Source organism: Paramacrobiotus metropolitanus, unplaced genomic scaffold, assembly GCF_019649055.1.
Source record: "Paramacrobiotus metropolitanus isolate TYO unplaced genomic scaffold, Prichtersi_v1.0 Parri_scaffold0000039, whole genome shotgun sequence".
NCBI lineage: Eukaryota > Metazoa > Tardigrada > Eutardigrada > Parachela > Macrobiotidae > Paramacrobiotus > Paramacrobiotus metropolitanus.
This window is the reverse complement of record NW_026570259.1, coordinates 1-121,760: the sequence shown is the minus strand read 5'-3', so window position 1 is coordinate 121,760 and position 121,760 is coordinate 1. Positions and strand designations below refer to the sequence as shown.

Genomic DNA, 121,760 nt, shown 5'->3' with positions numbered 1-121,760 from the left:
TGTAATACGAGCCTAGTTATTAAATAAACGTCAGCCCATGGGAGTTTGTCTTCTATCCCGATCCAAAGGTATATTTCACACGATCGTGTAGATTTCGAGCGCCCAGCGGAGCGCTTGGCGAATACCCAAAACTGATGGATTCAAAATGACTATAACTTTATTCAGCTTCTCATGCGCGACAACTATTTTAGTATCAAAATTCTTCCTAAATAACAGACATTCAATGGTACTATTATGATCATGCCTACCAGGGTAGGGATCGCGTATGCCTACTGTTGCTGCACAATATGTGTCTGTGGTATTTTTAAAAGCGTTTTGAACCCGGTGCAATTTGAGCACCGCTAGCGGCTTAGTTGAGGCCGCTGATCTAAGCCACTGCCAGACCTTCCGCTGACCATTTGCTACAGCCAGAGCGGGCCGCCGGTGGCATCTCAGACGGAGGCCGTCAGCAGCCTTCTGGTGGCCAAAAAACATAGCCTTTAACTGGCAGTTTTATGGCTGCCAGAGGCCAGTTTCAGGGCATAATGAAAACTGTTTCTCATATACAGTTTCGGTTTTATTGTGCCAGTTTATCACTACATCCCTATTAACTCTGAGTACCATCCTTAGTTAAATTGTATTGCTTTATTAGATTCATTTGATTTCCATATATACATCCATTTTAATTCCATAGGAATTTTTATTTCCATAGATAAATGTTGAATAATAATCTCAAAATTAATAAGCATTTAATTTGTTTGACGCTGCGTATTCACAGAATCTCAGGCTTTCAATTAGTTGCCAAAATTACCTGGCATGAACCGGCTAATTTAAATTAGCCGGTTCATGCCAGGTAAAAATATGGCAGTTATTTAAAACAAATTGCAGGGATATCAACTAATTCGATAGAAATCTTTCCGTCCTTCTATAAACTGTAAAATTAATAATATATTAGGTACGACAAAGTGATATATAGGCACAGCAATTTCTCAAACGGAAAACTGACTAGATATGCAATTTGTCATGCAGTAATTAAGCTGTTGCATTGCTGCTGCAGATATTGGTTGCCACAATATCTTAATAAATTAATTATCCTCTTGAATATTTATGGTGTTGTTACGGATTCCACACTGAAACAAGGACATTGTTTCGTCGTTCCCTGTTGAGCGTTCCCTGTAAAAGAAGTACCGCGAGTACTTTGCATTTATTGTTACCGTTGGTGAAGCAACTGCAGGGGCTGTGTGCTTGTACTTACACTGTAAAAGTTACGAACAGCTACTGTACTTTTACGTTTTTGCAAAATAAGAGTATGTACGTTTGATTCTCGGTAATGCTTGGGGTACTGTTTGCGGTACATTGTGTTTTCAAAACAACCGGTAAATACTCGTAACTGTCAGCTTAATAATTATTTTGTCTGTCAGTACTTTCAAGCCTATACGAAACAAAACACCACACATTCTTGTTATTCTATCAGTAATGCACAAATTACGGAATGTGTTTATTTTTTGTCAGTATTGAAAACGGAAACACCAAGTCAGTTTGTGATAATTAGCTCGCTCGAGCAGGCCAAAACAAAAAATATTCAACCGTATATAAGCACAGGTTGGTGCACAGCCGACATAATCATTGCTCTAGTCAAGTGTGTGGAATTTAAAAAGAAAGCCTTAAGTATTTTCATTTCATACTATATATCTGATAAAGCAGCAGAATTCCCTATTGCAACCATGAAAGTGTTGTCCAGTTTGGCTTCTGTTTTTTTACTGATAACAGTTTTCCTGGCGGTAAGTGTGGCAATGGCTTACAGTGACTACGATTTGGTCAATTCATGTGATTGATCTTAACTAAAAGAATACTGATTTCGGATTTTTGCTGTACGCGATAACCATAGAATAATGCGATAACCCGGTCAGGTACGAGATACTCGCACAGATACCGTGCAGATGAATTTTTCTTTTGTAGTACGGTGCATCTGCCAAAGATAAGCAGAATGGCGATGGGAGTTATGGTGGAACTGTAGGAAAAGTAAAGATATTTCCTCCTCCTTGTTCTCCGGAGCATCCATGCCCTGCATAGAGACTAGAGTCACCGCTGATGAAACCAGATGACTGAGATGAAGTACGCAGTTTTGTGCATAGTTTTGTTACAAATACTCGTCTGGACTGTTTTATTGTAGCACATTGAACTGCACCATACAACTGTATTACTTATTGATAATAAAAGGAATTATCGGAGATAATGAATGTTAATTCTGGCGAGCGGCATGATTTTGTCTCGCCTTTGACATTAATGTGTTGTCGCGGTTGAGATTTATTGCTGGCCATCTGGGTGGTCAGATAATATTCCTTGAGATTGCTCTGGTTTCATGCTGCCTTTAGCAGCTTTATGTTTCAGTGTTCATTTGCAAAGATTTTTGATGCAGTTCATGTCGAACGCGATTTTCCCCCCCACCCTGTCCCTTTTTTTTGGGAAGGGCTTTGGAAGGGGTATTTGTTTGTTATTGGATCATTGTGTTTTCTTTCATTGTGTCATATTCCCCATGGGGGGCGTTTGTGCTTGATGTTGGATCATTGTGTTTTTCGTTGTTGATTCATTGTGTTCATTGTGTATATCATTGTTTTCCCATTAAAATACCCGGCAAACCCCGTGGTCGATCGGTTACAGTACACGCGAGCAACAGAATTAATAATGGTTAATTTACTTCAATACTGCATAAATTTTGGCTGCCTCGGTCATTATGTATCGAGGCTTAGAGAGTTGTAAATCAGCCATCAGTAATACAGAAACATAAAAAATGTTCGACTTCTCATTGTGAATGGCGATGAATTTAATTTAATTAATGGCACCATACCCAGTAAGCAGCAGCTACACACCTAAAACACCTGCTGTTCATATTTACGATTCATATTATTGTTCATGGTAAGGTATTCATCATTGAAATTCTTGCAGAATGGGTACTGATTCTGGTAAACGGCATAGACGGTTTTTCCGATTACTAGCTTATTCATGCTATATAACTTTTAATGAGTCATTATGGTTCAATACAAACTGTAACTGGCCATATGAGCATATTCTTATAAGCTACAAATCGTATATTATAATCGCTCTTTATAAAAAAATCGCTCGATAGCGCGCCGTTAGTTTAATTTGTGGTATGGTTATCTCAGAACAGATTTAATATTACATGTTGCATTCTACCTGACTGCGAAATCGTTTATGTATTAGGGAAATATATAACAAAATTTCTTTTGTTGTCAAAATGGATAACACGTTTACACTTGCTTCCGCTGGGGATTTTGTGGCGGTTGACCTTTACCAATCCGCTAATTGTTTGTACAGTGGAGCCGGCAGTTATGTTCTATCTCCATTAAGTATTCTGTACGCCGGAGCCCTGTTGTATTTTGGTGCTAATGGTCCAACAAAGGATAACCTCAACACTGCGCTGCACTTCCGTACAGCATTCGGCAACAAGAGCGACATTTTAAAGGGAGTTTTTGAAAACACCATTAAAAATCTTCCGGAAATTGGCCAGTTAAATGACGATCCCAGCTCTAATATGACAACGAATAGGCCGCATATCGGCGTTAAAGCGCCAACGGAAGTTGCTTTAATTAATGGCGCATTCTTCCAACAGTCGTTTCGGGCAAAGCCGGCTTTTGCTCAGGATGTCAGCAGTATTTTGCATGGGAAAATCTATGATGCTGATTTTAGCGCCAAAAATGTTAAACAGGTAATTAAAAACTTACAATATATTGAGAATATATACGTTCCTCCGTTCCGTTAAAGTCTGCATATCTTGTCGTACAAATGCATATTCAATTTTGTGATGTACAAATATTTAAATTAAAATTTGGCTTACAAATCTTATAAAAATAGCAATCCCATTTTAAAATTAGGCGCAACAGTTTATCAACAATTGGGTGACCACTAATACGTTCGGCCGCATAAAAAACATGTTTCCTGACAAGTCGATCGAAAAGTCCTCCGATTTCGTACTAGCGAACACGCTGTACTTCCGTGCCGCTTGGCAGTCACATTTTCCCATTCCGTCAATGGAGAAAAAACCCTTTTACCAACTGGGCGGAAACATCACCAACACCATCTATTTAGAAGCACGCCGGGCTATTCCGTATGCCGAAGACAAAGTCCTGGACGTGCAGTACATCGAACTGCCTTATGCCGATGATTTCTACATGTTAGTAATTTTACCACGGCAGAAGGACGGCATTCGCAACTGTGAACACCAGATCAATACGCAAACCTTGCGGGATCTGCGGGCGAAAATTCCCATGCTAAAAGCCGCTAATCAACGACTGGTTAACATTATGCTGCCGAAGTTTACGATTGAAGGATCCTTCGACCTGAAGAAACTGCTAGCTAAAGCCGGTGTGACCTTTGCAGTCGGACCGGACGCCGATTTCTCTAACATGGTTGCATCTGGAAAGCCTAAATTGTCGGCTACGTACCATAAAGTTTTTTTCAGTAAGTACGAAATAGGTGCTTAAATAATTATGTGTTAATTAGTATGTAGTTCTCTAACGTCTAAAAGTAATCATAGTAATCGTAAAAAAACGTTCCATCCCTAGAAGCAGTGCATTTGCTCAACTGTTCTTCACATCACATTGCATATATTATATATACGTGACGTATAAGCACCTAGCGTGTCATGGCTGTATATGCTGGGCGCAGAATTTTTTGTTATTCACATATCAAATAATAATATTATCGTGGAATGTGGAGTCTCCGAAATTTCTTTCAGTTTCATGATTCATGTAATACTTAAATGTAGAGGGTAGGTACAAAGTGGTCCAAATCTAATTTTAAAACTATTAAAACTAATAAAACCAAACGTTTTAATTACAAAATACATCGGATCGACAGTGATTTCTCAAAAAGCGGTTTTAAGGTTTTTAAGGATTTTACTAATATATAGTTTTGATAGTGATTTTTCAGAAAGCGGTTTTAAGGTTTTAGCAGTTTTATTACGAAAATACAGTTTTATCAGTGATTTTTAAGAAAGAGGTTTTAAGGTTTTAGTGGTTTTATTACTATAATACAGTTTTAGCAGTGATTTTTCAAAAAGCGGTTTTAAGGTTTTAGCAGTTTTTACTAATATTTAGTTTTGATAGTGATTTTTAAGAAGGAGGTTTTAATGTTTTAACGGTTTTTAATGAGTTCTGGTTTTGATTTATGTTTTTTTGAAGCCGGTTTTAAGGCGTTGACAGTTTTCCTTCTGCATATAAAGTTTTAACGGTGATTCTTTTTTGTAGGGGTTGCAAGGTTTACAGGTCTTAACCAATATAGTACGGTTTTAACAGTAATTGTTCAGGAAGCAGTATTAAGCCTTTAGCAGTATTATCATTAAGTGCATATTCGGAAGTAATTAAAATGATCTATTGACAGTGAGACGTCGGTTCACCGTAATTTTGTTACTAAGTTCTGACAATGAGAGCGGGTTTAAGGTTTTTAGACTTTTATTATTACTAAATGTTTGTAGGTATCACGGTTTCTTTGATTTCACACGTTTGGACGGTTTTAACTACAAAATTCCTTTTAAATACTTGCTATTGCATGTGTTTCTAAAACCCATATAAACTTTTTACTATTGTTGTTGCCACAGTCTGCGGCAGCAACAACAGTTACCATAATAACGATTGGGTTCTATTTGGCACCGGTTGATGGAAGATACTAGCACCGGGCATGGGTCACCAGCGCAACCGGGCCGCCGTCTTTTAAAGGATTAAGCTTACATCCTAATTCTGTTTTTGTATCTTGCTGATGTTGAAGGCGGGGAACATACAGGAACTTAGTTACGAATAATTTGCAAAAGCGCAATAATAATCTTAACAGAGTCTCGATCAATAGCTATATTAAAACTTAGAGAAAGATGCTACCGACATAAGTTAGAAAAATATTTGCAAAGGTCAGGAAACCATGTCCCAGCAATAATTTCCCTATTATAGGTTCGTGTTAAACAAGTTAAAGGTTGCAGTCCCATATACAGTTACATACTGCTGTTAAAGTGCAGTACTCGTAAGTCGTACAGACACAGAAGGGCACAGTACTGTACTTACCGGGTGGCTGATCGAAATGGTAGTCTCCAATTTTAAGTTTTATTTCTCGCCAACCATTTACCGCATCGTACAGTATTTAAGACTCGTTCGATAGATAATTTTAACGACTACTATAAAAAACAAAACTTGTTTTGGAAAAGAAGACACTTTCGTTAACAAGGGAACCAAATGAAGCTGTGAAAAGATTTACCATGTCCCACGCACAACTGAGAACTTTGCGACATTTCCTTTCCGTACGAATTTTTTGAATTTTTCCAACTGTTTTATCTAGAGAATGGTTTCGTTTTTCATTCGAAATTCCTTTTGTTGCGAGCGGGTGCGCGGGTGGCGGTTATCAGAACGATCTCCTGCAAAGCTGACCCCAATTTGTATATTTAAAGAACTATTTGAAAAACAATAAACCACTAGTAAGATGCCAGCCTGACAAATTCTCCCTGCTCAGACAGGCGGCTCAGACAGCTTAAAGACAATGGCCTGGCCCGGTCAAAAATGGGATAAATACATTAAAAATTTCGTTTTCGCGCACTCCGAATAACTTTTTTGTAATACTTTGTGCCATTCTAAAGCTAAATGATTTGTATACATTGTTCTAAAACCATTGCGCGCGCAACATCCGGTTGCCGAGATATGGCAAACCAAAATGGGGGAATAGTTTAAATGCATTGTTGTGTACCAAAAGTCTGGTAATTATTTGATCTTTTTGAAACTTTGCTATACAAGACACATGGCCACAAAGTCGAAATAGGCGAATTGAACCAGTATCAGATCCATAGCATTTTTTCCTAATCTATTATGAATTTCAAAAATGTTAAAATTCAATTTAAAATTACGGAAAGTGCTAGAAACTTGAAATTGGCTGACTTCCGACTAAATGGCCAGGTGTCTTATGAAGCAAAGTTTATACAGCAAACCCGTTGTACTTGTATTGCATTAGTCGTGGATCCGTCCACTCACCAAACACCAACGTAACTGTAAACTGTGTCTCATGTCTGCGCTGCAAACTTGAGAAGTTGAACACTTTCTGAAATTTGGGAGACATTTCCTGATATGTACACTGTACAGATAAAATCCGAGGAAATGCTTTTTCAAGAATAAATGAATAATAAATGTTTAAAATTTTAATTGGGTAGAAATCGTAGAGCCACCGTATACGTGCTTTGATTTTGAACTGTTTCCTGGAGCTGTACAGAGATACCGGGTGGCCGAACAAAATGGCCGTCTGATCATCAACGTGCGCTTTACTTTTGATCGACAGTGCGTTAGTTCCATTCGAAAATGCAATCTTTACAACGTACAAATATTATGCTAAACAGACCTTATGCCAAGGTATGATTTATAGTAAAATATTTTGCTAAACTAGGTGGAGTTTGAAGATGTCCCCGAAACAAAAATTCGAATTTCCATATTTTCAGAATAGAAAAACCTGTTATTCACCTGAGCACACTGCTGTGTTTCACATTGCAATTTTTTGGAGAGAGGTTGTTTCTTATGTTTTTACAAATAGTGTTAAGAACTTCGTGCTGTGTGCGACCGCGTTCGGCCAGAAAACAAGAAAGCTTAGGCAACGCACACGAAGTTCTTGTGAAATGGGCGCAAGTAAAGATCTTAAAAATCAGTTCCTTTTTAATGCTTGGAGTCTTTTTCTTGGTCAAATTCGTTAAAAAAAATCGGATAGTAAATCTTTACATTTTTCGAAAAGTTCAAAAATAGATAACCTATATAATTCATTCGGCACAAATTATGTGCATTCGTTAATGCTTTACAAAAGATTGAGCGCACAGGATGTGCTTGCAACCTCCGTCAAATCGTTATCAGAACCAGATTTCAGTAAAAACTGCTAAAACTTTAAAACCACTTTCTGAGAAACCACTGGTAAAACGATATATTTGTAATTAAACCGATGAAACTTTAAAACCGCTTTCTGAAAAATCACTGTTAAAACAGTGTATTAGTAATAAAACCGTTAAAACCTTAAAACCGCTTTCTAAAAAAAGCGCTATCTAAACTATATATTAATATTTTTATAAAATCCGCTAAAACCGCTTTCTGAAAAATCTCTATCAAAACTGTGTATTAGTAATAAAACCGTTAAAACCTTAAAACCGCTTTCTGAAAAATCGCTGTTCATACTATATATGTATTGTTATTTTTATTACTAAAGCTGTTAAAACCTTAAAACCAGTTTTCGCAATATCACTCATCTCATATAGTAATTTATTTTTTTTTATTTTAAGAGTTTTAGAAGTTTTAGTAGTTTTAAGGTTTTAAGAGTTTTAAGAGTTTTAAGAGTTTTAAAGGTTTTAAAGGTTTTAAAGGTTTTAAGGGTTTTAAGGGTTTTAAGGACTTGGACCACTTTGTACCTACAGTTAAATGTAGGCGTTGACGAATGGGGCACGGAAGGAGCCGCGGTATCGGAAGCGCCCCAAGCCATCCAACTGGCCAGTCAAGCCGCCTGGGTTCCCGATTACGCTCCTGTGGATTTCACGGCGGATCATCCTTTCTTGTTTGCTGTATTACATCGACCAACCGAATCCATTCTCTTTGTGGGTCGATTTGAGACTGTTTAGAAATTACAACGCTCTGTATTACTCCACTGGCTGCATTGTGAAAATTAATGGCACTGGTTAATTGCTAATCTTGTTAAAACCAAGTGCACTGATATACCGAGAAAATTTAACAGCAATTAAAACCATTCCAAGGAACACACGGCCTTACAGCAATGTAATGCAATATTGAAGTCTATATCGTTAACTATCTAATATCCAGCTCAATCCTGCCGACTCAGTGCGAAAAAACTTGTTGTTCACATTCTACGTGGGATCAGTTCTCTATACAAAATTTACAAGCACGTAAGTACGCACAATCATGAGAGATAGCACCGCTTTCATTGTGGAACTATTTGTTATTATGGATTGTGTAAATAAACACAAGGGCCTGTACTTACATTCTGCAAAAGTACAGTACAGGGTTATATGTTTAAATTAATAGACCAATGTAGTAACTGTAGGCGCAACATGGCGCGCAACACCATTGTTTAAGGTTATATGGCTTTAAATATATAGTGCAGTTTTAAATATTTTTAAGCCATCGCAGAACTGATAGTGACTTGGCCACGTCTGTAAGGTTTTTTATGATATGAAAATTAAGTATCTCCTTTACATGTTTAATCGAAAGATTGAATTATGGCACGCGGACTGTATTCGATCGCTAAAACAGCACCAAATTTGTCAGTGATTTCGGCTTTAGACATTCCAAACCTTCAGACTAGTCTTAGCCAACGCATCGCGATTAATGTTAGCGGTATGATATTTGAAACCCGACTGCAGACGCTGGAACGATTCCCCGAAACCTTGCTGGGCAACCGCATCCGCCGGCAACAATTCTACGACAAGTCCACTAACGAATACTTTTTCGAGCGCGACCGCTCTTCATTTGAAGCCATCCTGAGCTTCTACCGCAGCGGTGGCCAACTGACCCGGCCAGCGAATGTATCCTTCGTGACCTTTCTGGAAGAAATCCAGTTCTTTGATCTCGGCACCGCTGCACTACATCAGCTATTCAAACAAGAACATTTGTTTGGACATCGCCACCGGAAACAGCCCTCAGGAAACATACAGCGCCGGCTCTGGTTGGTGGTCGAACATCCCAGCAGCTCAAGATTGGCGTTCTTCTACAACATATGGAATGTTTTTGTTGTGCTGGTATCCGTGACGGCGCTGTGTGTGCAAACGTTGCCATCAACACATACCAATGTCACCGTTAATGTTTCCGGTGAGTATGTTCATCTGCGTGCCGACGAGGCAGGATGGTCGCATGTACCGGAAGCTCGAATCTTTTTCGCTGTAGAGACGCTGTGCATTATTTGGTTCTGCTTGGACCTACTATTTCGGTTCTTACTATCCCCGGAAAAGTTGACCTTTTTCCTCCAGTTACGAAACGGATTCGATTTATTCATTGTGTCACCATACTTCCTCAACTTGTTGCTATATACGATTGCTTCACGCGGCCTAATTAGCGCTGCCGTTGCGCATATTCTGTTCCGAGCGGTGCGGGTCATTCGTGTACTGCGGTTATTAAAAATTGCCGGTCAGATCCGAGGAATGCAAGTGCTAGTTTACACGATTAGAGCGTCGACTGGAGAACTACTGCTGTTAGCTTTACTAGTTACCGTTTTCGTGGTGATCTTTGCCACGGCCATTTACTATGCGGAATCCGACTTACCAGGATCGCCGTTTCGGCATATCCCGGGGTCGTTCTACTGGGCGATAATTACCATGACCACGGTGGGTTATGGAGACGAGGTGGCATTTAGCTCTTTTGGTCAGGTGGTATCCTGTTTATGTGGACTAACCGGCATGTTAGTGTTTGCACTATGTGTTCCAGCGGTGGCCCGCACATTTGAGGAAGTTCGTGAAAGTAAGTACTAAGCGCTGATTTATAATTGTCGTATCGCGTAAAAAATAATGTAAAACTCAATTTTACCACTGTCGGATTTGCGTTTTAAAGGCCCATTTGTTTTACTAGGAATGCAGAAGGAAAAGGAAATTGAGAGGATTTTAAACCGCGAAAACGAGGTAGTGGATGCAAATGCACAGGACAAGAAAGCGGGTTCCCGAACCCGGCTATCGGGTCGAACGAAAAGGGAATTAACCGAACCGTTGCTCAGCGGAGAGCATCATATTCCAGCGCCCAGACATCACCATTTAACAGACAGAAAAGCTTCTAAATCGTCGAAATCCTACAGAAAATTTTGAGTCAGATGACTCAGCCTTTTAGTATTCAAGTACGGTGTTTAATAAGTTATATGAAGTAGTTGTGTTTGCTCTAAAATGGCACAAGCTTCTGATTAATGTACAGTGCCCTCCACATCAGTTTAAAACAAAATATTCAGGCAGAATTTACGGTATTACATGCTAAAAAAATCTTATACTAGAGTTTAAAAAGTAAATAACAAATCACAGCATAATAGATGTATTGAATTAGTCTTGTAGCAAAACATTGCCACAAGAAGATAAACGTTCTGCAATAAAAGACAGCTGAATAAGAACATTAAAAAAAACAAACAGTAAATGTGCTCATGAAAGCGAAATTCTATCAATTGCACCAATGCTTCAAGGCCGCACATGTCATACCGGTTTGCAAAGTCTACCAAGCGGATCACACCGAAATGGTCAACTGGAAGAAAAAAATACACCAATGCTCAAATTTGCATCACCACGTTTTAATTCGCAACCGCACTTTATGCGGGCAACACGACAGCCTGGATGAAATTTCATAATCAAAAGTACTTACCGGTCGGACCATCGAAACCGACATATTCTGGGAGTCAGCTTTGATTGAAATGTGTGCTGATCCAAGTGAGCCGCAGCCGGCCGCCGCCGTCGGCGGAAGGCCTGTTAACCCGCTCATCGGGTCCGCCGCAATCAGCAGTGTTGTAAAAAGAACTGTGGTCGACTAAAAGTTTGAATATACCAATGTATACTACAAATAATTTTACAAATAATTTTACACATAATTTTTTTAAATTTATAATTTAGTGTACAAATAATTTTAATCTAGCAGAAACGTAATCGATTTAGGAAAACAATCGCCTTACCTGAAACACAAAACTGCCCTCGACCAGCTGTATCGGGTTGTAATTATTTTCTTCTGTCAGATCCTCTATAATGGTAGAAATTCTTTTCCCCTAAAATATATTCGGGTTGTTTGTGTAAATCCTATCAGGAAAATGGATTGAATCTGCCGCGTCACTTACATGATATCCATCGCGATAAGCATACAGTCTTCCGGTAAATTTATACAGGATCACTTGGAATCGAGAACTCTACAATGTGATTACCGGTCGAAATATTATAAAAATATAACGGAAATTGGAAAAACCTATCATACAGTTAGCTACAGTGATGTTGCAAAGAGGAACAGTTGCGATGTTAATTAAGTCGGGAGCTAACCGTAAATCCCGCCACGAGGAGCGGCAGATAAGGCAGCATTGTCAAGATGAAAAACAGCAAGAGCCCATAACCTCGGCACTGTTGGAGGTATTTATCTTGCAGCGGCTTATCCGCGGGATCCACTATCAGCAGTAATAAGTAGCCAGATGCTATCGTCAGATCCAGATAATAACTTAGACTGATCAGAAAATGGAAATTCAGTTTGAACTGATCGACAACCAAGAAGGCTTTGGATCGCTCTTCAACCAGCTTGCGCAGTTCGCCCTCCAACACCTCCACTTCCGGTCGTTCTTCAAATTTCTTCACACTTTTAGCATCCGTTGGTCCCGGAAACAGTTCTTTAAAAATTTGCCGGCAGAACTGGTTCTCTGTCGCCAAACACTCATTAACACTGACCCCGAACATGGCCACGAAAATGCTTAACAGAATGGACAAGAAAAACGGAAAGTAGAAGAACTGCGTCTGTATGCACGCGTAAACAAAAAACGGGATCGTGATGTTGACTTGCGGTACAAATAGCATCAAACCGGCAACATTCTCTTCATTTTTAACATGAATTTGATCCGATTCCCATGACCTTAGCAGCTTATACATGAAGAACATAACGGCCAAGGCTACCAGAATCCCAATATATATAACCGACAGCCAGGAAATTTTGGCGCGTAATTTTTTTATTCCGGTAACCGTCAGCGACGACTGCAGCAAGTCGTCCAAGTATACCATTAGTTTGCTATACTTCCCGGAAGCGATGCTGAAGGCCTGCAACAACGGCAGGAGAAAGGAGCGCAGTGCGATGACAACGTTTAACAGCGCGAAGAATCCCTTGGCAATGGGCCGCATATCGTACATGATCATGGACTCCATCAAATCCTCGCCTTTAAGAAGGAACACGCCCATAGTGATCCAGTAAGCCACGTTCAACGCGGTACCGAGCAGAAGGAGGAAAAGCACGATCCGCTGAACAACCGACCAGCAGGATGTGCAGCATGACCTTTTAGGCTGAGGATCACCAGTGTGGACCAGCAGACCACAAGGACGAAGAACCAAACCGATGAGCCAAAACAGATTCATAATCAGTCGCAATTAGTCTTCCTGCTGATTAACTACAGAGAAGGTGGAGTGGCAGCCAGTGGCTTTATTTTTGGCCGACTCAATAATTTTTTTCTTGTACTGGTGATAAAATGCAACCTTCACGCCGAACAGCGGGTAAGACGATCTTCTAAAAGTTAATTTTGCACATTCGGCGATAAATAGTTACGCCTGAGAAGATTCCAATGCGTCCAGTGGTTGTTTATAAAATTAACTGTAGATGTTATATTGTTACACGCTGTGTTGAATTTATTTTGTTAGCTTCGAAACATTTGTTGATCAAAAATAGCACATGTGCTTTGTTGTATATGGGATAAGGTATAAACAGTGTAGTTATTTAATTAAATAATTATCTTGCGAATATGATCATGAAAATTTATAGCTGTTGCTGTTTACTACTCTTGTGAAAATTATACTAATCGTGCAAAAACATGACGTAAATTAAGATGTAGTACTCACAATTAGAAAAATTACTTTTTGGTAAGTTTCGGTAAGCTTCAGCCTTTCGGTAAGTCATGTCCATACAACTGCGAGTCAAAATTTATATTGCGGTAAGCTAAGTCTTATATGCAATTGGGATTGTGATAGTGACTCTCGCAGTTCATGACTGTGAAAACTTAAAAATATACAGGAATAAGAAGCAAATAAAACTCAGGCCGACAGAGAATGAAAAACCGTTATATAACGTTTACGTTATTATATTTTTAATATTTATGTATATATTTCAACATTTGTACTCAATCCAGTCCATGTGCGGGATTTCAATCGTTTGACAGACTTCTTGTCGGCGCTATACGAGATCACTGAACACAGGTTTAAAATAGCTCTTAGTTAATGTAGACGTTCATTTTATAATTAAAGAGCATAAAAATAAAAAGTATTACCCGAGATATCAAGTGCAAAACAATTTCAGAGAGAGAGGTTCACAACACTGAAAGTAATCCGAAATCTGTTATCTTCCAGTGCAGTTTATTATTAGGAGGCTAAACAAACTGCAGTAGTTTCTGGACAATTTTGACAACCAGTGCAGTCAGTAGATATGGTCACCTGAAACAGAAATACAGAATTTCAGTGTTTTGGATTTACAAATTACAGTATATTATAAGAAGTAGTGACGGAGCACATACAGCAACACGTAATCGGGGAATTAAGAACTGAATTATATTGGAACATAATAATTACACGAATAATAAAAAAACGAGTCTTACGTTAATCGGCGTGCTAATTGCCTTAGCGTCTCCTGACACTTTGTCTGCATATTTAATACTACACTTGTGCTGCTGGTTGCATAGCTTATACGCATCACATCCCACGTTTCCCGTGGTCTCCACGGCGAAAGTGGTCGCTGTGTTGATCGTTAGACATGGCGCACTGGCTGACGTTTGTATCGGTGGCCAGCATTCAATAGTAAACTGATTAGCAGAATCGGTGAAATCTTTGGCGGCAGTGGGGTCCTTATAGCATCCCTGTAATGTAGGAACCGTAATAAACGGTCAACAGTGCTATTACGTTAAACCAGTAACCGATATTGGCAGGTATGAATGAAAACTAATGCTGAAAACGTGCAGAATGAAGTACGGATACAATATATAAAGTTGTGCAGGCACTGGCAATCAACTTACATCAAATGTCAGAACTTCGTAACCTTTCTTAGCCAGCGCACACAGTGGAATCGTGACCGCATCCGGTGGGTATATGGCATACGCTACGAATAATTAAGTCATCTTTCGAGTCATAAAATGCGTAACGTGAAAATATTCATTCTTACTGTTGGCAGCCAAAAGCTGGCATTCTCCAAACGAACAGTATAACGGTTTGGACGCTTTACTGCAATCCGTTGACCATGTGTACGCTATACTTCCAGCAAAGCCTTCTGCCGGACACGGGGAAGCGCATGCCGGACAAGCGCAGGCACCGCCGCTTGCCGATCCCGGGCCACTTGCCATATTCGCGTATGACCCTTGGTATGCCGGCGGACTAGCGTATGCCGGAGGCGCCGGTGCGCTGTATGATGGAGGTTGATATCCGTAGGCTGGCGGCGAAGGGGCCCCTGGAGTGTATCCATAGGGCTTGTATACTGGAGCAGCGTATGATGGTGGTGTTGGAGCCGCATAGACTGGCGGAGCGGAATACGTTGGCGGTGAAGGTGCCGTTGGTTGGTACGAATATCCTGCACTGGAATACGCTGGAGGCGCTGGAGCGGTGTAGGTTGGGGCGGTATAGGCTGGAGCAGTGTAGGCTGGAGTCGGTGTTTCCGCGGAATAGGAGGGCGGCTGAGCGTAGTATTTACTGGGTGTGTATGCTGATGCCGGCTGGCTGTCGTACTCAAAACTTCCTGGCAAAGCCGGAGTATATGTGGGAGCTGCTACAAGCGCATGTTTTAGAATCGAACAGTGACATAAGTACTTTACGATTTGCCTCGAAGCCGTTCCTTTAGAATTTGGTTGTTAACTATTGTTAAACTTTTTCAAAGTATAAATTTTCAAATTTTCAAACATTACTTCCGCGTTGAACTGAATTACGAGGAGCAATTGCATCGACAAACTTAGAAATTGCTCTACATCGATATTTGTACCTCAAGTATCGTTTCAATAGGTCCGATCCCAAGGCATGATTTCGTATGCTCGCCTAGCGAGCACAAACGGATACAGATTTCGAGCACCCAGCGGATCGCTTGGCGAATACGCAAAACTGTTTGATTCAAAATGGCTATAACATTATTCTGCCATCATGCGCGACAACTTCTTAGGTATCAAAAATCTTCCCAAATGTTTCTTCATCTTTTGACGCTTTGCTTGACAGATCTCATGAATCTGATCCTGTTATAACAAAAGATTTCATCCAGAACCAGATCCAGTTAAAACAGGATCTAGTTCTGGATGAAGTCTGCGAACCAATGCGTCAAAAGATGAGGAAAATTTTGGGAAGATTTTTGACCTAAGAAGTTGTCGCGCATAATGGCAGAATAAAGTTATAGCCATTTTGAATCAAACAGTTTTGCGTATTCGCCAAGCGATCCGCTGGGTGCTCGAAACCTGTATCCGTTTGTGCTCGCTAGGCGAGCGTACGAAATCATGCCTTGGGATCGGGGATTTATATATTATAGTTATACATACATCATTTACTGTCAAAATATAAGCGGAAAAATATGCAGTGCAAAAATAGTGTAGAATGTCTAGCATTTGATGTTAATACTACAAGTGAACGGTGCCTATACAGATACTGTAAAAAGTTTTACCTTTCGGTGCGTATGCTGGTGATTTGGGAGCATAAGGGGTATAGCTGCCGTAGCTGGACGGTGGAACGTATCCGTATAAATAATTTGGAGGGCTGGCTGCATAGTTATACGGTAAGCTCGGAAGGGAACTATATCGATAGGACACTGGTGATGTTGCAGATTGGTACGGGCTGTATGGTGCGTAGGGTACAGTATACGGCGATGGTCGATAAGACGCACCTCCACCGGCATATATACCCGGACTGTACGAGGGGGACGGAACGGTATACGTAGGCCGCGGGGTCGTTGCCGTTGAGTATTTGGGTTTTGCTGGTGGCGCGGGAACAGCCGCAGAATAACTGGTCAGTGTGCCTGGACTGGTGTAGATTGGGCCGTTCCCATTAGCGTAGACATACATGTTGAGACCGCTTCTTTCGGCGCGATATAAAGTGTCATCCGGTTGGAGTGAACTTTGATAATTTGGCGAAAATTCATAATTAAACGAGGTATCGGTGCCGGTAGCCGATGATAAGTCCTGCAAGGGAGCTGCTTGATGCTGATTGACACGTATAATTTATATGCTAATGTTGGATCGTAGTAGAATATGTCACAAAGTTATGATATGACCATACTTTGTACTAATGATGCCATAACTATATCCAGTACTAGCAGCGAAACTGAACAATATACATTGTCTGTTGTTTTCTTACCGGTCCCCATAACATCCATATAAAAATAAAATTATAAACGATGCAAACATATTTAGCTGTTCTCCAGCATTTCCGGGACATCATGAATAAAGAAATATCAGGCCTTCCACGTGAATTAGAAGATTCGATTTATTTGCCACAGTAAATTGCTAAATATTATGATAAGCTTCACATTTTATTATCGATTGCAATTAAATTAACTTGTGTTATAAAATGAAAAAACTTATTCAGCAGAAGACGGAATCGTTTGCATAGAATCAGTGTACACAACGTACATACGAAAATAGCTCCGATGTTTCACGTATAAGAAACCTTGTATTAAATTGCAGATGGTGCAACCGAAAATTAACAAAGAACGATACAATCAGTCGTAGAATTTTACCAATTTCGGAAGTCTGTACAAAACTGCAAATTAATTTTGCTGAGGATTACAGTATTAGAAGACCGGAACCCAGCTAGTGTAAATTAACGAGATAACGGTTACACTAGCATGTGCACGCAACAAGTTAACAGCTGATTAAACACGCGATTTCTTATGAATACATATCCCAAAAGATGGACTTTTACGGTCTTGAAATTAACGTTACAGATATGAGGCACGCTTGCTCGTGAAAGTTTGCTTCCTGTTGCGCAAAACGGTAAAGAAATAGGAACTAACTGCGTCGAGGAATAGGCAGCTCAGAATATCATGCAGTATCTGGCAGTTAGGTAATGCGGCCAGTGATTTTTTTAAAGTTGTGTAATATTGCTGTATTTATTTGTAGGTTTCTGAATTTATGTCAGGTCAGTCAGAACGTAAGAGCACACTAATGAGTTGAATCTGTGCACATTACGGTATTAAGTGCCTACATAATCATTAGGGTCGATATAGATCTTTTAAATAATGGTTGGTAAAACTTTCGTAATACTTTGTAATGCCATAATATCGTTATTCAATTATGCTACGGTTTCAAGGTCTAACAAAATCTATGAAAGTGTAGTGTACACATTCAGTCACACATTGTCCCAAATTACGATATTATATCATTTTCAGGAATTTTGTCGATATGAATTACTTTGCAAACGTCAATTTGAATACTTCGTTATTCGAAATTGTTGTTGAGCAATATTGATCAGTTACTGAAATATTGTTTACCTTTTATCTACTTTTACAGCTAGCCGTTTCTTGTTCTGGAGTTTTCATCGTTCAGTATACCCGTACCTGCTTTGTTTTCCAAAGTACAGCTGGACAATTTTGTTATCACTCGCGCCGAAATTCACAATGCGGGAGAACTGACTGCATCGTTTCGTTCAATTTCCGATGGTGATTAATATTGCCACTAGCCATACTGCACCATGCTGCAGCTGCAGGTATGATTTTACTCCTTTTTATTTTACAGAGTACTGAATAAAATGCCGACATAATCAAGCAGCAATAAAAATTGTATATTTTGTGTATTTCAGGTTTCTCTGAGGACATCGCCGATATTTTGCATATATGCAATCCTATTCTCCGTTTGTAACGCCGATGCAGGGTCATCGTCTCTCTATCGATACAAACGCCAACAATACTCATATGCGTAATAAACCGTCTTTTCTAGATTCGTTAACTGTTTCAATATGAAACTTATATGAAACGAACACTGAAGCTGAAACGGTAATAACCGTAATACTGAATGTGTTTTTAATCGCAGATCATACTCTCCAGGCCAATACGCTGCAGCTCTAGCTCCAGCTAACTACAACTACAGCTCATCCGGCAGCACAGCGGGATCGCCGGGATGTCCAACATGCGCCACTTGCACACCACCATGCACGGCAAACCCATGTTTTTTCAGCTCTTTACCATACCACTGCACCCTGGACCAATGTACTCAAGCACAAAAAGGTCAGTTTTTGCAGATTAAAGAATAAGACTTCAGTTTATTTCGCTTGTGTTGATACCTGCGATTTCGCTGCTGTTTAATTTTGCTGCAATATTTTCAGACAGCAACGATTTTTCTATCTTCGCTCCCAACGTGAAAATCCCGAAGTGTTTCTTCAATCTGAAAGGGTTCAAGATTTTCTCCTTCAATGTAAGTATTGTATTAGTAAAATTTTCCACGCCAAAGGCAAAGCTAACGATAATAAGTGCTTGTAATACAAAGTACTTACTGTAATCTCGTTGCAATATCTGTGTTCACGCAGTGTAGGTTCGTGATGTGTATTTTGGACATATCCTTATTCCTGAGAACCATATGTTGAAGCTGATACACCAAACTATTTTAATTAAATTAATCGAAGCCTTTTATAGCTCTGTGCAAAAAGTACCGCCCAGACTAAGCCGGACGATACAACAAAAAAAGTGGAGTGCTATGGCGGAAATGCTGCCTATGGCGCCTGCTTCAGCATTACAGCTCCGGGGACACCGCCGAATCCAGCCAATGGCTACGTTCTAGTACCAGATATCACTAGTTCTAGCACTACGTGTCAGAACATACCTACTTCAACCACAACAGTAATGCTGACCTGTGCCATCAAAGCCACCGATGCCAGTTCGAATGTGGTTGGAATCAGTAATCAATTTACGGTATGGAGAGCGCCAAATTGTAGAAGTCATTTTATTACAATTAATTTTATCATATTTTATTAAAGCATTTTCTTCAAAAGTAAAATATGCAGTCTAAAAATTTTATATACCAAAATATCTTGACCCTATAAGACGCGCGCATCTTTCATTCAGTGTAACCAGGCTACCTCTGTATATTGTGACGAAACAGGAAATGCACCGTGTATTTTGTACAGAACCGTTACTAACAATGCTGGAAATACGCACAACTGTATGTTAATCAGTTAATGCACTCGTAGTCGGCGCTTTGAATCTGAATGTACGCTCGTAATATGCTGTAATCAGCAGTAATCTGGGTGGAATTTGCAGGTGACCATCTCGACGGACTGTACGCCATGAATTCCTCTGAATGCACCTACTGTGATTTATTTTAAGCTATTGTCCCGGCCCTGGGCAGTGCAATACCAGCGACCGCATTTTAATTAAACTGTAAATATTAGAAATAACGCTGCAGTTGCATGGATCAACTACAAGTACGAGTAATACAAAGTAGCACAAATCCGAATTCACTAGACTTTTAGTCACGAGATAGAAATCCATCGAATGCATGTAATATGTTTAAGTTATGCAGTTCAGGGAACATCCACACCTTTTGAAGTCAAGTTTTGTTGTTATAGGAGTAATATCACAAGTGCATAAAAGAATGGCAGCACAGTATCTACTTACTGAGACGGTAGAAAAGTGAAAGACATAAAATGAAAAACATTGCTTGTTAGCACATGAGACTTGAGACATAGCGTGGGAACACACTACGAAGCATTTCATTGTACTGTATCAGATGTCGCATTAACAAGAAATGAGTGGCTCAGAAGACTACAAAATCTTCGAAATGTTGTAATTGTTTATACATCATAAATAAATTACAATTTTTTGAAACAGAAAGTAATGTCCCGCTTGTTGAACTTACTCCCAGTAAATCTGGGTTACTACTGTTTTTGCACTACTTTACGCATGCCGTGCGTGGACGGATGTAAGCAGCAGACTGCAATTAACAGGAGATAAATTACGAACTAGTATGTTACAGTTAATAAAGTTAGATTAACCAGGGCGCAAGCACGGACTTGAACCATACTATCCAAAATAATTATTGTTCTGGTAAGGCGTCCCACTACTTCCATATAATCGTCCATTATAATTAGTGTTTTGGGTATTGTAGCCGCTACTTCCCGATAATCCTGCGTTATAATTAATGCTTTGGGAACTGTAGCCGGCGCCACTGTTTCCATACAAACCTCCGTTGTAGTTGGTATTCTGCGAGTTATATCCACTGGCGCCGTAGGTCGAATTCAAAAAATTATACTTTTTTGCCAGACACGAGTCCTTGGATTCCGGGCAGTAATGACAACCAGTACAATCCGTGGATAACGTCAGCTGCAAAAATTAACGTCTTGAAGGTACTGATAAGTCGCTCTCAGATTGTTTACAAAATGCAGACTGATAACACATACTGACTCGATAATATTAAAAAATATGTATCAGTAGTCGGTACTGTCTGTATGTGGATAGTACAGAGCTACTTAACCCACACATACAATACATATATAACGTGGTAAAATAAAATTCTGTTAGCACACGCTGTTTTATAAGCTGTATTCAAGCGAGTGACGTACAATATACTGCAGGTGCTTATACAGAAAATAGAACTGTACAGGAACTTCCAAGTACGACAAAGCGAGGAGGACGCCATGAGTGTACCTGGATGTCTTTACTTTCGGCCAGAACTTCCAATTCAGCTGGACTTCCTCCTGCCGCGGCTTTCCTGCACACATAACCGACATTGCATCTGTAGTTGGTGTTACAGGCTTTGTACGCATCGCAGCCCGTTTTTCCCGTTGTCTCCACTATGTAGTTTAAAGAATCCACTTTCAGGCACTCGTCTGGCGTAGGACTAGCTGAATTCTGGAGTGGTGGCGAACATTGTATCTCGTAACCGCAAGTGTAGCCGGTCAAAGGATTTAGTGGCCAGTCTTTAACGTCATTGGTGGGTTTGAAGCACACCTACCCTAGCAAAAACATCAATAACAGTAATCGATCAACAACGAAAGTCCAAGATTCAGAATTATTGCAGAATTACAATTTGTAGTGGTACAAATACAGTGGTACATGGATAATGTAATACGACTGATAGCACCAGTTGCGCACCAGTTGCTAAAGCTGGGATGTTGATTAGCTTGATTGATATTGTACAACTAGATGTTTTTAATTAGGTGATCGTTAATACCTCGTAATTTTCCTACTGTGATGTCTGTGCGTACTTCCAAAACAATAATCGCATAACAATAATCGTAATCGTAATCCATGGGCAGCTTTTTTTAACTATTTAGCGTAACGCGAGTTTTTTTCACTTTTTAACACAACTCCGAAATGGAACTCGCTAGCCATACCACCAAAACTCTAACGAAACTCTCGATAAAACTATATACATTGCCTATGGTAGCATAACTCGCGGTGTAATCACTTAAACTCGGTTTACCTCTATGAAAAGCGTAATTTGTATTCTCCTTGAAACTCTTAACTCAAACGGTACGTGGATGCATTTACCAGAAGTGCCCAGGTCTGAGCCCAGCGCTTTAAAAGGTCACTGCACTCGCTTATGAGAAACCGTGTTTTAAAACGTTTGTGAAGAATTGAGGTGTATACCGAATGAAACGGAAGCACAGATATTTTAGGGTGGGTAAACAAGTCTCAACCTTTTCATATACATATGATTTAGCTAAAGTACAACTATCCGTACTTGTATAAATTCCAATTGTACTCGTATATATGTTCCCCTTTTATAGACATGCGCTTACATCCAGATATATGTACATGTAAATAACTCGTTGATTACTCATATAAAGTGCTAGACTGTAAATATTGTTCGTAATTTTTCGAAAATAAGGCAACGTACCGCAAAATCTAAAACTTCGTAGCCTGCTTGCCCCAGTGCACAAATCGGCACTGACACCTGTTCGGGAGCGTAGACTGCATAACCTAGAAACATACTGTAGCGTGAGAATGCGTAACCAATACAGCAGAGGTCAGTGCAAAGGGATGCATAATTCGTGACCATCACAGTAAGATTAGGGAAATAATTTGTAGGAGCAAAATAATTTGTAAGAGAAAAGCGGAATAATCTGTAGGAGCACGCGCTTACTGACCAGCGTCTTCCAACGCATCGCACTGCGCGTTAGTGCAGTAGTACGGTTGTGTAGGATCTGTATTGCACGCATTGCCTTCATAAACGATATCGTATGCGTAAGTATCACGAGGGCAACTGCATTCTGTGCTGGAACCGTAACCGGTACTGGTAGTGTACCGGTTGGAAAGGGAAGCCGAATTATAGGATGTGCTGCCGAAGCTTCCGCTGTAGCCGAAGCCAGAGTTTACGGGTGACGGGTACCTGGAGCCGGTATATCCAGTATTGCCAGAAAAGGACGCCGATCCTGCAGTGTTATACGGTGCGGAAGGTCTAGAGTATCCGCCTGACCTTAAGCCTGTAACAACACATACCGTCTACAACAAGGAGTACAGATCATTCCGTATGTAGCATCAGTTCATATTTGTGAAAAAATTTTTAAATAGTATGTACTTTTGCTTTGCTACTGCACATTTCAGATCTGCGTAGCTACTGCAAAATGCAAATACGGAAATCAAGTTATGCTGCAGGACGCAGAACCTTGAAATAACGCGGCAACAGTATCGAGCTTTTCTCATTGAGGGTGTGACGCAATAACGCTTAGAACTTTGTTTGCTGCACCACCTAAGAACCGATTAAAATGTTCTGCTGATGCTTGCGGGCCTGCGGCTGATTAAAATCCACCAAATATTAGACCGATATTTGCTGCAGTTTTTACTTAATATCGTCTCCATGCCTTATTGGAATGCGTGATATCAGATGCATGCCCATATCATGCATAAATGATACGCTTTGCAGTAATGATAAGCCAAGACTTTTGTTTTGCTGTATTTCCTTTAAAAGCAGCTAGATAAACAATTTTTTGCTGCTAATTACGGCTAATTATATATGTACCAAGATATTACTGTGTTTGTTGCAGTTTTTACATAATATCGCCGTCATGCCAGTTTCTGTCTGTATGGTGCGTACCTTGGGATACAGCACTGCCGGCGTAAGAATCGCTGTCATCGTCCGCGTAATTACCGATTCGCTGTGGATTATTGTAACCGAAAGATGACGGCGAATTAAAGCTGCCGGATCCATAAGGCGATCCAGAGTATGGCGACACCGGCGGCCGGTACGGTGTTCCCGCGCTGGAAGCAGCTATGCCCGAAGAGTAAGGAGACGGTGGAACATAAGGAGCTCCCGAAGCAGACGATCCCGTGTTGGAGCTGGTGGCGGTCACTGAACTTCCGTAACCAGTATTCAGAGTGCGATTGCTGTTGGAAGGGTATATGGGGCCGTTACCGTTGGCGTACACATACATGTTTAAACTTCGGCGGGAAATTCGATGGTCTGATAGTGACTGGTCATTATCGGTAAACTGAACCACTGAATAACTGATCTGAAAATACAGTGACGATCGGGATATTATTTACTCACGAAATGAGTTGCTATAATGTCGGCGTACTTAAGGTAAATATTTACCTGAAAAATCGCAGAACAGATGCACCAAAGAGTAACCGGCCTCAAAATTTTCATCCTGAAGACTGTCGATCGCAAAGTGCACATCTAAAACTCAGTCCAGAAGTTAATTCAATGATTAAAAATTGCAATAAGACTTTTAGCGGACAACTTTGGCACAACTATAGAACGGCACCACGGATTACAAGAAGGGTATAGTTGCTGTTAATTGTATTGCATTTTGCATAGCAAGCATCAAAATCTTAGTTTGAACTGCATCACGCACTGTAGCTTAGAGGCAAGCAGTTATATTGCATAGTGGAAAAATAACCAATAAACACTGATTATCAACCGTTCAGTATTACTTATTAACCAGCGTAGCTGCGCCGGTTCGCGCGCAAACACAAACCCTGTCTAAATTGTTAGCCGCAATGTTGGCTGAAAATGTCTCACGCCCGAGAGAATAATGAGCCACAAAAATTAGAAAAAACCACGGGCTCTGGATTTAACCATCGTGATGGAGTGGTGGTCGATCATCTGGATTGAAAATCGGAAACATTTTTTCCGCAAGTGCAAAAGGTTAATTTCGCCCTAATCAGGCTGTGATCGGCAAACTGGTGTTCGTTGCTCTGAATAATTAACTTTTAAGTTCAAGTTTAGTACGCTGTACCCATGCGGCACGCCGCATTAATGTATCGATGTACATCTGTGTTTTTTTGAGGCTTCTCCACATAGCTTCGTTGGCATATTAAACTACAAACTCACAAAAGATTATAACAGGACCTGATAACAAACAGCATTAGGTTATAAGCGTATTCCAGGGACAATTTCTAATCGCTCTGTGATCGTTCGCGTTTTTGGGACTAGTTGTACAAGTGGTACTAGTAAGTGTCTAAAATAATTGCTGCAGTTGTGCCCTTTTCCTTTAAATTTGTCTAGGTATTCGTATTGATGTCACTACAAAACTGATACTGGTGTCTATCGTAGAACCTCGAATGGTGCAGTTATAGGATTATGGTCAGCACTGGCACCGTAATACTTTTGATCTATTCTACGTGTGCGTATAGATATTTCTTATAGAACTATTAGTTGTTAAGATTTTTCTTTGTTTTTGCGTAAGCCCGTTCACATCCAGTGGATTCGCGTAAATTTACATGTGCATGTTTTTTTCTGCATGGTTATATGTGAGAGGGGTTTTCTTTTCTCATTCGCCAATATGCGCACAATTTTCAAGGTATCGATACTGGTTTAATCTAGGGTCAACAGTTTTTCATTTTATGAAAAACATTATTTCTCACGAAATGTAGGCAATTTATTTGCATGCCGTACGTATAGTTAAGGAAAAGTTAATTTACGTACTTGTATTTCAGACACGTTTTTTTAACGATAAATGTCCTTCATAATACTATAAGGTTTAATTTCATGTACGTACCACATGATATGTCCAGCCGCATCATTTTGCATGGCTATTAAAGTTAACCAAGAACTGTGATTGACCTGCCCAATATATATTATCTATTTTACCTGCGATTGTGGTACTATTGATCGTAGTAACGTATTATCTAAACTTCTTGCTTCGTATCAAAGACGTGTATAATACTTTTGTAAATCTACTAAAGTTTTAGGTTCTCTTTGTACTCACAAGCGTTACATCTGGCCACATATCGGCGCAGCAAACTGTATCGAGCTCCAACTATGGCGCTTCAAATAATTACTACCAAAGCCAATCCAGGACTTCGTCCAACTGGGGAGCTTACCCATTGTAAGTTGGTCAAATAATGATAATTTTTAAAAAAATTAGGCACAAGATTTTAGCATACATGCATACAAAAAGCGCGCTGCTGTCCGTACATAGTGTTTTTGAAAAGCGAAAATGAAAACGTAGTGCCGTTAATATTAATCAGTTAATGTGTCCGTGGCTTAATGTAACCTAACGTAAAATGCATAATTATTTTGCTGATAGTGCATACGCACTTGTCACTTGTGTTAATTTCTATCTATTATTAATGGCGATGTATTGGCTCATCCCTCTGCAAACGTGCTTAGATCGTCTGCCGGAGCTAGTTCGTACAAGCAACGTCAGGGATACGCCGCGACCAGCAAAAGTTACACCGGTACCTGCACATACTGCAAGGCTAACCCTTGTTATGCCAGTTCCTTACCTTACCACTGTACACTGGAGCAGTGCTACGATGCCATGAACGGTCGGTGATTTTGCAAATAATTTATTTTTTTTAAACCGATGGACATGTGGCCAACGTTGTTTGCGATATTGTCTTACATTATACGTAGTAGATATCATAACATAAATACAAGCACTCGTACAACATAGGATAACATAAACATAGGCGTTTTGTGTAAAAGAATACGGTAATATGGGTTGGACTTTTTGCAGCGGAGAACGAGTTCACCATATACACGCCGTATACCATTACGATCCCATCATGTTTTCTCACCCACAAAGGATTTAAATTATTTTCCTACAATGTACGTAGTATCACTGCTTCTGTGCATAATTAAAGTAATCATTGCTATGCCCATGTACAGTACCAATTAATTTTAAATCAAAGCCAACGACTTATTCTTTTGCGATCCAAACAGTTGTGCGTTAAGGATCCCGCCATGGTACGACCGGAGGTGGAGACAACCAAAAAGGTCATATGCACGATAGAACAAGACTGCTTTATTGTGAGTCCTGACAGCACCGACGATACTGATGGATTTGTGTACGTATCGCAAACGGACAACGCTTGTGATTCCCTGACATCAAACCTTCCACGCACGCTATACTGCGAAATCAAAGCATACGACGCCAGCAGTGGACTGACGAGTATCCTGGGATTCAGTAATCCATTTACAGTACGTCAGAATAAATAAGTAATTTATAACTTCTGTTAGTTCTAAGCTTTATCAACTTAAACGATCATGATGGGACGCAATAATATATTATACAGTCAGTATAATGTACAACAGATAAAATTGTTCCTATTAATCGCTCTATTAATTATTCATAAAGATTTGATTATTGTCAGGTAGTACCGATACCGAACTAAGTGCTTTCTTTTTTTGCAGGTTACTATAACGGAGGACTCTTGCTCGGGTAGCTAGTAACTACTACGTTATAACGGACCGGCGCTACCGGACCGCAGCAACTTCCTCGGTAGTATTTTACGCGCTGTAATTAATTATTAAGACGTGGCTGAAAAATAAAAAGTGATCTAATTTATTTTACTATATTAACTACTGTATATTGCAGTGTAAGCACTATCAAGCTTCTATGTGAAAACAAAAATCCGAAATTAGCTAACTGAAATAAGATTTGATGATGATGAATCACCAAATAAATAATCCCATTGACGATTATCAGGAGTCAGAAAAACAAAACAGTACGTAATTTCTCGCTATCGAAAACAAATGTAATATATTTTCATTACGAACAAGAAATTGTCTTTTTTGACATACGGTGTCCATAACCATACAAGTGAATCTGGCGTTTATTGCGGGGAAGATGGTAGCAACACAGGATACTGGCGGTAAACAAATGTCATGTGGTTGAACAAGCAGTCCATTTCCGATTATCGACCTACACATGCACATGCATGCATCAGTGCAAAATATAATAATTACTACAGTAACAGATTAGAATTGTTTGCGTACTATTATGACTACAGTAATAATATATATGGGTCAAACATTTCGGTCAAGTTCTTCTATCACAATACCTAACAGGTAAATTTTTGCACTGTGTTGGTAATGCATGGACAAACTTAAGAGAAAAGGCAAACTAACTGAAATTACGTTAATTAATTTCATACAACTCCCTATCAGTTTTAGTTACAGAGAGGGTGCCGCCCGTAACCGGCGCACTAGAATGTTGTACAATTCAAATGCGTATTTAGTTTTATCATTTATAATTACATTATTTAATCAACTCCAATTACAAACGTGCAATACACGACAGAGAATGTACCGTTAATGGACTACAAGAGCAGACGTGAAAAATCGTCCCCAGTCCTGTTCTACACAGAACTCGCTGGCTACACATATACATAAACCGAGATTTCGTTTCAACACAAAAAAGTGCAATACTTAATTTAACGCAAACGCCGTAACAATTATTTATTAGACATTAAGTCGAGAAACAAATACAACGTACGTCGCATAGTTCAATGTATACCAGTTTAGCCGCTATACGGGCGACTGTTACCATAATTTCCACCACCGCCTCCGTAATTTCCGCCACCGGAGCTGTATCCTCCTCCTCCTCCGCCGCCATATCCTCCTCCTCCTCCTCCGTAGCCTCCACCGCCATAGAAACCCCCTCCGTATCCTCCTAATCCTCCCAGCCCACCGAAGCCTCCCAGTCCGCCATACAGGCCACCGAGGCCGCCTAAGCCGCCACCCAGCAGGCTTAGCGAACTAAGCCCACCCAGACCGCCGTATAATCCCAATCCGCCCAATCCACCCAGTCCACCCAATCCGTACAAGCTGCTCAACCCGCCGATTCCCCCGAGACCCCCTAATCCCAATCCCAGACCGCCTAATCCCAATCCACCCAGTCCGCCGTACAGGCTACTCCCTAGACCACCGCCGTATCCTCCATAACCCCCGTAACTGCCGCCCCCGTAACCGCCATACTGTCGCGTCTGCTTCTGGACACCGCCGGTCGTATTGGCGGTGGTCATGGAGAGAAAGGTCAAGAGTAGCAATAAAGGTGTCCCCGTTAGCCATCGTATGGCGGCGGTGAAATGTCTTAATAACATGATAGTAATAACAGTAGTAGTACGTAGTCAGCGATGATTTTGTGATGGAAAGTTGCAACAACAATGAATCCGTAGATTGTCAATAAAAAATTGATGGTACCAAATAGCCGCGATGGTCAAACTAGCAGAAACTGATCAATGCTCGACACTGATCATAATTACTGCGACAACAGTACACACTATACCATCGTAGGGCCGTGCGTATGCAAATAAAAAATACACTTTACATAAAGCGATGCTCCTGGTCAAACGTTAATGATCAATGCAAGAGTGAACAATCATTACATGGGCATGGTCCAATTTATGTATGCCGTGTTTGCCTTTGTGGTCAAGCTGTTTATGCTTATAGACGGCAGATGCGCCTGAATATGGTGTTATTTGGTTGGTCTTGTGCTGAATTTAAAGCCCTCTGCATTGTCATTGTAAAGGTTAACGAGACGATCTCTGTGTGTCGTAAGGCAGCCGTGTATGACTCGATGACGCGGTATACAAGTGTTTTACGTGTAACACGTTGAGATGGCGCTTTTCCGCTTAGGGTTGTGTCCGAGCTCGGTAGAGCCGGGACGCAAAGATGATGATGCTCATCACCAAACAAATAATCCAATTAGAAACTCGCACGACCGGACGCTGCTGACCAGACAATGGCCGCCTTTGTTTGTTCTGTTGTGAGCCTGACATTATGCGTGTAAGCAGCTTAAACCTGATCCGTCATGTACGCTAATGATGCTGAACAACCAGAAATTAATTATTACTCACCTCGCAACTTATGGCATCTTTAGCGCAGACATGAGTAAATTTTCTGCATGCCATTCCGATAAACATCGTGCGGTACCTGCATACACACAGTACGTGTACGTATGCACGGATACAGTCATCATCCCGAATACGTTTTGTAACTCTGAATAAAATCTTCTAAATATTTAATACGTTTTGAACGCAGTTTAGGAAAATTAAGGATGCCTGACTTTTGGGGACCGAGGTAAAAACTTCAGCACATGCACGCGGCCGGATACCGCTAACCCTTCAACAAAGTCGAAGGGATTTCATATATTTACAAATTACAATAAGAGCGGACCATCTGCCTGCCTGGTCTCAACGTTGTAATAGACCACAACAGAGATACAACGGATTTAACCCTTGCGAATAGTTTTGGCAACTTTTGCGCCTTTCGGCAGGCACTGCTGCAAATGAACCGGAAGTTCTTATAAAAGGAAACAACTTCATGTAATAAATAGGCCTCTAAACTAACCTAAATAGCCGGCACAATGGAGCGCATCGGCTTTTGTAACCTTTCCCTACGCAGCTACGCTACTACTTATATACGCTACCGTACTACTTATCGTTAGTTCCGTACTATAAAGTGGGAGTAGCTGTATCAGACGGGCTGGGCTGTGTGGATGGAGTTCCGAGTGCATGCTTTGATTTAGCTTCGTTTGTTTTGCACTAACACATACTGTAAAATAAGGAATACGCTCATAATCATCTCGACCTTGATTTAAAACGAAACCTCGTTTTAATTGGAAAAAATTCAAGAACAAGGTTTCGAGCAGCAGTTCTCACCATATTGGCGAAAATTCCTCGCCATAATACTGTACGACTTTAATTATTGATCAGAGGTTACTGATCATACAGGCTGTTTTAATATTATTTCCCGGAAAAGCAGCCATATTTGAATAATACTTTGACGAAATTATACAATTCAATTTTCGATTATCGAAGCGCGTTGACATGGGAACGAAATGTAAAGTGAGATATTAGAAACGCAGGTACGCATGAAAATTAATACAATGATAATCCGTAAAATCGAAATCCAGTCGTATAGTGACCTTGCGTATCTGGTTCCTAAATTCCAGACGGTAGAAGGCATAACCAAAGAACAGAATCGCAAGGTTTAGCAAATTTTACAAAAAGATTGTTTCCGTCAAAATGGCTAATAAAGAACAAATGGACATGTTAGAGTCAATGTGGCGGCTGAAAGAGGAAGTTGCTAAAAAGGTATGACCGTTATAAAACTGCAGCACGTGTATTGTAATACAGTACGGTGTATCGTATATCTATACAAGTACCATAAGTCACGTACAAAAATAATCTGCTTCTGGACTTATTATTGTCATTTGGTTACCAGTACTGTATACAATGCTAAGAATATTCGTAGACATCGTAGTCGATTTGCCATTTTAATGTGATCATAATTTCATCTCAGGGTTCTAGAATTGTTGGTATTAAATATGTAAGCAACTGTCTCTTGCTGTCTGCAGAGAGAGACCACGCCTAAATCCCAACTGAAGTGTGTTAACTGCCAACACCATCCGACGGTGTTTCATAGCGACAATGCAAAGAAAGAATTTGAAGAAATTTCCCAGTTATGCGGGGCATGTTGGGAAGTAATCACACTGCCACCGGATGCCGACGAATACGAAGTGGAGAACGCCAAAGAAATTCTGAGGCTGCAGAGTCGAGAGTTTCATCATAATCCGCGAGGATGGACGTGCTTAACGTGCCAGAAACGTATGAACCATCGGTTCATGCATGACAAATGCAGTTGCCTTTCATCTTGAGACTGCCAAATTGCTAACCAAATTCGAAACTCCCGTTTTTTTCGGAGTCCTGTTTTGGCGAAGGAGTACCAACTTTGACCTTTTATGATTCGCATGGCTAGTACTGTACATAACTGACTGTCACTAGAAGTAGAGTGCTTGGGCCTTTTGTCGATAGAGCGCTGCACGATAAGATATTTGAGCATTGTGCGTATAATTTTACTACAATAATGGCTAAAGTGAATAAAATTATTTTAGTTAAATGAAGTAACCTTTAATTTAAAACAATATTTAAGGCAAATAAAAGTTGTGAACTTTCTACCAAAATTTACTTTGCCTGCAGTGAATGCTGGCCGCAATGACAGATATCACAAAAACTGCGTGCACTGTAGTATAAGATGTAGAACATACACATGAAGTGGTCAAACACAATACGCATTAACACCGCAAACCATTTCGATACAAGTGATGGTATTGTGCTGTCATTAGGTAATTTCGAAATGACGTCGTATTAAAAATACTTGCGTGTAAACCGCATATTAAACAATATAAACTATGTGCTGAATACTTGTACCAGTTTATGCGCATCGTGTTAAATACTACTACATGCACTTGGAATAACCGCTTAAACACGCTACATTTCGATTTTCGAACTCTTGAATGGGGAACAGGAATTCGCAGTCGCTGGCATTCCACCAATTTGCATTCCTCGGTAGCTCGATCCATTGCGCGATGCTAGCCAGACGAAAATCCCTAGGAACGCATGATTTAAGGGAATTCGAGGCAGTGATCTACGCATTAGTCGCATTCGCTTTGTGAAGAACTGTTAAGCGTCCTACAACCGATGTGGCGGTGTGCACTGCGTACGTATACTGTTTTCCACTGACGGCAGTTTTGACGTCAATTTGCTCCGTACATGTTAACACACACCAGGATGAATATTAGCAACCGCAAATCCAGTGGACCGTTCCGGTTTTTGGTGGAACCTGTTATCCTAGGCACCGTTATCCTGCTAGCTGTGATGATATTAACACCGCTAAAGGTGGATGCAATTCGCTGTGATTATTATAAGGACCCCGAGTGCAGGAATAATCCTTTTGATGTTCATAACAAGAACTGCACAAGTCAGGAAGTAAACTGCTCTCCTGAAGAACCCTTCTGTCATGCATCGTTCGCTGTTTTATTATTGGTATGCAGTTTGCAGATTGGTTTGATACATTGGTTCGATTTTGTGCACGCAGATTTTTATTGTAAAACTTCATAATAACTTACTGATATTGTTAGTAACGGTCATTTTACGTTATAGGCACAAAACATTCAGGATCAATTTTTACTACACCTTACTGATTTCTTATGACATAAACCGGCTTCAGTTACAATAAAGTGAATAAACGCAAATAGCATAGTAAAAGTGCGCAGTAGATACAGCGCATTTGCTTGTTATTAGTTGCTTGCATTTTGCTTGTTATTAGTCTGTTGTTCAATTTTTGTAGAACGGAATAAACCGAACGGTGCTAGCAACCAAAGGTTGTTGGTCACCACAGGACAGCGCTCCCTGTAAATCTGGCATGCAGTCTTACTGCACCAATACCAAACCACCGGTGCCGAATCCAGCGAAGCCAGAACTTGGGCCCACTTACTTCTGTTGCTGTGATGGCCCACTGTGCAACCAGCGACTGGAAATCAATAAAGCCTTTGGAGAAGCGGATTCTATTTTGCCTTACATTACCATGAAACAGTATAAACAGTATTTGCTGGACGGGCCTAAACAGATTGTTGCTGCCGAATCGACAGGAACGATTACATCCGATCAGAACACGGCATCGGTGCCTTCACTTCCTTCGCCAATAATGCAGCCCGTAAGTGAGTACTTTTCCCCAGAATGCAGCTGTTGTGAAACATAAACCAGTGTAGAGTATTTTGACTTTGCAGGAAATGCGGCTATCCATTCTGCGCCAGCGTTTCCGTTTGTTGGCGCAGCAGGCGGCCCGAGTTTACCGCCCATGTCGTTTTCGCGGCCGGCGCCCATTCCTGTGTATCGCGAGGACAAAGAAGCTGAGGCTAGAGCACGCAACAGCCAATCGCGGAACGGCACAAAACCCGTCGCGCAACTGCAGCTCTCGGGTGGCCTTGAAGCGAAACCAAGCGAAATTGCGAACCAAAAGGATATAAGTGGGCAGCACAGCAACTTTTGGCTTCTAGTGTCTGGCACGGCCGCGGCGGTAATATTTTTTGCTTTTGCTCTGACAGTGACAATCGCTGCAATTCTTGATTGCTAACGAAGACGCTCGTTAACTTATTGTATTTTTGTACATTTGTTTGCATCTTTGTCGTCATTCCTGACTAATTTCATCGTAAATTTTCATTGTGAAACACGTTTTAGGAACAAAAGTGTGACATGCTTGCCGGCTAGACTCATTTATCCAACATTTGCGTCGCGAACGATTCTTCGTACATACATCGTCAAGCAATTTAATGTTAAGACTCAGAATAATAGAAGATTTCAGCTGATTTCAGTTCTGAGTAAGTAACTTCTGACACAGCAGCACTAACGTCGACAGCTTGAAAAACATAGAATTACGGTCTTGCCTACATTTTGTTGTTTACTCACACCTGCTTGTATTGCTCGTGATTCGGTAAGAACAGTAGGGTCTTCAGCTTGCGGCCCTGCGCACAAGAATCCGACTTCTAATAACCGGTGGAAATCCCGTCATAACATCATTGTCCAAACTCCAAATCCCCGTCTGGAACACCGACGATAGACTGCTTGGCATGCTAGCATTGAACTGCCAAGCAGTCTATCGTCGGTACTCCAGAATCTGAGAATCCCAACCATATTTTCATCCAACATGTACACTATCAAAGCCGCGGCGCCCCGCAAGTAGGCAAGGTCGGAATTACTCTAATGGTATCTGTGCTGTAACAATCTGACAACCACTTATTAACTGTTGCTGCACAAGTGCACACGCTTTAAAACAGAAGGTAGGAAACTCATAATTGTTGATCTGTTATTGTGACACTGACCATCGCCAAAACTCGAAGAATTTATACTGCATCTGCTGCCGATTGCACTTCGTCGTCATACGTCCTAAATATTTTCGGATGTACTTACTGGTGTATCGACAAGAACTAAGAAATGATATCATAATTAACAGTGATAAGCGGTCGTGTAACATATGCTTATCAAATATCGCGTATGGGCACTGACCGTACTAAATCCGTGGCTCCGTACCTAATTTTATCATTCCTCAGTTATTAGTTTTCATGTGTGCTCAGCAATTTAATGCCCAAATTTATGTTCCGCCCGTTTAATCTGACAGCGAGCGAGTCTGGAAAGTTCGAAAAAAGATAAAAAAGGTCAGTCAGTCACAAGATGAGTGCTTGTAGTGTCTAGTTTTATCAGATTTTTGCAAACCGCTACATCTTCCTCTGAAATACATCACGACATCTGATGCAATAAAATGGAATTGAACCCCAGCCTTTAATGCAGGACACCTTTTAACAGTAAAAATGGCAGCTGATGTCATTTTGGCATGTATGAGTCTATGACCAAAGCTGTATTTTAAAACTGGGACGCAGAATCAATCAGGACGAAAAATCTGTCAAGAGCACATGAGCAATCACAATGCATCGCAGCGCTAGGCACTTATATAAACGTACTGTATTTCTAACTATTTTGGTCGTTGTTTATTATAATTTACTGGAAATACGAGTACACCGTTGGCTTTTGTTTAAAATCCGTACCATCTTTACCCTAGCAGCGTGGTAAAATGAATACCTTCCAACAGCCACGTAAGTTTAGCGAAAGTTTCTATAGCAAAATTTTGGGCTTGTCTCATGATATGCACGCTTTTTACCTTAAACTGCTTTTATCTTGCTTCTAAAAAAGCAAGCACTGTCAGATATTACTTAGCCTTAAGCCATTTTTTGACAGTTTTTCTGCAAGACATGATATACAGTTTTGTAAAAAGAATGCGAACAATAACACATACTAAGGATGTAACAATTTAGATTGCAATTTAGGCTTAGTGAGACCGATTTGGGGAGTTTTGGATACCAATATCCTGCTGAATCTTGTTGAAAACACCTTAAAATCTGGTGCCGACACGGCATTACTAACAACTTTAATAGCACTCGCCCACGTTAACCAGGCCACTTTTTGTGTATCAAACGCTGTAAAACACGAGACCGAGAAAATCAACGTGAATCATCAACGACGCACTCCAAATAAATTGTCCAGCGCGAGAGTTAAGGCAACTGACGCCGTATTGTCTTTTCTAAAAGATCTGCCGAATTCGACCACTGCGACATTGTGTCGGCTGCAAGACGTACCCGGAATACCCGCGGTTCCCCTAAAGGTTGACAACTATCTGATTTGGCTAACGGTGTTTATGGAGTGGAGAATGCACCAATGGTATCCTCTGCACGAAGTGGATGTTGTGTTGTTCACAAACGATAAAATACTGCAGATCATTGCCTTGATTAACAACGTCCGCTGCGGCAACTGCGTTGTGAGAGCGATGGATCCACCCATCCTCCAGAGAGCAAAGCAGAAGGTTGACCTTTGGGACATTGCTCTTCTACTGGAGCAGCTGTTCGGTAACACCAAAATTGAGCCTCTTTGGAGAAAGCAACTAGAAAACATCGATGATAAGGAAACCCCTTTAAGCATCCTGACGTTGGCCTTATGCGCTCTGGATGACTTCAAGCACTCTTCAAAATGCAAACATTCCATTAAAAAGAAGTGCAGCGACCTTCACTCTCAGATCGTAGGATTTCTCCCGGTGTCCGCTGCAGAAGATCCTCCTCTTGTATATCATTCAAGGAATTCCGCGTGAATTCCTTGAATGCCAAGAAGTCTATCGTCCGGTTACCACTTTTCTGAAAAAGGTTTATAAGAATCTATTTTTGAGATATCCATAAAATAACGTCATTATGGATATCCCAAAAATAGATTTTTGTCAGCATTTTCAAAAAAGTGGTAATAAGGTGAGCGACAAAAATGGCTTGAAAACACCTTTCCTTATAAAAGCTGTTAAAATATTTTGAGAACCGGTCGCAAGTGCTCACCGTTTTTCCGATCTCGTGTACTTACTCTCTAGTGCGAGTACATAAGATCGGAAAAGCAAACATCGATCTTGACGACTTGATTCGGCTAGCACGTGCTACTATATTTTTGATTTCTTTTCGAATTTGATTAGTGTAATATTGTGTTTTGCAAGTATCTTTGTATTGATGAAACTGTATTTTGATGTTGAGATAAAAATATTGTTGATGTGATTTAAGTTTAATAGATGTGAACTGTTTAATAACTGTGTTTGAGTGAACTGGCTAGCGGCTCTGTTGCGAAACGGAGGTACTGCCTGCGTGTACAAGTAACAAAGTCAAACTCTTGTGTAAAAACAACATTACCCGCATCATATGCCTGCAGTTCACATCGTATTTACCTCGTACATTGGATGCCTCATCATTTGGAGTTTATCTTGTTCTGGCAAGGGTATTCTAGCTACCGCTAAGGTTTGCACCAGTGATTTTGAAGACAGATTTATGTTTGCATTACCATCGAAATTCTGGATAACGAATTTTTCGTTTTAACCGTACCAAACTCGTGTCATGCACGAAATTTTTTTCAAATTTTAAAATGAATTTTAAAATTTTTGAAATTCATTTTAAAATTTGAAAACATGCTAGAACAGTGGATCGGTGTAAAACGTTCTTCGTGATTATGTGCATTACATACAAACAGAAAAGATCGGTCCATAATGAGACTTTGGTACACCTGAACGCATTTAAACTTTTGAATTTTCTAACAGCCATAACTCCCGAACCGGATGTTGCGCGCAAATCATTTGACTACAGATTGTCATAAAACAAGAGAAAAAAGGGTTTGGGAGTGCGCGAAAGTGAAAGATTTCGTGCATGTACACGAATTTGGTACCATGTACCAGGCCACTCCCCTTAAGTCTAGTAGTCTACAAAGCAAAATGAGCAAACTGTATGGTACAATTATAATACATTTCGATTATTTAGGCTAGCTGGTGATACTCGTATAATGTACGCAACTGCGCATTTCCAGATAAACCAAAAGAGCAGATATTATGTACTTAAAGTATTGTAAATAGCTTCAAAATTCTTTGACGTATTGATGCAGCGAATGCGTCATAGCGAGTATAAACACCAGAGTAGTACTTTGAACTGGAAATCTGCATCGCGTAATACGGCGGCAAATGATTGTGCGTTCGCGTGATGATCGGATACCCGCACGTGCAGTGCGAGCCAAGTTGTCTGATTTTTGTCAGTCGTATTCGGTCCACCGAGACGTTGTGCCGCACGCACGCCACGCCGTTTGCAGCATAATTTTCAGTATTGGTACATGGTTATAGTTTCCGCATCTTGACGCAAAATCGAGACAGAAAGTATGTGGAACAGTGCTTTAAATGGGGACCAGTCGTCTGGAGACATACACAGAAGGACGCTCTCCAGGAGGGATGACATTCCAAGCAATCCGAGCAGTGCCGTGGAGAGGCATGTTGCCGTAGCCAGTTCCAAAAGGGCAAACATCATGATCGCGGAATTATTAATCTGCGATTCTTCTAACTTCCGTAATGGCGTCCACGAAGAGCAAAAGTGAGTGACCAACTGTTACCTATTATCTATGACCCCGAAACCACTTCCGCCTTATCTTTGTAGCACTTACGTACTGTACACAGCACGCTATTGAGTAGTATTGTAGTACTGTCATTATCACAATATGTTAAATATTAAGTTTTGCGAATAACCTTTCTTTTACCGCTTTCAAAGAAAGTTACACCTTTCTTTTACCGCCGCGCTTATACATAAAAACAATTTTTTTCGAATTTTCACTCGACTGTCTAATGTTCACCATTCGTCGTGTTACAGTGTAGTTCGCCACCTTATGCAAGCACTTACATGTAATATCTTGGCAGGGAAGCTGTTACGGAAGAAGCGAATATCAGTAAGAAAAGCTCCTTCGGACCAACTCGCAGGAAACGGCGAGGGGTAAGGTGTTTATAGGTGTTTATGGCAAGGGGTAACTCTTGCACTTGTTAGCAAAACCAGAAACCGTATGAAAAATATGTGAAGTTTATGTTTAGATTGTTGAGAAAAGGAGGCGCGATCGCATAAACAGCAGTCTGGTAGAATTACGGAACCTCATACTATCTGCTACTGGAAAGATGGTAATCCTTGTCGATACCTTGACTGCTAGTGACTGATACTGCATTCTGCTATGAGATACAAATGAAAAAGCAGACATGCATCATGTCAGATCAATTTCTCCACTTTAATTGTGAGCAATTCTCTACGATGACGTAACTAACGAAGCCCATATCGACTTGTGTAGGAACTTCAAGACACAAGCAAACTGGACAAATCGGAGATCCTGCAAAGAACCATAGACTATTTAAGGTCACTACAATCCAAAAGTAAGACCTTGCTAACAATAAACTTGTCTAAAGTTATTTCTGTTTGTTCTATATAGCAGTATAAAAGTTTTGTTAACAGGAAATCTTGGTTCAAAAAATGTCGAAGCTTTTATGGCTGGTTTCCAGGAATGCATAAGTGAGGTGGAGCGGTACTTGCAGTTGGAGGGCTTGACCAGTAGCCATAAACCGCACTATTTGAATAACGATTCAATTACGCACTACCTCATATCTCATCTACGTTGTTTCATAAGGCAATGGGGTTACTACGAAATTCCACAAGGGAACGGAGCGATCAGCCATTGGGCTGCACCTGTGCAAGCTCATAATTCGGAACCTTATGGACTGAATCACTTCCGACCGCGGCCTCCCGAATCCGGGACCCTTAGTATAAGCTGCCCGCCAGTGGATTTAAAATCTCAACACATCTGTCAAAACTCAAATCAGTTACCGCACAGCTCAAATTACATCGGTAACAATTATGCAGTTTTCCCTCCTTTATGCACTACCTCTTCGTCTCCTTTCTTGGTTAAGACACAACCACCTGCAAGAATGTGACAGCGTCTACTGAGTGGTCATCCGGAGTACAGCTTACTTTCTAATATAAGCATATTGTACGGATCTTGTGGCACCTCATGCATTATATGTAAATCAGTTTTTACTTTATTGCCATAATTACTTGTTAGTATTGTTGCGAAATCACTAATTTATTATGGTACTATCTTATACCGTACTTGGTTAATCTAATATGAAACACTTTGTATCCAAATTAGGACTGTACGCACCACTAAACTTAACTCGCATTGCAAAATAACCAAAATGCTTGCTTGATTGCTTACTTTCATTACTTATCGTTAATTTTCTTGATAAGGAAATAACTTAAATTCGCTGATGTATGCACAGTCAAAAACACAGTTACACAGACAGCGGCTTCTATGCGTAAAACGCAAAACTGTACACTATAATCATCGGATAATAAGATTATGACTTGAATAGCAGTAGCGGCGCAACAGGTGAATGGCTTCTGTTTAGCAATTTCTTAAAGGTCGCAAGGTTGACTCTATGTATTGCAGTTTTGGTTGCACCGGTTTTTGTGGCACACGTAAGAAGTTTTGTAGTGGTCACGATCTACACGACATTGTCAGTTTGTTAGTTAAGGCATTTCAACGCAGTAGTGAGTCTGCATTAATGTTGATGTGTCAGTTTCCTTTACAATGGACCTTATCCCGTTGCCTCTCGAATAATATTAGTTTTTACGCCGAGCACGCTTCGCACAATTAGCCTCACACCAAAGCGTCACGCTTCAAGTCTTGTAGAAACAACATTTTGATTATTCAAGGACTTTTGTTAAATAGAATCAACAGATTGTTATAAAAATGATATTATCAGTCAATAATTATTTTACACGGTTCGAACTGTGGAACGCGCTAACAGCTAATCCACATAGGGTTTCTGGGGTTCGGTTCCAAGCTTACACTAATTATTCAACTTATTGTTAGTAACATTGTTTTACTTGCACTAACACTATTCGTTCACTACTCTTTTAATTTAGCAGGTAAGTACTTATCTGTAACTACTGTACTCAAGGTGTCCTTAATCCTTAAGGGCTTTAATACTAAGTATGCTAATCATTACTTATGTTGCTTATCTCATTGTTGCCTTGGCATGTGAATTACAGAGTTTCTGGATACTGCATGCAATGTATGAGAGCATTAGTGACGATTAAGATTTTGCCACGTATGAATTTGATCAGTTACACCTAATAAATCGAGCTACTTATACTTAGTTTTTCTGTTAACAATTTATTCCAAAGTACACTGCAAGAAAACGCGCAATATTTGCATGATGGCATTTTTGACACTAAAAAACTAACACTTCGACTGCGAAGTATGATACCATAAAATAACAAACACTTAAGATATCTGTGTAATGTTGTGGCTTAATCAATAGCAATGTCTAGCATTTACTAGTTTTGTATTCACTAATGTTAAAGTAATACGTAAACATTTGCTTTGCTGCATAATGCAAATATAAATAGCATTAGTCACTGCGGGCAAAAAATTTGGTAGAACGATGTTACGGACTAACGTAACTACTCCTTCGTCCGCGCGTGCAGGATCCTTGTCCTCTCAGTACCACGATTCTCATCCATGGAAGCATTTGTCTCCCAGGAGCTCTTGTGCTTCCGCACCGGATCTGGCCAGTAGCAGTTTCCGTCGTCCCTCGCAGTTCTCGTATTTCCATGTTGATTCTCGTTGGTCTTCGGTACCACCCGAGAGCACCGCTTCCCTGGGTACTCTGACAGCAGCACCTCGTCGCCAGCTAACCCCTGCAAGTGACGACGAGGAAGAGGAAGTAAGCACGAAGAGTTCCGCAAAGCTATTATCTGAAGGGGACCAACATGCTCCGTTAACGCTGAAAGAAAGCGTGGCTTTGCATGCTGGAAAGGTCAAAAACCAGCTTCACGCTGAAGACACCGACAGCAGGCTAATTTTGGCGGATATGAAGGAAAGCTTAACGGGATTTTTTGATGTGCTATATAGTCCAGGAGAAAAATGGGAGACCGGCCTCAAAATACGAACTGGGGGACCGTTAGAAATCGCCAAATCATGGCGACTGAAAGATTTGGAAAAGAAGATGCTAGAAGATCCTTTTCTCCACTAAGTAGATATTGTGCACTTTCTCACTTCCATTCATTGCACTGCAAAATTACGCTTCATCTTTTGTTGGGTGATTTCTTAATGCAAATTTACAGTCAAAACTTAAAAGAATTTGCAATTTCCAGATTTTTAAATGCAATAGAGCCAGATTTTTATCTATGTTTTTCATGCTGCAGATTGGTAATGATTAATGGTTTACAACCTGATATACGTTACGTCTTGCCTTACACAAATTATTTATGCTGCTTAGACTTCTGTGAAATTTCCGCATTTCAACTAAACAGCTATCTTGGATTTATTGACTTATAAGATCATAAATTCTGAATCATACTACACATTTGCACATTTCCTACCAATGCCGGTAAGAAGAAAACAAACCGGTTCAGCAACCAATTGTAGCATGACGAGCACCCGTTGCTTCTGTTAATTTCTTGACGTTCCGGACCAAATATAAAGCATGCACGCACCTGATTTCTACTTCTTCAATATCTTGCGGCCGGCCAGAACGGTATATGTACCGCCATCGTCGCATTATATTAAATTTTTTACATTACTTGAAATGGGGTCTTTGCAGGTTTTTTCGTTAACCGTAGGTTTTACAATCAGCTGGACGCTAACTCTTGCAGGTAAAAATAGTTTTGTTTTGAATCGCCAGTTTTGAAAAGTAACACGTATTGTGCATGCATCGGTATTAAACTATTTGGCCGGTGGATGTGCGAGTACGCGCTGATACTGCAGCAAGCTTATAAAGTTTTTGAGCGCATATGGATTCGTTTTTGTAATAAGTTTACTATTACGTATCTTTCACAGCGACTACCGCTAAGCCATCAAAGTGCGAATGCTGGGATATAGAGGCGAAAGACACACTGGCCCATGTATGCGGAGCCAATGGCAAGCAATATCAGGATCCCTGTTGGGCTGCATGCTCAGGTAAACTTTACCATAGCAGCAACGAAGGCGCATATACAGTAACATTGTAATATAAGAGACCTTCGTTAAAGTTAAGACTGTACCGGTCAACGGTTGAATAAAAGCATTGAAAAGGTATTCTTAATTCAAGCTGTATGCCGCTTTGTTTTTAACGCATAATAAAATACACGGCGTCATTGTAGTTCTACCTCTGTGTATTAGACGTTGTTCCGGCGTATTACGGAAATTGCACGTCCAAAGTGAAACTCACCCCGAGCTGCAAGAAGTGCAACGATACATACGATCCAGTTTGTGCCACTGACGGGATTAATTATAACAGTCCCTGCTTCGCCCGCTGTGCCGGTACGTTTTTTTCCGTGGTATTAATTCATGCTAAATTACATGATATAACCTAACTTATCCGGTAAGTTAGGTTCGTCGTATTAAAAATTCAAAGAAAAAAATGTAGCTTAAGTACATATATTGATTCCCATTAAAGGAGTTGAAATCGTCAGTTACGGTCCTTGCTCGAATCAAAAGAACGCCGATATTAAATGCATGTGTCCAAAAAAAGTTAATCAAACCGATGCCGTGTGTGGAACGGATGGCGAAACTTACGGAAACGAATGCTACGCAAAGTGTAAAGGTAATAATGGCTAACCGGACGGCGCTACTAGCCAGTACCTGTACGACAGCGAGCACATGACTCGGCTATTAAAGTACATTAAAACTCGCTTAAAAATATCTTACATCTAGTTTTTTACGAACCTTAACTGTAAACTGACTACAGTATGTATCGAAGTCAGTTTTCTACGCATTATCTAATCACAAACCTTCAAGGTACTACGGTGAAAAGCGTTGGTCGGTGCCCTTTTCCCAAACTGGCGTCCTGTATGTGCAACTTTGATGATCGAAAGACCGTCTGTGGAGAACGGCGCCGCGAATTTTCCAATCTGTGCTTTGCTGCTTGTGGAAGTACGTGCAGTGTATAATATTAGCTATTCTTATTCTAGACTATAAAAAATTAATAGCACCTGTGTGAAAAGCAACTTATCTTTCATTTGAACCGGTTTAGATACATAGGTTTACTCAAATAACTGTTTTGAAAACTGAATTTCATGAGGCAGTATTAACTCTTTCACTTTGCGCTGCTATCATGTTCTTATATTATTAACTTTGCCAACGCAGATTCCATCCCCGTTCACTACGGAGACTGTTTGGGAGTTCCTAGGATGATTACAAATAACTGGATGCGATGGGCATCTTACTCTGTATGCGGTGAAGACGGGAAGGAATACGGCAATATGTGTCAAGCAAACTGCAAAAGTCAGTGTGTTTAGTACGGCCTGTTAAACATAGAGCGTTTTGAAAAGCGGCTGAGAAAAAGAGATTATCCTATTTTTGCAGAAGTGCAGATTAAGAGCCAGATTTATTCGGAATGTGGCGGAAAAAACAGGACAATATGGTAACATCACATTTCGCTTGGATCCGTGGAAGGTGTATTGTAAACAAATGTGGTTTGATTCATGCAAATGGATGGAATTTATAGAGTAAACCTTTGGTGCACGTAACAGGTGCAGCGACAGATATTATCATATTTGTAGTTAATTTTATAGTTATGAATTGTGCATACTCAGTGTTCTGATCAATTCTTTTCGCAAGCTCGTAATAAACTTGCTTTTGGGCTATCATAGCCATCCTGTCTTTTAATATGCCCTTTTCTTCGTCTGAAAACTGGAATATCGGACTCAGAATGTAATAAATTAAATGCTGCTGATTGCTGTTGGTTACGTTTTTTGACATTTGTAAATTTTGTAAAAACAACCAAACTGCCTGGGCATCAATCAGTACTTTGATTAATTTATGTCGGTTGAAGATCGGAAATTTCTGACTGGTGAGTTGCACTGTCTATCGCCTTGTACAGCTACGTACTTTATGCATGTAATATTTACCGCTGCGGAAAAGGTATGAAAACAATAATAATTATTAAACCGGTTTGAAAACCAACGCAGTGCATAAACCAATGTCCTGTAATCTAAAACATTTATTTACGTACGCATCTAATTCGCCTTCCCACAAACAAATACTATATCGTCCCGATAACCTTTCACATTTACACAATTTCACGCGTATAATAAAAAGCTAAACATAATTCAAGATTTTAAGTAACATTACAACCTGCATTTGTTTTGTTTTAGCTACAATACAGATAAAAAACTGAGAGCACAGGAACACGCTGAAATCGTAAGCACAATGAACACAAATTTTTTTCCCACTACAGTAGATATAAATGTTACCTTTTCGACCTAAATTTTGGAAAGGGACTGGTTTCATGATGTTCCTTTGTTGGAGGTTTGTACGCCGAAACGTACATGGTTTCGAAATTGATTGGTGGCTTGATATTGGACTTCATTAGGGCCGCATTACGGGCTGCTAAACGTTTCATCGGCACCAGCCCTTTCGGGCGTGCGTTGAATTGTTCTTCAGCAGTCAACGGTTGAAAATTATCGGTATACTCTGATATTCTATCCATATGTGGAGTTTTTGGAGCGGAAGGTTTGAAACGGCGCCAGTGCGGTTTTTGGTATACCTGGTATTACATACTTAAATTCAGACTGATTTAGTAAAAGATTTAAATTTTATAAATGTGGGAACAATCTAAAAGCGCTGAGTGTAAGCAGGCGTAGAACGTACCTTGCGGCCGAACTCTGTTTGGTACATGGTCAATCCATCCATTCGATCGGTCGGATGGAGCCATTTGGAAACCGGTGGTCCTACAATTTCCACTTTAGCCTAGAAATGACCGGAAATAAAATACCGATGCTTTGAGAGGTAGCCGGTTCTACAGATACTGTCACCGCATATACACGCGCGTTAATATTGCAAAGACGTCGACTATTTCACTGTTTTGGGAGTAATTCAACAGAATCGATGGAGTTAACAAAGATTTTGGAAATTGTCACCTTTGTCGGCAGGTACGATCGTTGATAAATGGTTGGCGGCTTCCATACTCCTTTCGGCTTGACGAAAACATGTTTTGGTTTGCATGACTTAGGTGGCGTCTCGTCCTTTTCCATGAAGTACTGATTTTTATAAACTGGAAATTCTGCGTAGCCAATTTTACATTGTCCACAAGGCGGCATGGTTGTGAAAATTGTATATATTTCTGATGCCTAAATTCCAAACTCAGGTGAATGAATCAGGCAAAAAGCCGGTAGAGATTTTATTACATTTTAAGGTCACCTTAATTTCAAAGAATTTAAACTGAATGTTCGGTACATATACCTGTATCCATGATAACAGTTTTTCAAAAAAATTATGCCTCTAGTGATCTATTCGATTTATCAAGTTAGCATCTCATACACTGGTTAATCAAGCAATTTATGATTTTTATTCAGAATTATGATTATTTTTGGACACGTGTGCACTCGTACTGTATAATTATGTAGTTAACATTGTAAAAACTGTACATGCTACTTAATTAATTAAGAAGGTCTAAAGTGCAATATGTCAACGAAAACTTATAAGCCTGGCAAAAATAGGATACAAGTGGGTGTTATTCGCTTTCTTGCATGCATTGTTCCAAACTTTACTAGACCATGTACAGATTTACTCGATTTTCCACTGCTTTCGCGATAAAATCAACGGATGTGTATCACACGTCCAACAAATTGCTTTACTAACTGGCAAACCAAGCTGGCTTGGCAAAAGCTTCAGTCTCCGCATCAAAGTACTTCTTTTTTCATTCATATTATTGGCAGTGACAGTTACTACGATCATACTCGCAGCTGTTTAGCTGTTTATCTGTCCCGAAACTGTAAAATTATTTATCGACAAAACGTAAAGGGGTAAATATCGATAATAACAATGCCCTTCACAAGTAACAATCGTTACCTTGTTTGTGGATTGGTGGTTGCCTTGCTTGCGCTGTTAAATGGACATGCCGTAAGCATGGCGCGTTCCGGTACGCTCGAAGATAATTTTTTGTTCTATCAGTAATCCAAATGATATTGCAATACATATATACTCATACAGTGTCTTGCTTATTACAGTCAGAAGCGGGAGTTTGAGCTGCGTGAGAGATACCGACTGTTTGTGGGGTTATCGCTGCTCGGATACCGATCCGACGGATGCCATCGATGGCATTTGCCGATCCTGTATCCGACAATGTAATTCCAGCTCCGACTGCCATGGAGGAAGGTGCAAGAATGGTTGCTGTCCTACGATGACGTAGAGGAATCTTTTTGCATAAGACTTACTGTGGATAACAAATCTGTAGTTGAATTTTGGCCAAACATCTTATGCGGCTAATTAAACATTTACATCTCTTATGTATATGGCTTTTCTTCTTCCTAACTTAATTAACTAATCCGGTTCTAGCATAAGGCACAATTTGGTATAATTAAATCTACTACAAAACTGTATTGCAATCCACTGACCACTGACCAGCTCCATGCAAAACTTAAAACTGAAAGAAACAAAATAAAAAATGTGGTATCAAAGTACGCTTTCGTTCAGATAGATTATTAATTACTGCATTAACTACTGCATTTAACAAAAATAGCAGGTTATCAACAAATGTTATAAAAAATAAAAACATACATCTAGGTATTATTTATCTGTTCTTATGCAATTAGGTATCACTAATAAAATTAAAAAGTACTTATAAAAATTTAAGCTGCTGCATAGCTCTAAGCAGAATTACAACTAATTGACACAATGCACTGCAGCGAACTGAATTTCTCTGCGGCTCGCACTTGTATACAAGGCTACCGTGCATTATTGCCCAAAGCGGAAACCGGCAATATTGTAAGCGCATCCTGTCACTTTGGGCGGCAGTATACTGCGATGTCACTATGAATGCGCCTGTGCCGGCAGCGCAACATGACCGGGGCATGAGCAGCCACTTACATGTATGTATCCCATTTGAGCTCCCATCTGATCCAGTTGACTTGTTGGCTGATTATTTCACACGTAGCTTCCCGTCAAAGAAAAGGACAGAGAAAGGGGATAAAAGGCTGCATGGCATGCAATGCCTGGCATGATGGCAGTGCCACAGTGTATAGCGTATTGCGATACACAGAGATACACACACCGTGATAGGCATACATACATATATAACAACATGATGAGTATCCTTTCATGGATCCTTGATTCATTCCGCTCTCTTTATTCCTATTTAATGCATTTTCCCGGTTAAAACACCACACAAGACATACAGGCGCGCGAGGGCGCGCATACCCACACAGGAGTTGCAGAAATATTCCGACCAACTCTTTTGCTGCCATACACTCAACGCACACACAGACACAGTCACATCCGGGACGCGACACTTACACAAGCTGCTTGCATGAGCTGCATTGCCGCGTATAAACTGCGCTATATGGCCAGCATGGCGGCCGATCATCATCCGCATCATCATCATCATCAAGCTCATCATCATCACCACGAATCCTCCGAATTAATTCCCCCTTCATCATCATCATCCACCGCATCATCACCCAACAAACTACGAAACACTCCGCCGGACAATGCCGCCCGATCAGCCGCCAGCATCGATAAAGAAACATTCGTCAAATTCCTCAGCCAGAATAAACACGTTCAAGGTAAGACGACGGCCGTTATATCCGCGATGCGGACGCGCGCGTTTTCGCTTTGTTGACTGAACGCGCGCCGTGTGAAACTTTTTCGTCTTAGCACATTATCGAATTATTCCCTTTGGTTTTGATCGAGTAGAGTGGCGCGGAGTTTGTGGTCGTAGTATGCAGTACGGTACAGTAGGAGCCCGGGCGAAATTGAAATGCAATTATTCATGATCACATGCGGTGCGGGTTTTTTAATTTTACTAAGTGGAATTAATCATCGGATGAGGCCGATGAGTTCGATTGGGCATAGAGTGAGAATATTCCAGCATGGTCCAACTTACTTTAGATTGCTCAAACTCAATACGGTCGACGACTGATCGCGTCCTTTTCATCCCCACCAAAGGCTGAATTTTTGATAATATTTTAATCGTCTTCAACAACGGTCGCCGTCGGTTGCGCCGCACTCTTCCACTCGGGTTGGGGATGGGATGAAATGGTTGGCGCGCCGGACAATAATTGAGTATCATTACTTTCATTTCCTTCCAATATCCTACTCATAGTGCTAATTTATTTAAATTGAAATTCATCAGGTTGATTGCTTCCCTCTTCGCCATAAAATTGTCCTAATCATTCATCCTACTCTGATCGCTTTGCCCGGCGTGTGTATATAAACTTGTCGAATGTTACTCAAACACATCATTTCGTGTTTCGCGAACTACTCGTGTTTTCCCATCTGCAGTATCGTGTTATGAACAATTAGTTCCCAAGTCGATTGAAAAATTTGAGGACTTACCTAAATTCATCTGGCATGATATGGACACTGTGCATGCCGGCGTGTGCCGCCGATCATTCGGCAATTAGTGCTCTTTACTGCACTGAATAGACTTCCAACTGAGAAAATTTGTGCATGCTTCCATTCTTCGACATTTAAAGGTGAAGAGTAGGATTCACCTGTGGATTTCCTGAATGCGGGTTATCATTGTAATTATCCTCAAAGGATTGTATAAAAATCTACAACTGGTACAACAGCAGGGTAAGCAGTCCAGTGTAAACAGGTGTTTAGACGATTTAAAATTGACGCTCCTGTATATAGTGGATGCAATAAGCCTCAAAATCCTAATTTTATTAATCTCTAATAGCAGCAGTTTAAAATATTCCAACCCTTCAAATATTCAAGTAAATTTTTTCGGAACTCTGACCAGCTATTGTAAGCTTCGGCATTTTTTAGTTCGGGCAGTACTCGGTACTATCGCAAGTGTATTTAACTAACTATCATCAAATTTTGTCAAAGGTCATGCAGTGCAGCATGAACAATAGCATAGGACAACTCAACCAAAACTTCCTTCAAGTAATTCTTTCGTCATCGTGGTGTGGTGTTTTTGTAGTAATTAGTGCAATGTCCACTAATCACGAGCGCGACTGCATGAACGTATTATGGATAATTAACTGCCACTAGTATTTTCACTGTATAAGGCAGTTTAAGAAAATTACGAAACAATTTTTCAGGAAAAAATAGCTTTTCTTGGTGCAGCTATGTTGCTTTTGGGGCTGTGATGTATAGACAATGAAAACATCTCTGCGTCAGGTTCAACGTCCGCCGTTTTTTTACAAGTTTATTAACAAATCGTGGCATAACAATTTACTAACTGTTTCAAGAACGGCTTTGCCTTCTTGAATTATAGTTGAGTAACAGATCTAGCGGTAAACATAAGGCTGGTACGTATATGCGATGACGCCCAACATTCAACAAAATATTGGTTCGGATTAAAGATGGTCGTGTTGGCTAATGGAATGGGATTTGAAGTGCACTACGCACTGCACGTGTTAGCCCCTTGGGAAAAAGGTATCGAATCCCCGAACGACCACACAAACAAGCGCTCCTTGATCAGTCCATTATCAAGGATCAACTAGCCAAATCCTCCTATTACCATCACCCACTCTCAATATGATGCATACTGCAAAGTAGCAGACTTAAATAATAAACGCAATGTATATTACGATGTATTGCATTTACGCAAACATACTATGCGCGCCACACTGTTTCCAGGTTTTTACCACCTCAGCAATAATTTTATTGCTTAGTTTGCGGCTTTGCGTTAAAAATTTGCGTATGTTCCAATGGGTGTCTTTCCGGCAGTACTGCTTGAACCAGTTAACATCCAAAATTTAAAATACAGCCTAAATTAGCGTCTCAGTACTGAACTCAGAGAGCAACAATCATTCAGCGGCATGTAAAAATGTAATTTTTAAAAAGGAAATTTGTTGCTATATGTCGATGCAAAAATTATATAATTATATAAATAAGCACGCCATCCCAAGCACGCGTTGTCTAGAGAAGCTTGCTAATGGCACACTTTGTACAAATCTAAGGATACAATTTCGGTATCGCAGTGAATCAATAAGCAGCCCATCTGTTACCGAGATTCCTTCTGACTGATATTGTATTTATGCTGTTTTGCACCGCTTAAATGATTTCCGGCACGCATAATGCACAAGGAAAAACTAGGTGACAGATGGATACTTTCCAGTGCGGCTACTGGAAAAATACACTCGGATGGACATGTCCATGTTCACGGTGGCAAAAGTCAATAGAAAAGCGCTAATGGCCCTCCATAAAGCACCTAATAAAATTCCCGTAAATTCCATTAACAAATCACCATTATAAGAATTCAGTCAGCGTGACCTTTCAGATAATTAATTTTTCATTTGCTATCCGCTGTAATCCTCGACACCTATGCGCGCTACGAGATTCCTTAATCTGGATCAAAATGGCGCAATACGGATTCCTTGGTTTGGAATGGGTGATTTTCTCCGCAGGTTGTCGTGTTTTCTTAATGCCAAGAATAGGCGCTCTCGACTAATTAGTTTTATACGCCTGCGTAACCAGCATCCTTTCCCTGGTTTCCATCCCGCTGGATGGGCAGCACTGGGGCAGCGCTCTGGATGATGCTTATCAGATTAGCAATGTGTCAAGCAGTGAAGAGGAGCAAATGCTGGAGCATCGATTAGGTTGGCGTTATAGGACATATCACAGGCGCACACACAGTATACAGGAAAGGAGAAAGGCTCAGCTGATTGTGATTGGGTGTTTAGCGCAGGCAAAGTGCGGTTGGATTAACGGTCGACTCATGAGCGGGCGCGAGCATTCCTGTAATGCCATCCATCCGCTGTCATATTTTGCACAAAGAAAATAGTGACATTCGTGGGAAAAGCTTTTAAGGCTGAAAAGCCAAAACAATAACCACTGTAACAGTGGTTATTGTGGCACTGTTTAACGTTTCTAGTTTGCCGGATATATTAATCCGCACACCAGCATTACATCCATGTGACCTTTAGAGAATCAAATATTATTACTCGATCATTGCAATGGACAAAGGTCATGGACGATGACAAAGTGCTATGTTTAGAAACAACAGGGCAAAATAAGCAAACACTACCAAATTATGTAATTGGTGAATTGTTATTACTTTGCTGCAGTCATAACAGGAACAACTTTCCATTTTATCGCCAATTAGAATTAATCAAATCCACCGAGGCTATGTGCGAGTATTTAAGTGTTCCTCCTCTGCCCAGGCTGTAGGCAGCTGCATAGTGCAAGCAGTTTATGGCGCAAAGCGCAAACAGTCCTTAAGTGTTGATGCTAAATGTCTCGGGAGAAATCAGTATAAACATACAGGCACAATTTGCCAGTGGAAACGATTCTCGACATCCAGAGCGCAGTGTCCGACCCAGTAGACCGGTCATATCGATAGCGTTTTTGCCTGTGGCAGTGCGTGCACAGGATGACGGGAGTAAGGGGAAACAAGAGAGTCCTGTTTGTTCGCTCTATTGCTTCATTTGATTCAATTAGTTTAAATATTACTGCTCGTTGTCTCTGCCTACCCGATTCAACGGATTGATCCCCATTGATCAAACGGGTTAATGGAATGCTAGCTCAGTTGCCGCATTCTCCCGCAGACTGTGGAACTGAATATGATACAAATACATAGTCAAATATCGTACTTATGTACACGCGCAGTACAGAATTATTATCATTTTCTGTAGATATACTTTCTGTATATATATTTCAGTGAACTTTTTATTTGCAATATTCGCTATAGCTAAACTAAAATACCGTAACTCAGCAGAAAAGACAACCAAACAGGGTGAAATTTAATTAATTAATTAAGTGACAATATTATTTTAATAAATACTATGTGATTTATCTGCGCAAAAGGTCATTTTTAAAGTTTATACCATAAAGAATATATGTACAATGTATCATACTTCTAGCATAATGTTAACATGTGCGCTTTTGTAGAATGCATAGCCTACTGCCACGGCTGCCAGGAACCCATATTCGACCGGTTCATCTGGCAGATCCTCGACCTGAAATGGCATGCCGATTGTCTAGTGTGTACCGTCTGCCATCAGCGCCTCTCCACTAAGTGCTACAACAAAGATGGAAAGATCCTTTGTAAAAACGACTTTTTCAAGTAGGCACACGGCATGCCAGCACGATAGGCAAACTTGTCCGGAACTGTATTTACATCATCTTTTCAGGACCTATGGAACCAAATGCGCGAGCTGCGAGCAAGGCATAGCACCGGATGACCTGGTACGGCACGCAGGGGAATACGCCTACCATGTCGAGTGCTTTGTTTGTTATGTGTGCGCCAAGAATTTCGCCACCGGCGAGGAGTTCTATTTAATGGAAAACAAGAAGGTGGTGTGCAAAATGGATTACGATAATTCTAAGTCCAAAGGTATACTTCTATCTGGCAATACCCACATACGCAGCTCTACGTCTCCCACCTAGTTCAGTTTTGACGTAATAAACCCAGCCAAACGAGATAGAGTGCGCAGTTACAAGTAATTAAAATTACTGTTTATCTTACTCTGAAAAATGTTGTCCGGAAAATATTAGATCAGCGGAGTTATCCTCTGCTAATCCTAAGAAACTTGCTAAAATACAGCTTCATCAGAGACGTCGAACAAGCGGCCAAGGACAACAATTTCTGCCAAACAACTGGAAACGCTCAAACTAGCTTACAATGCCAGCTCAAAACCTGCTCGTCATATTCGGGAACAGTTGAGCCACGATACCGGCTTGGATATGCGTGTTGTTCAGGTAAAATCTACACACTACAATAAATCTTACTTATATCAGTTGGACAGTGTGCCGTCAATTTCATGTGCCGCAAGAAGCGGCTTTTTCTACCTTTAACAAACCACTGAAATAAAACATAGATAATGCGGAGTAACGGTTTATATTTCTACACTTACGTATATACTGACAAGTGACAAGTGAGTAAATTCGACATATCTATATACGTATATAGTATATGTTTTTGTATTTTATAAAGAAACATAAACACAACCGCAGACCTCCAAGTACTGTTTATGATTTCACACTTTTTATTATGGAGTCATATTATACAGAAACTGCAGCGTGCATGTACGATGAAACAACTATGCGTAGAAATATACCAAATAGCGAATTGTGACTTTACTAAAATTAAAATGATTTACACGTAACACGCAACATTATGCGTACTACAGTACAGTATACGTATTGAGACAATAAATAACAGCAGCAATTAACCAAACCATACTAATTGTACTGAAAGAAATTCCCAGCGATACCGGTTATCTGTTGCTTTAGACTGTTTTGCATATTTCGGTTTTGAATGCACCTTTATCTCTTTGTAACACACAAACATTTAGCGGAATATTGGGCCGATTATTTCTAATCACCCAAATTCCGATAACCTGTGAAAAACGTGCGCGCCAATCATGAAATATTTAGGTGTGGTTCCAAAACCGGAGAGCAAAAGAAAAACGCTTGAAAAAAGATGCAGGACGTAATGGGTGGAATCCGTATTTCCACGGCCGAGCTGGAGGGAAGAAATACGACCTGGACGATGACGATATGCTAGACGACGACTCATGTAGCGACAAACAAGCATTTGACGCACGCTCCGGAAGTAAGCGCGACAGCTTAGCAATTCATATTCCATTACTTCAACTAATTAATTTATTTAAAAACTGCAAAAAAAGTATTAGCCGCAAGCTACTTAATCAGTAAATGCAGTAATTAACTATCATACAGCACCTAGTTTGTTTCCCGTTTAAGTGTCTAAATAAGTCAGTTTACGTGCCATTCAGTTTAGTGAGTTTAAAAAATTATAAAACCAACTTCGGCTCTTGAGTACAGATATGTAGCATCAGTAAAACAACTATCGGTGACATGAAAAGCAGGTATACCGATGCACTCATGTATATAACGCTAACGGATGTTTCCTCATTTATAGGTCACCATAGTGGATATGTGGATGATGAAGACTCATCGGATTCATATGGGAAAATGTCAGTCTTCTCCTCCCCCGATCCGACCCGTTCTCATCTCAATCCAGCATTTGTTAATCCTGCTTTCCCGGTTGGTCCACCTAGCGACGCCTACCGTGATTCGCCTAGTTATTTTCCCCAGCGCTATCAAGCCGTTCCACCAGGCACCGGTTACTCATGATTGTTGTAAAAATTTTACCAAAAACTGGATGATCAATAACTTTTCACAGAGTTATAACCAATCTATAATTAGCTCTTTCTAATCTACCTGTAACCAGTTAACAACTAACAACGATTAAAAGGTTTGCCCTCTTCACGCGGATGTCTATGCTGGACAAATGAACTGGTTGCGAAATATTTGTTAAGACCACTCATAGAAGCATCGATAATGCAAGTCCCTAACACCGGTGACTTCTTTATTTTTCACTGTACAAAGATACCACGATAGATATCTGGTTCATAAAAAAATTATTTTTATTAATTATATAATTGTCAGGTCTTTGCATGCCTCTCGGTATGATAGAAACTCCACAGTTCTGTAATATTCGGCTCAAGATGACGAAACTTACTAGTAACTGTTAATTAAGAAGTAGGGTACCTGCTTGGGTGGCACAAGTTTGAGAATGTTTGTATGTGTCGTCACATATTATTATTGAACAGCTCATGAAAATTTAGCTTAATTTCGTTGCATGTTCATACGAGTGCACATGCAGATATTAAAAAACAAGTAGAAAAAAAAGACAAAAGTAGACAAAAGAAAATTTATAAAACTATGATGTAATTTTTTTAAAGCATTATATTTATAGATAGGTCACAGGCCGCGAAGATACTTATCGTCCGTGGCTGGCGATTGGCATGCATCAGCTTATCTGTAAACAATTGGAAAAGAGTCATTTTGTACTTATCGTTACTTGCGTTGAGCCTACTTGTATTGACTTTTGTGTAATAATAATTATGGAAATGAGTATGCCTCATACCACATTCTAAGTCTATGATTAATTATTAGCACAGAGCCGCGCATCTATAGCTGAACGTCAAAAGTTATTCACATAAGAATGACCAATCACAGTAGCCAAACAGGAGGTGACCCTTATCGCAATACAGCACTGCGGACAATCGCATTTGTATATGTACGGAACAATGAATATTTCCACCGAAAAAATTTGATTCAGACGTCCGCTCGCCGTATGGTGTTTACTATTGTTCCTTTCTTTATCAGTAAAGATGTTCTGTCATCGCTGCGGTTGCTCCACCAAATCATACCGCGATACATTTTCGATAAGCATTATAACAAGTATGACTGCAAAAATTGCTAATACCTATCTGTTATCGGCGAGCAACACACGTGAATTTTGTTAACCTTGGCCGTGCGACGTAAATTCGGTATCTTCACAAGAAATACCATATCGGAAACCGTTTATTATCAGAAGCTCTGCACGCTGGCCTATTGTAAAAATATTTTTCTGATTAAATATCTTCATATAGAACGAGAACTGCATTGTACCGATTTGATAGCAAACAAATAAGGCTACCGTGCCAGTATCGCGACAATCACCATCAGAATTCGCAAACATACCGCAGCACATGAACAATCGCGCGATAAAAATGTTAGCAAGAATATCTTCAAAAGATAACGATTGTTTTCCATTTCCCATCAACACCCGCGTTAATAACGGATAAGGTATAAAATGAGGCGCTGGGATGTGCTGATAGTGTGTAGACATTTCAGTTTTCATTTCAACCCCTCCTGTCTCTAAGAATTTCACCATGAATATCTTCGTCATTGTTGCCGCTTTCTTTATTGGTAAGTCTTCTTGCATATAATTTTAATTAACGAATTAAAGGGTCAGGGCGTAATGCTGACCTTTATGCAACATGTGCTGATTGATTATCAACGGCGTCGTTTTTACAGGTGCGGCTTACACCAAGCCGGCTCCACCAAAAATCGTTGGTGGCGACCATGTCGTCAAGGGTGATCACCCCTACCAGATCCACCTTCGCCGCACCATCAACTACTTTGGCATCTTCCAGTCCACCAGCTGGGGCTGCGGTGGTTCCATCATCAGCGCCAACTACGTCCTGACGGCCGCTCACTGCGTGAAGGACTTTGACGGCCGCACCGATTTGGCCGCCGCCAACCTGTTGATCCGTGTCGGCCAGCACGATTCCTCCGAGCAGGAGTCCCATGCCGAGAACTACCGCGTCCGCCGTGTCATCTCCCACAACGGTTTCAACCCCAGCACCCTGGTCCATGATGTGGCTCTCCTGGAGGTCGATCCCATCACCTTCACCGACCACGCTCAGGCCGTGCCCTTGGCCGCCATCAGACCCTCCACCGGTGCTGAATTGACCGTCACCGGGTGGGGCACCACCTCCTCGGGTGGATCCGCCAGCGAGATCCTGCAGTCCGTCAACGTGCACGTTGTGGACCGTGCTACCTGCAACGGCCCGTCCTCGTATGCCGGTGCCATTGTCGATGGTATGTTGTGCGCGGCGGCCAATGGCAAGGACAGCTGCCAGGGTGACAGCGGTGGACCCTTGACCGCTACCGATGCCAACGGTCAGGACAGTCTGGTCGGTGTGGTTTCGTGGGGTCGTGGCTGTGCCTTCGATGGTTATCCCGGAGTATACGCTGATGTCGTCTACTACCTGCCCTGGATCCAACAGAACTCGGGTGTGGTCCCCGCTCCGTCGGCCGGTGCCCGCCTTTAAATTAAGGCGATCCTGAATAAGAGTTTTTTCCGGCAAATGTTTTTGCCGTTTCTGTAAATTTGCACTCTAAATACTGAACTCCGACATTTGTCTATGCAAAGGCTAAATTTTTTCTATTGTGATGGAAACGCAAAAGGGCGCGAGGGCCCGGTCAGAATAAAGATCTCCAACGGTTGCACCCAAAAGCTTAATTTCGTCATTTTACCTCTTGCCAAGTTATTCTGCTAGTTCTGTTATCCCACTCGTGCAAAAGTAAAATGTTAATTATTTAAGCCTTTTGAAAAACCGTTTTCGGTAATATAATAGAGCCTGACCGCGGCAGTCACGTCATCGTGAGCAATTGTTTAATTAATTTTGTATGCCGTTATGCAACTGTGGGATAGCTAAACGCTTTAGCGTTTCCCATTAAAAGCTTCGTGATTTATGCCACAGTCGGGATACAGCGGCATGAGTGTGGTGGAAGTTAAAAATGAATATTTTCTATACGAAACAAGGGATTTTTCATAACATGGTTTATAAAAAGGCGCACGTTTTGTATGGCGCGCACAGCAAAAATTTTGACAGCTTGGTATACCTATGTATATAAAACTGTTGAACAGCATCCGTAAGACCACACGTACAAACTTGCTGAATACCTACACAGATCACCCAAAGCTGGAATACATACATATGATTATGGAGTTGACAATTTACTGAGTTAGAAGTTAGAACTTTGATACAACAATTAATACAAAACGTCGGACTGTACAATAGATACGAGTGGTATACGTACTCGTATGTACAACTGTAACAACTCTCACACATGAAAAGTGCACTGATAGTCCGATGTACAGTGTAACGTCGATTACAGCTCATTTTGCAGGTCGACATTAACAATAGGTCGCCATCTAATAGCACCGCACGCTTTGTTCTAAATCCGTTCCTACAACTGCGCAGGGGCTCGGTGGTGAGCCGGTAGAGCTGGAATCGGCACCGGATGACGTAGATGAGCTGGTGCTTGATGGCTCCGTTGAAGATCCTGGCTCGGTGCTGCTGCTCAGTGTTGTTGCATTCGTTCCCGCAGTGCTGCCACTCGACACCGTGGATCCGGTAGCAGTGGAAGTCGGGTCTGGAGAAGAAGTTACAGCAGTACTACCACCGGTAGACGATGGAGCCGCAGTGCTGGTGGACCGCGGGCCATAAGCATAGCCCCCTGCCGGGGGCAGTTGGTAGCCGCAGGGAATACTGGAGCCATCTTCGGCATAGCACAATTCACTGGGAGAATGGGGTGGGATTCCGTATCCGTATACGCCATAAGGTGGTGGTTGTGCAGCATACTGAGGTGGTGGATTCACCGGTACGGGTGGAACTACATGAGACTGTGGTGTGAAGTATGGAGGGGGCTGTCGATTTGCGGTAACCACTGGGTGGGGATATGAGTTGACCAAAATCGGGGGGGCCGGGATGGTATACCTGCAGATTATATTGTCGTGGCGGAGCTTGAGGAGTACTTTGAGCAGGGACACCTGGTTGATAAGGGTTTAACGCATTAGTCGAATATCCCTGCATTCCAGCATGAGCGTTGACTGCACCGGCCGGTGGTTCCGGTACCGGTGCAGCCAGTTGTAGATTCAAAGCCTTCGGTGGATATGCCGATAATTCAATCCGACTTCTGGTCTCGTCATTGTTAAGTCCACTGCGTCACAAAAATCGTATCAGCAATTGCTGATGCTTGATTTACTACTTTATCCCCCTGTTCGCATTAAAAAACGCAACCGCGGTACCTGTTGTTATACCGAAGAATGTTTGGGTCATTGTGATACACAATGGCACTGGTAGAATCGTAATTTGGTAATGGCGGTGGCAGGTTTATCACCGGTATGCTGAAATTATAAACAGGCACCATCAAGCACCATAACGCGTAGATCCAGAAGAATCTCCCAGACGCAACAAAGCTATCCAAGAGGCAACAAATATACAACTGAATGTACCTTAAAGGTGCCGGTAATGGTGCGGTATTCGTATACGACTGGGGCGGCGATACCACTGTTTGTGGAGCGCATGGACAGCAAGGCTGCTGTGGAACATAATTCGATGCTTGATTTTGCATGTCTGCATATCCTCCAGCTTCGCGTGGGATAATGTTTTCTGGAGCATAACCGTCGAAAGGTGGAGGTGGCCCCTGATAGGACAACTTCTTGCGCCCTTTCCTACGACCACTTTTTGGGCGGTTCTGGTACGCGCGAAAGCCTCCCACGCCGTATTCGCTTAGTTGCCGCTTGGATATTCGGCTCGGGCTGCGCTTATCATATCCAGTATAATAATAAGGGTGAAACAAATGCACGCCATTCGACAGCGGAAAGGATTTTAGTTCACTTCGAATGCTTGCTGCCGGCGCGCTTCGGAAAATTATCTGTAAGGTGTAAATGTGTAAATACCGTGTCAATACTTACGTCATTTACCGGTAAGTTAATTTTAATAACTAACTCGCTTTAGGAGCATTCGCAAGAAATACGGTTAGTTTGCTTTTAGTAAACTAGAAACAATACGTGTAACCTTTACGGTAACTAGAGCTTCGCAGTACGTAGAACAACAATCTGCGTGACCAACAGAGACCAACAGACAGTGTACATCGTGCTAACATGAGGTCGTACAAACCAATAAAACTGCCAGATATTTTCCCTTGTCGCTGCACAACATTTTTTAGAAGATCCCCGAGAACAACTCAGGTGCAGAAAAAGCTAACTGTCAAAACTACGTAAAGATTCTAATTTTTTAAAAGCGAAGTTTTCATAATAGGATCACATTTGTTATTGTGTCAATCAAGATTTGCGTGCATAGTTTGTTCGCCCGGATTCGCATTCTGAACCGCATAAAGTGATGCCGGGCAAGTACGAGTAACAACTTTCAATGCGTTGCTAATTATGCAATATGACTGTGGTTGCCGGAAAATGACACCTAACCTTGTTATGCAGCTTTTGGTAACGGCAGGAAAAAATATCGTTCATTATTGTATAATCACCGGACATTTATCTCGGGCATATCTGAGTTTAAAAAGAGTGAGCACATATTTCAAACTTAAAATATAACAGGAACATATACAATAATTAATATACGAATATGAATGACAATAACAATGATAATACAGTGATACAATATGACATCACGATTTCGAGCGATTGTTGTTTATATTCGTTCGTGCTGCCTACATCTGTCGATCTCCCAATGCTCCGGTTAACGAAAACGTTATCCCAGTGAGCATAATTATAAGATCAGTTAATATAATAACAAATAATATAATAACAATAATGAATAATATAATAACGAAATATAATAACAATGTTTATATATATAACACTTTTATACAACAGTTCCGGTTCTCAGTGAACATTGATTCGTATAATGTTATGACTGACCCCATCTCTAACAGTTATAGGAACTGAGCGTTATAACAGGAATGGTTTCAATAAATTAACGCAATCCTGATTATTCATTTCGGCATTGAATTATGGGTTAGAAAGCATCGCTCGTAGTCACAGATTAATGTTGGTACTGACTGACACAAGAAAACGTCCTATCAGAGATTTAAAGGTGAAGATCCAAAATGTTCGGTACCAGTATCAGCTGATAAGATGGCGTAAGGGAAGGAGCACTGCAGAAAGTGCGACCACCTAAATTTCTGTTGATATCTTTCGAGGTTGGCCTTAACTATGTGTGCCATGAAATTAGCGATAAACAGTGCTTTTGTGTTATTGTTTTAAACTAGAATAGAATAGCGGCGAGAGTATTTATGTATAAAAGTCTTGGGAAAAACAATAAATTTTGAGATCGCTTTAGCCACTTTTGGCCTGGTCTACAGAGTACTTCAGTTACGAGGACGCCGGTTGCGAACTGTACATTTATTTTGGAATTGCGCGTTGATTATATCAGCCAGCGTTTTCGCAATGAAGGCTGACATTATTTTCGTCTTGCTATCTATTGGTACGTTCAAAGTTTCAACAAATTCCGGCATGAACTAAAACGAATTTGTGCATTTGATACTTTTATTGCATTATGGCTTTTATAATTGCAACTGGAAATTATAACTGAAAATCGGAATCGAAAAGTAAAGTATAATTGCGCTTTGTCAGCGCCAAAGCAGTTTCATAGAAGTATTCGCGGTTTGCTGGCCACATATTGATTTAAGCACCTGGCTGCAACTACAAAGTACTCTTAAATGCAGTTACTAAATAGCCGTTTATCTAGGTTTTGTAATTAGCCTAATCCGGTCATTGCAGGTGTCGCATACTGTAAACCGGCACCGCATAAGATTGTGGGAGGCGACGATGCAGACAAAGGTGACCATCCCTACCAGATCCACCTCCGCCGCACCATCAACTACTTTGGTATCTTCCAGTCCACCAGCTGGGGCTGCGGAGGTTCCATCATCAGCGCCAATTACATCCTGACCGCCGCCCACTGTGTAAAGGATTTTGACGGCCGCACCGACTTAGCCGCCGCCAACCTCTTGATCCGCGCCGGTCAGCACGACTCCTCCGAACAGGAGTCCCATGCTGCGAATTACAACGTGCGCCGTGTCATTTCCCACGCGCAGTTTAATCCCAGCACCCTGGACTACGACGTGGCCTTACTGGAAGTGGACACCATCACCTTCACCGACCACGTGCAGGCGATCGGGCTGGCAGCGGTGACCCCGGCTGTGGGTGCGGAACTGACGGTCACCGGTTGGGGCACCACCTCCTCCGGTGGAGTGACCAGCGACATTCTCCAGTATGTTAACGTCCATGTCGTGGACCAGGTCAGCTGCAATGCGGCTTAAATCGGACAGATTACCGCCAACATGATCTGCGCAGCGGCTAACGGCAAGGACAGCTGCCAAGGTGACAGCGGTGGTCCGCTGACCGTGACCGCTGCCAATGGGAAAGAGAGTTTAGTCGGCATTGTATCGTGGGGGCGGGGCTGCGCGCTTCCTGGCTATCCGGGTGTCTACACTAGCGTACCCCAGTTTTTGTCGTGGATTCGACAAGCCACTGGGATTTTTTGAGTGGGTACTATGAAACTAGCAAAACATGTTCGTTGATGTATTGACATACGTAAAATTACGTCTGTGGTTACTAGCTGAAGGCGAGAATTAATGCCAGATATCCCCTGCAGAGTGTGATTTCGAAATTGACTGACATATTCGAAAATGTTATTAAGTCCTTTTGGTTGTATTATTTTCATTCTTCTCGTGTCGTGTACTTGCATATCTAGTGACCAGTGTCCCTATATTCACTGCTCGCTTAATATTCTGCCCGCAGTTAGAATAGTTTCAGGCCATTTCCGGCGTGGGTATGTAAGACAAATATGTAAGACTTGCCGTTGAAGGCATAATATGCAAGTCAATAAAAAAGTTACAGATTTGGTCAGAATGTCCGATTAAGCACTTCGTTGTACTTTATCGCCAAGCCGAGCAGGATATCCATTAGAATAGCTTTTTTTGACTCCGAAGCTAGGTTGGCTTGTTAGTTGTTACTACTGTATTACAGTGGCATTTTTTACAATAATTGGGTGAAAAGTTGACATGCAAATTTCCAAAAAGATAAATTTAATAACTTACCATAATTTGTAGAACGATGGACGCAATAAGCACTGGCCAGTGCCCATTGGCGCAAATATGCAGCTATTGCACACTGCCGAACTGTGTAGTGAGCACTGCGCACAGAATCATACAGAGCCTTTTGGTACTCTAGTCACTAGTGACCTAGTCTACACTCTAAAGTCGTTTTCTTATTTTCTCTAGTTCGGTTTCTTATTTACGGACTTACAGTTGTTTTGCATCCTCTGCTGGTGTCAGGGTTCGATGATTTGGGTTGGATGATTCATCCGTCAGTCCGCGAATCTGGGAATCTGATTTTCCCATGAATCATGGACTTTATTAATTTCGAAGTTCACTTCCCTGGCGGATCGGTACGGGAGTTTCTCCTCAATGCGTCTGTGAGCGCGGATAAGCATAATAAACCATCTTACTCTTTCTCCCTGCTGCGGATGCTGATTGCTGACAAGATACCGAAGGACTTCCCTTTCACCCTAACATGGCAGGGTAATTATGGATCGACATGAGCGATTCGCGCCTGCTTGAAGCGATGACTTCAGGCACCATTGAAAACCTACGTTTTTATTCAGACGTAGAAATTATCAGCGCGCATTCTTCGGGAGCTGGGAATTACTCTTAATTGCGGAATGTATTTAGTGATTGAATAATGTGTTGTAGATCGAAAGGGAAAGAGTCTCCCTGTGGCGCGGCAGCAGGATCTCGACGCCATAATTGACCGAAGCATATCACACAGCGGTTCAGGGGTAGCAGCGTTGACGACGAGTTTTACGATTGCTGTGCAGGTTGTGCGGGAGAAGTTGGACGGCGAGAAAGGCGCAGGTGAGCTGATATTGCATACTTAACTGCAGCACTGAACAGAGAACGGTGATTTTTTGTTTACTTGCAATGATTGCGGGGATATTTTACATCTTGGTCGAACTTGTTTGGTACCTTAAGGCTTAAAATAGGGTGGTAAAAAACAGCACTGAGGGTTCAGCTTTTTTTGAAAATTTTTTTGTGGTTTGAATCACTAATGGTAAGTAAAAGTAATGGAATTATTGTGGAATTTTGTTAATTACTGTTATGCAGACTGTTAGCCCATTTTTGCAATTTGCAGAAAATCAGTCCGAGATGCCTGTTGGTTCGTCGCGTCATTTAACGGCGCAAGCACCCTTGGATCCCGCGAAACGAACAATTCAGACCAGACAGTCAAGAAGACGGTCGCATGGCCAGGCAGCTTCCGATACAGGTGGATTGTGATGTTGTGCTGTGTTAGATTCCACGCTATGCGAAAAATATCCTGCCGCTGAAATGCGCGGTCACACTGTAGCGGATGTGTTCATTTAAAATGCAATTTGTTTTCCTTGCAGAAAAAGTCAACACTGTCCTTACGGGAATTGGTGATTCGAAACCAGGTATTTTAATAAAAGCGTTTGTCACACGAACCACCATCGCTCCATGGATTCTGGAGAAGAAAAGTCGGACGATTAATGGATGATCTATTTTTGTAGGGGGAGCCCGATATTATCCTTGTGAGAAATGCTCGACTAATTTCTTCTCACAATTAGCATTGGATCGACATGTGGAGATTTGTTCTTTGCCGAAAACTGAAGGTTTGCACATAATTAATCCCTTTTGAGCAAAGTGTTAATGTGATACAACGTCAGATGTATGGGAGCTTGCAAAATTACACCCTGTTGTATGTTTTGAACAATCAGCAAGACGCATAGTTTTGTAGATTCCACACCGAAAGACCTATCGGTGCCTGATGAAGAAGCAGAGCGTTTCTCATGTGAAAAATGTTCCTGTATTTTCTTTTCGAAAACCACGCTGGACAAACATGTGACCACATGTTCCCTTCCTAATGCAAAGGGTAAGTTAATAGTCATCATCGACCATCGTAAAGTGTGAATTGTGTTTTCGTATGCGAATTTTGCTTCAGTTATTAAAAACAGCTTTAAAATATGTTAAATTTTCACTGTATAGCATGTGCGATCGGTTTGTGATTTTTCAGAGACAAAATACACCTGTGATAATTGTTCCGCTGAGTTCCTGCAGCAGAGTTATTTGGATGAACATAAATATGCAAAGATATGTACCAAGGAGGTTTCTGAAAAGATGACGAAAATCCCAAGTGTGCATGCTTGTGCGAAATGCGGGTTGAAATTTTCTTCAGAAAACAAATTAGCGGAGCATGAGCTCACCAAGCACAGTGAGTAGCGTTTTATCGACTTTACTGAATTTTATCAATTAATAATTCTTTACGTATTGACAGTTACACGGGAGTTTATTTGCGAATATTGCGGGAAAGGGCTCGATAACAAAATGGTCTTGGATTATCACGCAACTGCTTGCCGCCGATCCAGTGCCGGCTCGGTGTTTTGTCCTCAATGTCGCAGTAGCTTCCCGAACGAAGATGAATTGCGACAGCATTTTAGAACTGATCATCCAGGTATTGCATTTCTCGGTTATCCACTTACGATTTGTATCAGTACTCGTATCTTTTGTTGATAAAATGTGAAACTGTAGGTTTGAAACTCGTTAAATTTGTGCCTCCGGAACGTCCAGAGAGTCCTGTCGTTGGTAAGGCTTAACACTGTCTGTTGATTTGTCGATTTTTATTGCTGGCGCAACAATCCAGAGATTGAATAATTGAATTGAGATATCGACATAACTTCATTTCGGTTGTACCTGCTACGTCTGATACGAAATTTGTATGTTGATGTCAAAATTAATTAATTACTGTCTTTACAGAAAAGGCGGCTAGTCCCAGTATTGACGAAGTGCAGTGCTTGGGGGAAATAAATCGTCAGTTGCCGAAAATCAGGATGGGACCCCGACCAGTGCTTCGTATGCCACTTGGTAATTAAGTTAAAACGTATTATTTGGGACTGTTCTAAGATTATATGAAATTTTGTAGCTCCCCTGACATGTTGTTTGTGTGGGATGAATTTTTTCGATCGGCAGCAGTTCGGTTTCCATTTGATGAGCCATTCTGCATTGCGCTCTCCAGCCGGGAGCGCTGCCCTTCCACTCTCCTTCCCAACTCCGCCAGTGTTCTCTCGTCCAGTCGTTCCTGTTGCTCCTCATCCGGTATATTCGTGAATCTGTTTCAAAATGTCAACGTGGAATTATACTTAATTTTTTAGACGATCGACTTGTTAATAAACACTTTTAGAGTAGATTCCATATTCAGTAATGTGAACCTTTTGATTGTTTTGTTCGCTATTACATGCAGAATGGATATCTCCAGCGACTGCCAACCGTATTTCCTTCAGTGGGCATTGTGACACCAAGACCAGCGCCCCCATTCGTGCTAATTAATTCTGGTAATTACCATACTTCATTTATTCAGTACTCGTAATCGATTAATTGGCAGTTATTTAATAAGTCGTGTCGCATGGTTCCAGTGGATGGCCAGTTCCCTTGCAAAGCCTGCGGCCAAGTCTTCACAAAAAATCTGGACCTGGGGAAGCATCTACTGGAGCATATAGCAGCGGAAAAGAGTGCGAAGATCAATCCCAATGGTACAAACGGCGAATCGCTCATAAAAAAACGATGTGGTCTAATTGCTTTGCCGCTGGTTGTTTTGCGTAGGTGATTCCAAATGGGGTAAGCTCCAAAATCCGATTTTCTGGATTGACTTCATCGGAGTGAAAACGATAATCCTTGCTAAAAAACTTAACCGTAGAAGCCATGAAGACGACGTGCGCTTTGTGCTTGAAACAATGTGGAAGCCCTGCTGACCTGGAAAATCATCTGTTCCAGCATTTCATAGAGCACAGTAAATCTGCCCCTAATGTTCTGGACCCTGCCACATCGACTGCACGCACTGCGCAGGCCCCAGCACAAGGTACTCGTACTTAAATCAGTACTTATTTCAGAATTCACTATTTATGTATAGACGTAGTGAAAATTATTTTAAAGCAACCGACATAACTATTTGCACTAAATTTCATATTCATATTGAATTTTAAATGAAAGTATTCCTTTTGCGCAATATGTTTTGAGTTAGTTGGCACTTTAGAAAATGGAATTTAATTTTCACGTTGATGAAAGTTACTGAATTTCGGTGCGATTTCGGTGAATGCTGTTAACATTTTTCATTAAAAAATGTAGGTCCTCAGGACCAAAAAATTTGCCCTAAGCCGACGCGGCTTATCCTTCCCAATGGAAGACCTGATCTCTGTGTCTCCGCTGCTGTACCTGTGGAAGCTCAGGTACAGATAAATAAAGTACAGTTTTCTTATTGCGATTTTCCCAAGTATCTGTATCTGTTATATGTAAGATTTGGGCAACCCAAACGCTCATAGCCAGTGAACTGATCGTTTTTGATTACAAACCATTTTAAAATGTTTTTTTGCGGTTTTTGTTTCCAGATTTCATCTTGCAATAAAACTCCAGTCATGGAAGTAGATGCAAAGAAGAAGTTACCGGTATACTGAGGAATCGACACACAAAAGCACACAGGTTTTTGTTAAATGTTAAATAATGTTAAATGTTTTTTAAACAGCAGCTAGTGGCGATTCCAGCGAAACGTTTATCCTCTGAAATGGATGAACCACAAATAAGGGCGGGTGGATTGCCAAAGGTTAAAAGAATCTCAGAAACGGGCGAGTCTGCGCGCTCTTCCCTAACGGATAACGGAGGATTAAAAATTGAATTTAGAGCATCGAAGTGTTCCGTGGAAAATGCGGCACTCGTTTTTCGGCGGGCCATCGACTCTGCATATGCAGCGGTGTCCAGTGGGCGCATATGAATCTTGCTGATTCTAAACCAAAAGTTTCAGTTTTTGTGATTATAAATATTGTATTTTTCTCCGAGGATTTTTGGTTTGGTTTTTTTTGGAGCTGGTTTGTGATATTTATTTGGGTTTTTGGTCTGTCATGGCCTCAAGGTTGCCTTGAAAACGTTTTGCAAAATTCCGTCTGTTTTTAGCTAGAAAACTGGCATCTATTAAAATTTATGTTGCACACGTGATCATGTAAGCTACTGAATTGTTAAAGTAGCGTTGCGCGCGTAAATCTTAATAAATCTTATCACACCGAATGGGCGAATTTATTGTTTTATTATCGCAATATACGAGTATGAGTACAAAAAAGTCGATAATACAATATACAAGGTAAATCAGACCACTGTTACGATTAAAACATCGAAAGCATAATTAATTCTAAAATTTTATTTGTACAAATTCTGATGGTTATGCTGTTTTAAACCAGGTGTCTAAATAATCTGCAAGTGCAGTTCCACTCTTAGTAACTTCGTTTGTTGGCTTCGAGGCCTCCATTTTCCTGGTCTAAACTACGGTGAAGTGGAAGTCGAGTCGGTTGCTGCACTGGTCGAATCTGTGGAGGCTGGCGAAGCCGTGGGATCTGTGCCACTGCTGCTGGACGCCGCCGTACTGGCCGCCGTGGACCCGGCATCCGTACTGGCACTACTGGAATCCGTTGACCCCGCCGTGGATGAAGCGACCGTGGAATTGCCGGGCGCCGCCGTACTCGATGCCGGTGTACTGGACACGGGGCGAGGGGAACTGGAAGGATAGTAGCCCGGTCCCACTGGGGCACCGGGATATGTACAGGGAACCACCGTACCGTCCGGCGCGTAACACGGTTGACCCGGATGCGGTGGCGGGTTGGCGCCGTAACCAGCGGAGTACGGCGCAGACTGGGCGGGATAGTTTACTGGTGGTGGTGGATTGTTGGGTGTTGGTCCCACTGGATACGCTGGCGGCTGATTGTATGTGGGTGCCGGTATGGGTGGTGCACCTTGATAGCCATCGCCGTACGGCGGCACGGGGGGAGCTGGTCGGGGATAGTCAGCGGGTTTGGGGTAATCCGCGGCCCCGCCGTACGACTGTTGTTGAATGAAACGAGGAGCGTAGGGTTGAGGCGGGGCGGAGTACTGTGGCGGCGGAGGTTGTGGATAAGGAGGAGCGGAATACGGGTTGGGTGGAGGGTAAGCCGGCATTACCGGCGGCTGTCCTTCTTCCGCGTAAAATCCACTACATATAAGCAACCAGATTATTGCACTGTACGATTCCATGCAATAACGCCGTGAAATTGGACATTTACGGTAAAATTTGCATTTTTCTAAAGAGTTTCTCACACATTATAATCATGGGAAATTACAGTGCTCTTGAAAAACTTTACCTGGTATTACGATGCAGTGCGTTTGGGTACCCGGTGGCATATCCAGCCGGTTGGGTCTGGTATGGAAGTACGGACGGATACGCGTTTTGAGCACTGTATGAACTAAAATAAAAATTAATGCAACTATTTGTTGCACGTATCATGGGCAATTACTAAACTACGAAAAATATAGCTTTTTATATACGAGATCAGTGTGTCTGTACGGACAATATATGGACGTGTATAATTTTACATTTATTTCTGTTTGTGTATTTGCTGCACATGGCGATCACCTGTAATTCATGGGCGGCTGGGCAGGATAGTTGTCGTACGACTTTGGCTGGTAAGTCTGTTCTGGTGCCGGAGAGTAGTAGGGCGGTTGTGAGTTGTATTGGATGGAGGGATCCGCCGATGGATAGTTTGGTTGGTTTGGCGCATTGTTGTAGGATGGGCCGGGATTGTTGTAGGGCTCATTATACGGCTTAGTGGGTCGGGATCCGTCTCCGCCATAGGGACGAGGCTGTGCGCCGGCGTAGGCTGTCCCTGTCTTGTACTTTTTGCGACCTTTCCGGCGATTCTTTGGACTCTTGTAGGCCCGAATGCCGCCGGTTTCATAATTCACTTGCCGCTTTGGTCTGGTGTCAATATTTGATAGGTCATAAGAAAGCGATACTGTAATATCTTGAACCGAAGAAAGAGATTCTTTGTGGACATCATGCCGGGCTAATGCGATTCCTAATGTTATCTGCAATGCAGAAACCACGAGATGCAGACACTCGTACTTATCTTTATGGCTCCGTGCTGTTTTTCTCAACCAGTTCGACAAGGATGTCACTAGCAGAATGCACAAACAACGCACCACACTGTATGAGTACTGTGTAGCATTAAAAAAGTGTTAAACAAGTAAAAAATTTAAATTCCAGTGCAGCATGGTTAAATTTTAGTGCATCAGAAAATACTTTTTGCGCTGTATCACTGCAGTTCTACCAAATTCAAAAGCTTTATCCAAGTCAAAATTAGATAGCTCTGCTCACAAAAACGTGAGCGAAGGCTAATCACATCACACAATTACGATGACCTTGATTTCGTGAAGATGCAACGGTTATCGGTTCAAATCTCTACGCAGCTATGAAATTCATCTTGTCTTTAATGTGTACAAGTTTGTCCGGTAATTTCTGCCGGTTCAATACAGCGAAATACACAAATTTGCGTGTTACGCCAAACGTAGTGTAGTGGCAATCGCTATAGCGCAAACTTCGCGCTAAATGTGTGCTATCTGTACCTTTACGACAGAAATTACCGGACAAGCTTGTACGTGTTCTAACGCAGTACAAGCCACTAAAATTAATTATATAGAATATGTTTGTATATATTCTACTGCTTCCCTGCCGTTGTAATTTTGTACATGTATGAGAATAACGGATAATACATATATCGATTTTACGAATAAATTACTGAACTACAATTGCTCGAATCTCCAGTAGCGTTTGTACTTTATTTAAGTAATTATACCGTTGAGGAAAGTAAATTGCGACAGATTATCTTATTTAATTATGTGCAATGATAAACAACTTACGGTATGCTTGCAATCCATACGAGTATTACAGATACCTTTGGCAAACACTTTTAGAAACACTAAATGCATATGGTTTGTAAACTTACCACAAAAAATATAAAACAAGCTGCAGCTGTATGATAAATCATTGTTGATAAGATGTGGAGGTAATGGGATGCACCCCAGAAAGGAGAAACAGTACCGATCTCCAATTAACCACTACTCTGCTATTTTAGAGCACTGATCCTTAGAAGTAAACCGTGTGCAAGGTTAAGGGAATAAAATTTCCTTATTCAAAAGATGTACAACTAAAAAGTAAACGGTAATGCCCCATGTTCATATCGGAAGTGGACCTCCATGCGTACGCCGCATCAACGTGACAATATATCTCGGAAACCGCGTTTACATAACTAACGATCATCCAAATCAGACTACGGTATTCCAAACGCGTTTTTTCGGCAATCTATTACACAAATTCTGATGTAACATTTTTCAGGATATCCTTGCTTGGGAGGAAGTGATTCAGGTGCAGAATGACATGGATCTGCAAACAGTTTGGTGTTAACCTTTAGCACCCATTACTTTAGATGCCCTGTACCAGCTTATTAAACTTGAACATGTTGTAGATAACTGAAAACTTACGGAAACCGAAACACCGGTACCTTGTTAATGCAGTGCACGATCTATAACAATATCATCGGCCTACCGACCATCGACCTAATACTGACGTACTGCTCGGCATTCTAGTACTCTAGAATAAGGCGTAAACGATCTCCCGTATTTTTAGTATGGCCCGCAATTGGTAATTTTTTACTCCTACCCGCGCAAGACTGACCACCTGTGATACCGTCACAAAAAAGAGTTTTACATACAGTACACCCAATAGTTGTGACACGCACACCACCGCAGGAATAAAAGGATTTTTACAATTTTTAAATGCTTTTGTAATTCGTTTGTCGGGGAAGCTTGGTTGTAGCTGCCGACTATTGTTGATTTACCAAAATACTGATATACAGGATGAATGGTACGCATTCTGTTTTTGTTATTACAGTACGTTTCTCCTGCGCACAGCAACATAAGGGGCGATCCATAAATTACGTACGCAGCGAACTAGGGAGGGAGGGGTCCAAAAAATGTGACAAGCTGTGACGGCCTTGGCGAACCCGGGGGAGGGGGTGGTCCGCTCCATGTATTACGATCGAACGAACCAGGGGGAGGGGTCAAGCAAACGTGACGGACCGCTACGAAGGGGGAGGGGGGTAAAAAATCGTGGTTTTCTGCGTACGTAATTTATGGATGGTCACTAATATAAGCCCTCGTGTGTACTTATACGTATTTTGCCCTTGGAGAACATACTCCTTTCGGAAATGAATTTGTAAAACTATTTATTCTATTTTTGAAATTTATTCAGTCAATTAACACCATTCAATAGAAACCAAAAACTTCTTTATTACTGTTTCCACTCCCATAGAACTGTTGAGAAAGCCTTCAGGTACAAAGTGTATCATACAACAAAGTAAAATACCACGATCCGTCAACAACCTGGACTTATGCTATTAAAGTAGCTATAACTTAAACGGATGCAGTGTACAAAGTATTAAAACAGTACTGCTTTCCGCTTCTGATATTCATCCAGCCGTTTCTTGCCATATGTAAGATAATCAAACTCAATACTGGATGACTCCGCCTGCTGGAAGCTCCAGATAATCCAGAACAGATGCGCCACCAGCGCGAACCGGTTGACCGTCAAATACATTCGCTCCACTTCCTCCTCGTCCACCGTCTCTTCCTCCCGTCCATGGGCGTGATGCCAGCATTGCAGATAATAGCGCAACCAGACCATCTGCACTTCCCGGCTAGGATACCGACTGTAATCCACATCATCCACGCCGCACCATTCGTTGAAGTGATTGCCAATATCGTACGCTTGATAGTTGAGACCGGCGTACTCGAAGTCGATAAAGCGGATCTGGTCGGCGTCCTCATCGTACAGGATGTTGCGGTAGAAAAGGTCATTGTGGCAGAAGACTTCCGGGGAGACGTTGCTCTCGTGGACGGTCTGCAGGAAATTAACTTCGGCTTCGAAGTATTTGTGGTTCGGGAAGTTCAGCGAGCGAAATGTGTTTTCAGTAGTCGGATCGCTGAATGTTTTGGGAGATTGCCGCAGCATGGTGTGAAGTTTGTCGAAGAGGAAGTGCGCGGATGGGATCCCTTCTGACGGTAAATGCAGTGCAATTGCACCTATAGATATACAGATTGTAAAGAGTGGTGAGTCTTAAAGGAAATTTAAAGGGAAACTGGTGATTCATATTCATTTAAAGCGCATACGTACGCACAGAAAATTTAAAGCTAAAGAAAAGCAGGATTTAAAGTCTACAGTAACTATTTGCATAAGTAGCTCCAATATCCAATAAAAAATTAGGTATTGCCCAGGCGCACTAATTTTACTGTGGCAGTATTTAAATACATTGTGCACTTCCTTCATTAAATAGTCCCCCAGTAAAACTAGTGCGTCTTGCATTACGTATAAGGAAATTGTTCATAATGAAAAATTTAAAAATCCGTTAATAATAAGTGCCTTTTTGGAATATTACTACGTACAAGCAGTAATATTCCAAAAAGCATACCTATTATGTACAGAACGCAACAGGTGCAACCATCAAATACTTATGCATTTTCTTATTTGCTGATAAAAAATTGTGGCATTCTGTGCATATTATGTACATAGTGATACATGCAAAAACGCACCTATTTTTAACTGATTTTATTATATTCATAGTTTTTTTAATTTTTTCATGTTAGTATTTTAATTTCCGTTCAAATTGAAAATTTTCCGCTTGTATTTTGATTCGTTTACCAGTTTCTCGATGATGAGCATGCTGATGTGTGGATCGGCCGTCATTTCCTGCTCCAGCGCTTCTCCTTTGACATACTCATAACACATGCCATTTCCAAACACACCGTACACTTTCCCACAGATTTCCCACAGGATTTGCAGAGTTCGTAGCTCGGCCTTGCGGTCAATATTTTTCCCGGTGTCTTCTCCGTGAATCCTGATCAGAATTTTCTCCAGCGGATCCTCGTCAAAATATACCACCACGAGTTTATTGGTATAACCACCGGTGACATCTTCGATTTTTAAGCGCTCACTTTCCAGTCGCTCAAACCAATCCGGGCGGAAATGCTGGAGTATGGTGCGCACCGATGCTTCCGGATCGTAGTGATCAAAATTAAATGATGTGCGCGGAAGAGAGGCCATCTTCACTTCGTGAAGCAGTGAAGTATTTTAGTGGTGTTGCAAACCTGTAGATGTTTTCGGTTAATTGAGTTACATAGCTTAAATAAGCACCATATGAGGACTTAATCACATTTACTGCAAACGCATGCGTTTTTGCGTGCATATTCTATGTGACTGAAGCTACAGCGTTTGCAGCAGGATACTTGTCTGTGTAATAACTAATAACAATTAAAGACCGGTTTTTGAAAGAAAATTGTCACGGTGGTATGCCGAATCTTAAAAGAATGGCTTACTAATGTTTTAATCAGCCTTCGTTTGACAATCATGTGGTACTGTAATTGTAGGTACTAGTGCCGTACATATGCACAGACTACAGGACTACAGACTGTACTCACTGCTTAGCGCATTTGCTACTGTTTCTCAGAAAAGTTTCGCACTAACCAGTAAGAGACAATTTGGCGCTTCGCAAATGGAGCCTCGAATTCACACGTACCGCAGACTAGAGCACTGCCGATAAAAGTAAAAAGCTAAACGCTTACAACCTTGAATGTATGGACTTCAGTCCTAATTTAAAAAAAGATGGATATCGCTGTCGCTTAAATAACAACTGCTTAAAGAGACTGAGAATTCAAAGGTGAGATAAATACCTAATTCCTGAAAATGCCGACAACTGTAGATGCAATCTTCGGCTGAAATCACTGATGCTAAAAAGATGCTCGTATTGATTTTACTGTCCTATGTTCACTTATTATCGCGAGTTTTCATTCATAAACAAAACTAATCATTATGTTTGGATTTTCTCGATATTTACTGATTCCTCTGTACAATTCTTGCAGTATTCACAAAAAAAACGCTTGCCGTAGAAATACGCCAGAAGCATTGCATATACACGCATTATTGGTCTACAGCGAACAGAAACTCTTGGAAAGGGCACGATGATGAAATTCAAAAACACAACATGGTATCGTGTTACGATGACTGTGAACAAGTGTACTTGCACATTTGGTTCTGCGTATAACCTGTGCGTATACATAGTTGCCTTATTATTGCAACATATCTTGAATTGTGGATTCATATGCCGCTTTCATAGTCTGGTAGCAGTCAGATCCCGGAGTTCGTCGGCAAGCCAGTAAGGTGTTATTCCACGGAGCGTAGTAGACGAACTGTCTTGGGTCGAAGCAGAAGGGCTTCACCGCATTAGCGAGGGCTTCGTCAATCTTCCGCTTCTCATTCACACTCATGTCCTCTGGTTTATGGCGTGTGTAGGTGTACAAAAAGGGATCAGCGCATATTCCGTCGTAGCCGTATTCATTACAAGAATGGTAGAAGGCGTAAGCACCATAATCGATTGCCAATACGATTGAGTTATCGATGCCTTCGCGAAGCAAAAAATGTTTATTCTGTTGTTACCACAAGATTAGTGCGCATGAAATTGCTGGGAAACTTTTTTACTAACCAGCTGGAAACGTTTTCGATCCACTGTCGAAATATGGACCAATCTGTCGTCCATCCACGGTAAAGTGGCATACTTCTTGCATGTTTTCGCAAGTGCCATTATCTCTGTCGATGTAATATTGTTCCTGGGTCATTACTGCAGGGAATTTCAGTTGTTGGAAAGTAGCATTTTCCCCAGATTTGTGCAGTAATTGATGGCATTTTGGGACAATTTATCCTGTGTGGCGTTTATATACCAAACGTTGTAACCATACCAGACTCCGGCAATCTAATACACACACACAGATTCAATAACAATGCAAAAAAAACCGGTGAAAGCTATGCGGATAGTAAGAATGGCACAGTCCAGAGATTTTGGATGATTTCTTAAAAGTTTTGTGCGCGTAGCGTATACCTATATTTTTAAATTTTTATATGCTTTTAATTTGATATACATACTACGTATATATATCTTTTTTATACTGTTGTGATATCAAGTGCTTTTACGATCCCAGTAGGACAAATAACAAAGCAAACATACTTTAGCTCCCATGGAAAAACAGTTCATCGAGAGAGCCATCAACACCGTCACAGCCAACCTAAAAGGCTGCATAAAGTTTGAGGAGATCTCTCTTGACCTCACTGAATTCAGGCGCCGGTGACGGATGACGGAGCGGACGAGAAGCAGTGCTATTCCTTTCCCGGAATCTACAAAGAATTCATGTCCGGCAAGGAACAGCGCATGGTGCTGGCGCGCGGAACACAAGATTGTCTGGGCGGGACCAAGTACAATATCCCGAAATACTTTGCTCTTGTCCTCGGCCAGCGTACAGAGCATCAGCGTCCGGATCGCGATGATTTCATCGAGATTATTAAGGATAATATACAGGACGGTTAGTCGAAGACGGTGAAGCATTTACGCCGACGAAACTACTTATATTTTATTGTGAACACCGCAGACTTATTTAAACACATTCTTTCATGCATATCTGAATATATCTCGTAATTAAATCGACATATACAGAGTAGTTTAACGTATTTTCATATAAAAACAGAAGCGTTTCACGTTAAACGTTATGACATACGGGACTTCTGCATATGTAGATGTATTATTTCATGCGAATTTATGTAAGGAGAAACAATCATATGCGTATTTATTGTGCATTTAAAAGTAATTCAGATGAATGATTAATTACGAGATGAAAATACACCTAAATAATTTTAAGTACTGTATTTTTAAAGGAATGGAATTCGCGTATGACAAAATAATATGACTGGAGCACAGCGACCAGTTCGTTCATGTACGACTATTGCTCGGTAAGGCTGGCAGTTTTAAACGGAGGAACATAATATTATCGTATAATTACATATATGAGCACGAGAATTGCGGTTCCTTCGAAAAGTCACGCATAATCAACTGGAAGTGTTTGCCAAACCGGGATTAGAAGAGTTTAAAGTGAAGAACCCGCCGTATCGCATTCCGATGCTGGACTATCGCTCGGAAGGCGACTGCCACGAAATTATGACGGCTTACAAATCCGATAAAAATACAAAATGCGACGCGAAGCAGTGCGCCCCAGGTAGCGTTAATGATTTTTGAGCGGCAGGTAAGGCATTGCTCCACGTCTTGGTGGTTGGCGGTGTGATCGTTGTTTTTGTTTTTGGCGTCGTCGTCTGGGTGGTCGGTTTGGTCGTGGTTACCGTAGTGGTCTTGGGTGTTGTAGTTTTTGGCTTAGTCGTCGTTTTCGTTGTGGTAGACGGTGTCGTTACCGTAGTCGGCTTTGTGGTCGCTGTTTTCGTGGTGGTTGTCGGAGAGGTTACCGTCGTAATCTTTGCTGTGGTCGGTTTTGTTGTGGTTGTCGTTGTTGTCGTCATGTCGAAGTATTTAACTGCAATAGACAATACTTAGCGACAACCAAGTTGACAATGACTCCCACGACTACGAAGCCGACAACAGAAAAAACGACGACAAACCCCACGACAACGCCGACCACAGCGAAGCCGACAACGACGCCGACGACAACCAAGCCGACAACGACAAAAACGACGACAAAACCAACAAAAACACCAGCCACAACGAAAGTAACGACGACATCAACCACCACCAACCCAGCTACCACCTCACTGAAACCAACGGTTGCAACAACCAAACCTACAACAAGGGCGACCACGGTGCCGACCACAACGAAACCTGCTACGACAAAGTCCACGCCTACTACAACGAAGGCAACGACGACATCACCGAAAACCACGGTAACAACCGCCAAGACTTCGCCGGTGACAACGAAACCAACCACATCTGCTACCACAAAGCCCACCACGAAACCGACAACAGCCATTCCCGTCACCACCAGAACTACGACCACCATTAAGCCGACCACCCCAAGCACGACAACGAAACCAACCACGTCCAAACCGACGTCAACATCAACTGTGAAACCTACGACAAGGCAAAAGTCGACCACGAATCCAACGACTCCGATAACATCTAAACCAGCAACGACCGTTGCCACAACGAAACCTACCACAACCACGGCCAAAACGACCACCGTAGCGGTGACGACCAAGCCAACACCGACGACGCCGACAATGAAACCGACCGTAATATCCACTCAACCTACATCGCAGCCTTCGACAACGAAGCCGACGACAGTTAGTGTGACCAGTAAGCCGACGAATCCGCCGACAATCGGGACTCCAACGACCCAAACATCCGTATCGACCGCCGCCAGTACGCAGTTTACTGTAACGACGAAAGCGACAATCACCGCGTCACCAGTACGTTGCCACCGATGACCGTTACGACCGATCCGCCGACACCGATGCTGACGGCAACACCCGTCACCTTTACAACGAACCCTCCCACACCGGAAACGACGACCCAGTTCACCACGACCGCGGCCTCGATGACGACGCAAAGCAACCAAGAAACGACGACAGTCTGCTTCGACATAAACGCCGTGCCATTCGTGCCAACGACGGTTTCGGTACAGACGACGCTCAGCCCGAATAACAACGGACAGACGGCCGTCGTAGCGAATACGCTTTGCTCCAAGCCATCACAAGCTGCGTCGAACTCGAGATCCAATGAAGGACGAGCGTTTTACTAGATGCTTTTTTAGTTTTTCAGTTTTCGAAACTCGACGTGTAATCAGCGGTTTTTAGTAGATTATTTCGTGGCGTCTTATTTCTCAGTCTGAAGCTTATTTATCTGTCCACCGTATGAATCTGAGCAATTTCACTCACAACAAAGTTCTTCAATGTCACACACTCTTGTTGCCAGTTAATGCAAACATCAATCAACAAAAGTCATATACTTTTACATCTTATAATACGAACAAATGGTGAGCGGACACCGTTTAAATGTCGATACATACAGTATGTAATTCGATCTAGTAAGCGCTAGCGTAACCGGTAAGCCGTGGTTGAGCGTTGAATGAGCGTCCCATGGGCATGACGTGCCAGGACGCTTTATCGCACTGTTCGCTGTAGGCTTTTGCGGCAGGTTCATTGAACCGTGACAGGTTCTTATATGCGGTATACGACTAGAATCAGTCGTAGCATATATGAAACTGTAGTTTCGGTTTTTGGTCTTCGATATCCGTGTGTAAACAAAAGTAATTTTTGGCGCCCGTAGAGTACGGAAGGGTCCGGCCGGTTGAAGGAAGCGGTGGGGCCTAACAGTCATGTGACATGAGTCATGTGACATGCGTCGAGTAACGATGCGTGAAACTTGTAGATGGCGTTGTTAGCTCGGCATCTTTTCTAGGTTACATTATATGCTCCTACATTATGTAGGAGCACCTTGCAATGTGCTCGTACATTATGCAGGAGCACATCGCATCGGATAATTATGCAGGAGCACATTGCATCGGTTTCATCGGTTCTTGGAAGAGAAAAACGGAATTGTAGTACCCAAACAAACGTAATCCAGTATGCTCCTGCAATGTGCTCCTACATATGTAGGAGCACATTGAAATGTGCTCCTATATATATGTGCTCCTACATATGTAGGAGCACATTGCAGGAGCCTATTGTATGTGGAGATTATAAGGGGTAGGAATATAAAGTGCTGAATAGAGAATTTAATAATATAGTAAATTATATTAAAGGTGATATATTTGACGAAAAGTGATAATGAAGAAAGGGTGTACTAATCCAGTGTAGCGAAGAAAGGGTCTACATTGAATTTGGGTGAAGATGAAGGGATTTTTACTGTAGTATGGTATAAATATATTCGACTTTCTGGTTGTTCGTATTTGAGTGTTTAATGAAGTGTTACAGGAAGTGGAGTGTGTTGCGGGTTGTAGATAGTGATGGATTATTGTGGAAAATTCAAGAAACTTCGAGAAAGTTGATTGCTTAATGGAGCAGACTATTATGTTTTGCTCTGATAGTCTTGGATGTGTAGGAACACGTGGTTTGTATATGGGCAGTAGGTTGGTAGGTACATTAAAAGGTTGTTCGAGAAAATGTATAGTTGAATTGGTTTATTGACTGGATTTTTTGAGTTCGGTGGGTATATAAGAAGTTGAGGAATCTTGTGTTTGAGTTATTATGGAGTGGACGAAGTATAAGGAGTGAGAAAATGTTTTTCTTTTTGGTTATTTTTTGGTGGCCGGTGTGGATTTGTGGATACTTACTGATTCAGGTTGCAGTCTTTTGTTTGGCTTTGGTAAGTCTTTTTAGGTTGAGTATGGTTTGGTAAGTTTTCTTTCATACATTATTTTCGTTTAACAATTCTTTTTTTAATAAAATAATGGAAGGTGGTTGTGATTGTAAGAAATACATGCGTGAGTATATGCGTGATTACAGAAAGAAATGCAAAATCGAAACTGATGGTAATTGTAGCAGGGAGGATAATGTGGGAAGTGGTGATGATGTTAGATAGAGAATGTAAAAGTTAAAAAACAAAAATGTAATTGGAATACTAAAGGTGGTGCGTTTTCTGGTATGTTTGGAAAAAATTATTGGAGAATTTTTGGACAATTTATAGGACAATTTTTGTAAAGGAAACGTGCTAAACGACATTTGCGGAGTATGGCAATGTGTAATGGTTGTCCGGATCTTTTCTTAAGCATTACTTTACGATTTTGTCTTGAATTGTTGTGTTTTGTTGACCCTGTTAAGTTTACATGTTTGTTTGTTAACTTCACATTTTCATGTCTAACATCATCACAACTTCATTATCTTCCTTGCTACAATTACCATCAGTTTCCGTTTTGCGGTTTTTTCTCTGTAATCACGCATATACTCACGCATGTATTTCTTGCGATCACAACCAGTTTCCGTTATTTTATTAAAAAAAAACAATACCTAAAAAGAAACTATCTATGAAAGCAAACTTACTAAACTATACTCAACCTAAAAAGACCAAAGCCAAACAAAACACAACAACCTGAATCAGAACGCCTCCGAAAATCTAAACCGGCCACCAGAAAATAACCAACAAGAAAAACATTCTCCTTACTGCATATACTTCGTCAAATCCATAGTAACTCAAACACAACGTTCCTCATCTTCTAATATACCCACCGAACTCAAAAAATCCAGTCAACAAACCAATGAAACCAAACATTCTCTCGAACAACCTTTTAATGTACGTCCCGGCCTACATCCCATATACAAACCACCTGTTACTACACATCCAAGACTATCAGTGCAAAACATGATAGTTCGCTCCATTAAGCAATCAACTTCCTTAACTACACAAATTACTACTACACAAATTACTACCACCAAAATGACTGTGTAAACCTATGGAAAGTTACAGATTAAACGCGCAATTTTCAAGGTCTCAACTGTAGTAAAGAAACACCCACAACCTCTCATGTCCTTCATACACTCACAAAATTCTTTCCCCTACTATTATTATTCCTTTTATATACACAAATCCGAAATTATTTTAAATCCCAGTATTCCTCTTTCTTATCCCGTACCTGCCGCTACACAATCGAGATTGTTCACGTAGTGTATATTGGCGGCGACGATACCGTCCCAGAAGGCCACCATGGCTCCGGTGTCGGCTTCGCTACTTTCCAGTTGTCCCGCTTGAGTCAGCTCGAAAAACTGTGGGCGCCGGGTTGAACGGGACCCAGTAATTCTTCTAAATAACCACAATGGTTATTGTCAGTCATAATAATTTTATTAGAACCATCTGTTTTTTGTACAACATTCTAGTACAAGTTTAGCGGCAAATAAATTTTTCAAAAATATTTACCCTACCCGATATATGCAGCATCTTGCAGTATTTTGCGAATACTGCTGATGACCTGTTTATTAGGCTGCAAATGTGGCAACTGCTGGGACGGGTAAAATATGTTGCTGACATCAAATGTATGAAATGCACCTGCGTAATAATCAGTTGTGAATGATTTTGTCGAGTAATATTACATAAGGTTAACATACCCAGGTTATTCCAGCCCGGATTGTAGTTGAGTCGGAAAAGGGTTGTGGCTGGTCCGTTTACATTAGAAGCTCGTTTAGCATCATACAACCGGACCTCCTTGCCGGCCGGGTAGCCCATCAGTGCATCGGTAGCCAGCTGCAAAGTTTCGCCATAATGTAATGTGTTTAATGTACACATCATACATGTATTATGTATATTGTACATACAATATAATTATCGCATTTTCTTTACATAACAATTTCTTTTTTAAAATTAAACTGGTTCATCCTCGATTTAACCAATAAGCTCCTTTGTAGGTAATATAACTGTGGAATAAGATTTCGATACATCTGTACATCTGGTTAGATCGGCATACTGTTTACATAATACAACTTCCACAGCGTTGTCGATCGATCATCAGATGCGGACAAATTGTAATGGTCAGCCACTGTTTTCGCCAAATCCAGATTTGGTGTGGTGCATCTGGGCGCGCCGCCGTTGGGTAGAAACTCCTCGGCGATCATGAGGATGATCTGGCCAAAATTCAGAGGTGTGTTCGGGTTGAACAGTTCTGGATGAACAACTGCAAATGAGAGCAGAGATCTGAGGAACCAGACACCGGCACAAACTGAGCACTGTCATGACGCGGTTGGTACTGCTTAAAATCATCGAAGCGTCCTCGTGTAAATATCCGGTGATAATTCCGGGACTCTTGGCCGCGTCAGCCGCTGCTACTTGGACGGCCTTGAACGGGATGTCCTTCAGGTGGATGCCGTCGATCACTAAAGCGTATGGAAACATCCGCTGAAGATGATCACAATAAATGTTGTAATGTTTATTTCAAACAAACCACCCGTCCATTACGAAACGCTACTCTGCGTACGAATATTTTAAAACTGTACAGATTACAATTACATAATCAGTTACCGGACCAAATCCCTTAAATGAAATTTGAAAGAAACTGCCAAGAACGTGCGTAGTGCGTACGATGCGTAACAGGATTTTATACTCATAATAATAGTACTTAGTTCAGATGTAGCAGATATTCTGTCTTTGTACGTATTTGCAGCGTGACATAGCCGCTTCGCCTCACCGGGTTGCCGGATTCAAACAGTTTCGCGGAGAGAAGCAGTTTCTTCACCGGCTGACTTCTCAGACAGTCAATGAGAGCCTTCGAAGAATCGAAGGGACAGCCAACCTGTCCGGCAAGTTCCACAGCATCTCTCTCTGGTTCGCGAACATAGACCGAATCGATAAGAACACTTCCGCTGAATGATACGGAGGCCCGAATGGATTCTAGAGTTGCAAATAGCCGTATCACTGCATTCAGACACAACAGTGCCTAATACAGATTACTCAACGAAATAACCGCTTGAAGAGATCAGAGATATACAAAAGGGCCAGAACGTATCACCAGTAACCAATATTATTTTATTATGCCGATTTGTTTGACTTACTGCGAACATTGGCATCGAGAAGCATGGCAGAAGTGGCAAAAGCACCGGCACTTTCACCGAATATCGTGATGCCCTTTGGGTCACCATGGAACTTGGCAATATGGTTTTTGATCCAGTGCACAGCCAGTTTGCAGTCGCCAAGGCCGTAATTACCACTGGCAGCATCGTCTCCGGTACTTAAAAATCCTGTGTTTAAACAAACCGTATCAGAGGCTGCCTGACTACGCGTAGGTACTTGTTCAACTTGAAAGCTTCTTCCGTGTAATTCAGCCACATTCACTATGAGATAATTTAAATATCGTCTTTTAAATATCGGTTTTATGAGATATTTTAAATATCGGTTTTTTAATTCGCATTTACCAAAAACCGACAACCGGTAGTTGATGGTGACAACGACAGTCTGGGTTTCTTCTGCCAACTGTGAAGCGTTGTAATCGTCCTTATATCCCCCTGTAACAGTACTGACCGCTGTGTTGCTCACAATTTGTTTTAAAATTTAGCCAATGTTTACACTGGAATGCACCGCCATGGATCCACATCATAACCGGGAAGATATCTATCTGGGATTTTACCGGCGGCACGTAGATATCCATGTACAGACAGTCTTCGCTCATCGTCTTATTGGCGTTACTACCAAACGCCGCAGGCAGTGGTCCTTGAGGGCAAATGGGACCTTGCCGTAATCTCGAAGCATTGCGCAGGTATGAGTAATCCTGATTTTCTTTGGAATGCTGCGCCGCGAAGGGATTCGATTAACAAAAACTTTTAATGTGACGAGTTTTTAGAATTATATGTAACCGTCAACTTTACTTCAAAACGACGAGCAGTTCCATAGCGAACGCCGTAATAAACATATCCGACAGTTTTGGGATTGTTAGCCGATACGTATGGTTCGCCGGTCACGCTTGCGCCAGGGACGATTTCGATTTCTCCGGCTGATAAGCAGTTTACAAATACAGATAAACAGTCAAGCGGTAAAATGAACCGGCATTCTATGTTGTCTTAAATAACAACAGCAGATTCCACGTTTTTACCGCTGAAATTTTTGACAAACATAATAATGGTCATCAACACAGGAATTTAAAAGGGACTAGGATGCCGTTATGTTAACCGTGTTACTTACTTTTCAGATGTCGCTCGTATTGAGAATTGACAGTGTGGTAAACCATCTTGCAATACCGGTATTATACCACACTTAGATACTTAATTTACAGGCTTCATGCAACAATTTTTGCGCAAAACGTTCACAGCAGACTGTGCAATGCTGTGTCAGACGCTTATTTAACTGCAAAGACTAAATGATTCTGTACGGTACGGTCTGGTGAGCACTGGCTTACAGATACTAATGTTATTGATCTACCTCACCTTCGATGGAGTTACACTGCAAGTTGGTAGGAGGTAAATTGGCAACCATACCTTCCGGCGCGTAACACGGTTGACCGGGATGCGGTGGCGGGTTGGCGCCGTAACCAGCGGAGTACGGCGCAGATTGGGCGGGGTAGTTTACTGGTGGTGGTGGATTGTTGGGTGTTGGTCCTACTGGATACGCTGGTGGCTGATTGTATGTGGGTGCCGGTATGGGTGGTGCACCTTGATATCCATCGCCGTACGGCGGCACGGGGGGAGCTGGTCGGGGATAGTCAGCGGGTTTGGGATAATCCGCGGCCCCGCCGTACGACTGTTGTTGAATGAAACGAGGAGCGTAAGCCTGAGGCGGGGCGGAGTACTGTGGTGGCGGAGTTTGTGGATAAGGAGGGGCGGGATACGGGTTGGGTGCTGGGTAAGCCGGCATTGCCGGCGGCTGTCCTTCTTCCGCGTAAAATCCACTACATATAAGCAATCAAATTGTTGCAGTGTACGATTCCATGGAATAATGCAGTGAAACTGCACATTTATGGTAAAATTTGCATTTTTCTTAAGAGTTTTTCACACATTACAATCATGGGAAATTATAGAGCTCTTGAAAAGCTTTACCTGGTATTACGATGCAGTGCGTTTGGGTACCCTGTGGCATATCCAGCCGGTTGGGTCTGGTATGGAAGTACGGACGGATACGCGTTTTGAGCACTGTATGAACTAAAATAAAATAAAACCATTTGTTACTTGATATGTACGTCATGGGCCATAACTAATCTATCTTATAAAAAATGTGGCTTTTTATTCATCAGTGTGTCTGTACAGATAATTTATGGATGTGGATGATTTTATATTAATGCCTCTTGGTTTGCTGTGGGGATTACCTGTAATTCTTTGGCGGCTGGGCAGGATAGTTGTCGTACGACTTTGGCGGGTAAGTCTGTTCTGGTGCCGGAGAGTAGTAGGGCGGTTGTGAGTTGTACTGGATGGAGGGATCCGCCGATGGATAGTTTGGTTGGTTTGGCGCATTGTTGTAGGATGGGCCGGGATTGTTGTAGGGCTCATTATGCTGCTTAGCGGGTCGGTTGTAGGCCCGAATGCCGCCGGTTTCATAATTCACTTGCCGCTTCGGTCTGGTGTCAATATCTGATAGGTCATAAGAAAGCGATACTTGAAGTACTGTAACATCCTGAACCGAAGAAAGAGATTCTTTGTGGACATCAAGCCGGGCTAATGCGATTCCTAATGTTATCTGCAATGCAGAAACCACGAGATGCAGACACTCGTACTTATCTTTATGGCTCTGTGCTGTTTTTCTCAACCAGTTGGACAAAGATGATTGTCACTAGTAGGATACACAAACAACGCACCACACTGTATGAGTACTGTATACTTTGTAGCTTTAAAAAAGGTGTTAAACAAGTAAAAAATTTAAATTCCACTGTAGCATGTTTAAATTTTAGTGGATCAGAAAATACTTTTTGCACTGTATCACTGCAGTTCTACCAAATTTAAAAGCTTTATCCAAGTCAAAATTAGACAGCTCTGCTCACAAAAACGTGAGCGAAGGCAAATCACATCACCATCACACAATTACGACGACCTTGATTTCGTGAAGATGCAGCGGCTATCGGTTCAAATCTTTACGCAGCCATGAAATACATCTTAAACTTGTATTTAATGTTTACGTGGTTTAACACAGTACAAGCCACTAAAATTAATTATATAGAATATGTAAGTATTCTACTGCTTCCCTGCCGGTACCTTGTAATTTTATTATACATATATGAGAATAACGGATAATACATATATCGCTTTTACGAATAAATTACTGAACTACAATGCCTCGAATCTCCAGTAGCGTTTGTACTGTATTTAAGTAATTACTCCGTTGAGGAAAGTAAATTGCGACAGAATATCGTATTTAATTATGTGCAATGAGAAATAACTTAAGGTATGCTTGCAATCCATACGAGTATTACAATACTTTTGGCAAACACTTTTAGAAACACTAAATGCATATGGTTTGTAAACTTACCACAAAAAATGTAAAACAAGCTGCAACTGTGCGACAAATCATTGTGGATAAGATGTGCAGGTAATGTGATGCACCCCAGAAAAGAAAAACAGTACCGATCTCCAATTAACCACTACTCTGCTATTTTAGAGAACCGATCCGTAGAAATAAACCGTATGCAAGGTTAAGGGAATAAAATTTACTCATTCAAAAGATGTACAACTAAAAAGTGAACGGTAATGCCCCATGTTCGTATCGGAAGTGGACCTCCATGCGTATGCCGCATCAACGTGACAATATATCTCGGAAACCGGGTTTACATAACTAACGATCATCCAAATCAGACTACGGTATTCCAAACGCGTTTTTTCGGAAATCTATTACACAAATTCTCATGTAACATTTTTCAGGATCTCCTTGCTTGGGAGGAAGTGATTCAGGTGCAGAATGACATGGATCTGCAAACAGTTTGGTGTTAACCTTTAGCACCCATTACTTTAGATGCCCTGTACCAGCTTATTAAACTTGAACATGTTGACGTATGGGAGTAGGATCATACGCCGGATGTACGTACTGGATGCTGACTGTCCGCCTTCCACCTGCAACATAACGGATAATCTGGTCAATCTCTTCTGTGATTTGCTGTTCTCTTTTACTAGCGATGTATATGATGTCATAACGCGAAGTCTATATAAGTTCTGGTGATGCCTAATATCGGAATCAGTAGTCTGAGATTTACTTCTGAGGCTGCTTCTAATTACAATTTCCTAGTGTTGTGAACTGTGATGTGAATTGGATTAAGAGACAGCAATACTTGTTCCTACTGAAGTGCATAGTTGTTCCCGGATTATCGCTTAGTATACAGGTTTGCTCGTGACACAATCGTCCTAGCTCTCGCCGATCCTCACAGGACTTACGACCGGAAGTTGTGGTTAGCGTGTTCCTGAGGGATTCCTGAGTTCCTGTGTTCCTGATTCGCTCGTCTTATCCACCATAATTCTTCTGTTACAGTTTGAGAGTACGAGTGCCTACCGATTGAGCATTACAGGCGTGGAAGAGTAAAGATTGTTCATGGAGCCTTAACCGGCGTGAACGCTTATACACGACATGGCGCCCACCGGTGTCTTTTAATTTTCCCGATGTAACAGAAAATTATTGCTGGAAAGTTTGGTGGTAATTTACTGGTAAAAAGTGGTCCGTTCAGAAAGGCGTCGAACCGCAAAGGTACGCCGAAGGAGGTCAGCGTTCCCGATCTGGCCCAGTTAAATTATTTTCAGCGAGCTTCCTCGCAGTTGTGAGCTTCCTCACTGGTGAGCTTCCTCGCCAATTAAATTAATTTAATCTAATTTAATTTGGACCGTAGGATTAAACAGCCGAAACCTTAAAGGTCGGCTGTGTAATTAATCGGTGTCTGTATGGGTAATTTCCGGGTTGTCTGCGCAAAGCAGTAACCGCGGTGAATAAAACGTAAACTGCAGTGTCAGTGCACCTGGCCTGCAGATAGAGCAGATAGTAAGCACCGAGCCATTGTCAGTGGCCAGGTGAGATAACGATCTCCAGCAGACTGATAAAGGCAAGCCGCAAGCGGTAGCCAGAATCAGCAGCTAGAGAGAGTTGACCGTGAAAAAAGGTAAACACCGGCAAACGGTGATTGACCTGTGAATTTTAAATTACAGCAGCACGCAAAGTGCAGCAGTGTAATTTTAAGAATTTGTTACAGTCGAAACCGCAAAGGTTGGCTGTGTCTAAACTCACTGAGCAATTCAAACCTAAAAGGAGGATTGGGAAGTGAGGAAACAGTAATTGCACAATTGCAATTTTTGAAACCAGTAGCACAATCGCTGCTGTACCTTTTATTTTAATTAGCCGCAAAGGTTATTTAAAATAAAAAGCAGAAATGTCGGGCGGTTCGATTCCTAGAAATCGCCCACCACCGCGTAAGATCCCAGATAACAAAGTGATTATTGGGGCGTACGATGGATCGAGAGCTCAGACAAGGTTCAAATTTAACGCAAAAGAAATCCCGTTGAATTTAATGTACATCGCTCTTAATGTCGAACCACCAGAAGCGCAAGATGCATTCTGTGGAAAGTCATGGATTGATTACCAGGAAATCAGGCGGTACTTAAATTCCAAAACGAGATTACCAGCACATTTTAAACCTTGGATTGAGTACGAGGGATGTATCCCTGAAGCTTACCTGGACATTACTGATGAGCAGTTTAAAGCTGCTTTGCAGGATGCAAACAGGTGGCTGCCAGAATATACGGAAGATTTGAATAGACGCAGAGAGGCGGCTCAAGCTGCGCTTACAGCGTCAAAAGCAACCGGAAAAACTCCCAAAAAACAAGCAGCAAATGAGCGCGTCACGCGCGGGGCCAAGGAGAAAATGCCACTTCAGGCATCCGGTGCGATATTGGATGAACCCATATCGGAAACCCCAAGTGTGGCTGAGAGCCAAACAGAACCTCAGTCGTCCCAGTCGGACAATAATTTAATAGCGTTGGCGGCTGCGGATAAAGCAGACATATCCGAGGGATCAGAAACAAGAGCAAGCAAAAGCATTCGTGGTGGAACAATGACCTTCCACCCGGCACAGCTAAAATTACATAGTTTTGTGTCAGAAAAAGATTTTGAGCAACCAGATGAGGACTTCCTTATCCAAGCTAGGGAAGTTGATGAGCAGTTAGCTGCGGCAGAAACTGACCAGGACGTGGGCTTGATAGTTCGGCAAACTATGCCCGTATTGATCCAAAGTCTCCGCACACTCATCGCATCTACAAAAACAAAAGTAGATGAAATGGGTAATACTATGTCGTTAGACGCCCGCGTAGATGCGGAACGAAACGAAAAATTGAAATTTCAAAACGATTTCAATGAAATGCGCATCAAATTCGAAAATGAACAAATAGAAAATGACAGATTGGCTAACGAAATACGCATTGCGAATGATAATTTGCACAGTCTAAGACAAGCCAACAGAAATGCGGAGGCCGCATTTAATGCAATGCAAGATGAGCGCGATACTTTAAAAGACACGAATCGTAATTTTGAAAAACAGTTGGAAGATGCCCAGAGAGATCTTTCAAACGCGAAAGCTACGATTGATGGCCTCAGTGCGCAACCAGCACCGGATTTAACGAAACAAATAACTGATTTGAACCAAAAGCTGTCGAAAGCTCAGAAAGATTGTAATTCTGAGAAAGATGCGCATAAATTAACTAATAAAAATTTGATGGATGCGCAGAACCTGGTCACAAAACTTACCAAAGATTTGGAAGATGAAAAGAAACGGGCTAAAGATGCGGAAGACTCTCTACAGCGTGAACTCACACAAGCGAGAGTTCAGCTGAACAATAAGTCTTCAGTTGGCCCGATGCATATTCCCAAGGAAAAGGATGATGCGTCCCAAAAGGAAATTGAGAGGTTGCAGGGTCTGTTGACTACAGAGCGAGAGAATGTCCAAAAGGCCCAAAAGGAATTAAAAGATTCGAAAAAGGATAAAAGATGTGATAATTGTGAGAACGCGATTCAAGCGAAAAATACAGCACAGGCTGACGCATATGAAAAGTCTGAAAGGTGTAATCGACTGTATGAAGAAAATGCGCAATGCCGAAAGGAATGGCATGAAAAACAAGACCAACTTACCAAGATGGAAGTGGATCTAAAGCAAGCGTATGACGAGCTCCGTCGGCTTCGAAATACAGATGCTGTTCTTGGCGGCGGTGAAGGATATTTTCAAAGGGAAGCGCCGGTAGCATCTGGAGATGTATTACGCCCTCCCGCTTTTACACCATTTAATCCCCAAAATTTCTCGTCATACGTGGATCAGCCCTTAGCTACTGGTAGTAATCCAGCTGGCATCTTGAGGAGACCTAGACAGGAATCACGAGTCGAATTTTCGGAGGCTCAGGTCATGCCGCGTTCATCGTCAGAAAGTCAAATCCCAAGAGAAACGGCATCTACGAAACAGAGGAAGAATGGCTCAACAGATTTACGCCAACAAATTCTGAAAAGAACAGCTGACGAATCTAGTCGCCAGATGCGAGGAACAGAAAATAGAGACAGTTCTGATACGGAAAATGAACTGATGGATGATGCCCTAATGGAGGACGAACACGGTCGCCCCAGTAGCACGGCCAGTAATGAGTCTATGTCTAGAAATCCTCAGCTGGAGGAATGGCTAAATAAACAGACCCAAATTTCGGATAGAACGACGCTTACACAAGAAAGCGTTGTTGAGCTTTTAGCAAAAATTGTGGAAAAAGACAGTGATAAAACAGTAGGAGGCATGAAGCTACTTGCCTTTGATGATGCTCACCCGGAAAAAATCCAAAGGTGGCTTATGAATGTTGAACAATGTAGAGCCACGAATAACTGGAATGATGAAACGACGTGTCGCAGAGTAATCGGTGCATTCACCGGTCCGTCCTTTCAATGGTTTGAAAAATTCTGGAAGGACAATAAAGGCAAATCGTGGCCTGATTTCTTTAAGCCGGCTATCGTTGAGCATTTTAACGGCTCGCTGTCTAAAGCTGATATTCGCCGAAAAATGAATAATCGTAAATTGGAATTTTATGAACCAGTCCGTGCTTACCTGGATAGTTTCCTCCCATGGTTTGAGGAACTAAAAACATCTGACGAAGAGCAGGTGGAGGCACTCCTTGATGGCGTACAGGAACATCGGCCGGCATGGTTCCGTGAAATTTATAATGCGGCACCTAAAAATTATGCGAAATTTGAGAAGAAGTTACAGGAATGCGAAAAGTTATGGAAGCGCATGAATAAAGATAAGAAGACACCTGAATCAACTCAGAGAAATGCTCCTGCGAGCCCAGAAGTGCCGGCAATAATAATAATAATTCGAATTATGAAAATCGAGGCGGCCGCGGTGGCTCGTCGCAGAGAGGAAATTATTATTCGAACCGGGGAGGCCGCGGAAATTATGGCAACAATCGCGGAGGATATTCACGTTCGTACACGGAGACAGTGATTCCCCAGCCGCAGAATTCGGTGGCTCCGGTGCAGCCTGTCCTGAATGTGCCCCAGCCGCAGTTTGTCCCTGTCCCGGTGTTTCAACAGCCGCAATACGTTGAGCAACAACACCCGGTGCAATTTGCGCAGACCTTCCCACAGCCAATTCCTATGCAGGCTCCTATGCCTGTTCCAGTTCAGATGATGAATCCAATGATGCCGGCCATGCAACCTCAGTTCCAGCAACCGGTACAGAATTTTGATCCACAGTACCAACAGAATGGCCCTGCGAATAACAACAGTTATGATGGCGGTAATAATCGTGGAAATTACCGAAATAATAATAATAATTACCGCGGACGAGGTGGCTATAACAACAACAATAATCGTCAGCAAAATAACCAGAATTACCGGCAAAATCAGCAGGCCGGTAGTCAGCCCCCCTTTGATGAACGAAATATCCTGAAGGATAAATGGCGAACAAATCGTGGGGTCGAGATTTGCTTCCGCTGTCATGGCCTTCATCCTGCAGCTGGTTGTATGAATCAATTTGTACTTCCCCGTCAGTATGAGCCATCTGCAGAATTATTGGCGCGTTACAATAACCCGCAGCAGCAAATTAATATGATGGAGTTGGACTTACCGGCCGGTTTGTCCACATCGCCGCCACAGTGCAATAAAATGGAAGTTCAGGATTTTTCGCAATATCCGTTGGCAGATCACGTTTGTTTGTTGCCGACGCTGGATGCCCAGGCTTGGTATTCTGTAATCGATATAAATTATCAGAAAGTGAAGACTATGCTGGATACGGGCTCTAGCATTTCTGTTATGTCTTTAAAAATGGCGAAGGATTTAAAATTGAATATTCACCGCTGTCCTGATCACATCAAAGGCAGAGTTGTACATACAGCTTACCAGGGAAGACAGTTGATTGAACCGTTGTCGGTGGTGGTTACCATCCATGAATTTGGGATGGCTTTTGAGCACGCAATGCTTGTCAGTTCCACTTTTGACAGGGACCACGTGGTTTTAGGTTTAGACTTTTTAGCTACAAAGCCTTTTATACTAGATATGAACACGATGACTTGGCGTCTCTCGCGTAGGCAGCCTAATGCACCGGCATTCTTGCGTCGCGAAACTCACTTGATGTCGGACGTCATTAGGTCACACGATTTTGATCCGTTAATTCCTGTGGGAGTTAAGCCGTCCCCGTCAATCCCTGCGTTGATGTTGACAGAGCGCATTGGCGTCGCTAAAGAAGCGAAATTCGTGCCTTATGTGTCGGCACATTTAATTTTGGCAAAAGCTGACCCAGAAATTTGTATCTTACACTTACAAAGGCTAAGCAGGAGTGGCCGCGCCCAGTCGCGTCGCCACCAGTGACAAAAGCGGCTGATGCCCCGGTGAAAACGGAAGTTAAAGAAACTACACCAGCCCAGGTAGCCCCGCTTAAAAAGGGATCCGATCAGCGTGATGAAGAGTTTGTGCGTAGTGCAGTACAGGAGATGATTCGCCAATATCTCCCGAGAGCAGCTTCCGTCGCGGATGAACCTGTTTGTCCTACAATTAAAAAAGAAATTAAGGCGGAGAAAAACCCAGAACCAAGTCAAGCTCGTGGGGGAGGCGGTGAAATAATTGTACATAATATGCAGTCAAGTTCGCGGGGGAGAGAACAGGCGTCTCCTCAGCAGCTAATCAAAAAGGAAAAAGTTTCGCAGCCGTCTCCGGCTAGCAGTTCGAGTACCTCGTCTTCGGCATCGGTCAGCCCTGTGCCTAATTCTGGCTCCAGTCAATTTCGTGGGGGTGACGATCCCTTGCAACTTCCAATTCAAATTTCGTCAGTGGACGCAGTACTGAAACAGCATCCTGCAGCAAAATATCTATACATGGGTGTTTTAGAGAAATCGGCGAAGGTGGTTGAATGCCTTAGCATGGACAATAAACTGCTAAATGTCATACCTGTTGAACGTGACCGTAGAGATGTTGATGAAGTCCACGACTATCCATCTTACATGGCACGCAATCCAGAGCTCAAGAAGTGGATGACGCCGATGGACAGGCCACAGGATAAGCAGCTCTTCCCTACAGAAAAAAGATTTCGTGACCCACAGTTTTGGCGTGAAACTCAGCAACAGTGCGTTGATAGCCGCATGTGGTATAAAATGTACAAAAAGCCGTCGCATGCTAATACGAATTTCACAAAGTATGAAATAAATCGGTTTGTAATCTGTGAGGGAATTTTGTGTAGGGTACCTGATCACTCTGGTACTTGCCCGCGGATATATGTACCGCATCAATGGCGACAAAAGTTGATAGCCTGCTTCCATGAAATTTTAATTCATAAGCAAGCGTACGGTCCCTATGAAAAATTATATCCGTATCTGGTTAAGCTTTTCTATTGGCCTGACTGCATTATCGAAATTGAGCGTTATGAAAAGGACTGCGATGTATGCAGAAATTCCGTTAATGATCGTCGACATTTCGAAACTTTGAAGCGCAATGAGCAATTACATGCACAGAAAGCTACGGGAAAGCGCAAGGTTACCTTTTCGGTAGAGAACCCGGCGCCAGCTGGTGAATTTGAGAATGGTAGCTTTATTCCCGCGGAAGGTATGAAGCCCATTAATATCGGTCCCTGCCCGGTCTCCTACGAAGACAAGCAGGCGGAGAAGCAAAGAGAAATAAACTCACAAATAATTAATAACTCACCGCAGCAGGAGTATTCGGAGTTTACATCAGAAGAGGCCAGAGTAGCATATGACTTGGCCAGGGAAATTAATATTAATGAACAGTGGGAAATCTGGAATGACATCCAAAAGCAAAAAGCATTGACTGAATCTGCAGCTGTTAATCCAGTGCAACCCACCGTAGGAAATTACGAGCCACCACTAGAAGGTTCGGGAAGGAATTCCCCTAGGCGTAAAAAGTCCAGCTACAGCCGCAGAATTCGGCGGGAATACGCAGAAAGAGAGGCGGCAAGCCAAATGTCGGCTGAGACAGTGGAGCCGGCACCGGTGTCGCAGTGTGTCATTCGAATAATTTTTGTCTTTATTTTGCTGTACGTTTTATTTTCCGATTTTACCCGCGCGCTGAGTCAATGACTGGTCGTTTTATGCCCTGTAGATCTCGTTGCAAAATCTTTACTGTACCTGGATAGATCTGATCTTCGATTACGTTGAATTAAAAGGATATAGCGCGAGGCGCTGATTGGTTGCTTCTCCTGCCAGTATGGAATCTGCCGCAGTTTAAAATTTCGTTCCAGCAGACAGGTATAAAATCACTTGCGCGTAGTGTGCAGAAATCGGCATTGTGGATTTTTCATTTCGGCCTTTTGGTACGCTGGATTTTCGCTGTGTGTAGACTGTGATTTTAACGCTTTTTCTCTTTACTTTTAGCGTTAAAAGGTCACTAGTTTTCATTAGTTGGGCATGCCGCCTATTGATCGTAACCGAGCTTTTGATAAGCTGGTTGACGCTATTTTTCATTCATCCTCCAACCAGCAGCAACAACAGTATAATGCCGGTTATAATTACCGAGGAAGGGGTGGAGCCCGTGGTGCTTACCGTGGCAACTTTCGTCCGTACGGCCGAGGAAATCATCGGAATTTTGGAGACAATAACTTGCGTCGTGGAAACGATCATTGGCGTCGTAATGGCCGACCTCTGAGCGCACCGGAAGTTATTGAAGTACTTGATGGAGACGCTCACCCAGTTGCTCCAGTGGAAGCTGCCGCCGCAAACATGGAGGTTGACGACCCGGGCAACCAAGCAGCGAATGCACCGAATCCGATCCAAGGCAACGGAAATGTGGCTGCAGGTGAGCCCAATGGTGTCAACCCTGCTGTCAATCTACATGGCCCACCAGCCTTGAATGCTGTTGTTGTCCCTCTGGCTGTCATTCCACCTGTGCAGGCCCCGGCTAACGCTGAATTTCCCGGTTTGCCACCAAATGTTTTGCCGCTACCTGAAGTACCGATTGTCCGCGATGCCCGCGACCGTTCTCCAGCTGATCGCCCACGTGCGCCGTCTGCACCTTCCGGTCCTGTTGGTTCTGCCGACCATAATTTTGTGCCTGGCTATTTGGCCCAACAGCAGCAGCGGGAATTGGATGCTGATCGTCGACGTCAGATGGCTGCAGTTTCGCCGTTTGGATGCTGCTTCTGGCTCTGGTATTACTGGTCTCTTTTCATTGGCTCCCAGTGCTGGCAAGTAACCTTGACTCACCTTTGACATTGACCTTGGTTGCTTTCTTTGATCTCATATTATTACTGGCTTTGTTGCGCTGCCTTGACTTTTGATTTTGTTGTCTTTTACTGGTTTACATTATTGTATTAGTGCGTTGGTAGATTGCACTTACCATTTTAATACGCTTATTTGTAGCTTGTTTGTTGTTGTTGACATTTGTTGCTATACGATGTGATTTGTAGTACTCGAGAATTCGTAAGAATACTACTGGTTGTTGGTTATCGCGGTCTCGTTCGTTTAATGCATAGTTCTACAGAATTACACATAATCACATTTTAAGATTTTAATTTCACAATTAATAAAGCTTTATGTCGTATACGGTACATACAAAACACCATCCAAACTCAAGCGGCACCATGTCAGTAATTCATAGTTCGCCTTCCTGGATCCTTGGACCTCCGCCCTGCCACACCCGTGGACTTCCGGATGCCTCTTCGCCAAGGATTCCACACATTAACTCTCTGGAATCGCGGCGTACAGTCACATTGGGCATCGGATGGACACGTGGATTGTGCGGTGGATCGGGATCAGGATGGATGGAAGTGCACAATCGCACTGGGATGTTGCGGGATGGATTGTTTATTTTGGCACAGCCAAGCATCGTTCGTGGGGGTGACGTATGGGAGTAGGATCATACGCCGGATGTACGTACTGGATGCTGACTGTCCGCCTTCCACCTGCAACATAACGGATAATCTGGTCAATCTCTTCTGTGATTTGCTGTTCTCTTTTACTAGCGATGTATATGATGTCATAACGCGAAGTCTATATAAGTTCTGGTGATGCCTAATATCGGAATCAGTAGTCTGAGATTTACTTCGAGGCTGCTTCTAATTACAATTTCCTAGTGTTGTGAACTGTGATGTGAATTGGATTAAGAGACAGCAATACTTGTTCCTACTGAAGTATAGTTGTTCCCGGATTATCGCTTAGTATACAGGTTTGCTCGTGACACAATCGTCCTAGCTCTTGCCGATCCTCACAGGACTTACGACCGGAAGTTGTGGTTAGCGTGTTCCTGAGGGATTCCTGAGTTCCTGTGTTCCTGATTCGCTCGTCTTATCCACCATAATTCTTCTGTTACAGTTTGAGAGTACGAGTGCCTACCGATTGAGCATTACAGGCGTGGAAGAGTAAAGATTGTTCATGGAGCCTTAACCGGCGTGAACGCTTATACACGACAATGTTGTAGATAACTGAAAACTTACGGAAACCGAAACACCGGTACCTTGTTAATGCAGTGCACGATCTATAACAATATCATCGACCTACCGACCATCGACCTAATACTGACGTACTGCTCGGCATTCTAGTATTCTAGAATAAGGCGTAAACGATCTCCCGTATTTTTAGTATGGCCCGCAATTGGTAATTTTTTTACTCCTACCCGCGCAAGACTGACCACCTGTGATACCGTCACAAAAAAGAGTTTTACATACACCCAATAGTTGTGACACGCACACCACCGCAGGAATAAAAGGATTTTTTACAATTTTTAAATGCTTTTGTAATTCGTTTGTCGGGAAAGCTTGGTTGTAGCTGCCGACTATTGTTGATTTACCCAAATACTGATCTATAGAATGAATCGTACGTATTCTACTGTATTTTTGTTATTACAGTACGTAGCAAGGTTTGGTTTCTCCTGCGCACAACAACACAGAAGCCCTCGTGTGTATACGTATTAATTTTGTTCTTTAAGAACATACTCCTTTCGGAAATGAATTTGTAAAACTATTTATTCTATTTTTGAAATTTATTCAGTCAATTAACACCATTCAATAGAAACCAAAAACTTCTTTATTACTGTTTCCACTCCCATAAAACTATTGAGAAAGCGTTCAGGTACAAAGTGTATCATACAACAAAGTAAAATACCACGATCCGTCAACAACCAGGACTTGTATTGTTATTAAAGTAGCTATTACTTTAACGGATACAGCATACAAAATATTAGAACAGTACTGCTTTCCGCTTCTGATATTCATCCAACCGTTTCTTGCCATATGTAAGATAATCAAACTCAATACTGGATGACTCCGCCTGCTGGAAGCTCCAGATAATCCAGAACAGATGCGCCACCAGCGCGAACCGGTTGACCGTCAAATACATTCGCTCCACTTCCTCCTCGTCCACCGTCTCTTCCTCCCGTCCATGGGCGTGATGCCAGCATTGCAGATAATAGCGCAACCAGACCATCTGCACTTCCCGGCTAGGATACCGACTGTAATCCACATCATCCACGCCGCACCATTCGTTGAAGTGATTGCCAATATCGTACGCTTGATAGTTGAGACCGGCGTACTCGAAGTCGATAAAGCGGATCTGGTCGGCGTCCTCATCGTACAGGATGTTGCGGTAGAAAAGGTCATTGTGGCAGAAGACTTCTGGGGAGACGTTGCTCTCGTGGACGGTCAGCTCCGTCTGCAGGAAATTAACTTCGGCTTCGAAGTATTTGTGGTTCGGGAAGTCCAGCGAGCGATATGTGTTTTCAGTAATCGGATCGCTGAATGTTTTGGGAGATTGTCGCAGCATGGTATGGAGTTTGTCGAAGAGGGAAGTGTGCGGATGGGATCCCTTATGGCGGTAAATGCAGTGCAAATGCACCTACAATAGCAAAGTGATGAATCATGAAGGAAATATAAAGAGCGAATTTTGAGTGCATTTATTATTTTAATTTTTTCATTAAAAACCTTTTTGCTAGTATATTTGTTCGTTTACCATTTTCTCAATGATGAGCTTGCTGATGTGTGGATCGGCCGTCATTTCCTGCTCCAGCGCTTCCCCTTTGACATACTCATAACACATGCCATTTGCAAACACACCGTACACCTCTCCGCAGATCTTCCTTTCGGACAGGATCTGGAGCGTGCGCAGTTCGGCCTTGCGGTCAATGTTCTTCTCGGTGTCTTCTCCGTGGATCTGATCAGAATTTTCTCCAGCGGATCCTCGTCAAAATATATCACCACGAGTTTATTCGTATAACCACCGGTGACATCTTCGATTTTTAAGCGCTCACTTTCCAGTCGCTTAAACCAATCCGGGCGGAAATGCTGGAGTATGGTGCGCACCGATGCTTCCGGATCGTTGTGATCAAAATTGAATGATGTGCGCGGAAGAGAGGCCATCTTCACTTCGTGAAGAGCTGTTCTGCTACAGTGAAGTATTTTAGTGGTGTTGCAATCCTGCAGATGTTTTCGGTTAATTTCGGTAGCACAAATCAGCACATTATGAGAGCTTAATCACATATACTGCAAACGCATGCGTTTTTGCGTGCATATTCCGAGTGACTGAAGCGACGGCGTTTGCAGCAGGATACTTGTCTGTGTAATAACTAATAACAAAAGACCGGTTTTTGAAAGGAAATTGTCACGGTGGTATACCGAATCTTACGATTAAAAGAATGGCTTACTAATGTTTTACTCAGCCTTCGTTTAACAATCATGTGATACTGTATTTGTAAGTACTAGTGCCGTACAGACTGTACTCACTGCTTAGCGCAACTGCTGCTGTTTCGCAGAAAATTTTTTGCACTAACAGATATTTTTGCACTTCGCAATGGAGTCTCGTATTCACACGTACAGGAGATTAGAGCACTGCCGATAAAAGTAAAAAGCTAAACGCTTGCAACCTTGAATGGACGGGACTTTAGTCCTAATTTAAAAAAAGATAGATATCGCTGCCGCTTAAGTAACCACTCGCATTAGAGAGACTGAGAATTCAGAGTTGAGATAAATATCTAATTTTTGAAACTGCCGACAACTATAGACGTAATCTTCGGTTGAAATCACTAAAGAGATTAACACCAAGATTGATTTTATAAACACCAAGTTCAGCTGTTATTATTATCGTGAGTTTTCATTCATATTCAGAATTAATCATTAATGTTAAACTTTTTCCGGTATTTACAAATTCCTTTGTACATCTTTTGGCGCAGTTATTTACAAAACAAACTTGTCTTAGAAATACGTCAGAAGCATTAAAAACTCATGAATTATCATAAACAGTCAGCAAAAACTCTTGGAAAGGTCAACACGAATAACAGCAAAAATCGCTGCGGGTATGTATAAACCTAAGACGTATATAGTTGTCTTTGTTATGCTGTCATGTCCTGAATTGTAGATTCGTATGCTGCTTTCATAGTCTGGTAGCAGTCCGATCCCGGAGTTCGTCGGCAAGCCGGTAAGGTGTTATTCCACGGAGCGTAGTAGACGAACTGTCTTGGGTCGAAGCAGAAGGGCTTCACCGCATTAGCGAGGGCTTCGTCAATCTTTCGCTTCTCATTCGCACTCATGTCCTCTGCAGGTTTGCGGCGTGTGTAGGTGTACAAAAAGGGATCAGCGCATATTCCGTCGTAGCCGTACTTATTACACGAAAGGTAGAATGCGTAAGAATCATATTCCATCGCCAATACGATAGAGTTATCGATACCTTCGCGAAACAAAAAATGTTTATTCTGTTGTTACCACAAGATTAGTGGGCATGAAATTGCTGCGAAATGTTTTTTTCCTAACCAGCTGGAAACGTTGTCGATCCACTGTCGAAATATGGACCAATCTGTCGTCCATCCACAGTAAAGTGGCATACTTCTTGCATGTTTTCGCAAGTGCCATTATCTCTGTCGATGTAATATTGTTCCTGGGTCATTACTGCGCAGGGAATTTCGGTTGTTGGAAAGTAGCATTTTCCCAGATTTGTGTAGTAATTGATGACGTTTTGGGACAATTTATCCTGTGTGGCGTTTATATACCAAACGTTGTAACCATACCATACTCCGGCAATCTACAACACACATATACACACAAAGATTCAATTTCAATAACAATGCAAAAAATGGTGAAAGATATGCGGATAAATGACACAGTCCACAGATTTTGGATGATTTTTTAAAAGTCTTTTTGCGTTTATTGTATTAATATGTTTTGAAGTTCATATATATTTTTTGTTTTATGTATATATCTTTTATATAGTGTTTTGCTGTCAACTGCTTTTACCATAGGTACCGATAGGACAAATGCTAACTAAGGGTCATACCTTAGCTGGATCAACGTACAGTCCGCGAGGTGCATTAGGGATTCCACACTTGTAATACGGCTTGGCGGCACCGTACGGATAGCTGTCCAGACCGACATATGAAGGGTTATAGTTGGTTTGGTTAGCGTATTTTGGCGGAGCATAAGCAGCGTACGGTTGGGGTCCATAGTTGACCGGTGACTGATTGTAGACCGGCGCGGCTGGTTTGGAGTAACTGCTGTAAGGAGGTTGGTTGTACGAAGGTGCATAATACGGCTGCGGAGGTTGTGGGGCGGCATACTGCGCTGGTGCTGGAGCGTAAGAAGGAGCGTAGGCTGGGGCGGCGGGATAGAATGCGGGTTGGGAGTATGCCGGCTTCCCCTCATCCGCATAAAATCCGCTATAAGGAACATCATATCGTCGCAAGTCATCTACTAAACTGTGTCTGACTAGTTTGCAAAAATTATGTGGTGTAGTTAGGCGCTCCATGTGCGCCGCGGTTACGCAGTCTGTGGTCATAGTTTGATAACAAAAAATGTTTGCATCCCCCACGTGGATACAGCTGCTGCTGCATATATCACAGGCAGACGTCCTTGCATTGCACCAAATTAACAATTAATAATATTGTCTGCTTGCAAGATTAAAAAAGTAAACCTGGTATTGCGATGCAGTGCATTCGGATAAGGTGGCTGGTTTGGGTATGTACCGCCGGGCTGATAGTTTCCTTTTGGCGCACTATACGAGCTACCGGTAAAGAAATATTAAAATTAGGCACATTATGAGTTAACTTTTAAAACTTCGCAGTTGAGAGGCCACAACACATTTTATTCGTACAACAACAATTTTTCTTATGTTCATTGTTCATGAGTACTCGTACTTGTAGTTAATCCCTGGTGACTGGGCTGGATAACCGCCATACGGTTTGGCTTGATAATCTGTGGGCGGTGCAGGTGAATAATATGGCGGTTTCCCGTGATTTTGGACTTCGTTTTGAGCACACACATATCCTACTGCCAGTACCTACAGAATATTAAGATATGGTATATCCTTAATAACTGTTGCCTAATTACTTTTACGCAGCTTTTTCACGCAGACTATGAAAAGGAAGACTTACTGCAAACAGTGCGAAGCTCACAAACCGGGTTTTTCTTCGCGCGAACATCATCTTTGCGAGTATTGTAATTATTTCTTAAAGTGACTAAAAAACAATTTTCTGAGGTACAACTACACGGTATAAAGGAAGAAAATTACAGCTAATTCTGTATGGTCGCTAATTGGGTAATTAGCTTGCGACCATAGTTGTGGGTGTTAAATTCACCAATAAACAAATGATAATGTCACTTTATTACAATCAGTGCAGCCCTTTTTGCTGCTTTCAAAGCAACGCTCGTAGAAAATAGTTTTACGTAATCGTAACAGGCTTTGTTTGAAAAAAATTGTTGGCAGCTATTCTTGGAGAGCATTGCGATTTCCTAAATAAAACACAATTGGTCATCGTTTTGGATCGTAAAATTTGATGGAAGCAGACGATAATATACTACTACGTCGACTACATTTTTTACCGCTTGGTGTAGTACAAAATGTGCATTACGAATAATGGTATTATTGATACACCAAGTTTTGCAGTTTTGAAAATTGGTTTGCTTACATCTAAGTATAAAAACAGCGCAAAACTTAATCTCCCGCCTTTTTTCTTTGCATCTTATCGTATTTTGTAGTTTCTGTTCCATCAAACGACATGAAGTATGAAGTGCATGGGAATAAATGGTGGGAATTTTTAGCTATATATGCAAGCAAAGGTGACAGGTCGATGTGTAATTACATAAGTCTGTGTACATAAGTCTGCGTTCCTTACGAGTATAAAAACTACTGCAGTATTCTAGATCTACAGTTGTGTCTGCATAGGGTAATTAAACATACTGCTACGGAATTAACAAGCAGAAGAGTAATATTTTCGAGAAACTGCTAACCGTTGTCAGTATTTCTTCCGTATTTACAAAAGTCCATGATATAGTGTATCTGCGGCAAAAATACAGCCAGTTGACACTACCAGCTGGCATCATCTGCGCGCTACACCGTGTACGCAGAAAAAATATGTATCCAGACGATGCTTACATTTTGCAATAAAACACTGCCCATAGCAAACTGTCAGTTAAGGATTCATTAATTGTGCTAATGTCGATTGTGGATGCTTATTTTCATAGTTTTGTAGCTGTTGGGTTCCGGTATTCGAGACATGTCGCTCACAAGTCAGGTATCCTCCCAGGGTAATTGGAATCGAAGCAAAACGCTTGCGCCGCATTGCTGTAATGCGATTCATCAAAAATTTGACCATTAACAGCGCAGTTACTTACAAAAAGGGCGAAACATAGTCTACCAATAAATAACTAATTTGTGGATTTTATGCGATATTTTACTGATATCGATGTCTTTGTGTAGCTTCCACGGTAATTATTTATAAAGTTCACCTGCCGTAAATATAAAGATTGTACAGGAATTAATGATCGAATTCGTATTCGAACACTGGAAAGATCAACAGCTGGATAAACCGGGACTTGTAATTTAACTGTATTAGTTGTATAATGTATTGTCACTGCTGTGAGAAGATCCACTACTTGCACTAAATACGCGTAACTTCTTTACAGTCATCTTTTTCATGTTCTCATATCTTGAATTGTGGATTCGTAAGCTGCTTTCATAGTTTGGTAGCACTCCGGTCCAGGTGTTCGAGGGCATGCCGGTAAGGTATTATTCCACGGACCGTAGTAGACGAACTGTCTCGGATCGAAGCAGAACGGCTTCACCGCATTAGCAATACCTTCATCAATACTTCGCTTCTCATTTCCACTCATGTCCTCTGGTTTACGGCGTGTATAAGAGTACAAAAAGGGATCAGCGCATATTCCGTCGTAGCCGTACTTATTACACGAAAGGTAGAATGCGTAAGAATCATATTCCATCGCCAATACGATAGAGTTATCGATACCTTCGCGAAACAAAAAAATGAATATTATAACCCTAGTAAAAAAGGGGCATAGCGTTGTTGGGAATTTTTGTCGATACTAACCGGCCGGAAAAGTTGCTACTCCGCTGTCGAAGTACGGACCAATCTGTCGTCCATCCACGGTAAAGTGGCATACTTCGTGCATGCGTTGGCACGTGCCATTAAATCTGTCGATATAGGATTGTTCCTGGGTCATCACTACGCATGGGATATCGGTTGTGGGAAAGTAACACTTTCCAAGATTTGTGTAGTAATTGATAACATTTTTTGTCATCGGCATGTCCTTTGTGGCGTTTATAAACCAAATGCTGTAGCCATACCAGATTCCCGCAATCTGTAACAAACAACCAGCGATTCAACAACATAGCACAAACCTGCAGGAGAATGCGTAATCGACATAATGCATAAATAACAATATCAGATTTTTCTGACAAAAAATTGTTTTCTGTATGCCATCAAACAATAAATATCTATGCCGAGCCAAAAGGTCATACCTTGGCTGGATCAATGTACAGTCCGCGAGGTGCATTAGGTATTCCACACTTGTAATACGGCTTGGAGGCACCGTACGGATACGTGTCCAAGCCAACAAATGAAGGGTTGTATTTGGTCTGGTTAGCGTATTTCGGTGGAGCATACGGCTGAGGTCCATAGTTGACCGGTGACTGACTGTAGACCGGCGCGGCTGGTTTGGAGTAACTGCTGTAGGAAGGTTGGTTGTAAGGCGGTGCATAGTACGGCAGCGTAGGTTGTTGGGGGGCAGCATACTGTGCTGGACCGTAGGCTGGGGCGGCGGGATAGGAAGCCTGTTGGGAATAATCAGGACGGGCTTCGCCAGGATAAACTCCGCTGTAATCGTTAAAAACAATATACCGTAAACCACTAATAATTATTAATAAGCTCTCTCGCTGTACTCGTAGCAGTTGTAAGCTGCAGTTGTTTTTGTCCAGTTTTGAAAAAATAAAAATTACTTATGTTTTTCAACTAGACGTCGTTTTGTAAATTAGTGATCTTATTCGAGAACAAAATTTTAGATTCCTTACTCAAGCGGTTTATTCATAAAGCGTGCTGCATATCAAAATACTATGATTATTAGTATTTGCATGCTTGAATTATAGAAAATTCAACATGGTATAATGCTCTGAAGTGCATTTAGATAAGGCTTGAATATGTACCACCGGGCCGATGATCTCCTTTTTGCGTTCCATATGGGTTAATTAACAATAAGCAGTGTCAGAAGATATTAAAACTAAACATATGATGATTTATGAAATTATATATATAATTTCATATATATATTTCATATATATATAATCATATATATATGATTATCACGTCTTATAAAACTCCAGTTAGAGGTTTATGTATTATACAAAAATTTTGATACAGTCTGCAACTGAATTTCGATACAATAATAACTTGTTAACGTTGGCAGTATTAGCACATACTTGTAGTTATTCACTGGTGGCTGGGCTGAATAGCCTCCGTATGGTTTGGCTTGATAATCTGTTGCCGGTGCAGGTGAATAATATGGCGGTTTTCCATAATTTTGGGCATCGTTTTGAGCACACACACTTCCTGGCGCCAACACCTAAAAATGGTGAAACGTGTAACAACATTTCGCCGATAAATGCTGTTTAATTACAGAACTTTTATACAACTTTCTCGTTCCAGAATTGGTGGTTATACATTAGCGAAATACTAGACAGTGCAGACAAGGGTTGTCCATAAGCATTTAAACTTTTCAGGTTAAAGCAAAAATGTAACAGCATGACGTGAATAAGTTTGGTTGATATATTAAATTCATATTTCATATACTGTGTCTGTAAGTACGACTCTAGAAGACTTACCGCAAATAATGCGAAACTCAGTACTTTGCTAAATTTGGCCAACATCATCTTCGCGAGCACTGTAATTTAACTGTTGGTGGGAAGAGATTTTCCGAGATATACCTATGCAATCTAAAAGAAGAAATTAACCGCTAATTTTATGTGGGCGCTACCCGGGTACTTAATTAGCCTGCCACCACAGTTTGTTGGTGTTACTTTTCCCAAATAAAATATTTGTGGAGCTGCATACTGCAGTCACTGCATGCGTTTCGCGGTATTCTCGATTTCACGCTGATCATGAGGGAAAAAATTTACGTAACCGAAACAAATCCAGTTTGGAAAAAAATTGTTGGCAACTATTGTTGGCGAGCATGTATCGGGACTTTTTTTACAGGGCAATTGAACATCATTCCGAATAATACAATTTGATTAAGGTAAGAAAGTTATGTAGAACAAAATGTAACAGCATATATAACAGCATCTGTAAATATAACAGCATCTGATAAGTTTTGCACATCAAAAGCTGTACATATGCATAATGTATTCGTATGAGTCGCGGTTTCTTCCGCTAATTCTGCAAAATAATACGCTGGAGTTTTCCTTTGAACCCAGCCATAGATATATTCGCGTTTGTTTGACTATTTAACTGCATAACATTTCGGAAACTTTTCGTGTTTTGTAAAGACTAAATGTTGATAATTTAGTACCAGTATAGAGTAACCTATTTTGCAATTAGAAAAATAAAATAGACAATCGGCGCATTGTAACCGAACAGACTCGATAGTGCTAGAAATAAAACAAAAACTTTATAGCAAGATAATGAAAACAGTTATTAAATGTCATTTAGTCTTGGCTTACCTGCGCTGCCATGTCAAGAAGAATGTTTTACGTAGTTATTACTGCTATTAAAATACCTGAAATTAACAGATCACTGGGAATTAGCGATTCTCCAAGTAAAAGTTTAATGACTCCCAGGTTCCACTATGTTAGCGGTGTTTCTAGAACGATACGAATTAATATGCATATTTGCGGCAAAATACGTCGACATGACTTTAACAGCTCACAATAAAATTTTTCATTGCCCGTGCGTAAACATAGTGAGAATCGCGTTTCCCGTACGTACTCGTATTTCCCAAAACTTGAAAAAAAATTAAAATTATCGGCTAAGTATTCAACGTGCTAATCTCGATTGTGGATGCGTACGCCGCTTTCATAGTTTGGTAGCAGTCGGATCCCGGCGTCCGTGGGCACGCCGCCAAGGTGTCATTCCAAGGTCCATAGTAAATGAACTGTCGGGGATCGAAGCAGAACGGCTTGACCGCATTACTAACGGCTTCGTCGATTCTCCGCTTTTCTTCGGCGCTGATCTGATTGGGTTTACGGCGGGTGTAGGTGTACAAGTAGGGGTCAGCGCACAGTCTGGAACGGAACTGTATTTGCTGCAGGAATGGTAGACAGCGTAGGATTCGCTATCCATAGCCAGTACGATGGAATTATCCAAACCTGGAGGTCAAAGACACAACTTCATATACTTACTGTATACTTTGCTGACAAAGCGATTAAAAACGGATACTGCAGTCGCTTGCACTAATCTATATATATACTGACCGGCAGGAAGTACAAAGGCCGGCTGCGCGCCTGTCGAAATACGGACCAATCTATCGTCCGTCCTCGGTGAAGTGGGATACTTCGTGGAATCCTTGGCATGTTCCACTGATTCTATCGGTGTACGTCTGCTCCTGAGTCATGACCACGCAGGGAATATCTGTTGTAGGGAAGTGACATGTACCCAGATTTGTGTAGTAATTAATGACGTTCAGATGATCCTTCGATTGTGGCACATCCTGGGTAGCGTTTATAAACCAAGAGTTATACCCGTACCAAATTCCTGCGATCTAAAAGCCATCACAGTTATTGTATATTACAGCACGAATGCTTTAAGGAAAGGTCACGTTGTCTGACATTAATTTCTCACTGGTCGTAATATGCATAACATAATTGTTCTAAAAGTTCAAACTTAACTACCTTGAAGGATCAACTCGCAGTCCGCGAACTGCATTGGGAAATCCGCACTGATCATAAGGCCTGTTTGTACCGTACGGAGAAGTGTCCAGACCAACGGACGCCCGGATAAGGGACTGCGTAATCTGGCGGTGCATACGGTTGTGGCCCATGATTGACCGGTGGCTGATTGTAAACCGGCGAGGCTGGTTTGGAATAGTTGTTGTATGAAGGTTGGTTATAGGGAGGTGCGTTGTACGGCGGAAAAGCAGGATAGCTCATCGGTGGTGAAGGACCGGGATAGGAAGCGTCTTGGGTATAACCATACTTGCTGTCGTCACAATAAAATTGATGAGTTTTTCTCAGGAATCTTTGTCCCGGAAGCTGGCTTATATGTATGCATGAACTTACAGTGGACAGAGGACTTTACCCAGTATCGCATCATAAAGCATTCACTGCTTTCATTTATATATCAAGCTTATTAATTAGTTTAGAAGCTGGACCATATACCTTCCATACTGGCTCGCTGGATAATCCTTGGACGGAAATGGATTATTGTAATACGGGGGTTGTGGATAATTTCGACCGTCAGTTTGAGCTTTCACGTTTCTGACCACTGCCACCTAGAATTGTATTAATCTAGGTATAAATAGCGCGCGAGTGTACTTGTAACGTGTAACTGGTGAAGTCTACGATCATTCATATAATAAAACACTAGTACTTCTTTTCTGCGTTTTTTTGTCTAGATAGAATCACGCCGTTCGTTTTCACTTAATGCGCATAAACATTTGTTCATAAGCTGCGGTAATTTTTCGGTGGATTGGAAGTCAAATAGTGGTATTATTTAATTACTTAATATCTAACAACATGGTCAGTTTTATCATCTTTTAGACTGCATACGACCGACCATCTACTCTAGAGTAAGTATACGTGCTTCGCATACAAGCGCTTCCACATGAGTGTGATTTCCTACCATAAAAAATACGGAGCAAATGGTGTTGATATGGCCGAACATCCCTCGAAAATATTTTCAGGTAATACAGTAAATAATATTCTCCGGCGTATCTAACATGTAAATTGATGCCCTCAAAACCAACAAACAAGTAAATACCGTTCTATAACCAAAACAGATTTTGGTTTCTCCACGCACAGTAGGAAAATCTGTCATTATCGTAATCAAGACAACTCTAGGTTATGCTAGCAGTGTTTCATGCAAAAAATCTTTACGTAACCAAATAAAATGTTTCACTATGTTTTTAAAAAATGCCTGGCAGCTGTTGCATCGGATGAAACGGTCTTTTGCCGACACTGGTCGCCACTCTACAGATCCACAAATTGGATTGTACACCATGTTAAAACATACACAGTTCTAAAATTTTAGTTTAACCGTACTTGCCACTTTCAAAGCGAAACGGTTGAAAATAAAATTATCCCACCATTATCCGCTTAAAGTAAGAATGATATCTTTGGCTGCAAAGGTACGAGTAAGAACTAATAAGAAGGATACCTTTGCAGATGCTTCTTAGCAGAAACAAAAAAAGTGTATCGTATGAATGTGTATCAGTCAGTGTATGTAATGATATGTATTGCATATTTCCGACGCCTTCCTTCACCAAGCATACTGATCTTTGGTCAAAAACAATGTACAGACACGGAATTTATAACGGTTACTGTGGTAATACCGTATACAACGTTATTCTTTTTTGTGCATATGTAGAAAAAGACTTCGTAGATGCTTTTATTGCTAAAACTGTATTTAGAAACATGGGAATAAAAATATTAATTTTTTTATAATAAAACGTGTAACCAAAGCATGCAGAGAGACTCAACAAGTTCATGGAGATTAACTGACAGCACAAACGGGAAGGAAAGCATCAGCGCCATCACAAAGTTCGCAATCGAAAACAATATTGATTGCCGTACACGGCATCTTTGGCGATTTCTTTTATTGGTCACACAATTTCACGGCACGGCACACACCCTCGGGATCGAGAAGCTGTGCGGCGATCTGCAGAACGTAAGGCACGTAAGTCATCACGGCGGTTTCACACTCGGTTCTGGCTTCCTCCGGGAAAAAGACGCAGTACGACTTGATGAGATTCGACAGACGCACGTTCTCGTCGTAATCTTCCAGCATCACCTTAATAACCTGCAAATTCAATCCGCATTTGAATGTCACACGTTTTACTTTATAAATAGCAACGTGCAACTGCATATCGTTTAACAGCAATATGTAAAACAATGGGCAATCAGATATGCAATTTAAGTCAGTGACTGAGGGATTAAAACCCCAAAACCTCTTGCAATGCACCAGATTCCATCATTTTTGTGCCACCGTTATCCAGTAATTTACATCAACTTTATTCTTACAAACCTTAAACACTTCCGTGCAAGATGTGCACGTCGCCGCGCCGCAAACTTCCGGTTTCTTGCTCTTGCACAGTCCCAGTCCGGCGCACACCGTAGCGGGATCCAGTTCGTTGCCGAGGATGACCAGAATAGCCGGACCATACTGATCAATAAACCCCACACAATCGTCCCGAACCGATTTGGGCATCACGGTGCACACGCGTTCTAAGGCGGACTGGATGGCAGCTTCCGTGTAATTGTCTTCCAGCATGCGGTCCAAGTACGACATCACAAACTCACAGACAACGCATTCCACATCGTTTTTATAGGCCACCTTTTTCGGAGGGGGCGGTGATGATGAGCTAGCACGGACTGCGGGAAGGGAATTCAGGTTGAGAAGCATGCGGGTCAATGGCAGCTGAATCTGTAAGAAAACTTGAATGTACTAACGATAACTTCAATGTGCATTAAGATTTCAACTTCACGAATTCTATAATCTGCAGTCAAAGTCAAACTGTTAAACAACACGACCATTTCTGCAGCTAAAGCCAAGATGAAAACAGCAACATGCTCACGACGACCACCCGTCGATTATTTCCGGACATAAACAGATCAGCGCATGTCGGTCATTGCATTTGCTAAAAGTAAACCCATCAGCTGATCCGCAAGTGCGACGAAAGCACGATCATCATAATCGCGCTCTCGCCGAAGTTCGGAAGTTGTAAGCAACCAGCGCAACAAATCTAACCAGCCATTCACCAGAATGCTTCCAAAATTACATATATGCAGTCTAATTAAAAAATCTGGGTAACGAAGTAAACGAACATCATACGAATGATACCGTTATATTCACTAAAACATTCCCATGCTGTTTTAAACGAGAACATTTTGCACGAGAAACCCGTGAGTTTTCCTGCACGATGAACCGCAGTCGTTAAAGCTGAGCAATTGAACGGAAATTACTATTTACAAAATATGTAATCAAACATTCCAATCATCCATGCCACGTCCGCATGTCATTTCAATTTTACCACGCTTACCGGTGTAAAGTCCATCTTCTTGGTAGTCTTGCGTTGCGCGTAGGGCACCAACGGCAACCACCACTTGGCTTTGCCGCTCTGCATTCCCGTGCAGAAATTCAACTGCGAGCACACCTCCTCCGGATCAAAGAACATCTGCAGCCGGGCATAGATCTGCGGCCAGTACTGCTCAATGACCGTTTTGCACAGTTCCGTCAGAGCCGGATAGCCCGCCTGATCGCACTGGTCCAGCAGCATCTGTTTGAACTCATCCTCCGTATAATTGCCAATGTAGATCTCCTTGGCGTCCTCGAAGAAATTGTAGCAATCTGCGCAGTAGTTGCGATTGGATGCAGCAGGAGCGGGAATGGGGAGATTGGTAGGAGGCTGTGCGGGAGGCTGTTCCGCTGGGAGAGCAGAAGTTGATGGTTTTGCAAATGGTCCGGTCGGGCACGTTGGCCGACAGCATCTGACGGATTTCTGGAAGATCCGTCGTCATATCCGCCAAGCAGTCAGCACGACGGCTCTTTTTCGGAATGCGTCTAATAATAAATATACCACACAAAATTAAAAAAATCTGCCACAAAAATCAGGCAAACACCAAAAAAGCACTTCAAAAAACTGTTAGAAACTTTGAAACAAACTTAAGAAGCTTAAGAAAAGGTAAATACTTGTACGCAAAATCCTGCTAAACCTAAATGCTGGAAATGCCTAAAATTTATTAAAATAAGCCAGATGTGCGAAGTAAGTAAGTACCTAAAAGTTATGCCTAAAATTTAAACTAAATGTTAGTGAATTCATGTATTATTTAGCGATCAAGCTAAATACTCGTACTTACTTGCAACCATCTCTCAGGTACCCGTGCATGCCGCTTTCCGAGGTGTTCACGGCCACCAGATCACGAATATCGTCCATGAGATCATCGCACCAGCGGCAAAGGATGGAGTCATCCGAAGGCTCGGCTTGCTTTCCCCCACACTGACTGCACGCAGTGCGTAACAGCTGAGCACTGCTTGGCATTCGCAACTTTATCGCACCTAAAAACCAAAATAATTAATAATAATCTTTAATTATTCTACATTGCAAAACAACTGTACTCAGTTTCTTACGGAGTCTACCAGTGTCTACGGTACTTGTACATTAGGAGTGCAACTGATTCTTAGTTATTAATTTATAGTGACTTTATGCCTAGCAAATCATAAAATGCATACAAATTAACCTTCTCTACAGAAATATAAGTCTATTTAGTATTTCTGAACTAGTAATTACCAGAAGGAAGGACCCCATGTGCATTTGTTGGAGCCAACTAGACGTTCATGGGCTCGATGAGCGCCTGTCATAGAGGATACTGCATGTTGGTCTGCCACGCACAACGATATCAAAATCGGAAATAGTAATACAAAAGAGTTCATCCTTATAAGGTAAGATCAAACATCCAAGTTGCTAATACAGATATTCACAATTAGTCAATTACAGAATTTAAAAAAAATGAAGTGATTTCGTTTCTCAAACAACAAGAGCCAAACAGCAACCCAAGACAAACGCAAACGCAAACAGAAATTTCCTTCTGTCGTACTGTAGCTCAGTAGCTGGTACTGGTAGGCACGAGACATAATCTTTGTGGCAAGCCGAACTGCACACCGGGCTGTGTTTGGTGAGCCACATGGATAACAAATGCCACAAGGATAACCATTATCCATTAACCAGTTGCCCAGTTATGGCCGGCGAGGAACTCATAACTGGCGCCGGAAATCAACCAAATTTGTTCAAAATTTGCAGTTTGCACAATACTCTGGTTTAAGTTTTCAGATTATAATATATCTTGCAGCCTGTACAAATGTAGGCAGTAGGCACATCTGGAAAAACATGGTGAGTCCTATCACGTGTGAAGATTGTTTCTTAATTAATAATATTTTTAGAAGCAATTAGCACAGAAAATTCTCGTTACCATATATACTGAAGGGAAACACGTTGGGTGGCAAAAATTTTAATTCGTATGTCTACGACCATACCACGTAGAAAACTCCCGATCCCGTTCGATCTCGGAAGATAACCTACGTCGGGCCCGGTTAGTACTTGGATGGGTGACCGCTTGGGAACACCGGGTGTTGTAGACTTTTTTAATTTATTCTGGCCCTTTTTATTTTTAACATTAGAAACGATTGAATGATTGTAAACAGGTGCTGTATTTTTCTTTGCTATTAAAGCTAATAGTGTAAGAACTACATAATCATACTGCGGCAAAACCTGATGTTTGTGTGCTTGTATGTAACGTCAATGCGCTATTACTTTAACGTGCGCATATCTGAAGGCAAACAAAAAAGGTTTACGATTAATTCCTACATAAAACCTGTACGACTACTACAAAAGTGTTTCATAAAAACACAAAACATAAGAGGAACTTATAATGCTAACTGCGCTATTTCGTTAATTGCAAACAAAACATGTAAAATTAATTAAAATACACTAAAAACAACTGACAAGCACTTACGAGTCTATCAAACCGCGAATACTATAAATTTTAATAATTAGGGAAAATTCTAAAAAAGCCTGCAACCAAAAAAACAGGCGTTACTTACATCATTATACTGTAGTGCTCGTACTATTAATAACGGTACAATGAATTCCGCACCAGAAAAAAAGTAATTGGGCGGTATCGTTCTGATCCTCTCGCGCAGTCACTTGTGTCTGCCCTTTCTGACCTTTATGTCCGTTCGCACTCCTTGAACTGCTTATTACTCCCGAAACATTTTTTGACGTTGAACTTGCGCATCATTGCGTGTAATATGGGAAGCAGGTAACACATAGTATAGTACAGCTCCTTAAGAATAACAGCACTGTCACTACTTTGTATCACCCTTTAAAGTATTCCGTAATCTTTATGCATTTCTGCAAAAAACAAAGCAGTAGCTGACATCTGCCCATTATATGCAAGGTTGGTGTGCATTTTTTCCACAACATTTCTCCTTTATAAAGAATTCAAGGGCCTTTGCAGTTTAAAAGTAAGTACACAACTTACAAGTAGTTAAACTATTTCATTAGAACTTACAAAACGAACTCTTATGGTTTAAACACTTTCGTTTACGGTTCATCTTGAGAGCAACGAAAAGTGGTTAATTGAAATTAATGGTTTTTTTTTTCAAAATGAATATGTTTCCTTGAAAAAAACGGTCTTCTTATGCGCTCTTTATTTGACAACTCGATCCGCACTTGGTGGATGGCTTCTTGCCTGCTGGCAGCCTGGCACCAAGGCAGGTTACATCTGTAACCAGCGGCTGCAAATTTCTAAACCGAGCCACTCAATGGGAAGCGGAAAGCGGCACCGGATACGCCAAGCATTCCACCAATGGATGCGCACTTTACATTCATCCGGCACGTCGATCGCCGGATACCATTAAGAAAGAAAAACCTACTTAAAGCGTGTAAACTCCACAAGCATATTATCTATCAACACATTGAGGTGAAGAATCTCACCCATGATACACTTTTCATGATGCCAGCCGGCATCTTCTGATCCACAACGCGTACACACTCGCGTCTATGACGCTATGCGGTGTCAGTTTTTTGGGGTCAACAGCTGACAGCGGATCCGCTTGGACATTAGGCAAATTAGCCGGTTAGTTGAGTGATATCCCCGATTTGCAAAAAAACACCGCCCCAATCGGTTAATTATGGCCGCTGGTGTTTTGCTTTTGAACATGAAACAAATAGGCCAATATAACTTCTTCCATGTCACAACTCAATCGGGAATTGTTTCATAACGCGCCAACTGTCGGAATTGTGGTTACGATTGTGTCTATGACTGCAGTGTAAAATTCTCTGGCTACTGTTCATTATGCCGGGCGGAGCGGATAGTGAAGAGGAGACGGACAATGAAAAGGACACCGGATGGACGGTGAAGAACTGCTGCCGGAAGACCATCGCCTTCTTGTTTTCCCATATTGGCCTGACCGCACTGGTTGTGGGATACTCCATTATGGGGGCGTTTCTCTTCCGGCATTTGGAATACCAACACGAGATGGACAAGATGGGGACCATTCGGGAATGGAAGAACGACACGGTGGAGGCACTATGGAACATCACGACCGATGTCCACATGCACGAGCTATTCCAGGTACCAAGTGTAAAGGATTATCCTAACGACCTTTACTGAAAGTCAGAATGTAATAATGAGCATACTAAATATGAATTAAACGATCTTGTTTTTGCTCTTTGAAGCAAAATATAAAACTGCAATATTGTTTAGTCTTGTAGGAAATACGTAATGATCGATGTATGGTATGGTAGCGTTATTTGTAGCGGATACTTGATTGATCACACTTGCAGGACGTGTTATAATTATGGCCGTCACTGTCGGTTCAGGCAGTAATCAAGTCAGTAGTACTTTGTGTAGCCTGTAATGTGCATTACATCGAGTTTCACAGTAGTTACACACTGAAATGGCATACTCGCCTGTAATATGCAAGTGTTTTTTAAGTTGATTATTTTATAAAATAAATGGTAAGTCAGTTTACTTCGGTTAAGTATTCGCATTCAAAGCAAAGATCCATTGAATATGCTCAGTCGGCACAGATGTGTTAAACTTAAGCACCATAATATAAGCTCATCTGTACGAATATTTTGTCACTAAGAATATATTTATTTACTAAAAATATTGATAATTTTCCGCGAGGATGGTCGCGGAGAAAAATTCATACACTATCAACAATGTACTGGATGTCGAAACGGGCCCCGAAAAATCTTGCCTATTTCTAATTGTTTAGTACGAACAACATTTTATGTCTTAATTAATTACCTAAGTGTTCTCGGCTTGACCATTTCGGCATTAAAACTGGAAGCCTATAATACTGATTTTACTTTACATCTTCCTTTTATTTCAGTATCTGAGCATCGAATGAAACAATCTTCTAAATACTTTAATATGACACATTACACACATGCAAAGTTATAAGACTGCAATTTTACTATGTTCCGAATAGGCGCCAGTTATCCTTCTGGTCTATTTTGAAACTTCATTATGTTATCTTGGAAAATACGCATATTCTTGCATAATGTTGAATTGGCCTTGGTCTTTGCAGTCTAGTCGCCGGCGATCATCGAACCGCCGGTAAATATCGGTGCAACCTTAAGAAACCTAAATATTTGTGGAGCAATTGATCACATTCAGCCTGTTTACCCTGTCGCTGTTCATCATCTTCCTTTCGGCATAAGAAGACACATTTGCGCCGCAATAAAAATTTCTCTTTCCCCATAAAAAATAATGATACACCATATGGCCCAATCTGTGCACTTCCGATTTTTTTCCTACGTTGTCAGATCAGAAAGTAAATGTCGAAAGTTTGGTACGCCTCATAAATCGCACATCAGGAATGAAAGCGGCACTAGTCTGGAACAGACCGGAAAGGAAAACGGACGGACCCGGCGACTGTCAATCTGAGTTGGAAATTAATGACCCCATCCGGTCGACACAGTGTCTAGCAGCAATTCGAACTAAATCAGTTCGGCTTGTTTTCCTAATCGATCGCCCACGTTAGCCCAGATATAATTTAATTAGTGCTGGCATTCCAACGCGCGCTGCCCAATGCCGGTGTCACTTTTGTCCCCAATCGAAGCGTTCCGGAATCGAATACTTTACACTTGAGCAATGCAATCATCATAATTTGAGAACGTGTCGGAGCATTCTTTACGGTGTCTACGAATGCCTTATATTTGTATTTAGACAGTAACTGATATTTGGTCGCCAGATCAAAAAACAGCTGTTAAGTTGATCTAGAACATTATCCATCTACTTGCATCGTTACCAATTAATTCGCTTCCAACACATATACATAGCGACAGCGATAATAAACCAGGTCATTCGGGAAAGAAACGCGATTTTAAGATTTAAACCTAAAGTGGCAACAACTACAACAGTCGTCTTTCGCAATTTAGTATATCTGTCATACATTCGCATCGTTCTTTAATTGAATTGCTATTAAAAGACTACGCAACATCAAGCGAAACTGTGTTATTATTTATTAATAAACCATTGAGAATGCCGGTTGCGTCATATGGTGCGGGTTTTGTGGACCGCTTTTTTGCGATTGACAATAATATGAAAGACATGTGGAGGAGTCCATTGACCTTTCTCTCATTAGAGCTTGAAAGTACTGATCATAGAAAGTTTGCAATTAAGACAGCTCTAGGCTTACGCGTAAACAAATAAACATTTCACTTTTACTGCGATAAAAAGTGTACTAATATTTTGAATAATACGATACTTGTACATCTTGATCTATGAAATCATGCCGACCATAAACCAAGCATAAACTTATCAGGTAGGAATTATACGTACAGTACTCTTACTGCTCCTGGTGTATTACCAAACTCAGAATACTCTGTATATTGTAACTTTTACTCGCATCTAATTCGAATAATTGGCTCTACAGAATAACTGCACATCCACCTGTTCTGTCCAGTCAAATGAGACAATGACCAAATTCCAAAAAGAAGCCAAGGACCAGCATATTATGCAGGCGGAAGCAGCTAAAACGGCTCTGGTTGAAAATCTATGGACCTTAACGATGGACTTAAATGTTCTTTGGAAAGTATGTAGGCACTCCAAATTTTTTAAAATATATGCATGCTGCCATGCACTTATGAAGAAGACTGCAAACCACATGTTGATATATGCTGCCGCAAACGTAAACGCTTGTGAATGAACGTCTGTCACGTCGCAGTAATTGCAGGAAAACTGGACACAAACCGCTGAAAAGGAAATCAGCAATCTGATCCGTCAATTACGTTTATGGAACGAAGAAGCCGAAATGCGCTGGTACAAACCAGCCGTAAAATGCTCCACTGTCTGCATTCCTACCCTGATGGTTAAAAATCAGACAAAGGTCAGTCGCATGTACTTACGCCTACTGTAAATATTATTGAGGATAAAACCGCCGGCTGCTCATGCTGCATGTATTGCTGTTCTGCATATTCAGAGCAACTGGACGACATTAGCCATGGACCGCATTGAAGAATTCCAAAACAATATCAGTGACGCCGCACAACAAGGTTTCGAGACCAAGAAATCCAATCCCAAATGGACATTCTCCAGCTCCTTCTTATATGCTCTCTCCGTAATAACAACGATCGGTTAGTATTTACATTTCGGCACAACATATAAATAAAGAAAAACTGCTGATAAGTAATCACGATGCCGCTGCAACACACGTGCTGTGCTTGCAGGTTATGGGCATGTTACGCCCAAGACACAAGCCGGCAAAGTGGTGACGGTGCTCTACGCTGTAGGGAATTCTATAATGCTGATGTTCTTGTCCAATATCGGGAATTTACTAGCCAAAGTCTTCATTGGGTTGTTCTCCCACATGTGCCGATGCCGTTTCTTAAATCCACCGGATCCAGTACTGTTGCGTCACCGAAAGTTGAAGTTTCTCCTGCCATCGGTCTGCTAAAGGTCAGCTGCAGCCAAAGCCAACGATTTCTCATCAGCGATTCTTTCCACCTGATGAATCGTCTAATGTTACTCCTGGCGACGAGGTATTCGTTCTTTAAGCAAATGTTTCTGACGCAAAACATTTTAGCAGTTAAACCGAAAGTACGAGTACGTACCTGATCAAAAAAATATGATGCCGAAACACTCACATGTGCATTTATACTCGTATTAACGAAACCCTAAAGCACAGGTACCTCTAAAAGAAACCCTTAACTGAAATGTTTTTATTTAATAATATGTATTTGAGCTTAATTCAGTTTAACTGTAGTTAATATTCGCTTACGTGTAAGAAACTCCTTTGATGATTTCAAGCATCACTGGCATGACAGAACTGAAAAAAGTAGCCAACAATCATATTCACGTAACGTATTTTGAGATTCAAAAAAATCATATATACCATATTTCTAGACGGCTGCACCAGCTATTCCGGCATGGGAACCGGAAGTGGCCGCCTTAGTGGAGCGCTTGAGCGTAAAGACAACAACGTTCCGGTGATTGGTTGTTTGGTCATCATGAGTGCATACCTATTCGGCGGCGCCACTTTATTCGCTCTGTGGGAAGATTGGCCCTACCTAGATGCATTCTACTTCTGCTTCGTCACTCTGCGACCATCGGGTTTTGAGACTTTGTGCCCGGCGCGTCCATGCTCGGCTGACACATCAAATCAAAAGCTGGTAATGTGTTGCATATACGTGCTGGTCGGCTTGGCGCTGATTGCCTGCTGTTTCAACCTGATGCACAATCAAGTTCGCAGCTACCTAAAGGCGATAGCAAAGGTCATGGGAATCATTCGAGACAAGACCATCAACATTGGAAGTGAGAGGGATCCGGTCAAAAGCGGCAAAGGAAACTCAAAGAAAACCGTTAAAAATATCACAACAGTTTCCTTGGCTGACGTGTAAATAATTCTGCATTTGAATTGTGTAATATATTAAGTACTGTACATTTGTTTCGGTCATTGCCGTGGTCAAGTGATCGTGTTGCGATGGTGTGCCATTGAGTACTACTGTAGTACACAATATCCGTTGTAACGTCTTGCCTGAATTCTGTAAATATCCCATGATTCTCTTGTTATTCATACGTGTTTGACCATAATATTTGTTCGATAGCTGCAAAAGTACTGTAGTAGAATTGCGAATAACTCACAATAAACTGGAATACGGGCTCTTCAAATCATGGGATAAGGCCATATGCATTCATACATGCAGTTAGCATAATAACGACACGAGTACATGTACAGCGTAGTGAGAATACCTAGTTATTCCGGGAGAGATTTCGGAGAGATTTCACGAAATAGCCCAACCTAGATTCCTGCAGAAATACAAAGTAAATTAATTGTAAGCTCACAATCTGAATGCGTACTTAACGTTTACCTTTGTGGACCGGGTCCGCTGTAAAGTCTAAACCATAGAAGTCTTTTATTTGAATCGCTGCCAAACTATTTGGAACCGCTGAGCTTTCGTTTCGCTTTCTCCTGTGGAAGCTGTTTTTGTTCGGTAGTGCGTATTCATATGCATATGGTGGTCAACTGATGGGCAAGAACTTGGTTTTTTTCGCTTTGTACTCCGGCCGTAAAACTCGCATTCGGTGACGGCCATCCCTCATCGCTGCAGATTGTTGGCTTTTTCGGGTAGCATATATCCAGCAAAGGTTAACACAACAAACAACCCGGTGAAAGCTTATGGGATAGCAACCATGGGCTGCTCAGTTCGTATCGTTTAGCAGGTTTGCCACACATTCAAACCGTATAATAAATTCCCCGTAAAAAAGCAGGAGAAACCCGGTCAGTGCTGTGTGATACTGGCTTCGTGGTTTTTTTGTTTATGCTATAACAATGGAAAATAAGCAAGCCTAAATACTGTAATGATCAAAGGCTTGAAGGAAATAATCGGAAAACGCGGATTGTTAGCTAGTTTTGCTAACAATTAATAGGTATAGAAAAAGTCGCATCGTAGGATGCTACAACATAATAATTTAACATCCTACTAGAAGGAATGTGCATGATTATATTCAAAAAACTATCAAACGCAGAGCGCAGTCACAACGTCGTTTCTGTACTGTACTTCCGCTGAAGTTCTTTCATATACACAGAATACTTCGTCTTGTGCGGGTTACTTTGTGTTTATTCATTTGCTTCCGTTTTCGCGTCTTCGGATTCAGCTTATTGCCGAAGCACTATAACTATTGCATAATTATTGTAAGCGGAACAACTAAACATAACAAATATACAGAAAAGGTTGATATCTGGAAGGTGTAAACTGCACCCTGCATTTTACCATCCTAGTGAACGTATCTGTACGCGTAGCAGCTGGCAGCATGAAATCCAGCTGCGAGCTTAGAACTGGCTAGTTTTTTACTTGTTTAATTTTATTCTAGTGTTTTTCGGCGTAAACATTCACTTTGCTAAAGTGGTACCAATAGCGAGTGGATTTTAGACATATTTATAAAAATTTTTTGTGCGTACATTATGTATCTGCACACCACAAAAACTTTAACAATAAGCACTTTACTGTGGCACTGCTGATACATGGTACGTATTTTTCCCGCGTACTAAAGTTGTTAAGCGAAACGGCAAATATTTTCCTACAGTGTGCTTTATTGATTTTTACCGAAATATACCCTCTATGGATTATGGGTTTGAATGGGTGCAAAGGTATGATCAAACCTTACCCAGCAAGGTTCCCACTCCATCCGTCGGATATTTTCGTGCACAACAACTCTCTGATATGCACAGTGAGCGAGAGTGCGCGCCTGCATCCAATCAGCCCAGCTCATGCACAATAACCAACATAAACACAGTGTGCCTCGGCTTTTCCAACCGGCAATTTTTCTCATCATTGCTTCCCCATACTGACACGCCTGGCGAGTTAAGTTTCTTCCTTTCTCCCTGCGCCCGGCTTTCCTTCTTTCATTCCAGCGTACACAGCACATAACAGACACACAAGCATACACGGTAAAGTGTAAACAGCACTCCAGTAGTCAACTTTGTAGCATCTTGTCCCGCGTCAGCCCAGCCGAGTCGGTTGTTGCCAATCAAACATGACTTAACGCTCAATCCACTGTACACTTGTACTGGCGCATTAAAGGATTGCTATCAAGCCATCTCGTGGCCCCTTTGTCTATGTGAATTGCAAACCAACAGAAAACCGTTATTTCATGGATTTTGTTGTTAACTGCAAGCGGACGCTTATATAAATTTGCCAGCAAGTGATACATATAAACCTTGCAGTTTAAATCCAACAACAATGGCCGCTGACCACGCCCCGCACGTCTCACCCCGCTCCGCCACAAATCGGACCGTGAGGAGTTGCCCTCAACGGCCGCAACAGCGACGATAATGTCCCGCGACGGGATCCATCCGGGTGTTGCTATCGCAGACTAGCAAAGCCCTCGGACTGCCCTTCAACGAAACGGACACCGATCCGCTGCCGCCCACCCGCAACAAAGCCTTTCAATTCCAACGTCAGGGCACCAACTCCTCGCTGGACGTACCGCGGAGCCCCCACTCCATTGCCGGCAGTCTCGATGACCCGACCAAAGGGTCAAGTCTGCAGCGATGCTGTAAGAAGTATATTTCCGTTTAATTGCCCATTTTATACTGATTATGGTCA

At 41.6% G+C, this 121,760-nt stretch overlaps 27 protein-coding genes, 2 long non-coding RNA genes, 1 other non-coding gene and 1 pseudogene across 44 annotated transcripts; 16 read left to right on the top strand and 15 right to left on the bottom strand.

The window, feature by feature from the left end:
• Nucleotides 1-3,040: 3,040 nt before the first annotated feature.
• Nucleotides 3,041-8,743, top strand: LOC129590199 (leukocyte elastase inhibitor-like). The gene is made up of 3 exons (XM_055485287.1): nt 3,041-3,706; nt 3,873-4,458; nt 8,427-8,743. Exons 1-3 carry the CDS (start codon nt 3,236-3,238, stop codon nt 8,615-8,617), a joined length of 1,248 nt encoding a protein of 415 aa, XP_055341262.1. The 5' UTR covers nt 3,041-3,235; the 3' UTR covers nt 8,618-8,743.
• Nucleotides 8,744-9,139: 396 nt separating this feature from the next.
• On the top strand, nt 9,140-10,912 carry LOC129590216 (potassium voltage-gated channel subfamily A member 10-like). The gene is made up of 2 exons (XM_055485319.1): nt 9,140-10,466; nt 10,575-10,912. Exons 1-2 carry the CDS (start codon nt 9,233-9,235, stop codon nt 10,802-10,804), a joined length of 1,464 nt encoding a protein of 487 aa, XP_055341294.1. The 5' UTR covers nt 9,140-9,232; the 3' UTR covers nt 10,805-10,912.
• Nucleotides 10,856-13,145, bottom strand: LOC129590214 (uncharacterized). Its single transcript, XM_055485318.1, has 5 exons — nt 12,002-13,145; nt 11,806-11,874; nt 11,647-11,736; nt 11,343-11,504; nt 10,856-11,225 (listed from the first exon to the last, which is right to left on the bottom strand). The coding sequence occupies exons 1-5, from the start codon at nt 13,070-13,072 to the stop codon at nt 11,208-11,210; spliced, it is 1,410 nt and encodes a 469-aa protein (XP_055341293.1). The 5' UTR covers nt 13,073-13,145; the 3' UTR covers nt 10,856-11,207.
• A 562-nt stretch (nt 13,146-13,707) lies between these two features.
• On the bottom strand, nt 13,708-17,637 carry LOC129590253 (uncharacterized). Of its 2 annotated transcripts, none has more exons than XM_055485385.1 (6): nt 17,018-17,637; nt 16,329-16,842; nt 14,859-15,455; nt 14,713-14,795; nt 14,299-14,556; nt 13,708-14,137 (listed from the first exon to the last, which is right to left on the bottom strand). In XM_055485385.1, the coding sequence occupies exons 1-6, from the start codon at nt 17,099-17,101 to the stop codon at nt 14,066-14,068; spliced, it is 1,608 nt and encodes a 535-aa protein (XP_055341360.1). In that variant the 5' UTR covers nt 17,102-17,637; the 3' UTR covers nt 13,708-14,065. The 2 variants fall into 2 exon arrangements, with proteins under 2 accessions (XP_055341360.1, XP_055341361.1); XM_055485386.1 differs by having other exon boundaries at nt 14,859-15,452.
• Nucleotides 17,638-17,849: 212 nt separating this feature from the next.
• LOC129590209 (uncharacterized) lies at nt 17,850-20,088 on the top strand. 2 transcript variants are annotated; one of them, XM_055485314.1, is made up of 7 exons: nt 17,850-17,903; nt 18,172-18,367; nt 18,461-18,576; nt 18,691-18,884; nt 18,983-19,071; nt 19,290-19,565; nt 19,914-20,088. In XM_055485314.1, the coding sequence occupies exons 2-7, from the start codon at nt 18,353-18,355 to the stop codon at nt 19,941-19,943; spliced, it is 720 nt and encodes a 239-aa protein (XP_055341289.1). In that variant the 5' UTR covers nt 17,850-17,903; nt 18,172-18,352; the 3' UTR covers nt 19,944-20,088. The 2 variants fall into 2 exon arrangements, with proteins under 2 accessions (XP_055341289.1, XP_055341288.1); XM_055485313.1 differs by lacking the exon at nt 17,850-17,903 and having other exon boundaries at nt 18,029-18,367.
• Nucleotides 18,759-19,645, bottom strand: LOC129590210 (uncharacterized). The gene is made up of 3 exons (XR_008690721.1): nt 19,505-19,645; nt 19,151-19,222; nt 18,759-19,041 (listed from the first exon to the last, which is right to left on the bottom strand). It is a non-coding gene; the product is annotated as an uncharacterized LOC129590210 (long non-coding RNA).
• A 119-nt stretch (nt 20,089-20,207) lies between the features above and the next one.
• Nucleotides 20,208-24,699, bottom strand: LOC129590208 (uncharacterized). Of its 3 annotated transcripts, none has more exons than XM_055485310.1 (7): nt 24,575-24,699; nt 24,190-24,273; nt 23,692-24,106; nt 22,745-23,080; nt 22,495-22,577; nt 21,300-21,602; nt 20,208-20,975 (listed from the first exon to the last, which is right to left on the bottom strand). In XM_055485310.1, the coding sequence occupies exons 2-7, from the start codon at nt 24,271-24,273 to the stop codon at nt 20,676-20,678; spliced, it is 1,521 nt and encodes a 506-aa protein (XP_055341285.1). In that variant the 5' UTR covers nt 24,575-24,699; the 3' UTR covers nt 20,208-20,675. The 3 variants fall into 3 exon arrangements, with proteins under 3 accessions (XP_055341285.1, XP_055341284.1, XP_055341286.1); XM_055485309.1 differs by having other exon boundaries at nt 24,452-24,690; XM_055485311.1 differs by having other exon boundaries at nt 24,531-24,687.
• A 146-nt stretch (nt 24,700-24,845) lies between these two features.
• Nucleotides 24,846-27,512, top strand: LOC129590229 (uncharacterized). Of its 3 annotated transcripts, XM_055485345.1 has the most exons (7): nt 25,016-25,049; nt 25,153-25,399; nt 25,791-25,927; nt 26,212-26,369; nt 26,561-26,652; nt 26,767-27,024; nt 27,238-27,512. In XM_055485345.1, exons 2-7 carry the CDS (start codon nt 25,340-25,342, stop codon nt 27,271-27,273), a joined length of 741 nt encoding a protein of 246 aa, XP_055341320.1. In that variant the 5' UTR covers nt 25,016-25,049; nt 25,153-25,339; the 3' UTR covers nt 27,274-27,512. The 3 variants fall into 3 exon arrangements, with proteins under 3 accessions (XP_055341318.1, XP_055341321.1, XP_055341320.1); XM_055485343.1 differs by having other exon boundaries at nt 24,846-25,399; XM_055485346.1 differs by having other exon boundaries at nt 24,846-25,399; nt 25,785-25,927.
• Nucleotides 27,396-29,198, bottom strand: LOC129590230 (acanthoscurrin-2-like). The gene is made up of 2 exons (XM_055485347.1): nt 28,373-29,198; nt 27,396-27,748 (listed from the first exon to the last, which is right to left on the bottom strand). The coding sequence occupies exons 1-2, from the start codon at nt 28,926-28,928 to the stop codon at nt 27,741-27,743; spliced, it is 564 nt and encodes a 187-aa protein (XP_055341322.1). The 5' UTR covers nt 28,929-29,198; the 3' UTR covers nt 27,396-27,740.
• A 1,511-nt stretch (nt 29,199-30,709) lies between these two features.
• Nucleotides 30,710-31,728, top strand: LOC129590254 (uncharacterized). The gene is made up of 2 exons (XM_055485387.1): nt 30,710-30,923; nt 31,187-31,728. Exons 1-2 carry the CDS (start codon nt 30,855-30,857, stop codon nt 31,484-31,486), a joined length of 369 nt encoding a protein of 122 aa, XP_055341362.1. The 5' UTR covers nt 30,710-30,854; the 3' UTR covers nt 31,487-31,728.
• Nucleotides 31,729-31,958: 230 nt separating this feature from the next.
• Nucleotides 31,959-33,946, top strand: LOC129590260 (uncharacterized). Of its 2 annotated transcripts, none has more exons than XM_055485398.1 (3): nt 31,959-32,654; nt 32,959-33,328; nt 33,398-33,946. In XM_055485398.1, the coding sequence occupies exons 1-3, from the start codon at nt 32,382-32,384 to the stop codon at nt 33,742-33,744; spliced, it is 990 nt and encodes a 329-aa protein (XP_055341373.1). In that variant the 5' UTR covers nt 31,959-32,381; the 3' UTR covers nt 33,745-33,946. The 2 variants fall into 2 exon arrangements, with proteins under 2 accessions (XP_055341373.1, XP_055341375.1); XM_055485400.1 differs by having other exon boundaries at nt 31,965-32,654; nt 32,959-33,324.
• Nucleotides 33,947-34,738: 792 nt separating this feature from the next.
• On the top strand, nt 34,739-39,274 carry LOC129590264 (hairy/enhancer-of-split related with YRPW motif protein 1-like). Its single transcript, XM_055485404.1, has 7 exons — nt 34,739-34,822; nt 37,849-38,092; nt 38,413-38,485; nt 38,581-38,664; nt 38,829-38,910; nt 38,990-39,046; nt 39,162-39,274. The coding sequence occupies exons 2-7, from the start codon at nt 37,884-37,886 to the stop codon at nt 39,254-39,256; spliced, it is 600 nt and encodes a 199-aa protein (XP_055341379.1). The 5' UTR covers nt 34,739-34,822; nt 37,849-37,883; the 3' UTR covers nt 39,257-39,274.
• Nucleotides 35,161-36,792, top strand: LOC129590263 (uncharacterized). The gene is made up of 2 exons (XM_055485403.1): nt 35,161-35,257; nt 35,489-36,792. Exons 1-2 carry the CDS (start codon nt 35,236-35,238, stop codon nt 36,301-36,303), a joined length of 837 nt encoding a protein of 278 aa, XP_055341378.1. The 5' UTR covers nt 35,161-35,235; the 3' UTR covers nt 36,304-36,792.
• A 2,762-nt stretch (nt 39,275-42,036) lies between the features above and the next one.
• LOC129590261 (serine protease inhibitor dipetalogastin-like) lies at nt 42,037-44,253 on the top strand. Its single transcript, XM_055485401.1, has 7 exons — nt 42,037-42,193; nt 42,378-42,497; nt 42,699-42,839; nt 42,976-43,122; nt 43,317-43,451; nt 43,665-43,802; nt 43,884-44,253. The coding sequence occupies exons 1-7, from the start codon at nt 42,127-42,129 to the stop codon at nt 43,943-43,945; spliced, it is 810 nt and encodes a 269-aa protein (XP_055341376.1). The 5' UTR covers nt 42,037-42,126; the 3' UTR covers nt 43,946-44,253.
• A 210-nt stretch (nt 44,254-44,463) lies between these two features.
• LOC129590265 (uncharacterized) lies at nt 44,464-45,743 on the bottom strand. The gene is made up of 3 exons (XM_055485405.1): nt 45,440-45,743; nt 45,171-45,269; nt 44,464-45,066 (listed from the first exon to the last, which is right to left on the bottom strand). The coding sequence occupies exons 1-3, from the start codon at nt 45,617-45,619 to the stop codon at nt 44,770-44,772; spliced, it is 576 nt and encodes a 191-aa protein (XP_055341380.1). The 5' UTR covers nt 45,620-45,743; the 3' UTR covers nt 44,464-44,769.
• A 1,963-nt stretch (nt 45,744-47,706) lies between these two features.
• LOC129590259 (LIM/homeobox protein Lhx3-like) lies at nt 47,707-54,741 on the top strand. 3 transcript variants are annotated; one of them, XM_055485396.1, is made up of 6 exons: nt 47,707-48,082; nt 52,362-52,536; nt 52,604-52,806; nt 53,026-53,171; nt 53,850-54,027; nt 54,355-54,741. In XM_055485396.1, exons 1-6 carry the CDS (start codon nt 47,827-47,829, stop codon nt 54,567-54,569), a joined length of 1,173 nt encoding a protein of 390 aa, XP_055341371.1. In that variant the 5' UTR covers nt 47,707-47,826; the 3' UTR covers nt 54,570-54,741. The 3 variants fall into 3 exon arrangements, with proteins under 3 accessions (XP_055341371.1, XP_055341370.1, XP_055341372.1); XM_055485395.1 differs by having other exon boundaries at nt 53,017-53,171; XM_055485397.1 differs by lacking the exon at nt 47,707-48,082 and adding an exon at nt 48,448-49,094 and having other exon boundaries at nt 53,017-53,171; nt 54,355-54,740.
• Nucleotides 54,742-56,041: 1,300 nt separating this feature from the next.
• Nucleotides 56,042-57,276, top strand: LOC129590262 (trypsin alpha-3-like). The gene is made up of 2 exons (XM_055485402.1): nt 56,042-56,192; nt 56,301-57,276. Exons 1-2 carry the CDS (start codon nt 56,156-56,158, stop codon nt 57,098-57,100), a joined length of 837 nt encoding a protein of 278 aa, XP_055341377.1. The 5' UTR covers nt 56,042-56,155; the 3' UTR covers nt 57,101-57,276.
• A 1,075-nt stretch (nt 57,277-58,351) lies between these two features.
• LOC129590295 (uncharacterized) lies at nt 58,352-59,934 on the bottom strand. Its single transcript, XM_055485449.1, has 4 exons — nt 59,738-59,934; nt 59,071-59,492; nt 58,864-58,962; nt 58,352-58,775 (listed from the first exon to the last, which is right to left on the bottom strand). The coding sequence occupies exons 1-4, from the start codon at nt 59,777-59,779 to the stop codon at nt 58,352-58,354; spliced, it is 987 nt and encodes a 328-aa protein (XP_055341424.1). The 5' UTR covers nt 59,780-59,934.
• A 983-nt stretch (nt 59,935-60,917) lies between these two features.
• Nucleotides 60,918-62,399, top strand: LOC129590095 (trypsin alpha-3-like; annotated as a pseudogene).
• Nucleotides 62,400-62,828: 429 nt separating this feature from the next.
• On the top strand, nt 62,829-67,694 carry LOC129590093 (replication initiator 1-like). Of its 2 annotated transcripts, none has more exons than XM_055485092.1 (18): nt 62,829-63,161; nt 63,333-63,494; nt 63,772-63,903; nt 64,025-64,069; nt 64,166-64,267; nt 64,393-64,527; nt 64,669-64,866; nt 64,930-65,106; nt 65,184-65,237; nt 65,409-65,516; nt 65,575-65,747; nt 65,893-65,983; nt 66,065-66,181; nt 66,252-66,266; nt 66,346-66,507; nt 66,774-66,874; nt 67,034-67,090; nt 67,171-67,694. In XM_055485092.1, the coding sequence occupies exons 1-18, from the start codon at nt 62,987-62,989 to the stop codon at nt 67,411-67,413; spliced, it is 2,247 nt and encodes a 748-aa protein (XP_055341067.1). In that variant the 5' UTR covers nt 62,829-62,986; the 3' UTR covers nt 67,414-67,694. The 2 variants fall into 2 exon arrangements, with proteins under 2 accessions (XP_055341067.1, XP_055341066.1); XM_055485091.1 differs by having other exon boundaries at nt 67,168-67,694.
• Nucleotides 67,695-67,702: 8 nt separating this feature from the next.
• Nucleotides 67,703-71,282, bottom strand: LOC129590094 (uncharacterized). 2 transcript variants are annotated; one of them, XM_055485093.1, is made up of 5 exons: nt 71,213-71,282; nt 70,448-70,884; nt 69,079-69,530; nt 68,807-68,908; nt 67,703-68,658 (listed from the first exon to the last, which is right to left on the bottom strand). In XM_055485093.1, exons 2-5 carry the CDS (start codon nt 70,487-70,489, stop codon nt 67,956-67,958), a joined length of 1,299 nt encoding a protein of 432 aa, XP_055341068.1. In that variant the 5' UTR covers nt 70,490-70,884; nt 71,213-71,282; the 3' UTR covers nt 67,703-67,955. The 2 variants fall into 2 exon arrangements, with proteins under 2 accessions (XP_055341068.1, XP_055341069.1); XM_055485094.1 differs by lacking the exon at nt 71,213-71,282 and having other exon boundaries at nt 68,807-68,899; nt 70,448-71,128.
• Nucleotides 71,283-71,764: 482 nt separating this feature from the next.
• On the bottom strand, nt 71,765-73,862 carry LOC129590294 (ethanolamine kinase 1-like). The gene is made up of 3 exons (XM_055485448.1): nt 73,198-73,862; nt 73,089-73,098; nt 71,765-72,581 (listed from the first exon to the last, which is right to left on the bottom strand). The coding sequence occupies exons 1-3, from the start codon at nt 73,597-73,599 to the stop codon at nt 71,938-71,940; spliced, it is 1,056 nt and encodes a 351-aa protein (XP_055341423.1). The 5' UTR covers nt 73,600-73,862; the 3' UTR covers nt 71,765-71,937.
• A 952-nt stretch (nt 73,863-74,814) lies between these two features.
• LOC129590087 (liver carboxylesterase-like) lies at nt 74,815-86,632 on the bottom strand. 2 transcript variants are annotated; one of them, XM_055485079.1, is made up of 17 exons: nt 86,252-86,632; nt 85,098-85,465; nt 84,832-84,933; nt 84,223-84,683; nt 83,668-83,792; nt 83,369-83,588; nt 83,218-83,307; nt 82,858-83,043; nt 82,494-82,696; nt 82,057-82,204; nt 81,784-81,983; nt 81,421-81,556; nt 81,238-81,361; nt 80,952-81,118; nt 75,554-76,901; nt 75,035-75,301; nt 74,815-74,953 (listed from the first exon to the last, which is right to left on the bottom strand). In XM_055485079.1, the coding sequence occupies exons 1-15, from the start codon at nt 86,291-86,293 to the stop codon at nt 76,543-76,545; spliced, it is 2,931 nt and encodes a 976-aa protein (XP_055341054.1). In that variant the 5' UTR covers nt 86,294-86,632; the 3' UTR covers nt 74,815-74,953; nt 75,035-75,301; nt 75,554-76,542. The 2 variants fall into 2 exon arrangements, with proteins under 2 accessions (XP_055341054.1, XP_055341055.1); XM_055485080.1 differs by having other exon boundaries at nt 84,274-84,683.
• Nucleotides 74,951-78,250, top strand: LOC129590089 (salivary glue protein Sgs-3-like). Its single transcript, XM_055485083.1, has 3 exons — nt 74,951-75,093; nt 75,559-75,905; nt 76,255-78,250. The coding sequence occupies exon 3, from the start codon at nt 76,939-76,941 to the stop codon at nt 77,806-77,808; it is 870 nt and encodes a 289-aa protein (XP_055341058.1). The 5' UTR covers nt 74,951-75,093; nt 75,559-75,905; nt 76,255-76,938; the 3' UTR covers nt 77,809-78,250.
• Nucleotides 86,633-97,222: 10,590 nt separating the features above from the next.
• LOC129590293 (ethanolamine kinase 2-like) lies at nt 97,223-98,573 on the bottom strand. Its single transcript, XM_055485447.1, has 3 exons — nt 98,465-98,573; nt 98,167-98,393; nt 97,223-98,052 (listed from the first exon to the last, which is right to left on the bottom strand). The coding sequence occupies exons 1-3, from the start codon at nt 98,571-98,573 to the stop codon at nt 97,399-97,401; spliced, it is 990 nt and encodes a 329-aa protein (XP_055341422.1). The 3' UTR covers nt 97,223-97,398.
• Nucleotides 98,574-99,301: 728 nt separating this feature from the next.
• On the bottom strand, nt 99,302-101,800 carry LOC129590088 (uncharacterized). The gene is made up of 6 exons (XM_055485081.1): nt 101,573-101,800; nt 101,336-101,478; nt 101,113-101,202; nt 100,480-100,858; nt 99,960-100,227; nt 99,302-99,876 (listed from the first exon to the last, which is right to left on the bottom strand). Exons 1-6 carry the CDS (start codon nt 101,621-101,623, stop codon nt 99,542-99,544), a joined length of 1,266 nt encoding a protein of 421 aa, XP_055341056.1. The 5' UTR covers nt 101,624-101,800; the 3' UTR covers nt 99,302-99,541.
• Nucleotides 101,801-102,911: 1,111 nt separating this feature from the next.
• LOC129590256 (uncharacterized) lies at nt 102,912-106,623 on the bottom strand. 3 transcript variants are annotated; one of them, XM_055485391.1, is made up of 6 exons: nt 106,150-106,623; nt 105,313-105,423; nt 104,911-105,053; nt 103,957-104,311; nt 103,526-103,796; nt 102,912-103,444 (listed from the first exon to the last, which is right to left on the bottom strand). In XM_055485391.1, the coding sequence occupies exons 2-6, from the start codon at nt 105,358-105,360 to the stop codon at nt 103,113-103,115; spliced, it is 1,149 nt and encodes a 382-aa protein (XP_055341366.1). In that variant the 5' UTR covers nt 105,361-105,423; nt 106,150-106,623; the 3' UTR covers nt 102,912-103,112. The 3 variants fall into 3 exon arrangements, with proteins under 3 accessions (XP_055341366.1, XP_055341367.1, XP_055341364.1); XM_055485392.1 differs by having other exon boundaries at nt 105,313-105,371; nt 106,206-106,623; XM_055485389.1 differs by lacking the exon at nt 106,150-106,623 and having other exon boundaries at nt 105,313-105,705.
• Nucleotides 106,624-107,484: 861 nt separating this feature from the next.
• LOC129590286 (uncharacterized) lies at nt 107,485-108,386 on the bottom strand. Its single transcript, XR_008690733.1, has 3 exons — nt 108,266-108,386; nt 107,803-107,915; nt 107,485-107,623 (listed from the first exon to the last, which is right to left on the bottom strand). It is a non-coding gene; the product is annotated as an uncharacterized LOC129590286 (long non-coding RNA).
• A 629-nt stretch (nt 108,387-109,015) lies between these two features.
• LOC129590171 (prosaposin-like) lies at nt 109,016-112,219 on the bottom strand. Its single transcript, XM_055485233.1, is given in 7 exon segments — nt 109,016-109,441; nt 109,667-110,065; nt 110,682-111,072; nt 111,074-111,202; nt 111,499-111,632; nt 111,634-111,697; nt 111,930-112,219. Coding segments are annotated over 7 exon segments (1,464 nt in total). The 5' UTR covers nt 112,073-112,219; the 3' UTR covers nt 109,016-109,237.
• A 439-nt stretch (nt 112,220-112,658) lies between these two features.
• On the top strand, nt 112,659-112,777 carry LOC129590320 (5S ribosomal RNA). Its single transcript, XR_008690737.1, has one exon. It is a non-coding gene; the product is annotated as a 5S ribosomal RNA (ribosomal RNA).
• Nucleotides 112,778-114,339: 1,562 nt separating this feature from the next.
• Nucleotides 114,340-118,644, top strand: LOC129590292 (uncharacterized). The gene is made up of 6 exons (XM_055485446.1): nt 114,340-114,774; nt 117,089-117,247; nt 117,389-117,541; nt 117,635-117,788; nt 117,882-118,057; nt 118,558-118,644. Exons 1-6 carry the CDS (start codon nt 114,496-114,498, stop codon nt 118,642-118,644), a joined length of 1,008 nt encoding a protein of 335 aa, XP_055341421.1. The 5' UTR covers nt 114,340-114,495.
• The last annotated feature ends 3,116 nt before the right edge of the window (nt 118,645-121,760 follow it).

Excerpts from the sequence above, each read along its gene's own strand:
- LOC129590199 (XM_055485287.1), top strand. The coding sequence starts at position 3,236 with ATGGATAACACGTTTACACTTGCTTCCGCTGGGGATTTTGTGGCGGTT. Across the intron at positions 3,707-3,872 it reads GCGCCAAAAATGTTAAACAG|GCGCAACAGTTTATCAACAA; the intron begins GTAATTAAAAAC and ends TTTTAAAATTAG. Across the intron at positions 4,459-8,426 it reads GTACCATAAAGTTTTTTTCA|GCGTTGACGAATGGGGCACG; the intron begins GTAAGTACGAAA and ends AGTTAAATGTAG.
- LOC129590216 (XM_055485319.1), top strand. The coding sequence starts at position 9,233 with ATGGCACGCGGACTGTATTCGATCGCTAAAACAGCACCAAATTTGTCA. Across the intron at positions 10,467-10,574 it reads ATTTGAGGAAGTTCGTGAAA|GAATGCAGAAGGAAAAGGAA; the intron begins GTAAGTACTAAG and ends TTGTTTTACTAG.
- LOC129590214 (XM_055485318.1), bottom strand. The coding sequence starts at position 13,072 with ATGAATCTGTTTTGGCTCATCGGTTTGGTTCTTCGTCCTTGTGGTCTG. Across the intron at positions 11,875-12,001 it reads TCCTCGTGGCGGGATTTACG|AGTTCTCGATTCCAAGTGAT; the intron begins GTTAGCTCCCGA and ends ATCACATTGTAG. Across the intron at positions 11,737-11,805 it reads CTTATCGCGATGGATATCAT|GGGAAAAGAATTTCTACCAT; the intron begins GTAAGTGACGCG and ends AATATATTTTAG.
- LOC129590253 (XM_055485385.1), bottom strand. The coding sequence starts at position 17,101 with ATGATGTCCCGGAAATGCTGGAGAACAGCTAAATATGTTTGCATCGTT. Across the intron at positions 15,456-16,328 it reads ACCAGCATACGCACCGAAAG|CAGCTCCCACATATACTCCG; the intron begins GTAAAACTTTTT and ends ATGCGCTTGTAG. Across the intron at positions 14,138-14,298 it reads CAATTAGCACGCCGATTAAC|GTGACCATATCTACTGACTG; the intron begins GTAAGACTCGTT and ends TTTCTGTTTCAG.
- LOC129590209 (XM_055485314.1), top strand. Across the intron at positions 18,885-18,982 it reads ATGTACTCAAGCACAAAAAG|ACAGCAACGATTTTTCTATC; the intron begins GTCAGTTTTTGC and ends CAATATTTTCAG. Across the intron at positions 19,566-19,913 it reads GAATCAGTAATCAATTTACG|GTGACCATCTCGACGGACTG; the intron begins GTATGGAGAGCG and ends TGGAATTTGCAG.
- LOC129590208 (XM_055485310.1), bottom strand. The coding sequence starts at position 24,273 with ATGTGCACTTTGCGATCGACAGTCTTCAGGATGAAAATTTTGAGGCCG. Across the intron at positions 24,107-24,189 it reads TCTGTTCTGCGATTTTTCAG|ATCAGTTATTCAGTGGTTCA; the intron begins GTAAATATTTAC and ends CTGTATTTTCAG. Across the intron at positions 21,603-22,494 it reads ACGAAGTTTTAGATTTTGCG|GTGTGCTTCAAACCCACCAA; the intron begins GTACGTTGCCTT and ends TTGCTAGGGTAG.
- LOC129590229 (XM_055485343.1), top strand. The coding sequence starts at position 25,340 with ATGGTTATATGTGAGAGGGGTTTTCTTTTCTCATTCGCCAATATGCGC. Across the intron at positions 25,400-25,790 it reads ATATGCGCACAATTTTCAAG|GTTCTCTTTGTACTCACAAG; the intron begins GTATCGATACTG and ends CTAAAGTTTTAG. Across the intron at positions 26,370-26,560 it reads GTGCTACGATGCCATGAACG|CGGAGAACGAGTTCACCATA; the intron begins GTCGGTGATTTT and ends GACTTTTTGCAG.
- LOC129590230 (XM_055485347.1), bottom strand. The coding sequence starts at position 28,928 with ATGTTATTAAGACATTTCACCGCCGCCATACGATGGCTAACGGGGACA.
- LOC129590254 (XM_055485387.1), top strand. The coding sequence starts at position 30,855 with ATGGCTAATAAAGAACAAATGGACATGTTAGAGTCAATGTGGCGGCTG. Across the intron at positions 30,924-31,186 it reads AAGAGGAAGTTGCTAAAAAG|AGAGAGACCACGCCTAAATC; the intron begins GTATGACCGTTA and ends TGCTGTCTGCAG.
- LOC129590260 (XM_055485398.1), top strand. The coding sequence starts at position 32,382 with ATGTTAACACACACCAGGATGAATATTAGCAACCGCAAATCCAGTGGA. Across the intron at positions 32,655-32,958 it reads CGTTCGCTGTTTTATTATTG|AACGGAATAAACCGAACGGT; the intron begins GTATGCAGTTTG and ends CAATTTTTGTAG. Across the intron at positions 33,329-33,397 it reads GCCAATAATGCAGCCCGTAA|GAAATGCGGCTATCCATTCT; the intron begins GTGAGTACTTTT and ends TTGACTTTGCAG.
- LOC129590263 (XM_055485403.1), top strand. The coding sequence starts at position 35,236 with ATGAATACCTTCCAACAGCCAC. Across the intron at positions 35,258-35,488 it reads GAATACCTTCCAACAGCCAC|GCTTAGTGAGACCGATTTGG; the intron begins GTAAGTTTAGCG and ends ATTGCAATTTAG.
- LOC129590264 (XM_055485404.1), top strand. The coding sequence starts at position 37,884 with ATGTGGAACAGTGCTTTAAATGGGGACCAGTCGTCTGGAGACATACAC. Across the intron at positions 38,486-38,580 it reads CTCGCAGGAAACGGCGAGGG|ATTGTTGAGAAAAGGAGGCG; the intron begins GTAAGGTGTTTA and ends GTTTATGTTTAG. Across the intron at positions 38,911-38,989 it reads AAGGTCACTACAATCCAAAA|GAAATCTTGGTTCAAAAAAT; the intron begins GTAAGACCTTGC and ends TTTTGTTAACAG.
- LOC129590261 (XM_055485401.1), top strand. The coding sequence starts at position 42,127 with ATGGGGTCTTTGCAGGTTTTTTCGTTAACCGTAGGTTTTACAATCAGC. Across the intron at positions 42,498-42,698 it reads CTGTTGGGCTGCATGCTCAG|ACGTTGTTCCGGCGTATTAC; the intron begins GTAAACTTTACC and ends TCTGTGTATTAG. Across the intron at positions 42,840-42,975 it reads CTGCTTCGCCCGCTGTGCCG|GAGTTGAAATCGTCAGTTAC; the intron begins GTACGTTTTTTT and ends TTCCCATTAAAG.
- LOC129590265 (XM_055485405.1), bottom strand. The coding sequence starts at position 45,619 with ATGCCGCCTTGTGGACAATGTAAAATTGGCTACGCAGAATTTCCAGTT. Across the intron at positions 45,270-45,439 it reads GATCGTACCTGCCGACAAAG|GCTAAAGTGGAAATTGTAGG; the intron begins GTGACAATTTCC and ends GGTCATTTCTAG. Across the intron at positions 45,067-45,170 it reads AAACAGAGTTCGGCCGCAAG|GTATACCAAAAACCGCACTG; the intron begins GTACGTTCTACG and ends ATGTAATACCAG.
- LOC129590259 (XM_055485395.1), top strand. The coding sequence starts at position 47,827 with ATGAGCTGCATTGCCGCGTATAAACTGCGCTATATGGCCAGCATGGCG. Across the intron at positions 48,083-52,361 it reads CCAGAATAAACACGTTCAAG|AATGCATAGCCTACTGCCAC; the intron begins GTAAGACGACGG and ends GCGCTTTTGTAG. Across the intron at positions 52,807-53,016 it reads CGATAATTCTAAGTCCAAAG|CTTCATCAGAGACGTCGAAC; the intron begins GTATACTTCTAT and ends GCTAAAATACAG.
- LOC129590262 (XM_055485402.1), top strand. The coding sequence starts at position 56,156 with ATGAATATCTTCGTCATTGTTGCCGCTTTCTTTATTG. Across the intron at positions 56,193-56,300 it reads TGTTGCCGCTTTCTTTATTG|GTGCGGCTTACACCAAGCCG; the intron begins GTAAGTCTTCTT and ends TCGTTTTTACAG.
- LOC129590295 (XM_055485449.1), bottom strand. The coding sequence starts at position 59,779 with ATGTTGTGCAGCGACAAGGGAAAATATCTGGCAGTTTTATTG. Across the intron at positions 58,963-59,070 it reads CCATTACCGGCACCTTTAAG|CATACCGGTGATAAACCTGC; the intron begins GTACATTCAGTT and ends TTATAATTTCAG. Across the intron at positions 58,776-58,863 it reads ATTCTTCGGTATAACAACAG|TGGACTTAACAATGACGAGA; the intron begins GTACCGCGGTTG and ends TTTGTGACGCAG.
- LOC129590093 (XM_055485091.1), top strand. The coding sequence starts at position 62,987 with ATGGACTTTATTAATTTCGAAGTTCACTTCCCTGGCGGATCGGTACGG. Across the intron at positions 65,517-65,574 it reads AGTGCTTCGTATGCCACTTG|CTCCCCTGACATGTTGTTTG; the intron begins GTAATTAAGTTA and ends GAAATTTTGTAG. Across the intron at positions 67,091-67,167 it reads ATGCAAAGAAGAAGTTACCG|CAGCTAGTGGCGATTCCAGC; the intron begins GTATACTGAGGA and ends TTTTTTAAACAG.
- LOC129590094 (XM_055485093.1), bottom strand. The coding sequence starts at position 70,489 with ATGATTTATCATACAGCTGCAGCTTGTTTTATATTTTTTGTG. Across the intron at positions 69,531-70,447 it reads CTTGTTTTATATTTTTTGTG|ATAACATTAGGAATCGCATT; the intron begins GTAAGTTTACAA and ends TCTGCATTGCAG. Across the intron at positions 68,909-69,078 it reads CAGCCGCCCATGAATTACAG|TTCATACAGTGCTCAAAACG; the intron begins GTGATCGCCATG and ends TTTTTATTTTAG.
- LOC129590294 (XM_055485448.1), bottom strand. The coding sequence starts at position 73,599 with ATGGCCTCTCTTCCGCGCACATCATTTAATTTTGATCACTACGATCCG.
- LOC129590089 (XM_055485083.1), top strand. The coding sequence starts at position 76,939 with ATGACTCCCACGACTACGAAGCCGACAACAGAAAAAACGACGACAAAC.
- LOC129590087 (XM_055485079.1), bottom strand. The coding sequence starts at position 86,293 with ATGATTTGTCGCACAGTTGCAGCTTGTTTTACATTTTTTGTG. Across the intron at positions 84,684-84,831 it reads GCACTGCATCGTAATACCAG|TGGATTTTACGCGGAAGAAG; the intron begins GTAAAGCTTTTC and ends GCTTATATGTAG. Across the intron at positions 83,044-83,217 it reads CTACCGGTTGTCGGTTTTTG|GATTTTTAAGTACCGGAGAC; the intron begins GTAAATGCGAAT and ends GTTTAAACACAG.
- LOC129590293 (XM_055485447.1), bottom strand. The coding sequence starts at position 98,573 with ATGGCCTCTCTTCCGCGCACATCATTCAATTTTGATCACAACGATCCG. Across the intron at positions 98,394-98,464 it reads TTGGTTTAAGCGACTGGAAA|GATCCGCTGGAGAAAATTCT; the intron begins GTGAGCGCTTAA and ends TATTTTGACGAG. Across the intron at positions 98,053-98,166 it reads AGCTCATCATTGAGAAAATG|GTGCATTTGCACTGCATTTA; the intron begins GTAAACGAACAA and ends TTGCTATTGTAG.
- LOC129590088 (XM_055485081.1), bottom strand. The coding sequence starts at position 101,623 with ATGATGTTCGCGCGAAGAAAAACCCGGTTTGTGAGCTTCGCACTGTTT. Across the intron at positions 101,479-101,572 it reads TGAGCTTCGCACTGTTTGCA|GTACTGGCAGTAGGATATGT; the intron begins GTAAGTCTTCCT and ends AATATTCTGTAG. Across the intron at positions 100,228-100,479 it reads TGTACGTTGATCCAGCTAAG|ATTGCCGGAGTATGGTATGG; the intron begins GTATGACCCTTA and ends TGTGTGTTGTAG.
- LOC129590256 (XM_055485391.1), bottom strand. The coding sequence starts at position 105,360 with ATGATGTTGGCCAAATTTAGCAAAGTACTGAGTTTCGCATTATTTGCG. Across the intron at positions 104,312-104,910 it reads CCACCAGTGAATAACTACAA|CGGAGTTTATCCTGGCGAAG; the intron begins GTATGTGCTAAT and ends TAACGATTACAG. Across the intron at positions 103,797-103,956 it reads TGTACATTGATCCAGCCAAG|ATTGCGGGAATCTGGTATGG; the intron begins GTATGACCTTTT and ends TGTTTGTTACAG.
- LOC129590292 (XM_055485446.1), top strand. The coding sequence starts at position 114,496 with ATGCCGGGCGGAGCGGATAGTGAAGAGGAGACGGACAATGAAAAGGAC. Across the intron at positions 117,248-117,388 it reads ACTTAAATGTTCTTTGGAAA|GAAAACTGGACACAAACCGC; the intron begins GTATGTAGGCAC and ends CAGTAATTGCAG. Across the intron at positions 117,542-117,634 it reads TGGTTAAAAATCAGACAAAG|AGCAACTGGACGACATTAGC; the intron begins GTCAGTCGCATG and ends CTGCATATTCAG.